At 42.2% G+C, this 121,896-nt stretch overlaps 1 protein-coding gene, 1 long non-coding RNA gene and 1 other non-coding gene across 18 annotated transcripts; 1 reads left to right on the top strand and 2 right to left on the bottom strand.

Moving 5' to 3' along the window:
- The first annotated feature begins 40,905 nt into the window (after positions 1-40,905).
- LOC118104732 lies at positions 40,906-90,496 on the top strand. Its single transcript, XR_004695062.2, has 4 exons — positions 40,906-41,020; positions 41,112-41,195; positions 88,466-88,611; positions 90,333-90,496. It is a non-coding gene; the product is annotated as an uncharacterized LOC118104732 (long non-coding RNA).
- On the bottom strand, positions 41,371-41,452 carry trnas-gcu. The gene has a single exon. It is a non-coding gene; the product is annotated as a tRNA-Ser (tRNA).
- tle3b (TLE family member 3, transcriptional corepressor b) lies at positions 90,470-121,665 on the bottom strand. 16 transcript variants are annotated; one of them, XM_035151751.2, is made up of 22 exons: positions 121,219-121,665; positions 120,580-120,808; positions 119,871-119,971; positions 119,588-119,651; positions 118,116-118,160; positions 112,546-112,608; positions 111,315-111,389; positions 107,696-107,734; positions 104,883-105,084; positions 103,802-103,860; positions 100,295-100,417; positions 99,763-99,813; positions 99,192-99,347; positions 98,132-98,267; positions 97,766-97,938; positions 96,777-96,853; positions 96,415-96,664; positions 94,950-95,197; positions 94,669-94,816; positions 94,195-94,345; positions 92,141-92,217; positions 90,470-91,891 (listed from the first exon to the last, which is right to left on the bottom strand). In XM_035151751.2, exons 2-22 carry the CDS (start codon positions 120,601-120,603, stop codon positions 91,784-91,786), a joined length of 2,370 nt encoding a protein of 789 aa, XP_035007642.1. In that variant the 5' UTR covers positions 120,604-120,808; positions 121,219-121,665; the 3' UTR covers positions 90,470-91,783. The 16 variants fall into 16 exon arrangements, with proteins under 16 accessions (XP_035007642.1, XP_035007626.1, XP_035007633.1 ...); XM_035151735.2 differs by having other exon boundaries at positions 104,883-105,087; XM_035151742.2 differs by having other exon boundaries at positions 107,696-107,737.
- Positions 121,666-121,896: the final 231 nt, after the last annotated feature.

Raw genomic sequence — 121,896 nt, forward strand, 5'->3', positions numbered from 1 at the left:
AACACCACCCTCCAAAACCTTGACATGTGTAGCATTGCTCTCAACACACACCACTTCTACATGTGAATAACTCTGAAGCTTGGCAACCCCGCGGTACCAAGTTACAGTTGCTAAGCTATGATTAGACATTGAATGGTCTGTTTCCGTGAAAACGATTTTCTTATGTAAAGATTAAAATGACTAGTTTTATAAAGTGATGGTAGGCTGTATACATGCATTGGTTTTCACAGTGTAGGAGTACGTTGATTTTCAGTGACCATTTGAACTCATCAGCAAGCTTAAGCACACGACACAATTTGCCTGCAATTCAGTCCAATCCAATAATCACATTACCTCCGAGCAGAACTGAAGACAGTTTTCTAAATAAGCAATCATCACAGTGGCAAATTTAATTCACTGCTTCATAATTAACCTTGGGAGGAAAACCCATTTAAGTCTATTAAATCATCAAATGAGCTCAGGTAAAGCTAAACTTGATTATGCTACAAAAAAAAAGGAAAAAAAAATCTAGTTACAGTCTTTGAGGTGAGGAAATACCGTCATTTATTGGAGCCAAAGCGTCTCTCTATTTGAGCCGTTAAATTGTTGCTCACACATCAATGCAATTAAACTCGTCAGAGGAATACTGGCTTTCTGGTTGAATTCACAATGTTAATTAGCCAGTTGGGATTTTTTGAAGTAAGTTATTGCTCTGCCTTATCTTGTGCTCTGGGTGAGTGATTCTCATAAAGACTAGAGCTTCTCTCTGTGCTTTCCTATCATAGGCAACGTGTAGGGTGAACTCGCAAAGTAATTGCAAGAAAGTGTGTTACACAAAGCCGCGGCACGTTATGTGTTGCTGTTAAAAAATGCTAATTTATTCTTGTTTGTTCAGGGTGCATATTTAAATTCCAACTTACAAACCCTATACCATTTCTCAACTTCAGATTCAGTTCAACTTGCGAATATTATCCAGTTTCCTTCGTAGAGGGGTTTAAAGCTGTTTTCAGAAATATCATTTGATTCTCTCAGTGATATTATATCATCATTTCTTTTATTTAGCATATTTTTCACATGTATCGCTGAAGTAATTTTAGAAGCACTTGAATATTTATTTGGTTTGATTTGTTGACTATCGTTTTTAAGGCCTTTCATGTCAATGCGATGCCTGTACTATCTATTTAGAAATGCATTTAGCTGTAAATAAGAGCAGTGGAAGCTCTAGTGATATACCACACTTTACTTTATCAAGTGTCAGTAACGTCTGCATTTTAAATCACAAGTAAATTGTTCCTTGGCAGGTTTCCTTTTAAATACGTTTGAGGCTATGCTGGTTGCCCCAGCAGCACCCATGACCTTTGGAGCCACCACCAGTGGCCAGCTGTAATCTATCAAGATCTAAACTTTCCCCTGTGCTCGGTCAGACTCATGTGGGAGAGCGGCCACTGACATTAAAACTCAATTAGCGAGGCCACTTCCTAAATAATACATTAGCAAAGTGCATCAGCTGCACATCATCTGTTGCCCAGAGCACAGTTCTTGCACCATATCTCAATATGTCAGAGGAACAACTGTCTGGGAGCTAATGTGTTGGACGGGGGGGAAATTGATGAGCTCCAGCAATCAGAGCATTGTCCTGTTAAATGGAGGGTGAAGCTCTTGTTGGCCGAGATAGTCAGCATTTTGCTTGTCTGGCAGTGGACTGGATTCCTGACCTCAGCTTGTCGAATAAACAATAAAAGATCTAATTAGTGTTGGATAGACCCAAACCAACCCTTTTTTATGCGATGCCCACTTTAAATTCCATTTTTTTTATCCACATTGGCAGCAAGGATTTTAGGAAGCTGATGTTTTTGACTCAGATAGCAGATTGATTGCATAGAGAATAGATATCCTCCTGAACTGGTCTGTTCCAATTCAAACCTTTGTATATAATTAACTACAGTCCAAATGCCCACATGTGTTCTTGCTGCACCTGCTTGCATTGGGAGGTGACTTGTCTGGTGACAGCCAAGTATCCCAGAATATATATCTGCACAAACATGTGGCAAAAGCAGTGAAAAACAGCAGGTGAAAATTTTGTTGTGTAAACAAAAAATCTGTGGCTGATTCATCAAGATATAATCTGTTTAGAAGGTATCAGCCAGTAGTCAAGGTGACTGGGTGGTCAGCACTCCCACTGAGAACAGTCTTATTTTGCAAACTTGTTTTGAAATGTGCCAGTGGCACTAATGTTGTGATATAGATATACAGTATAATTAATTTTGATTATAAATAACTGGCAATACCTGGTCTCAGATTCTAAACCTATATTTGTTTTCAGGCTGAGGGTAAAGCCAGAGTTCATAACTTTACTGCCTAGTTTTAATTAACTTTAACATTGTACTAAAGCATTCTCTTTGTACCTATGGCTGAATCGTTTTCTCTTTATTAAATACCTGTTATAATGGCTATTATGATGCATTAAAACTAACATTTAAGCGCTATTTTAATTTAGGGACAACTGAGGAAACATGGGCCCTTAACTGACTGGCCATTGGCCAGTGAGAGCCTTTCCATCTGATTAAAAATCTTCTTGATGGAGTTGCCATCAGAATGACCTTCTTGGTCTATATTCATTACCTTAGCGTCAAACATCCATCAAAATCTGGACTGGAGTGAGTATTGATTTTGAGTGCTTATCATTGCCAGTGTTCCTGGGAAAGGGTTGGAACCAGATTTTGTCTCCATCTATGATGATTAATGTCCTATTAAAGTGGCAGTGTGTAACTGTCTATGTTTTTCTTTACCCCTCGAACTTTGTTGCCGATAAGTGCCAAACAGGTCAAACAATTTACAGACGACTACAAGCTAATCTGCCTGTTTCTCTGTTTTGTATTATGTACTGATGGAGACCTTCTCTGATTCTTTTTGAAGAAACTACTAAGCTTTAGTTTCCCAGGCCATATACAGCATAAAACCTAATTCAGAGTGATGTAGTGTCTCATTAAAATAAAGTGTACTTTGGGACTGTGAATGCATTCAATGAGTTTCACAGCTGAGTAATTAATACCCTATTTCCATGAGGTTGTATCCAACTGTATTCTAAATACAAATTGTTTGATATGAATTTCAACGTCTGACCTGTGCCGTCAGGATCTTGTTTATACTTGGGAAGGTTTCTATTTCTTTAACGGATTGATAGTCAGTGCAAGTGCATTTTAATTTAAGTAAATAAATGAAAAACCTCAAACATTCAATAAAAACTATACAATGTTAATTTTTAGCAAGTAAACAATCAAGTCTACATACAAAGTGGTTGACATTATTTTGAAAAAAAAGAGGTAGGGTTGAATTCTATTCCATGTTTCATTTTAATGTAAACATACATTACATTGATGATAACTGGAGTAGTATAACTTGGATAGTGACCTTAACTATGCTGTTAGTCCAATTCCAGAATAACCACACTGCTACCTCCCGTTCTTGGGAGTTTGAACTACTGAGTTTGTTTTCCTGAATCAAACTTATCTTATTAATTCTGAAATATTGTGTTTGGACTTGACAAGTTTGATTCAGGCGCAGAAAATCAGGAAACCAAACTCCTGAGAATGGAAGGACGCAGTACGGTCATTCTGTAATTGGAACAGCAGCATAGTCCGCATGTCGGCATTATCATCGTGAGCATGTTGGCTTGCAGACTTGATCATTCAGCTCAAAGCACCGCCGTGCATAAATAAGACTTAGTGAGGAGCTACCGTGGCTGTCGACTCTTAAACAGTGGATTACGGCTGGTTAATCTTGGTTAAAGACTAATTCAGCACAATAGCTTCTTTTAATACAACTTCTCAGCGTTTTATCTTAAAAATATACTTTTTAAATATATTTTTAAAGCTGCTGAAGCCAGGCACAAACTATGGAGAAGATAAACCGTGACAATATTTTGCATCCTCGGATTTATGCATTACTCCGCTGTAACCATAATCCCTATTACTGAATGTGCTGGGGTTTATACGCCACCATATTGGTAACATTATGAAATAGAAGCTGCAAAAATGCATCCGCTTGTGGCGCAGTCATAATACCATTTCCATTATTTCGATTTTTTAACTGTACAAAATCTCATTCAGGAACGCTACCGCCGAGAAGCGCTCCACTATCTGCTCGAGAACAAAGATAATACAAACAAATACTATAAATAGGTTACAGGATGCCTTATCCTTTATCCACACAGAAATATGCTTTCTGTATTTACATTCAGAGCAGAGAAATGTGCTAATCTGGCTTTGTTTCACTTGTAGGCCTCCTTTGTCTCCCGTTGCTCCGTTTAACACCACCTGTTAGAATAGCTCATTGTAATGTACTGGTTCCCCTTTTCATCTATTTACAGCTGCACACGGGCGACAGATTTCAGGGAGAAACCTGAATAAATAGGTGGCAAAACATTATGAATGCAGATGCTTCCACAAAGGTGTGCTCCGTGGTGCAATTACTCAGTTATCATGCAGCTCTGGTGTCTGACACATTTATACAAATGCTGAGCAGAACCACTTGACTCTTGAATTTTCCATCAAATTGGCAAGAAAAGGTCTAAGAGAGGTTAACTGCTGATGTGGAGCTTCAGTCACAAAGACTGTCAAGTGTTTCAGTAAGAACGTTGATTCAAGTGACCTCTGCATTTAGATGTTGGAGAAGGATGTCAGTAAAGTAAATAAGGTCAGAAACTGTAGTTGACAGCACACGTTTGATGACTGAAACTGGTGCATTGGTGAAATATGTAAGTGAAACTATCTCAGCAATAATAGGCCATTGGCAAGAGGGATATTATTGTGAGATTGCAGTGTACAAACCTCTCATTACAAAGATTAATGACTCATTTTAATTAATTCGACAGTTCAGTGTTGCAGAAACCAGAGGCACATGGTGAAAAGAGGTGTTGAAAAAGGATACGGTCAGATAAGTCATCCTTCAACATACAGTATTCTGGACAAATGGGTGAGTGCATGTGTGGCACACATCAAGGGAACACTACAAGCCTAAATGCTTGACGTGAGGGGATCTGGAGCTATTTTGCCGGCATTGGTTTGTCTCCACTTGTTCCCTTTAGAGGGAAGAGTTACAGCAAATTAATACAATGTTGTTCTGGGTGATCACCTTTATCTTCTGATGAAATATCCTGGTCTCTTCCACGATGTCTTCTCCCAATAGAGCACAAGGGCTCACTGAATGGTTTGTTTTTATATCCTCATCTTCCATGTTTACTTTAAGTCTGTCTGCACCTGCTGCTGCTGCCGCCAGTTGAAACCGTCACGGGCCTCATCTATGTCTCTTTGTCACGACTGGCTTGCTGTGTTTCCCTGTTCAGCAGACGATTGGCTTTTTTAAGGGAGAGATGGGACATGTTATACAACTCCCATTTTTGGCTTTATAGACTTTTCTAGTCAGGATTCTTTAAGTAGTTTTTCCTCTCGGTTTCAAACATCTCTAGGGCCAACGTGTCCCAGACGTCCAGATACTTACTATCAATGACAAGGTGCGCTGAAAATGTTCTGGCAGCACATGGTGGCCCAACACCTGAGTAACTTAATGTTTTTTACTTCCATCACCCGTCTGTATATTAAAGTATAAACATATAGGATACAAGGGAACTTAATCCGCTGCGAAATCCCACAGAAAGGCCTTAACTCACACCCCATGGCTTAATCCTGGGTGGAAAACAGTTGCAATCATGAGCTATAAAAGATAAATACATTTGCAAGTGATTGCCGTTAAGCCAGTTTCTTGTCAACACCAACCAGGATATGAAGGTCCCTGCCAAGAACAATGAAAGCTCTGGGTTTTTGCATCCACAGAAAATATTGGAAGGCATTGTTGAGGGATAAACACTTTCAGCCAAAGTGGGTTGGATATTTTCCTCGTGTTCCTGGCACAGCCTTTAGTTTCTGCAGCTGTCGGTGGTGTGGTTTTGCTAAGGCGCTGTGAATCCCAGGCCGACTTTTTACTGGCTGTGGTCTCAGTGATGACAGTGTTGAGACTGATCTCTATCTACCCACACTCATTAAGGTCTACTATGAATTTCTATTGCTCTCTTTCATTCTTCATCGTCCTTGTTTTAAACTCCAGTTCTTCTTTTACATTTCGGTTGTGGGGTTTTAACTCTGTTGTGGAGTCTATACACCACTACTAAATACATTTAAAAGTCATGTGCTGATTTCTTTTTACATCTAATGACATTATTCAATTTTCCCTTGTCTTGTTCTTTTATTTTACCACAGGATTGAGACACATATCCAGGTGCTGTGTAAAGTACAATGAGATTTCTTGTAATGTTTCTGATATTTAACTGATGTTGAAAAAATGCCTTCTGGGGTTTATGAGTTTTTTTACGAACCCCAAAAATAGCTTCTAGAACTGGATGCCAGGTTTGCAGCTACGTTCATCAAACCTGACTGTTTGTTGTGCTTTACAAATTTTGATTGCAATGATAATGGTGTCATATAATTACAACACATATTATATCTAATGACAATGTTTACTAACAGTGGTTGAACCTACAAGTCACATACAGGCATTGGTGACAAGAGTACCTGCTTTACTTCTTAGGAAAGGGTTGACAAAAGGAGCCTGTAGCTTCATTCATGTCAAATGAGAGAGGCAGTGTGTGTATTTTTTTTTTTTGATAGTTAACAGTGTGACTGTTCTAGTTTAAATAATGTGTTTCTGATTTGAGACCGTATCCTCATGTGAACTCTAAACAATGGAGAATCAGGTCAGGCATTGTTCGGAGCTGTGGTTGCAATCATGTGACACACCTCTCATCTGTGTCAGACGTGTTCTTACCCTCTGGCTAAGGTGAGCGCTGGCAGAGATGTAGATAGACATTGCATCAACGTGCCAACATGCTGGTTGTGAATTCTCCGGATGATGACCTGCTCTATTTACACATCGTCTCAATCAGACACCACACAGACTTTGCTCCAGGGATCTTTCCATTTGAAGTCTAATTACTGTCATGTCCACCTGATTTTCATTGTCACTGCAGTGCACGTGTGAAAGCAGCTTAAGTTTGGCAGAAGCATTAAACCAGTACCCTCTATATCAAAAAGAAGCTTTGAACATTTGAGACTTTGAGACATCACCAGAGTTCAAATAATAATACAATGCTCAAAAAGTTGTCTCATTACAAAAATGAAGGTTAAAGATATTTGTATTGTGAGTTTAGATAAACAACTACAGAGTTGGGCACAACTTAAAATGTCCCCTTAACTTGAACTGCTTCTCATATCTATGATGACTCATGCTTGTGAATATAAATGATAATTTCAGGAAATCATTCATGACCATCATTTTCAGAATAAAGCCCCCAGGAACCTGATCATTTTTAGCTCAGTTTTTTAAATCAGTAAAAAAAAACATTTTCTCTGTGATTGGTCGGCTAAAAGTAAGAAAGTCATAAAATTTGGTTTATCTCTTTTTAGTCTGAGAGCCAAAGCATTACCAACATTTTGTTTTAACCTCATGTAGGTTAAACAGGACATTTACTGTAAGTATGAGGCACAATGTCTGACACACTTTTTTTTACCAATTACTGCAACACACTTAAATAAGCAGATTAGATTTAAGTCACACGCAACATTTCAACCATTTTCTTATCTTCAAAGAGCAAAGCTGTGGCAACTAGAAACAGCTTAACCTAATGCACTCTGCATTGAGGCATTTGATGTGCCTTGTAACTGTGAAAAAGGCAAATAAAAAGGGCCAGCGTATTTGTAATCATAGAATAAGTCACTTATTTATCATTTCACAAAGGCGATTACGTTTCCCCCCCGTTTCTATTAAGCCAATAAACCGAAGCTGATATGTACAAGGTCAGAGTACTTGTAAGGCCTTGACTAGCTAACATTCAAAGGAAATGAGTCAAGTGTCGGTGCATCATAACTTAACCACCGTGGCGCCTGTATCAGCAGCTTTTCTCTGGTTTGCATCCGTTCTGCCGCTCATGCTTCGGTCGGATTTGTTACCATATGAATTCTGAGGCAGCACAGAACCAGTTCCCCAATTGGTTTTGCAAACTATTGTTCAAATGATGATTAACTCCCCTCATTTTTAAAACACTTATTAAACAACCTCATGTTGCCCTATCTTATCTTTGGGGCTGGTCTATCTCCCAGCGTGGGGCAGGACCTTAAGTCACTGGGCCAAGATTGACACCACCATAGAGGCTAGGACCCCAAAACATGACGGCTAGCTGTAATTAGCTGATATTAATGGTTAACTCTCCTCTTGGAAAGGGCTGCAAATGAAGGCCCTCTGCACATTTGCCCTTATTAACTGTCAGTGTAATTTACTTTAGGGTGAGGCGGCGAAGCAGACGTACTATCTGTACGCGCACATCGTGTTTACTTAGAAAAATAGGTCAGTGTTTGATCAACCAAGCTACAGCTGAGCAAAGACTTCAACTGACAAATCTATATAATGTGCTATTCTAAATCAGAGACAGGCCTAAATGTCTGTGGTCTCACTTGTTATCACAACCTATAGAGTAAAACATCTAACACATGAATCACTGTTGCCAACGATCACAGTGGAAATGGGATGTGCTGCCATTTCCAATCATCGCACTTACAGTACAAGTAAACTTGACACGACATCTGAGTTTGTTTTTTTGAGTTGCGTATTTCTCACTGTGCTATTGACTTGAGTTTGTGGTGCTTTCAAATTCTTGCTTTTGTATAAATATAGATATTTGGCTCTCTCCATTGTAACCTTAGGTTTGGGCTCAAGAACATTTGCTTTCAAGCCTGATGTTAAAAAAAAAAAAACGGAATTGTGTAATCCTGTGGATAGGCACAACTTCAAGATCATAGCTTTGCAGCCATAGTGTGTTAGAAAAGTAATTGACTCACCCGCTCGCTTGCTGTGATTATCCTGCTGTATTCTCACATTGGCTCTTTCAAACATTTTGTGGACATTTCACTAGGAAAAGTTCCCGAAAATGTCCAGAGCAACCTACGTTTTAACACCACAGGATAATGTCCGGACTTCAATGCACGAAGCAGCTTTAATATTATATGCTGCATATTTTAACCCTCGGTAAGAACACTGGTTTTCTCTCTTTTGAAATGCACCACACTACTCCAAGATGACTGGATTCTGAAAACATGTGGTTATTAGTGCCTGAGTTGACCCCACATGGAGACGATAAGTGTGTGGAGGGCCTGGAGTATAATTGCACCAAAAGCTGGCAGGAGCAGTAGAGTGTGGTGCATTTTCAGTCGCTGGAGGAAAATGAGTACAAATGAGTCATGTATGAGTGGGGCTACTCACAGCCTGCCACAAGAGCTGTCCAAGTGGCTTTTCAAAAGAGACATAATTGCTTTCCTTTTCATCTGAGCTCACACTGGTTACAAGAAAATAGCATACCAAGTTTTTTTTTTTCTTTTTTAGCTCATGTTTAAAAAAAAAAAACATTCGTATAAACTAAGCCAGCAGTGTCACATTGAATGCGATTAGTAGAAATCACACAATAACCCCTATTATAAGGTATTGGAAACGACACAGCTTTCATTTCAGATGCTGGTTTTTCTAATGCAAAATTAACAATTGAATTATAAATAAATACTTTCCTGAAATGATAATACTCATTGCTATAGAAATAACTCCTTTGTTAAAGGCGGCCACTCGGTTCTCAGAAATGTGGTTCTCTACCCAAGGCCTCCTTTAAGGAAAATAATGGTTTATATAAAGCTCTGGTAAATCTGTTTGATGTAATGACTGAAACCTTGGTCAGACTTGTGGTAAACCAACAGTTTGGACAGAGTAGCCACAACTTTATCATAAAAGCTAATTGACTGAAAAGTGAAAGAGAGTGCAACTGTAATGTAGACAGAAAAACACCAACGCACATAAAAAAATAAAACTAATTAAGTACTATAACAATGGAACGTACAGTGGTTGAACCCAGACATTAGTTTCCAAATTGTGTTGGATGGTTATAATTCTTCACTTTGCTTTGTTTTCTCTTCAACTTGTTGATTGCTTGTGTTCGTTGTCTCGTATGTCAGATCTGTTAGCGATTGGTCCTGTGTTTGAATATGTCAACACTCAAACTGGATGAGGACAATGGTTTTGGTGCAGGCAGACTGAGCTATGATAAAAGCTGGTCCTACTGTACTGTGTATTTATTGGTAACTGTGGGATGTTTTTGGAAAGAAACCTTGAATCCAGACTGTTTTACAGATACACTGTTTGCCACTGTCACGTCTTCACTGTGCATGTTTGTCCTGCATCACCTTTATGAGCTCATACTTAACAGGTTTTTACAGCGTAGTGTAATCATATGCTCCTCCTCCCCAGCACATCTCTTTCCTTTCTGTGCCCTTTGTCTTTCACCTACTAAATGAAAAAAGCATAGACCATCTATAAACCATTTAATAAGGCCATTGACTTTCATTGTTCTGATAGGCTGTTATGTTCTGCCAAAGCAAATATTTGTCTGAACATTTTATTGGTAGTCACGTGTTTAAAAAAACGGTAAGGTGGTGTCATTGTTTTAAAAAGGACTCCACCAGCAATAAAATGTTAACCGTCATAGTGTTTGCCAAGCTTGAGGAATAATTGCCTGAGCTCATATAAGGAAGTGATATTGTGCAGTGACACTGTTGTTCCTGAACACGTTTCATCTGACAAACAGGGTAAAGTTGAAGCAGGAGATTTCAGTAGGTAGAGCTGTATATATTAGATAATAGGTTTCCTCTTTATTAGACGTTTTGCACATCACGGCACTGCTCTGCACAACAGTGGGAAAAAGTCTACTAATAAAACGTGCATCCTTACTTTTTTTAATAAAATGCTTTATTGAACATGGAGAATGTTTATGGTCAGGACCTTAGACTAACAACTGTCTCAAGTGCTCGCATCAGCACATTTTGTGCAGTATCCTGTTATATCGAGGTAATAATTTGTGTATCCTAGTTTTGTGACTCATGACTTGATATTTGCACAGTATTAACTCCTATTTATTAATAGTGTAATTATTCAAAAACACACAACTCCTCTTTATAGTATAAAGATATTTGTTCCCTAAAATACCCAAATGCCAGTTTCGGTCAAATCTGGAAAAATAAACCCATTATTATTAAAATACAGTACAGTGTTAAAATATGATGAATAATAAATGTCTATCATATCACCAGGAGATGGCAGTACTAACCATGAAAGGTGCTCACGGTGGTAGCTGATGTTGTGGACCCGTCCTATCCTGCCCCCCCACCCCCCCCACCCTGTCGCTCTCAGGTCCATATTAAAACGCTGTCATTTCCCCATTAATCTGCCTGTACATTAGTTTTACACTCAGTCATCTTTCATGATATTATGTTGAGTGTGTTGGAAAAATGAGCCGGTTCCTTTGTTCTAGAGGAAGCACTGCAGCAGGGGCACACTGTGTTGGCTTAACACTTAAGCGGTAGACACTGATTAACCTGTTTGTGAGGTTTTATGGTCTCCGCTGGTGATGATCATGACAGACCTATGGACAGTGAACTCCACTTGCTGGCCTATCAAAGACTGTAAACACTTAACCTGAGCCAACACAAACTCAGGCTAATGTTTCACAAAGTCAAAGCAATTCCCCTTAGACCAGGTTGTTCCGCAAAACCTTCCTCTTCCAGTCAGATGGATGATTGATTTGATGTGATTTTCGTTAAATATTCTCCACAAACATTCGCAGTAGTTTTTTTGATTTTGAGAATAGCTCTGGTACATCTGAGATAACACGTATATCTGATTGTTTTTGTGGGTTTTTTGCCTTCGCAACTTTGTTTTGCACGTGACGAACAAGAAAAAAAGCGAAATGTCAGATACTACATCCACACGCAGCATTAGTCAAACCACACACCTACACAAACACAAAGGGCCCGAACAAAGAAAAACCAACAACACAAAAACACTGACTCACTAAATGTTTAACCAGTGTGAAAAGAGAGCCATCAGCCCACATCCTCTGTCTTCCCCTTTCTATCTGGGCCACAGCCTGAGCAGTAGTGGCCCTATTGCCCAGACAGTGTTCCCTCACTGTTGTTCTAATACTAGTCAAACATTATTTTGAATGGCCAAACTCAATAGTGGCAGTGTTCGGCCTGGCAGAGTAAATATTAGCAGAGCACACAGAGAAGCAGGAGTTGCTATGTGTGTTTCTGTGTGCTAAGTGTCATCTCTCTGTCAGCTCTGTCTGCACAGTACACAGCAGCAACAATAAAGTTTGTAGACACAAAAGGAAAGGGGAAGAAAAAACAAAGAGAAAGGAATTTGTGTTCATTCTGGCCACAGGCGCTTCCTTGTTTGACCAAGAAAGACACACAGCGTTCCTCTTATTACCACTTTTTTCTCTCTGCTGCAGTCGGTGCTGCAGTCAAATTCTTGCCGTTACCTCTGCTGTGTTTATTTTGTCTTACTTTTGTGACGATTCGACAAAGCAATCGTTTTCCCCCAGTGCAACCCCTATGCTAATAGATGAAAGCTAACCTCTTTGCTTTGTTGACAAAAGTATGCATCCTGCCAACACACTGTTCCTAGAAGTCACCCAGTGATGACATAAACAAGAGCAGGGCTGGCGCTTTGTAAAGAAGAGCTGTCGTTGCATCTGTTGAACTTGATTTTGTGCAACAAGTTCACTGACCATCAGATCATCAGCGAAGTCAACGCACTCTGCGATCACTGGCTCTACTTATGTGACAAATGTAGAAATGGCTTTGCTTGCTCATCTCTGAGGAAAGGTTTGTTTAGCGACAGGTGTTTATGGAAATGGTCTACCCTGAATCCCGACTGTCAGTATCCACAAACCATGACCTTTCTTAAAAATATGTCACAATAGAAATCAGTGAATGTGAACTTTTTGTCATAGTGTGTTACATTGCTGATGGTTATATAAAAAGACACCAGAAGCCTTGCACTCTTGTACGTACTTTATTCCTCTGCAACGCATTTTGGTATTTTGGTCAGTTGAACATTAGCATTGGTCCTATATACTTGAATTAGAACTAGATACTGTATATCAGGGAATATTTGATTATTATCAGTACAAACATATTTCAACAATAAATGAAAATAGATTCCAGTTAAAAAAAGATACTGTAAATTTGAGGTAATTTCAAAACTATGTCACCATTACATAGTTGGGCCACTGGAGAGGCCTCTCACTTTTTTAACACTTTAAAATGTCCAACTTATTTCAGTTCTTTAAAGAGTGAATTTGAAGCAGTCAGATGTAGTTTTTTTTTTATTGCTACATAGCCAATGTTAGCTTCCAGGAGACAAGCTGTTTGCGTTCCAATCTAGAGGAAACACTACAGCTGGTGGAGTGGTTAGCACTGTCACACAAAGCAAGGAGGTTCCCAGTTCAAATCCCAGTTTACCTGGTGCCTTTGTTTGTAGTAGAATTTTGCATGTTCTCCCCGTGTTTGAATGTTTTTTTCGGGGTACTCTTCCTCGCACAGTCTAAAGACATGCTGGGGACATATTGGGGTTAGGTTAATTGGAGAATGACAGTAGTTGTGAAAGGTTGTTTCTCTCTGTATGTTCGCCATGTGATGTGCCGGAGACCTGTCCAGGATGTATCACGCCTCTCGCCCAATTTAACCTGGGATTGGCTGCAGCCCCCCCCTCAACCCTCAAAGGATAAGCGATATAGATAATGATTGGATGGATAAGTGGGCCATAGAAATTGGATGGGCACAAAGACCAGTAATTTGTTTTTTTCTCCATGCTCTCTGTGGTAATGAGTCAAATGCTCACCTGTTATTACATTTTGTGGACCAGTTTCCTCGGCATGATACCCCCCCACCTCTCTCGTACATCTGATTTCATTCATGTCATACGAAGAATCACAGCGCTCGAGAACTTTTGAATTCACTGTCAGCTGTAAACAGAAAGAGCAGCTGTGAATGTTTGTTTGTTTTATCTCTGGGGAAACGGGCGGGAAGTACAAGCGTCCTCAGCTGTTTGAAAAGCCTTCTCTTGAAAAACTGTTTGTTCTGGGCACAGACACAAAACAGTAAAGTAAGTGATGGGCCGGGCAAGCAAGTAAACAGGCTAATATTGGCTGTAGTTTTGTGTGTGTTTATGTGCCAAACAAGTCAAACAAGATTTTATTTCACTTTTTGTGTAGATTGGTTATTTCAGACAAAAAGGTCTGAATATACCATCAGAAAATGTTAATGTGAATTAATGTAGGGAATCTAAAAATGGTCTTTACTTAGCATTACTAAGTTGGACTTAATTTTGCTATGATATTCACAGACATCAGGTAGTCGGCTTGTTGATCTGCTACAGCCCGAGGAGTAACAATACTTAGTAGGCCACTCTAGGTCCTTGTGTCAAAACTTGTGATACATTTATTTTGCCTTTGTTTTACCCTCGGGCTGCAGCAGAAATGCCTACCTGCTCTTGCTCTTGGCCAAAGGGCCTCACCTGTCAATTTCTGTAAATTCAATTCTAGCCCCAGGCTTCCCACTTTAAACCTCTGCTGACACGCTGCATTTTTCATACATTTAGCAGTTCCAGCAGGTCAGTTTCGAGAAAACTATGTGCATGTATATGTGTACGTGGTCTGCATCTCCAAAGACAGAATGCCAGACGTTGAGGCATGGCCCTGGGCTCATTCTCATGCAGGCCCATGGTGTGGGGCTGAGGCTAGGAGATAATTGCTGCTCTGAGGAGTGGATGGCCTGGGAGCTTTCTTCATCTTCCGGTGCCAGCCACCAAGCTGTCCATCACATCGGCCCGCTGACTGACATTCTCTGAGGAGAAACAAAAGCTATTAACAGTGCATGTGAATGTGCACAGCTGATGCACGGGCATACAGAATTAACTTAAACAAAACTTGCTTGCATACAAAGTGAGACAAAGGCACAACACCGTCCTTGTGTTTTTCTCCCCTTCCATTCCCATTATCATCCTCCCTGCCCTCCTCCTCCTCTTCTTGTGCTTTCTAATCTCACTTCACACCTGCTGTCTCTGACATACATGTTTCCCCTGAGAGAAGAGAGTGAAGCTTGAGTGAAGGACTAGGGCTTAGTGTGGGAGGTGGAGAGGGGGTGACAGATTGAGCCTATTTTATACCAGACCTCCCTGTGGCTCTAGTTTGGCTTTAAAGATGGGGTGTATCCACCCACAGGGCAACACTGGTGCAGGATAAAGGCAAAAAAACCTGTATGATAATCAAAGTGGACATCACAGAGCTGTCAATTCTTTTCACAATCATTAAATGTAGAAGAGAAGAAAATATGCAATAGGATGGATTTCTAGTTATTCGTTGTTTAATGACTTATGGAATAAGCTGCTCACCACGGATTTTTTACGCGATGAGAGGTAGTTACTACTGTCTTCAAGAGCTCAGTGATTGGTTTTTGTTTTTGAAATATTATATTCATCTAAGATTAGATGTCAATGCCTCCACTAGAGCCATATACTCCTGGTTGATGGGCACAGCTTCAGAACTGGTGTGTATTTCAGGTCCTTCCACAGGGTGTGGAGCTCTAATGAGGGGGAAATTTGTGCTTGGTAAGCATGGCCAGATTTATGAGGCAGGAGGGCTCTCCAGCCCTGCACTGACAACAGATATAAATATAAGGACTCTTCTGGGAGACTGCAGCTCATAGGGAATAAGAAACCTCCCAGTTATATGTTGCAGGGCACAGTTTCACAGAGAGTGAACACAAATGATGCATTTTACAAATCGCGGTGGGATCGTTTTGGTATCATTTTGCTGTTATTATGGAAAGAATTTAGCGAGAGGTTTTGCAGGTTTCTGCTCAGTTGTGCTCCTCAACGTGCTTTAACTATGTGGTGATCAACAGCTAAATGAGACCAGTCACTATAAGGAATAGTATTTTATGTGGCATGGTTATGTCCAGCTAATACCAATTAATTAAGGTTGCTATTAGTGCTAATCCCATTAAATATACTGAATCCCCTCTGGAAAGCTCATTTATGATGCTTTTATGTACGAAAAGAGATTCATACGTTTGAAATGATGTAACAATCATTGCCCACATACTTCCATGTGGCTTGTACCTTGGCATGGTTGTTTAGCCATACACCCATTAGAGGGCAGCGCAGAGTCAAGGGTCTCTGACAACAACAAACACGGTGACAGTGGAGGAGGTTGTGATAATGTTCCTCTTAAGAAAGAGGCAAAAGTGGCCTTGTCGTAAAAACGGCGGTGGTCATACTTATCAACTATAAAAGTCTCTCCTCAAAACGTTCTGCCATTGTGGAAATTTCTTCCTGATGTCCTGATGTTCTCAGTTGAACTATTGGCTTCACTTTCGCCCAAGATTTCTGGTGTTTCGTCTATTTTGTCTGTATTGTATTTGGTTTGTGGTGCACAAAGTATTGAAACAATACATTTGTTAAAATCAACATCAGTGTCACAGTGAGTTTTAAATAATCCTAAAAAAATAATTTCAATGTTTTGTTGTGAGGAAATGATCCCAATAGTCCCCAATGACAAATGAAAACTACAGCAGCTCCCATTAAATGGTACTTTGTTCTATTAGGCTGCGATGTTTCTTTAGAGACCTCATGATTATTGTCCTCCTCCATCAAGACTTCAATAAAATCGCTAAGTATTCACATTCTTAAGAGACTTTAAGTGTGCTAATAGAAATTGCATCGCTACTGATGCCACATTCAAAGCTAAGCAATCTCTCTCTGGGTGTAGTGTTTCCTTCCTTCTTTGTGCAGAGACGTGTGTGTTTCATAAAGATGAATACCTCAGATGTTATTAGTGGTTTCAACAGGAAAAGGGTGATTTGAAGTGCCTGTGTATCACTGTTTCTGTGTTCAGGCCGTCAGCGAAGTTATTATTTCCTGGAATGCAGTTCTGCTTACATAGTGTGACTCTCTCTGGGACTCCACTCATCCACTTGTTTTCTTTGGATGTTTAGTCTGAAATTGAAGGTGAAATGGCATGGGGCCATATTTCCTTTGAAAACTAGGGAACGTCATGAAAGTGTCAGTGATTTCACTTGATGAAGTGCACGGTTTTCCTTTCCATCTGTTTGGACATACTGACGTTTCTCTTGTTTTCATATACCCGAACCCAAACCATAATTATTTTGTTTTCCACTTGCTATGAATTTGCAGTTTTGTCCAACCAATCCCGACCTTTTCTTAACCTCTTGCCTTGCGTTTCTTCAGGTGACAATGAAAACAAGGTGGGGATATTTGGGATATTGGAAAAATGCTGTCAAAATTGATGCTTTATGAGGAAATGTAGGCGTGTTGGGGTGGGGGAATAATAGGCTTATAGATCAAACTCTGGATTTATGTGATCATTAATCATTGATAATTCACTGATTTAAAGCAGAAATTGAAAGGTTGTAGTAGTTTTTGGTGCAGCTGCTTGATGTTCTCTTATTTCTGTTTGACAGTTGGTTTGGGTGTGACAAATTATTGAAATGCCATGTTTTTTTATATATTTTGTCTATGTCTTAAGCCTCATTTATGCAAAGGGATACATTATCAGAAACTCCTCCACCGTTTCCATCTTTGTTGTTGTCAAAGACTCTTGACTCTTGGTTTCCCTCTTGAAGAGCCTGCCTACGTAAAGGACACATGGAAATATATACTGGCAGTGATGGTTTCATCATTTAAAATGGATGTATCATTTCATACATGCAGCTTAAATTAACCCTACCCACAGAGACATAAAGAAATATTATGTAATTAACTGTCAACTTTTAATTCATGCTCTTCATCCAGAACTGCCTCTTAATTACTCCAACCCAGGTAGTTAGTAAAATCGATATCACACACTATCAAATTAATTCATAGTGCAGGATAAATAAGGTGTGACAGTTCCAGATCCAACAGCTTGTCAGGAAATTGAGAGCAGTGCCCTTAAGGGCTTTGTTATTTAGGTCTGTGGGCACAGGTGCACATTCAAGGCCCAGTGTCTTAAAAGCAGACACTCATGTCACTCAGAGCAGGAAGCTTGAACAATAGAACAGCCCTTGTATTTTTATTGTGCGCTCTTGAGCCAGGTCACAGCCATTAAGGGGCACTCAGGCTGTCAGCTGGATGAAGTTTTTCCTCCCCGCATCTCTCCGACAGGCGAAGATTTGTTCTCTTGCCGAGAGAATTGGTTTGAGTCTTATATTTCTATTGTCCCCGAGATGACAGTTCTCCTAACAGCTCTGCTTTAGCCCACACTTTGAACACCCACTGTCATCAAAACCACACCACTCCAAAGAGCCGCATGATGTTAGCTGTACACAGCACTGCTATCCTAGATCTACCTTAGATACAATCCAATGATAGGCACAGAATCGAATTCATACATTTTTAATATCTATTTCTAAGACATTTGATGTTCTTTCACATAACTGTGTAAAAACAAATATGTCAAATTACTCTGAGGTACATCCATGAGGGGGTCAACAGAATATTTTCTATTTGAAGGGAGTCCTACTACTGCAGGTTAAGCTTTGAATTATTGTCACATTTGCATAAATAGTAAGAGTAAAGCAGCCAATCAGATCAGTCTCTTTTGGCCCTAAATTATTAATGCATTTATCTGTCAGAAATAGTAAAGCACTAATTACTACACACTACCTCATTAAGAGAAACGGTAAATGGTATTTACATTCTTTCTTTGTTTGTTTTACTGGTCAAATACCTCCTTCACTAAGTAAACATCCACTTTTCTCGCGTGGCTACTGTGGATTTCAACGGCATTCAGGTATTAGCCTCGCTCGTCATCATTAGGCAGATAGCAGGGAGTGGAGGTATCTGCTGGTCGCCACTCTGCACCGTAGGAGCTTTGGAGGACTGAGTGAAATATGGGGAGATAGCAGGCATCCAGATATCTGTGGATTATAGGAAATCCCTCTTATAAAACCAGCGTCTGTTTGGAGGAGAGGGCTGACGGGGAGTGGAAGAAATTGATTTGTCACTGTAGAATTATCCCTTCCCCGGGTGAAGCAGTGCATATTGCTGTTAGCAGGGGGCAGGAGGTTAAAATGGGACCATAATGCATCACAGCATAAATCTGAAGGTACGAAAACACTGGTTGAGGAAAACTGAGTTGAGTTTGACATAATATATTTTAGTATTTGCATTTATTAGGCTCTATGTATATATTCCCATAATGTGTGTGTGTTGTGATTGTTTAGTTGTATATTTATACAAATTTTAGTCACTAAAAAAGTCATAATTTGTTATCAAAGTTTCTATAAGTTGTGTTAGTCCATTCATGCATTACTTATCTATACTGCTTATTCTTTGTGCAGGGTACGGGAGCCAATCCCAGCTGACGTTGGGCGAGAGGCGGGGTAAACCCTGGACAGGTCGCCAGTGTATCGCAGAGCCAACATAGACACAAACAACCATTCACACCTACGGTCAAGTCTCCAGTGAACCTAACCTCAATCTGAGGTCTGCAGGAGAAGCTGGAGAAGCTAGCCAACCACCTACACAAACACAGCAGAGAAATTTGAGCCGGAAACCTTCTTGTTGTGAAGCAACAGTGCTAACCACTGTACCACCGTGCCACCCTGAGAATGTAGCTTTAAGGTAACAGTGGCTCATCTGTGTTTTTCTGTGCATTAATGTTTAATAGAGCAACAGAGAATGAAGAGAAGGGAGGTTTGGCAGCAGCACTTGTTGCCTGCAGAGGAGGAGAAAGAAACACAGAGCAATAAAGCCAGGTAGTCAGTAGTCTGGTGGAATGAGAGCGCTCTTGTCTGGCTAATTGTGTAGTTCGCTGCAGCTCTATGCTCTGTCCTGTCATGTCAGAACCGCTGTAACCACAGGTTAGACAAAGCAGTCATATCCCACCTCTTCCTGCGCTCTTCATCTTCCTCCTCTCTGCCCAGCAGGAAACCAACTGCCGGAGCTGTCTTTATGTTGTCTTCACAGTTTATTCTTCATATTTTCAACATCATAACATTCTTTGACTAAGGTAATAAGTATCTGCTCCTGCCTAATAGCACATCTAGTGACTAGTGAGAGCCCATAAGTTATTTGCAGCAATGGCCATTTGGAAATTTGTCCACTGTAATCTAGAGCTGCTCTACACACAACATGCCTTTAAACCTGTTTTTGTACCTTGTAAAAGATAAAAGTGTGTGTGTTGAAAGCACAGAGTGTAACATCTGTTTGTGCTCCCAGACTCACACACTTAACTGAAATACTTAATCCTCAATTAGCCTGTTTTTTTTCAAAGGCTCACACACCCCTGTACACTCGCGGTGCCGCCACCCCTCGTGATCGTCACTCACCTCTGACAGACACGCACTCACACACAGCCATCATTCCATCGCTTCCCACTCACCAAACCAGCGATCAAATGGTACGAGGAAGTCTGGAATGTGTCTTATTGTTGTGAGGCTCTGATGTGAACGAACAGCTGCCGCTGGGTTTCGTGCCTCACATGCACACAGATAATCATCAGCAGTCGTTCCCATACCCTCATGTTTGGTTTTCTGTGATTAAACAAGGGTTGTTTTGCCACTTGTAAGCAGATGATACCAAAACAGTGGTTGCCTTTATCTGATGGCTCATTACTTGACCCTGAAAGAAGCAGACCACACACCCTCCCGCATGATTGTCAGCACAGGTAAACACACACACACACACACACACACACATGGATATGCTGTGCTTGTGTTGTGCTCACTTTTGATGGGTAACTTTGTCCTTCCATACGAATGGTTAGATCAAGCAAAAGGTGTAGAATGCAGCAGAAATGTCCATGTTAACAAGCCGTCAGTGTTGCAGGCATGTAGCAGATGCTCTTGTCTAAAGTGACTCACAGTCGAGCGAGTGTGTTCAGTGAGCTGTTCAAGGACACTGACAGTAGATGTGGCTGCTGCTGCTGCTGCTATCATCCTCTTTTATTATCTATCTTAATGTCACCATAGAAAACAAGTATTCATATATATTCGTATTGTGTGAGTTAATTTTACTGCATTATAAATAGAAAGAGAAATTATCTTTCAGTTGCAAATATATGTTGCACTTGTTTTTCTGTGTTTTTCTTTTGTTTCTCTCGGGTGTTTATAAGATTTCTGGCTGTGTGCATTGTATAATCCTCACAAGAACAAGAAGTTGTTTTTAAATGAGTAACACAACTAACTTTTGTGTTTACCTGAGAGCCACGTGACCTGCAGAAGTAACATATTGTTGTTTTTGGCATCGCAAAGCCTGTTAAAGAAGAACTGGGTTAGAGGGGAATGGATCAACAGACTGTGTGTTCGCTGTTCATTTCCTGTTTCCTACAGACAGTTTTCTTTTAACCCTGTCCACATTCTATGTCTAAGCCTGACCAAGTTCTTTTTTAAACCAAACAAAACAACAATCCGTCTCTAAGCTTAAGGAAGTTGTTTTTGTGTGCTACCATGTTTTAACAGTAGGGATAGCAGATAGGATGAACACTCAGCAAGTGTTCGTATAGCAGGTGAATCCCTGGTGAATGAAAATGTTAAAAAAAACGCCCTATAAGAAATTCCTGAATCATTCTGCCAAGTTTCAAGAATATCGGTACAGTAGGTTTTAAGTAATCTTGCCAACAGATGGACAGCAATGAAAACACAACCCTGTTGGTGGAGGTAATGATCGTTGGAGGACTTGTTAAAACACTTTGAAGCTGTGTGTGTATCGAGAGTATTTTAAGAGGATATTTTAGCAAGTATTATGACCATGCTAGTACGGTTAATATATAAGTTGTAAGGGTTTCAATATTCTGTTCACAGCAAAATGCCTGTAGACTTTTGAATGCTGGAGAGTAGATCCTTGAATTTTCTTTTAATCAGTTACACTCATTCACTGGGTTGTTCTTTATATCGTGACTGTGTCTGTGCCTGTGCCTGAGTCCCTCACTGCACAGCTTTCTGCATGCTCATGAGCCTGCTGCCCTCACAGTCATGTTTGTGTGCACTTTCCCTCACCCTTCAAAGATAAGAGCGCCCTTATTGATGTTTAGGGGGCAATGCACTAATGTGGGCGCATTCACACAGCAGCCTGAAAATCTTTAGAGAGCATGGCGTGAGGAAAACAAGGAACAAAGAGGCTACTCTGGAATTTTAAAACAAGGGGATGCTGTGAAAACAACCCTTCATTCTGAAAAACTATGGCCAGTGTTGCTCTCTGGAAAAATAAAAAATCCCACATGTTTTACTTACAACTATGAAATCGCCTTTACAATGAAAATGGGGAAAAATAGACAATCCTGTGTAGCAGTCCAACAGTCAGAATCTGGCTGAGTAAACGAAGACTGTGAAGAACTCTCACATGGATTTTTCAAAGTTTAAAGGAATCTCATCTCCGCCGCCTTCAAAACAATCAGTCAAACTGACGTCGACAGAGATAATGACTACCTGCCACAGGTTGTGAAAGGGAAGTGTGTACCACCCCCTCCATTATAATGTTACATCAACACTTCAGGGGTGTGTTCACATATTTACAGTGTACACACTACATAAATAAATCATGAACTGTCGTAAGATGTCATGGTGCTTTACAAGATTTCACAACTTCAGCGGCGTTGAAAGAATTCTGGCTCGTTAAATCACACAGTTTACCCTGAACTAAGAGCTGGTTTATGATTATCAGCATCTGAAAATATTTTATAGTCAATTGTTTTAAATTCAAATTTCCCTCTGGAGATTTCAATTGAATTACATGGACCTGGCGGAGGGTGGGAGTTGGACTTAAGAATAGTATCAAGAGATTCACTTCCTTCTCCTCTTGACAATTTAAAGTAACTAAAAAGATCCATTCATCATTCTCCAAAAAATTGAAACCGTGGTGCGTGTTATAGTCTAGATTTTATGATTTTGATATAATCCCTTTACTTTTTCACCCTGTATCTAATCCCCTCCTCTCCTCCTCTGCCCTAAAGCTCCTCTCCCCGAGCTCATCACAGCTTGTCACATCCTTTTGGGGTCACTTCATTCACGGGCCTGCAGCAGGAGACCTCCGCAGGTTCTAAAAACAGATGTGACAGGCCTATTAAAATGAGTGATCTCTGCTGCCCCGCTCTCCTCTGCTGCTGTAGCCAGAATGGGTACTAAGCTGTCTTCCCCAGGGCATGGACAGGAGCAGCAGGGCGCAAAAGGCCCGGAAGATAAGGTGACAGTGGCAAATAGCTGGCATTGTGGCGGCTCCCAGAATTATCTCCTGATGAGCTTTTCAATTTTGGGAGGGCAGTGGAACCTGAGCTCTCATGCCTGAAGGCTGCGAGGCACAGGGAGAGATAAACATAGTCTGGAGAGAGTGGGTGGACATATACATATAAACACCAAGTCTGGATGTAGTTTGACGACAGCAACATCGACACGAGCTCTGACAGTTTTTTTCTCCCCTGAACAATTTTGACCCTAAACAAATAATATATACAAAAATTTCCGGGGAAAGTATGTCGGGACACACAAAGCCTGCCGCAAACACACAACCGTCAAATGCATATATTTTGCTGGAGCTGTGTGGAAAGGCAATCGGCTTGTATCTTGTCGTATCTACAGCAGCTTATCTAGTATCATTTTCTTTTTTATTCCCATCTCCCTGGGACGGTAATAAGCAGCTGCAGGTTTAAGTCCCAGCTCAAACTCATTTCCAGCCTGTGGAACAGAGAGAGCAGAAATAATCCCCAATGAAAACACTATGGCAGAGGGCATCTGATAAGAATATGAAATATTATTAGGCTCTATAATCTAATTATGTCGGCTTCATTTGACTTATTCTAATGTTTTTTCAACCACAAGCAATGTTTGTGTTTACACTTAAAAAAAAACAGGCATCTAATATTATTTAACTTTGATAATGATTACCAGGTTTAGAAGACAAGATTAAAGATTAAATATCTACTTGCACAAATCATTCTAGCGATTGCTTGACTGGTTTATTATTTCTATTAAATGTAGTAGACGAACATCTACTTTTAATAATTTAATCAAAACACTAGTTTAATGATAATATCTGTTACAAACCCCATTTTATGGTGCTGTACTCATGTTTGGACTTTTGAAGTTGAAGTATCAGCGCTCAGAAGTGAAAGAAAAAAGTTATATCTGGAGAAAAGCAATTTAAATTCTTTGAATAGTTGCACTCTGGAGCCTCCTGTGTATCCAAACTCTGTCAAATTTCATATAAAAACAAATCAGAGTGTTTCGAACATTCCTCTTCACCACCTTGGTGTTTGAATTGTAAATTTGTTGGCAGTGAAGTGGGAGCTGCTGCTCCAGAATTATCTATTCTGTTGGAAGGGCTGCCAGGATTTGTGAGAGGGTCTTCCTCTGAGGGCCGTAGCACTGAGCTGCTGTCTCCACCAATCCAGCCTGATCAATGGCTCGCTCTGCGATGAGCCCACTCCCTCGCCGACTGAGGGGCAAAGGAAACAAGGTGAAAAGAGGAGCGGTTTTTTTCCACAGCAACATTAATATAAGATCAAAAGAGTAAGGTTTCATATCACACATTTTCACGTGTACGCTTTTGCAGAGGACTTGTGCATGTGCTTAAGTGCAAGTTTATCCTTATATGCACAATATAATGAGCACTTCACTGCTTCACTTCAATATAATGTGTGCGTGAGCTACCAAACTAAGAATTCTTTCTAATTTAGCTTTAAAAAACATGTTTTATAGTGCAATTTATTCAATATGTACAAGATACGGGCATCAATAATTTTTAGATTATTATATTATTTCAACTCACTGAAACATCTCACAGAGACCAAAAACATTCATTTTTAAATTTCTCAGCAATTTACCGAAGTGTTGAAGAGAAAGACCAATAGACATTTTACCATGCTGTGGTTCTGTCACCAACAAAGACAAATTTGAGTAAAAGCAAAACAAACAACACATTTGCAATCTGCATAAACGGCCCCGTGGATGATGACCCATGCAGGCTGTGGGCACAAAGGGACAAAGAGACGGAGATGAGAGCGCGCACCGGAGACAAGGCCTTGTGTCAGTTGGGCGGTGGAAGGAGCGAGGCAGATGATGGAACCTAAACTAGCATGAAACTGCCTTCCGTCACGGATTACCAAGGCAGCGCTTTTCATTACCTGCCTTTCATAACAAGATATTTATGGCAACTGGAGGTGTTGGGGAGCCATGAGACACTTGCAACCCATTTGCCTCGGAGATCCCATGCCTAGTGTGCATGTGTGTGCATGTGCGTGTGTGTGTGTGTGTGTGTGTGAGAGTGAAACGGAGAATAAATGGTGCAGAAAGAAAGTGAAATGTGCAGGGAAATGGCTGCTGTGATATGCTATATTATTGTCTATTTCACAGTTGTGTGACTTTGCTGAGTGGATTGTTTGAGGGTGTTTTTTCTAACAGGGGCATGTCTAAGATGAAGAATGTGAGTTGGATCATTTAAAGGTGCGGTTTGAGACCGGTTACAAAACTCAGGTGACTCACGGCACTAGTCATTACTAGTCCAGATTAATGACATAGTAAATATTAACGAATGTTTACACTATCTTCTTCAGACACTAGCAGCGGGTTTATCTCTGAGATCATCTAGGTAGATCCCAGTCGATGATCTGAAACCATCACAGATACATTTCTAATGTTCCACAGTGTCATATACAGTAATTCTTATTACAAGTGTTCAAGTTTCTGATAAGGTTGATATATGATTACTTGTTCGTTGTGACAAAAACAGGGTGAAGTGTCATTGACATCTGAGACTAACTCACGATTGGTCCAACGTGAGTATCGATGGTACCTCGCCACTGCGTCCCCTTCCCCCCCGATCGCTGCTGCACAGACACTGGCTTCAAATGACGTGTTTAGTACAAGATGGCAGCGTTTGTATCTGGGATATTTTGGTTTCATGGGAGGTGGTGGAGATGCAATGTTCATATTTATATACAGTCTTGTTTGATATAGTTTGATTCAACAGCAATTTGATATTTGTATCTTTAACAGTGAAGCTGTGAATTAAATATAATCACATTATGCACCAGGATTTTCTTCAGCAGTAGGGAGCACATAGCTTCAGCTGGAGTCACTATTTTGGTACCATTTAGAATAGCTGCTAGCTACTTATCTGCTAATATTGGCATCACATGCCTTGTGCCAACTGCTTCTTTTGCCTTTTGCCTCTGCCATATTTTACTAAGCAACTATAAGTTTTAAAACCAACAATGTAAAGGATTCTGGTAGTGTTATGCGTGACTTCGTAGGAATGTCATGGAAAGCTTGACAGCTCCAAGAGATAGATTTAGTATTTTTCAAAATTTCATACAAAATTTGGTTTGTATTGATGTAGCAAAAGATTTTTATACCCAAACAAACAGTTAAGTGTGACTGGTGCACGCTCATATCCTCGGAGCTGCCACATATTGAATCTGGTTGTCAGATTGTGAACGGTGGATGTGGCCCAGATTGGATCTGTTTATTTTGGAGTTGGCCGGTTATCGTCTGCAGGAACAGCGACAGTCGAGATGCCTGACACCTCGGAGATCAAAACAACCGTGTCCTCCGTTGTCCCTCTCCTTTTCAGAAGCCACCAGTCCATGCATGTGGGCGTGGGAGGTGTTGTGTGTGCATGGACTTCCAATCAGTGGAAGCTACGGACGGCCCGGTGCCCTACGCTTTGAGGCAGCCATCTGTCAGCTGACGCTTGGTCGCCACGGCAATCAGAACGCTCTGCGGCGGGTCCAATCTGTTCCACCACAGGTAGAGCTGTGGGAGGGCTGCAATCACTCCACACACGCTCCCTCTTTTTATTCCATCTCTTCACTTCATCCTTTTTTTTTTCACTCAGTCCTCATCTTTTCTTTTTAACTCCATATCATTAAAATGCTCTCTCACTCTTGTTTGTCTTATCAAGCAGTTTTTGTCCCTGTTGACATTTCATTGTTAATATGGAAGTAATTGTTGAGATGACAATCAGCTGCTTGCAACATTGCTTTTAATGAAACGAACCATTTCAAAGTCCTCATAATATCGATGCTCTTCAAAATACATTCAACAGCTCAAAGTCCAAATAAGGTTAAAACAAATTAATAATTAAACTCAGTGATTTCTAATAAAAGGGTGAAACCAGAAAGGCGGCACTGATGTCCTGAGACACCTGCCCTGCTTCCCCTTACTGGCACAGGCTCTACCACTTGTGTCATAATCATTTCAGTGTGCTAAATGTGGTGCATCAGTGGTCACTCCAGCCTGCTAAATGTGCCATGCTTCACCCGAACCATGCCAGGCCAGACTCCCCCTCTTCATGCCTCTCTGCTGGCAAAAGGCCTGACTCTTTTAATCTGATCAGAGCCATGCTAATGGCAGAAGGCAGCCCTCCCAACCAGAGTGCTCGCCAGGCCAAGAAGCCTGTAGCAGCAGAGGTGACATCCTGAGCTGTACACTCCAGATGAATTACAGCAGGGGACCCAGACTGGTTTGGATTGGCTTATTCGTAAGCAGCTGAAACAGGTGTGAAAATCTGTGCTGTCACAATTAGATTTTTGCAGGTTTCAGACTGAAGAATAGAAGTGAAATGGAACTGTTGGCCAGTTTAAATGAAAAAAAACACTCTCCACTTACCAGAAGCAGTAGAAGGATAAACTTCTAATCTGATTGTCATTGATCATTATCGTCTTTTCTTAGTCATGGAAAAAAGTATGTTGGAAAACAAACTTAGTCACAGTTATCATCGACAACATAAAAACTGTGCCACACACAGCCATGCAATGTATATTCCTGTCTACCAGACATTAACACCTTGAACCTGTATGTAACGGCTCCTTGTTATCTGTCATTATTTATTCCCAAACTAATACTAATACACAAACATCATAGCAGCAGCTGAGACAAGACAAAGCACAACATGGTACGAGCTTTGCAGGACGTTAATCTGTTATTTTTCTTCTTCTTGGTTCTTGGTTTGAATCCCATGTTGGTCAGAGACCTTTCTGTGTTCCATGTTCTCTCTGTGTCTGCTGGGTTTTCTTTGAGTAGCCCTGCTTCCTCACACAATCCAAACACATGTAGATTGGGACTCTAAATTGACCGTAGGTGTGAGAGTGAGTCTTTGTTTGTTCTGACCTTGTGAAATGCCGGCGACCTGTCAGCTGAGATTGGCAACAGTCCCCCGTGATCCTCACAGGATAAACAAATAGATAATGGATGGATGGATGGATTTTCAAGCCATGATGATATGACATTCATTACAGTTGCCGCAAAAGATGAGATGAGAAAAAGAAATTCCAATTAGTTATTTCATTTGTATGCATTTGTACTTATAAATCCTCGAACTGTTGGGTTGCCCCCATCCATTTGCCACACCCACAACTTGGAGCTGTTATATTGGCCAATCTGTACATCGTATGTGCCAGAATCACCCACGCCCAATTAGCAGACAGCAATCATCTACAAAATGTCCATCAAATCCTTGTTTTTGGACTAAGTTTTTCGTTTTTATAAGAAGTTCTTTCCGCTCCGTTGGCACTTTGCTAAAACAAAGTGAGCAGAGAGGACTGGCAGAGAGAGAACATTAAAATTCAATAACATCCTCTGTTATTCACTGGATGTCAGCTGGTAGAATTAAAGTGAAGCAGTACGTAGGTTTGTTTTATGATTTTGTTGCTCACGTGTAATGTTTTAAACAGGTGTGCCTTGAATTTCTACATGAATATGAACTGTCACTCCAGCATACAGCCAACATAAAGTTGATATAATGAAAACCCTCTTCAGGAGTGTATTTAAAAGTGCTGACTGTAGTTTATCATAACACACTGTGTGTTCATGTGCTGCAGCTTTTTCCTGCATTTACATGACAACACCATAAACAAAGTTTGGTATCCGCAGTCAGGCCCGGTCTCCTGCTGAAGCAATTTTTACAGCATCTGTTCAGCCAAAACAGTGAAGACATCAAGTTTATATGCTTTGCATCCTGAGCCAAACCACTGTTATTCAAAACCCGACCACAACAGTTGGGCTACGAATACTGGAACATAAACATGATCTTTTTCTCTCAAAGCCTTTTAGAACTTGGCAATTCCCTTTTTTATGAACTTGTGGTTGAACTTGTGGTTGGCAGGTATCCCCGGCCTCAACATTCAGACTATTTTTCCAACCAGAATTAAGGGGAACATTTTTCCTTACACCAGATATGTTTATGAAATGTCTAAATATATATTGGATTTGGATTGGTGGAAATTCAAAAGGACACAAAAAAATGCTGCAGACAAATTATTTCCTGAATTTAAATATACCGGATACACCAGTGGAAATCTGATTCTGACGAAAGTGCAGGGTTGGTCATTTATGGGAATATATACACCGATCCGATACCACATCTTCAAAGTGTATTAGTTTCACCCTCGGATAAAACTGCAATTTTCATTTCCTACAAATTACTTTTTCCTCACCACTCCGGTCCAAAACAGCAGTTTTACAGTAACTGGTAAAAAATTGCTGTTTTTAGAACGATGGAGGACAAGTGATTTCCAGTAGTGTAGCTTTAACCAGAACTAGCTAAAATGTCAGCAATATTTCCTACTGGAAAATCCCACAAGTAAAATAGTGATGTGTACCATATGCTGTAAGTTTTGAGGAATAAAACTTTTATAAACTGTTTCTGCTCTTGTTTCTGCTAAATGTCGTTTATTCTCTGTATTGTTTTTCAAAGGGTTTAACCTGAGCCAGGCCTCACAACAATGACAGCAATCATCACTTCCACACAGAGTTAGTAGCATACAGCTGTTTAAAGACGTTATATAAGCTGTTGTTGTTTTTTAAATGCATTGGTTGGTGCTCGGTATCGGCTGAAACAACAAGTCCATGTATCGGAGTCCGTGTCGGGTAGATGGATTGAGACATCTCAGCCTGTAGTGTCTCCCTGCAGTTCAAATCCATGTTGCTGTTGCCACCACAAACCAGTAACCTTTCTGGATTTTAATTATGATTAGAGAGCAAACTATATAAATCACACTCAGTAATCACTGCATGAAAGGCTTTGCTACACTCAAAAGCTGAGCTATTCCTGTTCACTGATTGAGGTTTACACACACTTCATCACACAGTGATGTCTTGCTATTGGCCCCCGTGTAATTAACGTAACCACCATTGCAACTGATGAATATTTTACCAATGCAACACAACAAAAGCAAGTCTTGTCAGCCAGTGTTAACTTGTATTGTCCATCAGAATGTGGTCGGGCTCACTAAGCGTCTCTCTGGCTCTTGTATTTCATTTCTTTTTCTTGTGGGAAAAAAGAGAAATCTACCACGTAGGAATTTAGAATATCTCCTGATCACTTAATTCGTTTGACATGTCAGTTGGTTTTCATAGCTCTCAACTGGTACGGTGCCAGACAACTCAAGCGTGATAGAAACAAACTAGGTACTTCAGAGTGATAATTAGAGAATCTCGTAAATCACAACATAAATACACGCTTCAGACCTCGATCTGACACGATGGAAAATGCCTGTGGTGGATTTCTAGCTGAAGATAGATGAGTATTGTGCTTACAGGATGTAGAGAAAAGGCGTCAGAAAGGATGAGTGGGTGGATAGACAGGTTTGTAAGTTGACCTCTTTTGGTTTGTTGATTTTGGAAAGGCCTGTGTGTTTTCTAATGGCTTACCTGTTGTTGAAAAGATGACACTGATCCTTTGTTAAGCTGGTCTTATCCTGGGAATGGAATAAAATTTAAAAACACAGCTATCAGTTTGTAATGAAACGCATGTATTGGATTTCATTCCAGTTTCCATCATGGATCACGTTGCTCACATTCCACCACTATTTATCACCAATATTCAAAACAGGCCAATAGATCAATTCAAATCCCTGAATAAAAAGTCAATAGTCAAGAGATAGATTTAATATTTCACAACATAATAACAACATGTGCAAAGTATCTACAGTGAGTGAATAGGGACATTAATCAGATCCTGGAACTGGTTTTTGATTTCTTTTTTTTGTTATCCAGAGAAGTTATTTACAAACATTCATCGGTTCTGTTGTCCTTATCATCTCGAAAGCTGCGTCTCAAATCCTGTATTCTTCAAAATACACACAGGAAATGATTCTATGTCCCTGCTCCAACAATTAAATGTCTCTTGTTCAGTCTCTTGTCACAGTTGGTCAATAATAAATGGTTAGAGACGTCCTTACTGGTATTTAGGACAATGTTTCCTTCATGTGAACCTGTCGTGTAGTTTGGTTCTTACTTCAAGTTCAAGTTGTTGTTTGTGTATGTGAATTTTCATCGTGAACAAACTCTTAGCTTTGTTCCTGAACTGTATAATTAAGATATCTCTGCTAGTGACAGCGTACATGGGAGGTATGAGAAGCCACCCCACCAGCCTACTCACTTTCAGCTTTAAATCTCCGCTCCCATCTCCCCACCCCTCCGCCCAGCTCCCACCTCCCTCGTCAGCTGCTTCCCTCCCAAGCCAAGCTATAGCTGTCACAAGGCGGGACCACGGGGAGCCCACTGATGGTATTTATAGCACGCCGGCGCTCTAAGTGATAGATGTCACCTTCATGCCACCGCCTCTGGGGCACTGCACCAAGCATCCTGCCCCACTAACAAGCTGCAAAGTGCTGCGGATGCATGAGAGGAAGGGATGAGAGGACGCGTGGGGGGGAGGCGGAGGGTGTGTGTTTCTGGCTTGTGTGTAGATGAAACAAGGGAGCAAAAGACAAACAACCAAACAACAGTGTTGATCAGATGGGGTTGAATTCTAACTTTCTATGTTTGCCTCCTGGTTGCTCGCTCGCCAATTAAAACAGCCCTTTGGATGATCTCCTGATGAAGTGCTTCAGATCAAGCAGTTTGTGTTTGTGGCAGATTTCAGTGTTGTGTTTCCTTCCTTGAAGCAGCAGTCGGATGATGGATTAGAGAGATGGTGATGAAGACAAGCTTGACAACAGGGTGTGACTTTACACCTGAATCTCTTGGCAAGGGATCGTGTAGGTGCAACTTTACGACACAGTTTTCATGTATGATTCCCCGCATGCTATGGAATGTACTGCATGACTAACATGAGCATTAAAAACAAAGCTTTGACATGTGAACAGTGATCAAAACACAAGATACCACCCACAGGCAAACATCCACACAAACACACTTTTATTTATCACATAGAACAAGCTGTGCAATATAAATAACCCACAGCTACTGTCACAAAGCATCATCCTCTGACATTTTCAATCATCGCCATTGACGGAGATATTCTTGGCCCAAATGGTAGAGTTGCGGTTTGAAGGCATCTCCAATACAGAATATAATTCAGGTCTGTCTGACAAGTGGAATAAGCTTATCAGAGAGCTGAGGCTTGAGGAAAGGAGCTTTTGGCTGAAACCTGACATTGTGGGAATATCCAAACTCCTACTCTGAGCCCAGTTAAAGACGGTCACGTGTCAAACCTCTTACCACTGCTGACCTCTTTCAAATTCTGTTCAAGTCCTTAAAAACTGAAATATTAGAGATGGGTGCATGTCACACGGCATTCTTTAATCATAGCACTGCGTCTACAGCAGAAAGTTTATGTTTGTTTCTAACACTTAATGGACGCAAAACTGGAGGAATACAAATGTCTCACGATGAAAAAGAAGTGTCATACACTTAGAAGACGAAGACGTCAACTTGGAAAGACGATGAGAATTGAGAACTTTTGGCATTAAGGGCCGACGCTGTCGTCGAAGTGCAGTAAACAAAAACATGTCCTGCATGCTCCACCCAGGCTCCACCCCTCACCTGAATGTCCCTGGATATGGTCCTGTTTTTTTTAAATATTTGCTTGACTCAAATCTCTCAAATCTGTTATTTGGCCAATAATATCTGAAATGGTTTGTGTTTGGTTTAGATTCTTTTATCCATAACTGACAGTGAAGCCAACTTCTTCCAGGCTAAAAGGCAGCGTTGTATTTGCAGTCAATGAATATACTCATCTTATTTATCTGTGGTTCTCACTGGTATTTAACGAAACACAACACAGCTTTTAAGTGGAGTAGTTTTGTACGAGACATTTAAAACAGTCTTGAACTCAATCTGTTGCAAAAATATTGTTGTGTGCTCTGATGCAAACTTTGTATGTTAGGGCAGGTGTATTGCATGAGGCAGCTTGCTGTGTGTCTGAGTGGTGAGAGGTCGGGGGGGACAGAATGCGTGCTTGCCCTTCCATGACAGTGACAAAATGGTCAGTGAGTTGCTGAAATGTATCCCTGCCGGGGTGAATGTGTTGACATCGCTTTAATTCAGCTTGCCATGTGACACTATACGTCTGTGAGAGCGCACGGCGGACACGGATATAGGCTGTCAAGCTTGCATAGTATGCTGAAATACTGTATACATGCCAAGTGAAGGGTACGGGATCGAGCTGAAGAAGCACTACAATATGTGGTACTGTTGAGTATATACTATTTGAGTATAATATATACAAAATATTTGATTGAAAAAACATAAATATATTTTTGGGATAGGCTGTGCGAACATGCAAACTCCACAAAGAAATGCTTTGGTCAACCGAGGATTCAAACCAAGAACCTTCTTGCTTTGAGGCAAGAGTGTGACCCACTGCAACATCGTGCCGCCGGGTCCTGGAACTACTGTGATTAAAATGTATTCAAACAGTTTAACCATTTGGAAGATTTATCATAATGAACACTTGAATGTCCAACCCAGTCCTGCACCATAATCCACCGTGTTACTCTCCATCAATATGCTCAGTGTGTTCCAGGCCATTTGTCCTTATCGCTGGGTGCACTGGTTTGCATGTGTTATATATAGTGTGCACATCCTGGTCTTCCAAAACTAATACATAAAACTCATGTAATATAGAAGGAGTTGCAATGTGCAAACAATAATTGAATAAACATGACATTTTAATACAGAAAATTAAATTTTTCAAGTCTTGGTAAACCAAACTATTATAAACGGGCCTGCAGCCCACACAGTGTGTCACTGTTGTGTTACAGTGATGCTTGTCAGTGTGCAGCACCCATCAAATTATACGTTGTGTATTTATCTGTGTGTGTGTGTGTGTGTGTGTGCATGAGTGGGTGCGTTAGAGTGTGAACATGGACATGCACACGTATAAAGCTCGTAAATGTGTGCGCACGTGTCAGAGGTCAGAGAGAGGGGCTGGTCTGGAGTCAGACACAGTTGATACACTATCTCTGTGCTGACAAGTGTCATCAGCTCCAGCTGCTTGAGGGTCTCTGTTGTTGTTCGGGTGAGATGGAGCAGACAGGCGAGCTAACGCTGCTGGAGGGCAGGTGGAGCGGAGAATGGGGGGGTTGGGAGGTCGGCAGTCAAAACTGTTGGGGGAGGTGACAACACAGCCGTGCTGAAAGCAACCAGCAGGCCCCCATTGGCAATCCCAGGTTTCAGCACCCAAGCATCCACCTGTCGTTTCCTTTTAAACCCCCTTCAGCCCCCTTGTTTCCCCCCTCAGTGAAGAGCGTGAGGAGGGTGGCCGACGGGAAATACAGCTGGCCCAGTTAAAGGCCACTGGTACGGAGCTAAAATGAGGCGCGACATAACTGTGGCATGTTTGCTTAGATTAGATTTGCATTGTCAGATGTTTTGAGGCGGACCAGTGGCGAGCGTTTACACCTCTATATATAGGCAGCACGCAGGCTCCACCGCAAGTCCCAGACAAATGCAGTGTGTTTTATCTGCTTTCATAGCTATCAAGCGCACCTATAAAAGTGCCACACTGTGTACCTTGTGCATCTCAGCCTAACCCCGTGAAGCAGCGCTGACGAAGCAGGATGCGGCGCTGTGAGCTGTCCTTGGGTGGTGTTTGAGGTTATTAATAATCTCATTCTTGCTACTCTGATTAAGTCAGCAGTCGGGGCAGCGTGTGCTCTGGACAGCTGCCCTGTTGTCTCGGCTTAATTAATAAATGCATTAATCGTGGTCTCCCTCTAGAAATAATAGTAATGTGCTCTCTGTTGCCCTCATCAAATCACTACGTGCACAAAACACACAACTTTTACTTTGACAGAAACCAGGGGGCCAGTTAAATCTCGTCGATGTAGGCAAAGATCCATGTGGCCTCCCACCAGTCTGTTTGTGTCCATCAACAGTGATATGCAGCTGGCACACACTCGTCACACCCCTGCACACTCACACCAGGAGTCGGGTTTGCCCGGAGTGTGAGAATAAGATCCGGCAACTTCAGTAAACGCCTCTTAGCATTGCGATCAGTCAGAGGCTTTCCAGCTATGTGGGGCCTCCTCTGGCTAAACTGTCTCATTAGCAACAGGGGACCTCATAATTGCAGCTCAGTTTAACACCGTTTAGATTTACACTCATCATTTTTGAATTTGTGCCATTCGCGTGGTATTAAACGACCTGTATGTGAGTCCCTGATAGTCCATGCTGTGTGTGTGTGCGTGTGCGTGTTGCGGGGGGGGGGGACACTGAGGAGAAGCTGAGCCCCTGTGTTGATGACGTCTAATAAACTCAGACACTTGATCTCAGGTCACCGTGGTGTGACTGTAGATGTTCATCCAGGAACGATGAAGCATTCTGGGTAAACCTCCAGCACCGTGTGTCAGTTCTCAGATACTTATCATCATAAATCTGTCTTTCTGCCTCTTGTATCATATTTGGATCTGAACTTTACAAGTATAAGCCGTCCCTCTTCAGGCCAAACGACTGGTAATATAAAGTAATGGCACATTTAAATAGATCCTTTCTGTGTAAGAAAAACATTAAACATGTGCTAAATGACGGGTTATTTATTTGTGTGTGTTGTAAATTTCCCATAGTGGGACTAATACATGATTATGTTATCTTTATAAATATTTTTGATTAAACTAATTAAATTATTTGTGAACACTAAGAAAATATTTCCAGTCAGAAAGCTGTCCTAACTGAAAAATGGGGTTTGGGTTAGGGGTATCTTGCCCAAGGACACTACAGAACTGTCCAACCAGATCGTACCATCGACCTAGTTGGTAATTAGTGGACGACCCTCTCTACCTCCTGAACCACAGCATCCCACGCATCACACGTATTCACTTCTTTGTAGTAGATCTGGTAACTTATTTCTCTTGACTAATGTTTGTGTTTAGTCTTTGGTTTGTGGTAATAAAGAGTAAATCTTAAACCCTTGCTCGTCTATCTTTTGTCCACTTCTGGAACTAAACTGCTTGTAGCCTTGTTTATAGGGCAAATCATTATTGGATCTTCAGATGGCACGGCAGAGAGCGGCATAATATGTACAATATTATGCATAGCCTAACAGAGACATATGGCTTTGGACTGGAGAGCTGGAAATTTCCAGGCTAACACCAGCAGTTATCTCCAATGAGGACTCTGTGATGAGCACAGGCACGCAGCACTGGCCAGGTGGCTCTTTGGAAGATAGTGCCAAAAGATGAAACCACCTCAGTGTCAGCATTTTAATTTGATCTGCCATGTGCACATATGTCTTTAAAGTCTGCGGGGAGTCTCTTAGCCATTGATGTACTTCGCCAAAGGTCTGCAGTCGCACAGGTTAGCACTGCAGGCTAATCTGTAGTGAGTCGCTCCCAAAAGTCTGCGCCAAGTTGATGGCAGGATGAGTGATCTCCTCGTCTCTGATCCCCAGCCCTCACATCTCCACTGTGTGCCAACTCTTCAGCTGCTTTGTAGTAGGTGCCAACTTGCCCAGACGGGTAGAGGAGGAGCAAAGAGACCCAAACAGGATTTGAAATGCAGTAGCCCTCCACCGCTTCATATTAGAAAGAGGACACAGCCATTCCAGGAATGGGAAATTGTTATTGGGGCAGCACTCGTCCGGCATCTTGATATGAAAAAAAAGGGAAAAGGGATGAGAGAGGATTTGACAGGAGACATGACGATCATACGAGTCTTCATCAGTTCCATACATCAGTGTGAAATGTAATTAAATTATTGATGGAGATAAATTGAATTCAGCATGGTTACGATTATTGATGTTCTTTAATTGATTAATATAAAACTGCAAGAAACAAAAAGCCTGAAGAGCTGAATGACGGTATGTAGGCATTGTTGAAAGTTACTAAATAATCACAGCTGAAAACCAGGTCCAGTTTTAACTAGCAAGTTAGATTAAGTTATTGTTACTTGGCTTTTTCACTATTTGTCTTTATTAACATGCTATTTAGGATGGATGGATGAATGAATGGACAAAAAGATGGACAGATAGCCTAATTTACATTTCTTTCTTGGAAGGGTTTGAAAATCCTCTTAGGAATCATTGCAAAATATATTGTAATATATGTATGAGTATCAGGAATATTTTACTCCCTAATATCAGTAGCGTTTTCCGCTAAAATTCCATAAAGATAGATACTTTATTGATCCTGAGGGAATTGTGGAAAATATTGTGAGATTTTTAAATGTCTGAAATCTTCGTATGAAACCAACAGTAGTCAATCCTATAGTGATCCTAAATAGCCTGACCTTTTAAAACAGGAAACAGTTCTTTCCCCTGAAAACATTTCAATAAAATACTTCTCTCTGCACTGCAGAAAACCTGAATACATTTTTAGAGTGAGTCATGGCTGTGAAACACAGCATCTCATGTATCCATTCAGTGTCAGAACAATTCCACCATTAGAGCTGTGTGAAGAGCCCTTGAGAGCTCTACACTGACGATGGAGTTCTCACTCCTCCATTCTCCCCCACTCCACAGCCGGCCCACATTAACTTTGCAGCTCATTCAGCTGTGATTAGAAAAGCCTCTCGGCTTCCAGAGTTTGCAATCATTTGACCATAATGAATTCCAATCACTCCCTCCTCCTACCCTCTGCTCCCACTTGTACTTGAGAAGTTATAAGGAGAGAGCAGAGTGGAGAGACAAAGAGCGCAAAGCAGCTACAGAGAGGAGAGTTCAGCGAGAGAATCAGACACAGAAAATTAAGCCTGAAAAAAGGCTCAGTCTGAAAGAATAGAATAAAATACAGAAATCTCAGTAAGAAAAATATTCTTTGCAAATCATTGTAATATATTAAACGTGCAACACGAGAAAAAATGGCATGAAATAACTGTTGAAGGACGGGTATAATTTATACACACACCACGTATAATGGAGTCCATGTGCAGCTGTTACATTTTGTATTAGAAGATACTTAAAAGATGAACCGACCATATACTGTATTTATCTAGTGAGTGCATGTGTTGGCTGAGTGAAGTCAGAATAACATCATCCCTGTCACTCAAATTCTCTACCCACTGGATCAAATTGGCCAAATACATGAAGAATTAAATTCTTCATCTACATCACCCTTATCAATACATGCATTTATTTTTTTTCTGTTCACCAAATGTCATAAACACATTCATATTCATGCTCAGTGCTCAACCTGTGCATCACAAGTGGAGCAGTATACATCTAAACTTAAAGGTCCAGTAAGATTTAGGTGAAAGGGATCTATTGGCAGAAATGATTATAAAATGCGTGTGATCACCTAAATTGTACAAATTGTTGTTTTCTTTACCCTAGAATGGGCCCTTTGTATCTGAATACTTTATATTTAAATACTTTGTATTTATAACGGGAGCGGGTCCTCTCTTTGGAGGCCGCCATGTTTTTTACAGTTGTCCAAACGGAAGGAAAATGGAAGGAGACATTTGCAGCCTTCAAGTCCCTGAATTGAGACACAGTTATAGATTATTGTATTAAAATGCAACATCCTTTCTTTATTACTCAAATGAAATTGTAATTTCCTCCACTGGTGTTTTCAAAGGGACTGATCTTGATGTTCTGATATGAATACGCTTTAATGAAGCTCTATTTTTGTTTTATATTAATGCTGGACTGAACGTTACAGACATTTGTGTTTGGCCTAAACAGTTCCCAAAAAAGTGGACGTGTGAATGTGCTCCAGTCTCTTTGTTGTTCCCACTGTGTCACAGCGATGATGCTGACAGTGTTGTGGTGGTGACCTTTCCCCACTGCCATGCCAACATTTCCAGGTCCCTCTGGCCAGCAGTGTCCCTGTCACCTACAATCAGCAACACAGCTCGGCCACCAAGCTGCTGTCTGAGTATTACGAGCTGAGACACACAAACGAGTCCACACAATTGAGGAGTTAGTCTATGAATATGCACGGGCAGGCCGCGAATACCCTTACATGACTGGACTCATATTTTAGCTCATGAAAATGAGGCATATTTGAAAATCGTTGTTAAATATTGATAATTTTTGTTCTTAAAAATTCTGTATTCAGCCTTGAAAAATGAAAAATGAACCTTTGGTTATGAGGATTGTGTTTAAATTGTGACCCTTGATAGTGGCCATGCAGTGGATGAGGCTCCATTCTTATTATGGTTAAACTGTTTGCATGAAGCCTCGATACCCTGCAGTGAATAAAACAGTCAGCAGTGTTTTTCTGCAGCCATCCAGCAAAATGTCATGAAAAGCTGCAGCTGCTGTTGTCTTTGACAGAAGTGTTGGTGCCTACTAATACAAGTGAACGAGATGACAAACCAAAGAGCAACAGTAAGCACTTCTGGCTGCTTCGTTTTCTTTTTGTTGTGCTGTTGCTGACTTTAGAATCTCCCAATAAAACTGCTTGTGAGTTTTGGGTTTTACACACAACCAAATATAGAACTTACCTAGGTTTACCTTAAGGGTGTAAAAACTACTTTTTGTCATTTTGCTAAAACTATCACTCTGATCTAACAACAGAATACACAACAACCCACAAGACTGAGATGGAAACGGAACAGAAACGTCCGACCGGGAGGGGAGGGGCTTAGGAGACAGTTTTAGAACTCAGTGGAAAGTTGACTCAATAGTTGCACTCAAACATAAACCTCATGGCGGCCTCCGTAGAGAGGAGCCGCTCCGGTTGTTAGTGTAAAGTATTGAGATATAAAGGTCCTATTATAGGGTTAAGAAAACAACAATTCGTACAATTTAGATGATTAAACACTAGTGAAAACATCCCTAAGATCATTTTATAATCAATTTCTGCCCTTTCACCTAAATCTTACACACTGAACCTTTAGGTGAGAACATATTAATCTACCTGTATCCTCAGTTCATGGAACCAGCTTCATATCACTCCAGTAAACGTTCGCACTTCTCAAACTTGTAAAACTTGTCAAAAATATGTCGAACTAATAAAAGCACCCGTGTGCCGGTGCCAGGGCTCTGAGTTGTTCATACATGTGTGAAGTATTGACATTGGCTCAATTAACCAGAGTCCTCATCAATGAATAAGCTGCCTCTGAACTTTCCTTGACATCACATGTCAATGTTCGCCGTGGGAAAGATCTGCTGTGTCCTTGCTTTACTTTGTTGCGGTGCTGGCATGACCGTGTTTCTTTTCTCCTGACAATAACTGCTTGTGTGTGAGAGTGCAAAAATGAGGGAGAGTGCACTATGCCACAATCAGTATACTCCCTGCAATGAGAAGATGAGATTAATACTATAGAAAGCTTTGTGACAAAGCTGTAACTGACAAGGGTCTGAGCTGGATTCTCTCTGGCAGAAGATCATGGAGGTATTGAGCCATGTATATGGCTGCCTGATCTCTCAAGAGAAGGTGACAGACATCAAAGTGTGCGTGTGTGTGTGTGTGATGTCTGACTGAGGCTGACAGTCCAACCCACGTCCTCAGGGGGTGGTTTGTCGGTGACGACTGCTGACACGTAAACAAAGCCACACACAAAAACATTGGTTTGCTCATGTGGAAATGCGTCGCATGCATCTGCACAGACAGATGTGAAGATATCATGTATAAGTTCAAGTCAGGATAGAATCACCAATGTTTACATTATCAATATCTGAATCATTTATTTACAATGATAATCTTTACAAAAATTCTTCAAGCTTATAAATTAGCGTATCAATGTTTTAGATGCTTATAGTATTTGTCTCGTGCTGTCTTATGCATAGGCTGAATATAAAGATGGATCCAGGAAGTGAAACCAAAGCAGAAGTGCTTGAAGCCTGACTTGAGAAGTAGGTTTCTTGATTAATAACACCAGTAAACATGTTTTGTGTTAACAGCAGTGCTACTTAGCTTGATCAGGTCTCGTTCGTTTCAAAGCTTCACTGGGTTCAGTTCTTTCAAAACTGTTGGCAGTATATTTCAGAAGGAGTCTCGATTATTAAGGTCTCTTTTTCTCTGACACTGGGAGAAATTACAAACTCTAGTTGCTAGTGAACATGAGTGTGATTAATCTTTTTTTTTACTTGATGCTTAGACCCAATCCTGTTATCCAATCTGAAGAAGAGGCCACAGCAGGACGGATCAAGTATATTGCATAGAAGGGATCCAGTGTCAGCTGGTGAGTTTCAGTGATGGACAATCACATCAGCTTCTATTGTTCTCTATCAAAGCAACAGACATTTTCTCCAGGCTGTGGAGAAAGCTGCTGCTTGAGAGACACTGCATTTCCTCTCTGAACATAAACATGTGCATTTGTCAGTTGTTTGTTTCCCTTCTAGCAATATGTTAATGCTCGACGAGGATGGGATTCGAACCCACGCGTGCAGAGCACAATGGATTAGCAGTCCATCGCCTTAACCACTCGGCCACCTCGTCATATACACATTGTGTAGAGATTGAATTAAAATTGAAATTATTAGAATTATTCGGTAAGCGCATGTTTCGTTGCATGTTTAAAGTAGGATACATAAAGTACAGTAACACATACATATGGCAAAAGAAGTATGCATGAAATACCAGAAAGAGATGGATTTAAGTAAATGAACAGGCCATTGATTTGTTATTTTTACTCTTACGATTTTAGTACCAAGAATCTTTTGTGTATAAAAACTGTAATTGCAAAGATTGTCTGATAAAGGACGAGTAGCAGAGACAGACTATGGATGCTTGAGAGATTTTTTTGTTGTGTGTGTGTGTGTGTGTGTGTGTGTGTGTGTGTGTGTGTGTGTGTGTGTGTGTGTGTGTGTGTGTGTGTGTGTGTGTGTGTGTGTGTGTGTGTGTGAGAGAGTCATTGGTTGCTTGGCAGCAGTGGTGCTAGGTTCATTACCCTCCTAACGACAGGCTGATGGAGGTGCCTTAAGAGGCTCTCCTTTCTCTCGCTCTCCGTCTGTTTCTCTTTCCCTGCTTTCATCTTCAAGACACATCTCCTGCTGATTGCCATCTCTCAGTGACTTCGCAATACCAATATTGAGAGATAAAGGGGAGCGTGACACTGCTGGCTACCTATTCTTCATTCAGTCTCACCTTATTTTTCATTTCTATTCCGCCTGCCTAATCCACTGCCTGCTAAAGATTGGAAAATCGTGTTTCCTCTTTGAAGCCACATGTCGTAAATCAAACCTGAAAACGAGTCCACTACTAAAACACTGCGTACGAAACACATTCAAATAAATCCATGCAAACAACCATGCGCATGCAGATCCACATTCAGTACATGCACTTTAATGCACACAATGTATAACATGTGCATGCTTGCACACACAGCAAGTGCGACAATATTCATGTCAAAATCCAATTCAAACCAAGAGCTCTGTCTGTTTTTGTGTCTTCTGTCATTTATTGTAAAAAGGAAGAGGTGCAGAAACAAAAAGGCCTGGCAAGGCACCATGCTCTGCTACCCACAGATAACATTCACTTATTAATTTGTTCCCATCACAAGACAGCCAGATTGTACATTTAAAGCCCATGTCAGCTGATGTCATATGCTTCTATTCATTTCCCAGGGAAATGAGGGGGCTGAAATGCCCACCGCTTGGAGAATTAAGCAGAGAATTTAACCATGATGGTCGCATAGAAAAGCAAAACGAGGAGGAAAATACACATTTTCTTAAGTGTGCACTCAGATCTTTTTATTTCTAATTAGCCATCTGGTATGTGTTTCTCATACTGCAGTCCAAAATGGTTTCTAATAGGGATAAAGCCAGTGATTAAGGAAAGGCCGTTGTCATTGCTACTTCATGCCTGTAGCTCTTTTTCATTTTTTATTTAACTTGCAATGAAAAGCATTTAAGTATCTTTAAAACGGTTCAATGAACAGAATATATGATTTTTCAGTATCAACAAAACAATAATTATAGCAGAAATAAAGTTTAGTTTCTAGTTTTTTAGGTCAAGCATAGAGACTTGGCAGATATGCCACCACATGGCGCGTGTGCTAAATATGAACAGAACAGACTTGTCCTGTGTCCAACTTCTCCAATAGGACACCAGCTGAAAAAACGGGCACATTTGGCAGAGCATCAAATGAAAAGTGTAACGTCACCTGACTTTAAGTGTCTGGGCTCACCTTCACACAGTTGTCATGGCACCTGCCACTACAATGTTTGGTTCGCCGATCAACAAAAGCTGAATCATTGGAGCTGCAGCAGGGTGGCATCCGGGAATGACAACACAGCGTAGGGGCATAATAAACAGATCTTTTGAATATGTTGGCAAAATAAGTCACGGCAAACCAAACCGAGCCAGACGAGTTTGTGTCCAAAGTTGAAACCACTGAACCGCGTCAAACCTGTGCACGACAGTATTGCTAGTGACGCCAGAGGCCCTAATATTTCTGAAGCTGCTTGTAATGATGTTTCATCGGAGGCTTCCTCTCTCTGCTCCATTAGTTTCAGCCCATTTTGCTCTCACATGAGCACACAAACACAATGCATTGTCTTCGTGGCTGTGTGATATCCCGTCCTCCCCTTCCCTCACTCTCGCTATCTTTCTCTGCCTCCTCTCATTCCATTAGTAAGGGATTTTCAAGGCCCTGGCAGCAAAAGCCCATTTTCTCAATTTTGCCCCGGTGGCCTCATCATCAGGATTCAGCTGCACAGCCTCAAGCTGATGTGTTTTAATTCAGTCCCAGCAATCGTATTTAAGCACCCCTTCCTTTCTCTTCCAACTCTTTTCGGAAGGGGAGGAGGTGGGGGGACCTGAGAAAGACCATGTATATATATGTTTGTTCCTATGTTGTTTGTGTGTGTGCATGCATGTGGGAATCCGCTTTAACCTCTGGGCTTACATGTGGCAGCCCTCGATAACAGCATTGTCACAACCAAGCCTTTCTGGAAAGAATGAATTAAAAAAAACCTGCATGTACGAACTTAGGTGAACAAACAAATCGTGCACATTTTAGTCCGCAAATGCATTCGCTGCCACAATAGTTACATGTTTTATAAAAAGTGTTTGAAGGTAGTGAGTAGAGTAGCAGTTGCAGTAGCGAGAAACTGTGCAATGGGGGCAAAGCACAATATTTACAATGGTTTTCCCTGATATCCTCCTGTGCTGGAGATGTGCTGCTGACTATTTATAGATAACAAAACAAAAGAAGGGTCTGGTCCTCGCCTCATGCCTGCTGAAGAGCTGTCTGGGGCGAGGTAGGCGCCTAGAAGGAGAGGTGTGAGAGCGGCAACAGGCAGCAGTGTGTATAAACATGGAAAGGTTTGTGTGAATGCGTGTGTGCAGGCGAATTGGATCATGCTCCAGTGCCTATGGAACTCAGTCATGTGTGCAATGTGTTTTTATGAATTAATAAAGGCCACTTTTGAAGCGAGGCAGCAAGAGTGTGATGGAGGGAGGGAGAGAGGACGCTGGAGAGGCAAGAGGAATAAAAAGACGGAATAACAACAGAGATGAAGGTAGGATCAGAGAGGAAAAAGAGAACAAGAGATTTGTTTGTTTTTTTCTGCAAATAAGAAAGCCCCTCGGCCTGGCAGTCAGTCAGCCAAACAGAAATCTAGCCTCCACAGCATCCGGCGCTACGCTATGCTGTGTGCCACACAAACATGCACATATACACACACACGCACACACCCTGTCAGTCCAGATGACTATCATTACCCAGGTAAATACATCAGGCCTTGGGAGCCAGGCGCACTCTCATCGCTTCTCTCTCTGGTGATGTGATTTTTCTCCCTAACCTTTTTCACGCTCCACCTCCTGCCCATTACTTTGCTCCCCTACCCCACATGCAGACACACACTTTGCACGAACGCATGACAGCGAGAGAGAGGGAGAGAGAGAGAGAGAGGGAGGGAGAGATGGAGGTTGGCCATGCCGCAGAGATTCACCTGCCTCATCAAATGGGCAATTATAGCAGCACAATCATATTTGAATTGTGCTGTAGCAAAAAGCACTTAGAGAGGTCAATGCATTTGGATGAGTCTCTATCTCATTTCCTTGTACACACACACACGCGCGCACACACACACACACACACACACACACACACACACACACACACACACACACACACACACACTTGCTCTGTCCTTCTTCTGCTGCCCTCTATCGTCCTGTCACTTTCAGCTCTATGTATTACGTTTTATCTCTCTGTCTCCTGCTCCCTATCTCCCCCACTGTTTGACAATCTCTCTCTAGCTCGCTCCCTGTCTCCCAGGGGTCTGCTTCACAGACGAGTCCCCTAGTTACAACATCACTCATTGATTTAAGAACTGCCACAGGCATTGATCTGAAACAGCCTTGTTCCTAGGTGCAGAAAAAGTAATTTCTGCTTGCTAGACTACTAATGACACAATGAAATGTGCCCCGCTGTCTCTGCACATACACAGACACACTCCGTGAATCGCTTGTGTGCCGTACTTTTTAATTGTTTGCAGACGAAATGGGTGTATTAACCATTAGCAGTGTGATGTTCTCCTTGCTGTATGAATTTAGGCATCAGTGTGACTTATTTTAAAACTAAATAGGCCATTAAGTAATCAAAATCTTAGATTGTGTAAATCAGCACCCAGCAGCAACAATACTGTGTAATTGGCATGATGGAAAGTGCTTCACAGCACCGTCGTCTATGTTGGGCAGTAGGATAGTGAGTGGGTGTTTTGTATTTTTGTTTGGCCAGCAATCGAGTGTGAAATAATATATGGCTCATTATCAGCAATAGACCAATGTTCCAACGGTCGGCTCAGACATTTACTTTGTGGCTGTAGCGACTTTTCAAACTCACCCTGTAATCATCGTTACTAAAAAAAAACAAACAGCCAATCTGTCTCTTTTGTTGCCGTGAACATGATCTTCTAAAAGCATCAATGTGTCTGGAGGCCTTGCAGCACCACCGAGAAGTTTCAGAAAAATCTGCTTTTAAATACATTTTTTGTGCAACAGGGAAATTTACACTGCGTAGTCAAGTGAGAAAATACAATACAGTACTTAAATCGCTTTCATTATATCACTGATGTCCTGATTTCAACTGCTTCCTGCTTGTGTAGGTATTGTTGACATAGCTGCTTGGTGTTCATTATGAAAATGTGGTGAGGAAGTATCGGTCAGACGTCTGATGGGAGGTTTCAGGAGACCTCCCTTTAAGCTTTGGGCTTTTTTTTACTTTGCCAAACTTTTACATACAGGGAAAAAAACTAACACAACACACTAGAGGAAAGAAAATATAATATGCCCTCAAGCTCTAGTCCCCTGTCCCACACGGGTCTTATATACCACTATTGTTCATTTTTAATCTAATAGCTTTTTACCCTTGGTTTCACTCAGTCTAATTCTGTTGATGTCATTATTTAATCTCATTTGCTTTTATCTTATCTTCTCTCGTCCTGTTTTTCATTCTGTCATCATTCTACTTTCTTTGTATCTATACTTGTGTTGTTTTTTTCCTTTGACATGACTGTGAAACACTATGGCTCAACTCCTATTGTTTTTAACTGACTGACTGGTTGTTCATCTCCAGATAATTATTCTCCCCACAGATCAGATGAAAAAGACCCACATTCATATGGACCTAAAACTATATTTCCATGCAGTTCTTTGGGAGTGGCAGACATGCGCGGCAGGTGGAAATAGCTTAAACATAATGAAAATACTGCCCTATAGTCTGGTTAGCTTTTTCATTTCTCTTACAGCTCCTCAGGGGAACATTGTTATTAATGGCCATTTAGAAACTAAGTAGAAAACTGTTTCTTGCAATGAAAGGGCCTCATAAAAAAGGCAATTAAACACTCGCACTCTCCTGATCCATGTGTACAACTGCTCTATATTGCGGCATCAATTGTAGTGATACTCATTAATTACAGGTAAATGTTACCCATATTACACCCCATTTAAATTCAAGTTAAAAAAAGAACACGGTGCTGTAGAGCTGTAATTTAATTTATTTTTGATTTATATTTTTATTGTTTTCTCTTTTAGACTGAACACCAGATAGAAGAAAATCAGCCTAACGTTTTCCTGTCTGTACTCTAGTGTCTGAAAACCGATATAAATCTAAATGTTCTCTTCAATTAGAATTTGCCAAAGGCTCGCAGAGATGCACACTGGGAAACTATGTTGACGCTTTAACAAAGTGTCTGTGTTGACCTTGTTTAGTGTGTGACTTTAAGAGGAGCAAAACACCGGAGGAGGGTGTAGTGGTGTTGATGCCTACTTTTGGAAAGTTGTCCTTTAGTGGGAGTAAATATGTCTCCTCTCTGCCCACACACACTCTAACCTATAACCTAATGCTGGTTTCCCTTGAAACCACAGAAGAGAGGAGCACACACACACACACACACACACACACACACACACACACACACACACACACACACACTCAAATATAGACACACACACACACACTCTTCCACAAGATTGTAATGTTCAGGGTTGCATAATAGAGTCTGTCAGGCTGGGCATTACAGAGACCCCACTAGAGGCATGTAGGCATGACATGAATGAGGGCTGTGGAGAAGAAGACTCAGGGTTGCGGTGGATGTGGGGGGGGGGGGTGGGTTCGATATTGAATTATGCATGACATGCAGCCTCGTCTAGGCCGCCTGCGATGGATTCATTATAGGGGCTCGCCAGGTAATAAAAGGACTGTCAAGGAAAACACTAGCAAAACAGTGGAAATAGAAGCGTGTGTGTGTGTGTGTGTGTGTGTGTGTGTGTGTGTGTGTGTGTGTGTGTGTGTGTGTGTGTGTGTGTGTGTGTGTGTGTGTGTGTGTGTGTGTGTCCACGGCCCACCTGCTCCTGCCCTAGCACAGTAGTGGAGAGGTGACCCTGCCATGGTAATAATGTGGTGGGGATTACAATTTGATGGAACCAAGCCACAAGGGTTCTTTCCTGCCCACTCTAATGACAGCTTGTTGCTGCCGGGACAGCTATACAAGGCCCACTTGACACACTCACACACACTCACACACACACAGACACACACACACACACGCCACTTCTCTCGCTGTTCTCCAGGCACTGCTGGCTGAAGTGATACAAGAGTGTGAAGAGCTGGTTATGAGAAGAGATTTGAGAGAGGACGAGAGACAGATGAGTCAAATGTATGAGATTAGAGCTCAACTGTGTGAGCCTTTCACTTGCATTAGTGACTGATATTGGATATTTTTTTCAAAGTGTGCAAGTGTGCCAACAAAACATTTTACCCCCTCAATATCTTTATGCATTTCTAAATTTGTCCATGTAGGGGAAAAGAGTAAGTGTTCTGTAAACCTCTTGCATTTAAAGGAAAAATCTGGATGACTGAGAGCATTGGCGAGAGAAGTTTAAAAGTGTCTGCCTGTGCTGCTAAGTGTCAGGGGAGCGCTGCACATATCAGAGGTACCTGCTGCTTGCCTTGTCTGCTTGTCTGACTGCATTGATTCACCGCTTCACTGAGCATGGATGTCTCTCAAATGTTTGTCTTTATAAGAGCTGATAAAAGACAGTGTAAAAACGTCTTCCTCTTTTTTTTTTTTGGAGAGCAATTACAGAGTTATTCATCTCTGTCACACACAGCCCTAAACTCTCTGTCGTGTGACTGCTAACTACCTGCTGTTGTAGCAAACACATCAAATTGATTAGACAAATGTGATAATGTCATCGAGGATAATTGTTTGTCAACGCATCAGGAGGCTGAGCATAAGCCAACCAGCCAATTAGAGAGACAGTCAGTCAGTCAGACAGACAGACAAACTGTCATTCAGCCAATTAGACAGTCAGTCAGTCAGCCAGTGCACACACCGCTGCAGAAACAGCTCAGGTCTCCAAGTGCCACAGTCAGAAATGTCATCTTTCATCACATTGTCAGTCCTTCTCATGTACAAACAAACCTTTATAGATTTACATTCCCTGTGAAAGGAGATCTTGATAATCTTTGACTCCCTTAATTGAAAAAGCCCACAGTGTTTCCTCACAAGGGCGGACAATGACTTCAATTTCCCGTCCAAAGAAAAGAGTGGATTTAGAAAAAGGAGAGCGGCAGAGATGTGGAGATGGATGATTGAGTTGAGCCAGTTCACTAAAGCTCTTAGGCACTGTTTTCTCCAACCTGAGCTGTTCTTAAAATGCAGTGGCTTGTTGTTATACTGGAGGATTAGGCACTTGACAGAAAGCCTATTGCTTTGCCTACCTGCAATTTGTGTGTTGAGCGCACATATGAAAATGGACAATGTGTCTCCGCTTCCTCCCACTATCCAAACATGAAGCAAAAATATCCTGTATATGAAAACAGCCATTTTGCATATTTGGAGCCTGAGTCCACACAGTAGTCATCAGGGAATGGAGCCGTGGAAGCGAGGGCTCGTCAGAAAACAGAAACCATCTGTGAGGAAAATGTATTTGTACAAAACACAATGTGAGTGTTTCCTTGAGGTCATGATCTACTTGCTTTAACTTCAAAACAAAGCCTTGATGTCAGAGTTATTCAATCAACAAAAAAATATTTTCGAAACTGTTGTGTGCTTTGTAGGTATTTATATCTAAATGCAGTACTGTTTTCACAGTATACATGTAAGGGGCTATATTACAATGGAGTACATTGACTTGAGACTGACAATTCATGACATTCACATGTATAAAACCATTGTGCAATTTGTGTGACTCAGTGTTGAACCCTTTGGACTTGTGTTAGCTTGTCCGTGGTGTCTGGCTGTTCTCATATAGGGCTCAGTGTGCTTCAAGCCAAGTGCTTACCAGATCATTGAACAGCATCTGAAGCACTCGGTGTCGGCAGGGGGGGGGGCTGTGTGCAACGATTATCGGTAATTTTCTGCAACCGACTATTGTGTGAAGGTATCCAGTATTCAAGTTATATTTAAGATTAAGTCTGAAGACAAAGAAAACAACTGCAATTCAGTTGCTTTTCAAAGTCAATGCGAAGTCTTGATGGAACAAAAAAAAGAATTCCTTGGTTGGCACAATAATGAAGATTCATTCATGTAGAAACTGTTTGTGGGCTGCACGGTGGGTAACACTTGTTTTCACAGCAAGAAGGCTCCTGGTTCAAATCCCGGTTCTGCCTTGGTCTTTCTGTGTGTATTTGCATGTTCTCCCGTCTTCCACCCACATGTGGATACTCTGAAATGGATTGAATAGTTGTTTATTCCAGTATGTTGCCGCTGCAAAACACTCCCCACTGTCCCCGTCCCTCTTCAGTCTCCCATGCGACCCTCAAAAGGATAAGTGCTATGTATATACATGAATTTTGCCCAAAGAATTCGTTTATTTCAAACATACCCCGGCTAAAGTTTGCTCTTTTATTCTCAAAGTGAACAAACATTCAAACCACTCAGCCTTTCAGACGAATGTGCAAACACAAATGCACTTCATTGGATTAAAAAAAGAAACACGATTGACTGTCAGTCATCACCTTCATCAATCATAATTTCAGCAAAGATTATTACATTCATGATGTAATTTCATTACACAAACAAATGTTCTCCTCTTGATGGTGTCATCGATTGTTTCTTTCAATTTATTTTCAAAGCAATTTTCACACACAGCAGCCCTCCCTCTGAATCGAATATAATTTTGCAGTGAAGTCACTCAAGAGTTTAGAGTCGCCACTGAACTCATACTAGTATAAGGCTGTACTATAACGTACCATTAGGCAGAACTCATGGAGTTCTCTCCTGGTTCCCCGTTGATCCGAACCTAAAAGGTTACGCCACCATTTTAACAATCCTCGCCCCTAAAATTAGAAAAAGCTCCAATTATTTTCCAAAATCCCTCTTAAATGTTCATAATCTCTTTTGTTACACAAACTGTCTGCAGTGTTTTTCCCATTTTCGTGTGTCGACTCATTCACTGAAAATAAGCTGTAATCCTTCTCTTGTGGCAGGGTTTTTCCTGAAAGCTCAGAGAAATTAGAACATAAGAGTAAGGCAGGGGCAGAGTACTTCAAAAAACACTTGTCGTTAATGGAACTGAATCACTGTTAACAATGCTGCTCTTTGCCAGAAATTGTCTGATTTCTAATTTTTTATCAAGAGAAAAGATTAGTGCTGCAATGCTCGATTTCCAAAAAGCAACTTGCAATCACACAGGTCTCATTACGGAAACAGGCAATGAGTTCACAAGGTTTTATGGGAAACAGGTCCCTGTTTTGTGTCAACCACTAAGTCCCTGAAGAGAGTATTTCTCCAGTTACAGCCCGAGAAAGACAAGATGATAGAACTTACTTTTGTTATTTCAAATCCTAGCAATTAGAACAGGACTGAATAGAGATTAACGCCATCATAAAACATTTTATTCTCAGACAAATGATTAATCTCCATCAGTAAAATGTTCTGCACGGTACAGTGCTTCTTGTCAGTTACCAAAATGGGAATAAGAACAGAAGGTGTCAGATGTAAAAGCGCGCATGGAAGACAACCACAGGATGAAAATGAAAAACAAAACGAAACAAAGCAGAAGTCTGGCACAGAGGAGGGCAAGTAAAAACAAAAACTGAATGTGGAAGGACTGCCAGGCAGCAGGGGAGAGAACTGACACCCATGATTGGGTCTATACCAAAGAAGCAAATAAAAGAAGTCCCCTGAGCCCTTGTAATCAGTAGAGGAACAGACAAGGCCGAGCTGGTTTTTCCTCCTTAAGCCCTGGTTGAGTTTGGGGTCCAATGCTAGTCTTTCAGGAGACCCTGCCAAATGGCAGCACACATCAAAGCCTTTAGCTGTTAGCCTCCTTGCCTACTCACGTCGATGTCCCAGGGATTAGCATTAGCATAATTGAGGTTTATGTACAGATGCTTAGTGCAAGGGCTTGATGGATCACTATTCTGGAAAGGGAATATGTTGTGTAATGTGGATTTTGCATCCATTCTGTTTAAAACTATGAAAACCACCCCCGTAGCTTATTACACCATGTAGAGTGTGAGCACATACACACGAGTATAATCACACTCACGCTGTAACACTGATCTCATGCACACAAAACACACACACATACACACACACACACACACACACACACACACACACACACACACACACACACACACACACACGCACACACACACGCACACATACACACACTTCTATAGTTAGATCCTGAGAAAGTGAAGGAAAACAGTAATGCAGTGAGCACAGTGTGGGTCGTGAAAATAACTACATGCACCGAGAAACCACAGCAGCAAATCTGCACTCGTGTTTTACCTGACACAAGTTTTCATATCGTAATGTTACACACTTTCAACAACCAGACGCAACAAAAACCTTTGTTCTTTGACACATTACAAAATATTAAATTGTTTTCTCGCTAAGTATATTGGTTTAAATGGTTTTACCACAATAATCAAAATTGCATATTCTACAAAGTATACTTATTTCTCAAAATGTTTCCTTTATCATATCTAACAAACTGAACTGTATATTACAGCTTCGTTAAACACTGGATGAACTAACATCAAATGCACAAAAAAACAACAGATAGAGAAGTAGTTTGGATGTTAAAGACAGTTAAATATAACACACCGTGTGCACCCAATCATTCAAGATTCACTTCCCTCTGATGTTAATAGTTGTGAAAGAACAAAAAAAATAATAATTTGACTAATGTATTTCTGTCGTCAGACCTTCAAAAGGAAACAGGGTCTTTAATATTTTCAAAGTCGGAGTTTATGATCCCACCCACTCATCTACACCCCCAGTTGGATTTAATTTATTTCTCAGGGGGAGGGGAGGTGAGTTTTACACCACCTCCTCTGGTCAGTTATTTTAATCCTGTCCTTAGAGTGCATGTGGGGGATTTTTCATCTCCACCGCAGTAATAATTACATCCACAATTACCTACTGTTATTTTCAGTGCACCTGCTGGTCCTCCTGTAATTCCAATCCAATCCAGAGCGGTGCCCTTCACTTTTACAGTGCATCTAACTTTTTTTGTTCTTCACGTTTCCTTATTTTTATCACGTAAGGAAACCTGACTTTAGTGTGGTAATGGAGGAAGACCTTCTCCATGTCGGCTGTAGACCACAGCCTGATGGGTAAAATGCTGCCCAGAACAATGAGTTAAAACACAGAGAAGCCCAATGAACAGACTCTCTCATGTTTACACATTTTTACAAATTAGCATCTGCAGCATCTGGCGTGTGCGATGCATCAACAGTCTAACAGACGAAGGGAAGGAGAATTATGCCGGCTTTGCTTGTTTACACTGAACTTTGCTTGTTTACACTTCCGTCCTTCCATGCTGGCTCTCCTTTTCTCACAAACATTGATTTGGCTCTGTGACTACCTCTACATGAAGGCAGAAACAAAACAAAACCCCCATGTTCATACAGTTTATACAGAACAGTGAGGCAGAGTAAAGGGGGCAACATTCCCGCCTTGACCAGGCTGCGTGAAACAGGCTTTTGTTTCTGTCCCATGAGACGTGAGGTAGAGGAGCTGTTCTCAATGGAGGCAGAGCCTCGAGCTCGTCTCTTTATTTTTGCTTATACTTGTTAAAAGTCCAGTCAGAGGACAAAGGAAATGAAAATGGGTCAGGTTTCCTGTTCACAACTGGATTTATGTTTTACTACTGTTCATTATGTATTAACACCTGTAAAGAAGACTGAACAAAGAACTTCCTCTTATTACAGCACATGTCTATATTTGAAGACAGCGGAAAGTTATAAGCGTCCAAGTAACTTTGACTAACAAAGCATTGATAAAGGTTGATTTGCATGTCGGTGTACAGTTGTTGTGTGGGTGCGTGTGTGTGTGTTTACAGCTGCTCTTTTGCAAATTAGGTGGTCATTCTACCAGCTTTTTGTTCACATATACGGAAGCTTGAACCCAAGTTCTATTGATAGTCATTGATTTAAGTTTTAAAATTATAAAAGCATGAGGCAATAAATACTTTATTTCTTCAGAAAATTGCCAAGATTCTAATGATTCTGAGGTGTAATAATCTAACAAATAATGGATTGTTACGGGCAGACTGTCTGTAGCACATCTCAGTTAATCTGTGAATCATGTACTGAGGAAGCCAGAGAGTGGGAGAGCGACGGAGACAAACACCAGGGAGAGAGGGTGAAACTGGAGATCAATGTGCTTTGCCTGAACAGCATGTTTGAGCGTGGGAAGTTCAGAAAAACTTCTCCTGAGCCTCCCTGCTTACAGCCATTTTGTGTGTGTGTGTGTGTGTGTGTGTGTGTGTGTGTGTGTGTGTGTGTGTGTGTGTGTGTGTGTGTGTGTGTGTGTGTGTGAGAGAAGAGAGAGAGAGAGGGAGTTCTTGAACATACTGCCAAGGCATTTGTCAGTCTTATCGCCTCTCTCGGCTCTCTGTGGTGGTGCTGGTGCTGGTGAAGAGTAATTGAGTGCTTAGAGTTATAGATGAACTAATTAGTGGGCGCATTGAAAGCTCAGCTCATTAGTGGGAGGGAGATAGCCCAGTGCCACCATGGCTCTGAGGGCTCTCTTTCATATCCAGCCTGAGCATTGGGAGAATACTGCTCCGTACAGCTTCATTAAAGCAGTGGCAGGGACTAGAGGACAAAGAAGAGGGATGTGTATTTAAAGTACAGAAAGAGATTGCGTTAAGACAGCAAGAGACACTCGGCACACTTATATGCCAACACATGACATATTCCAAGTCATGCACCAAACTTTAATATGTAGAAGAAGCCTCCTTCTGCTTCCACAGCAAATTCCCAAGACGTTACAGTTTGCACAAAGCAAAGCAAAAGGTCAAATGCTTTATGTAAAGTCAGATCACATCCTCCATTAAAACCAATGAGACGCGTCGGAGAGGCGATGCATACACTGCGCACACATCGAAAACATTGACCGTCTGTCACAGTCAGCCTGACCCATAAAGTTTTACAGTCCTTGGCAGGATTCTGCATAAACTCGGCTGCTTCCACTGTGCATTCATGTGACAAGCAAAGAGTTCTCAGCAGGCAGACCTCAGCTTCACACCAGCCCTGCTCGGTAGGAGCAAACCATGTCCTGCTACCCCCCACCCAAAAGAGGGATGCACCAAATCTACTTCTCTGTCCTCTCGTCAGTGAAATCGGCGCCACCCTAATTCCTTCTTGCTGTCGAATGCTGGAGGACTATTTTTTTGCACATTGTGGAGGTGAGTAAATTTGGGGTCAAAGTTTCTCTTAAGGTGAAGTTCTGCCAAAAAGCTGCACAGAGTTGCACTGGACATCGCTGAGACTGAAGGTGAACTGTAAAAAGTGTCAGTTCCGTTTTTACTTGAACACTCAGAACATGCATTCATGATCAACCCACCACAAATACACTCGATTTTCTAAGGTCAAAACTGTTTAGTTTGTAAAATCCAATTTACTTCTCCTCTGTAGCTGTTACTGTGGAGCGCTGACTTCGAACTTATAACACTGTGAATTTAAGTCGTCACTGGAAACCCTCAAGGGCCATTTTCATGTTCACCAACAGTCTAAAGTTTATGTTGTATTTACTTTTTTGTGATGCACAGTAGACCAACAGCAGCACGTTGGGAGGCCTCACTCAGTGCAGAGCAACATGAGCTTACAGGGCTTCTCTTCCACAGCAAAACTTATGAGGCAGGAGTTGTTATTTCTGTCTTTTTCATCGATTCAGCAAAGTGTCTTTATGTCATGTCCATTAGAACACGGACTGTGGCTACTTCATTTTAGAGAAGGCTAAAGATTTATTGACCGTATTGACAAAATATGTGGTGCAGAGCTCAATGGTGGTAATTACATGGATTGATTACGACCACTTTCTTCTTTGTTAATTAGCACAAAATTGGGAGCAGAGTCCTGCTGACGTAAATGAGGACATCTTATTTATGTGTACGGAATATGCTGGTCTGATGAAGCACATTGATCTTTAGCTTCACTCTCACACTCTTTTCTAATCCATGGACCTCATCCTTGACCTGTAGGGAATAAACTGACATTATCTTCTGATGTCCCTCTGGATGCACTTAGCAGTAAACCCATATTTTCTGCATTCAACACATGGATTATAAGAACCAGCCGTTCACTTACCATCTACTATATCCCACATATTGATACCAACTATTCGACTTCTCCAGCGGCAGGTTGCAATCATAGACTGTAAATAAAGACGAACGACATGTCTCCACTTCCTCCCAGATATCATGAAATGAAGCCAAAATATACTGAATACAAAATATACTGAATACAAACACTGCCATCCGTCACATTTGGAGCCAGAGTCTGTGCAGTAGTGAAGGGGGGGGGGGTGGAGCCGTGATAGGGAGGTCCCACCGAGTCAGTCTTAGCTGTCAATCACGATTTTTCTCCTCGTTTTTTTACCATCTAATAGGTAATTAAGACAAAATTTAACACTTGAACATACATCAGTGTGATAAGAATTTCCTAAAATGACAGAAACCACCTTTAAGAAAAATGTATTTAACTTGTTATTTGGCTTTTTAATGAGGTCCATGTCCCACCCACTAACATGGAGGAAGGATTTATGACCTTTCCCACTGCCAGGCACCAGGTGGCGATCGAGAAGCTTTGGCTTCACTTTTTGGGAGCCGTCATGGCGTCCATCTCTATACACAGTGTATGGTTGCAACTAAAACTGTGCCTCACACTCCCCTGGCATCAGAAAGCCTCCTGCCAACGGGCGGCTGATCACCGTGCCAGGGCCTGATAACCGCTGCCAAGTAGCAGGTCCAAGCCAGGTTACCTCAAAACATCCTGGCATACAGTAGCTAATCTGCCTCTTCCAGTGCTTCTCTTGTGTCCTTTCGTGCAACAATACATCACAGCTATGACTCCCCGGTGCACGGTGGGCGGGCACCATTAAGCTGGATGGATGCAGGAGCGATGCCAGTCAGGAACTGCAATATGAGCCTCTCTATCCTGCTTCCTCCTACAGCTTGGTGCCCTTTAATGGGCACTTAATATGGCTGACAAATTTACAAGGCATTTAAAAATGACCCAGTAAGCCGGTCAGCAGAGGGGAGAGGAGCCGGAGAGAGCGAGGAGGAGGAGGAGGAGGAGGAGGAGGCGGAGGAGGAGGAGGAGGAGGAGGAGGAGGAGGAGGAGGAGGAGGAGGAATGTCCAATCTCCTTTTTTTCTTACCGACCGGGGCAATAAACATGTTGGATTTACTGTCATCAAAGCCGGGTTATGGGATGAGCCGTGTGTGTGTGTGTGTGTGTGTGTGTGTGTGTGTGTGTGTGTGTGTGTGTGTGTGTGTGTGTGTGTGTGTGTGTTTAGTGTGCATACTCTGCCTCCCCAGTAGAAATAATTCACCCTGAACACCTGTCAACATGAGTCACGACACCAGAGAATTCCTGCAATTGAGCACACCCAGCTAATTGGTGGCAGCCTTCCAGCCCCCCCCCCTCTCTCTCTCTCTCTCTCTCTCTCTCTCTCTCCCTCACTCCTGGACCCATACCTCCTCCCTCTCTCTCTCTCTTTTTCTTTTTCACACTCTTCTCTCTTGCTCATATTTATTCGCTGCATCTAACTCACTCCACCTCCACTCCGCCCCTCTCATTTCCCCCCCCCTCATCTATTTGAACATAACATTTATGGATGAATGATTTAATACTGGTTATCAAGCCCATCATTGTAATCAGATCTCTAATTATGCTTAATTAAAACAGTCTAATGGCTGCTGCTGAGTTGGTTTTTAAAAAGCGAATCAGCCGCTCTTCTCTCTCTCTCTGCCTCTCACTAGAATTCCTCCCCTGACTTAGCATTCAGTATACTCACTCAACACCTCCGACAACCAATCAACTCCAAATTCTCTACCCAGCTCTTGTCAGGTCGTTAATTAAGCTCCCCAAGTGCCTAATGATTAAGATAACGCAGCAATCTAATGGCGAACAGGCTCTTTCCTCCCTCTTCTTTTTACAGCTTTCGATTATAGCACCCTTGAGGTGTTACTCAATCTTGATGAAATGCAGACAATTGACAAATCAGTTGCTTTGAGCCGGGGCTTATTACCCTGCTGCATATTCATGAGTTGTTGTTGGGTAGAGTGGGATGATTTTTAATCAAAGCCGCAGAAAGGGATGATGGGAAAGCGGGAGCTCTGCTGAGGGCCGATGGGCTCGCCACACCTTCCCCCTCCCTCATCGCACCCCGCCTCTCACCCCCCCACTGTGAATAACATGCATCATTCATTGGATTTAGCTCACATTTGCGTGAATGCAGCTGGCAGTGGAAGGTGTGTGTGTGTGTGTGTGTGTGTGTGTGTGTGTGTGTGTGTTGTGAGGGCTTGCTTCAAGGGGTCTTGGACAAATGGAGGTGCCACATGGTCAGACCAGATGTTCTGGTTTCTTATGTGCATAGCTCATCAAAAACAACAACCGGTGCCACTATTGGGCCTCTGCTATCCGGTAAGGCCAGCCAACCCATCTGCTTCCTGCCTGCCAGGCATGGTGCATTGTGGGTCCTGGCTATTTTTCTGGTGCATTAGCAGTTTCCAACCTGATGATAAGAGCGTCAGCATCAACACAAATGATCCCACAGGGCACATGAGGTGGCTCTTGGTTTGTCTTGCAGTCTCTTTGATAGCCACAGTAAAGATCCCTGCTCTCACACTCTGAGCCCACTTAGATCAATTGGACGATGAATAGTGCTGCACGTCAGACGGTATAGTTTCACGTCACGGTCACCGCAGAATCAATCTGACTACTGTGTCACACACGTTGCTATAGCCTATATTTTTTAGACCATATTTGTTATGTGTCCCACCAGAGTTTCATAATAATAACGTAGAGCTGCATTATTTAGGTTTTTACCATTCACAACAGGCACTGTCACTGCGACAGCCCTAGTTCCAGTTTGTGGTTAGTATATGATTGCTTTGCCATTTGAAATCAATTAAACTGAACTGAATTAAGTTCCACAACTGATTTTCATAGAGACTGTGCCACTGAGTAGTTTTCCACTTGCTTAAGACTAAAGGCAGAGAGACACGCAGGAGATGAAGGTGACTGCAGTGAAGCTCAGGGTCAGCATCACCAGGCAAGATACAAAATGTCTGCTGACGTGCAGACAGTCATCGAAGAGAGGATTTAAATATGATGATTTTATTTGGCTTCATATGTATCTGTCCATCTATCTATGAACCCTTAGCACTATGTGTTTAAGGGACTTTATCTCCCACACATTTCTTTCTATATTGATGAAAACCTACTAGCGTTTAAGCTGAGACTTAATTGCAAATAAATGCAAATGCAAAATGAACTGAATCACAGAGCCCACGTGTAACTGTCCAAATGCAAGTTAAATCGGAGAGTACTGAGTAGATATTTGATTCACTATCAGTGAACTCTAGTAGAGGACAAATCATTTTGTGTCCTGTAAAATTCTAGGACGCAGAATCACATCATGGAGCAGTTGGTAACACAGGGCACGAGCAGAAAAGGACAGAAGATAAAGTGGTTTTCAATACACTGGTGGAAGAAAAAAAAACCGGAGCAGCATCCATGCATGAGAGTGTGAGGGGTAGTTTTGACCTTCACACATCTCTGAGAGTCTGGAACACAGCAGAATGACTTTTCCCTTCCTTGGGCTATTAGAGTCCTTAAAATTCTCTCCAACTTTTCAACCCTTCACCTACAGCAGAAAGAGTATGTTGCACTGACAAGTGCATAAATCAAACTAATATCGTCCAATAAATTCTGCACTCAGGCCTCGTTTCAGCAAATTGCAGATGGCGATCCTGGCCATGCTTGGTACTGTTATCCTCTGTTAGACCTCAGTGAATTCTAGCTCCCCCTTGTCGCTGTCTTTTCATTCAGCTCATGTCTCTCATTGAGAAGGCAGAGCACAGTTTGCATTATGTCCGCTGTCTTGCTATCATTAGCATTTGTAGGATGTTAGCTTCACTTGGGTGAGCCCATCCATAACTGCATCTTTTATTGTTGCCCAGTGAGCTGCAGTGTTATGATGACTGATTGCAGAGGTCTGGTTGTTTTTTCGGCCTGAGGGAGTCGGCTGGCTGGAAATAGCTGGAGAGGATGTTTTGGGTTTAAAAATGTGCACAATGTGCCCGGAAGGTGCACAGGTACAGACCTGCATGTTTGTCAACGTGTCGACACGACCTCACAGGGAATATGAAGAATTTGAGGAATTAGAAGTCTGAATGGATTTTTCCCATTCTCACTTAATATCTATATTTTTGTGGGTGATTTAAGGGGATGGATTCAGGATTCTTTTATTCACTGAGATGTGTGAGGTGTTTTTCGAGATTTTTGTGAATTTCTCAAGAATGAATGCAGAGAACTCTGGTGCGGATCCAGATAATGATCCAGATGTTATCTCAAATCATGCAGCACAGGAAGTTACTTCATGGTGCAAATTGTCATTGTTCTAACCTGCCCTTCTCAACTTCATCAACACACGTCAGCAGACTATTTAACCTGATTATTATCTCTCTCATTATTATCAGTCATCAGAACCTGTACTGAGCCTGTAGGAGAAGTACCACTACCACAGATATTTCCTCTTTTGGCAAGTAAGCATGTTTCAAGCTCACATATAATTATTAATGATTTATTCCTTTTAAAAACTGCTTGTAGATCCACTTGACGCAGGCACAAAAAGAAAAAAATGAATCCGTTTGGTAAATAGAAGACATCGGTTATTCTGTTTTCTCCCCATAACAGGATTTCAGTACGTCTGCTGTTTGCTGTTTTTTGCATGGAGTGAATCGGTTGATCCGTTTTTTTTGATAACTCATTCTCTTTTATTCTTTGATATGGCAGTGCCACTGTCACTCCCTTCACCCACTCCCCCTCCCCTATCAGCTGGCAGTCTTTGCTCTTCTCGCTGTTTGTCTGTCTGTTGTTCCCGCTCGCTCTTTCTCCAAAGATCAGAGGAAAAGATAAAGCATGTATCCCCAACACGGCATCCTGTTATGATTTGCCTTCCAGTTGACATCAAAAGCAAAGTGTGCTACATTATATTACAGATGATCTCCTACAGATTTTGGATATGCTTTTTGAATGATGTAAAAAAAAAAAAACTAGCAGCAAGGCAAACACAACATCACTGAGTGTACTGAAAGCAAAGTTAGCTTTTAACAGTTTAAATTCTCTTTTATAGTTTCATGTTTGATGTTATACGCCAGGGGTAAGCACGAGCTTTAGGTCTGATAAAAGTGTAGCCTGTTTAAATATTGATGAGCAGAGTGTGTTTGTGTTCTCAGAGGAAAGACAAGTGTGTACTGCCAGAGCTTTGTCTTCACCCTCTGCTTCCAGAGGTCAAACGATAGTGTTTCACAACCAGGGAGGAAATGTTAACCTGAGAATAGAGTCAGACGGAGATAAAGGAAGCTTCCTGTGTGTCTGTGGGTTTTCAGCAGAGTAGGTGCTAAGTACAAATTGTTTGAGAGATTATTTTACTCTCAATTCTGTATGCATATCCAGGTTTCAAGCAGATCCCTAATGTTTGTGTGACTTTTTATAATTATTGATGATTATAAAATATTTTCAATTTCTTTTCCTGCTGAATATGTTCAAATTTCAAATTCAAAATTTAGTTGGAATGAGCTCAAATGTATAATTCTGCTCATTACCTGGAAATGATGGCTTCTCAAGAACCAGGATCCTCAAACACCATAAATCCAATTGACCTAAAGTCTGACACATTCAAGTCCAGCTCAATATACTGTACAAAAAAAACCTCTTTGTTAACAAAAGTCTGAAGTCCGTTTTGACCTGGGTTTATTTTGTCTGGGTGAAATTTAATTTTGAAATTTAAGATTTGCAGTATCAGAGGCATTTCTGATGCTGGAATCGGAAAACATCTCCAGTCAACAACATTTTGACTCCGAGATTTATGTCTATCTTTCAAAAGAAATGACATCTGAGGGTTCGATGAGGCTTTGCAGAGATAAGAGCTGTTCTACTTGCTGCATGTGACCGAGGACTCGACTGAAACTGACCACACACACATTGAAGATCCGTAAAGACTACAAAGGGTCTGGCTCATAGTCTCTGCCGACACAGCAGTTGAGGCAAGATGCATTAAATCTGAAAGAACTCGAGAACAGATGAGAACAGATGAGAAGGCTTTACACTGCTGTTTTGTAAACATAGCGGAATGAATGAGACTCCATAAAAATAAAAAAACGTCCTGGTTTCTTTTGTGAAATCGTAAAGACAAATCAAACCGTGGGCTGAAATGAAAGAAGGTGAAAAATGAAAGCCTGTGGTCGTGTGGAAACCGAGCAAACGGAGCATAATAGCATCTTAATCATATCATTAAACCTCCTATTTGCTCTCAGAAGCATTTGTTTATCTAAACTGAGAAGAAACAATCAGCGGGGAAAAAAATCCATTAACCCATTCCAGCTGAAAAACTAACTGCATAAGTTATGCATCAGTGCCTCAGAGAAAACATGAAATCATTGACCTGAAATTACTCTGCTTTGCTCCGACTGGAAAAGTCCATACAGTCTTCATTATGAGATTAAAAGAGGCTCCTCATGCAGGGGGAACATTATTCATTCAGTAGATTAGTCAACACGTTTTATACAGTTCTCATATAGTTATACTGCAGATATAAGGATTTCTAGATGCGATGAAAATAAACAATTTGAATTATCGCTTGGTAATATATTTTAGAATTTATTTAAAAAGTGATCAGTGGCACCTCTACTTCAAATTTAACTAGTTATACTGAAATCTCTTTACAAATATACAAGGTAAATAAACACCTATACACCTACATTGGCCTGGTACCTGCAGTGCAAAGCCCCGGTGGTTAAGCACGGCCCCAGAGGGAAGATGAGCTCCGCACGCTATTAATCCTGCCCCTGTTTTTTTCCCATTGTCAAAGCTCCCGTGTTTGAACAATGCTGTTGTCTTCTCTATGTTTGCTCATTTAGGAACAAACATTTGCCCGAGCGCACTGCTGCTGCCGCAAACAAGCTCTCCTAGGAAGTGTTATTAATAGGATAATTAAGCAGACGGTAATGAGCTGGATTATGCCTAATTATGACAAGATTTGTTTTGGCATTTTGTCTTGTGAGGAGGCAGTGAAGTGGTAAAGTCTACCTTGGAGTTCATTATGCTGATGTGCGTGCACCTGAGTGCACAGGACAGGCATCAGGGATGCAGGTGGGGGGAGCGGGGGCACGGGCAGGCAGCGTGTGTGCCAGTGCAGATAGCTCGGTAGCGGACATCGGTGTTGTCACGCTGCCTCCACAAAACTGTCTAGTTGGCAGTGCAACAAGCTCTGACCCCCGAGAGGCTGCCAGGCCGAGAGACCTCCGTGTGCCAAGTGCTAACCTGGAGCTGTCAGGACATGTTTTCAAACGTGTGCATTGTTGTTCATGTTCAGGAAACAGTGTGAACCACTGGAGAGCGTTTCCAAGACACAGAACATCCACGTATGGCTCCTGGAGAGGGTTCTGTAAAGTACAGGTTGTCATGTGAAAAGAGGATATGCCTGTTGTCCATATCCACAGTACTTGAGTATTTCATCTTTATAGCATATAACAATGATATTATTTCTGTATGTATGCCCATATTAAACCATATCTTTTTAATATCTCCATAGTTTAATATACCGTATACATCCTCTTGCCAGCATCCTGTGCCACTGCAGATTATTCTGTCTCTAGGCAAAGTTGTACAACAGGTATGTTATTAGATATATTAGATATTATGCACATATCTCTGTAGTTTTATATTTTATTGCCCATTTTTGTTAATAAACATTTAAAACCGACCTTGTTTTGACTATCTTATCTTACAGTGTGATAATAATACTTCTTGTTGCATTTTCTTCATATGAAGAATATTTTATTGCATTTAGAGAATCTATTCCAATTTCCATTTATTACATTTCCCCGTTCGTCTAATAACGAACCCTGTTAAAGGAGAAACTGTGGCCACCATGCACAGCTGTTCAGTAACAGTCATTTCTTCCTGACAGCTATATACCTGGAGCTTCGTGTAAATCTGTATTTAAGATTAAAATGATTGTTTTGATGCAACAGATGTTTTTTTAAATGGAGTCTGATGGTACCAGGCAACTGTGGAGGAAATGAAGGCTCCTCACTAACCACGTTTCAAACCTGACACATTCTCCTGCATGTTTACTCCCTTTTGTGCCGTCACATTGTTAATTCTCTTCAAACAGAGCCTCTGCATTGGTGCCGGTTGTGTTTCAATTATTAATTCATAATGAAAATACCTTGCACCTACGATATCCAGTCTCTCCATCTTTACCAATTATTCTGCTCTGTGTGTAGTTGAAAAAGTCAATAAGTCCTCTCATCCTCCGAATGGACCTGCACGGCTGCTGCAAAACACATTTCTGATCTGGGAACACTGTGGCAAGAGTTCAGGTGAAGCCCTTTCAACATATTTAAGCATTTCTAAGTTAAATGATCACATTGAAATACATATAAAATATAAAATAGTTTTTAAAAAGTATCTTATCTCAGTCATTCAGGTCATGTATCATCAGAAGTTGCACAAGTAAACAGGATCCTATAGAGGAAACACTGCTAAAACGTTAGCATTTTAAATTTTATGCCGTCGTATCGTTTTTTTGTGAAGGGGAAGAACTATGTCCCTAAACAGGATGATTATCTTGATAATTTAATAAAAGTGCCTTACTCCTGGCTAGACATTGTCTGATTTACACATTATGCGGTGTGTTCCGGATAGGAAGGCCGTCCGTTTTCCACCTTTTAAGTTTGAACCTGGAGAAGACTTGGATGGGGTCGAACCGCCCTCGTCATGTTGCAAGCATAACACGTTTGAAAATAAATATCTGCTAATACGTTTTCAGAATCAACGGGAACCTCCTCTTCCTCCGACACAGACTGAACACACACACACAACACACACACACAAACATGTTACTGAACACAGAGTTTATACACCCACTCAATCACAGGAACGACAGTTAACACATGAACACACATCCATGTAAACTTCCACCATGAACACACACAAGACAGAGATCCAAACTCTGAACTTCTTACAACACACACGCCCAGACTTGGAGACTGTATGTAAATAAGCAAACCTGTTTTTTAGCTCCTAGTGTCGTTTTTTTTTTTTTTAAAACAAGAACAAAAACAGAGCGAGCCCTTCTCCCAGTGTCGCAGCCTCAGGCAGGAGAGGCCGTATTCTTTTTAATGATTTCACTGTGTTCCTGTCATCGTTTGAGGGGCCCCTCGCTTTGTCTCCTCCTCTTTACAGACCTGTCACTCGTGGGTTTGTTTTTTTTGGGGGACTTTAACTTGACTTACTGTAAAAACACAGTTGCCATTATTCTCCATCGAATGAGGCTTGTAGGGTGACGCATCTTAACAGAAGAAGATTTCAGGATTGAAAAATGTTAAAGTTAAGTAATCAGTTGAATTGTATTCTGATGATCAAGTGTAACATTGTGTAGCTTTTGTATAAAAAACAGGAATTGGAAATCATGGTCCAAATATCAAGCTATTTGGACGGAGCGTAAATCTGCCTTAAGAAGCGATAGCAGCCTGTGTGGGGAGTAAAGTGACTGTGTAGCCAATCAGAGCTGATGTTTGTTCACAATTTACTTGATTTGTTTTTGAATTCCTCAGACAGGTAATGTTTATTAAAAGGGTAACACTGAAAATGTTCCTGGTTAAAAATCTATTGTTTCTGACTTAAACTTCTGTTGCCATTTGACTTTTTTTTTTTTTTTTTTTTTTTTTTTTTAAAAGAAAATATGGAAGGATGCTGCTGTCACTTTGAATTCAGCAACAAGCAGAGGGAATAAGTGTTTGTTTGTGTTTGAATGTGAACTAATGAGTGCTGTTGAGTGTGTGTGAAATAGTATGAGCTGGCTGAGTAAAACGTGCGTTGAAAGATGTGTTGACACTGGGCTCCACCAAAATGAAGCCCTTGATGGAGGTGTTCTATGTGCCTTTAACAGACAAAGACAAGCAGTGGTCCAGGGATGAGCTTTGAAGAGGAAGACCGTCCGTTTTCCACCTTTTTAAGTTTGAACCTGGAGAAGACTTGGATGGGGTCGAACCGCCCTCGTCATGTTGCAAGCATAACTTGCAACTCCATAATTCAATTTTATTTGTATAGCGCCAAATCATAATATACATTATCTCAAGGCACTTTACATAGAAGGTCAAGATCCTAAAATTAAAAAACAATACATGTATTATACATGTAAAATACATACTGTACATCTTACAGGCATTGAGTTATACCTGATAACTAAAATCTCATAATTTTCCTTTACGCCGCTGTTTGAGTTTTTTCTTTTTATTAATATCGTGACATCCCTACTCTGCACCCATCTAAATAAGGCTCCTTCTCGACCACTGCACTCCTCTGAGGAATGTTGTCTGGCATTGTCATCCCCACATTCAAGACCCTCTTGAAGCATCTTCTCTTCCTCGAACATCTCATCTCCCAACACCTCCAACACTGAAGCATGTCCAACACTTACTGTGAACCTTTGAAAACACTTCTCAACTGATCTCCTACACTTTGTTTTAATAAACGGATCTAGCGCTTAGTACTTACTTCAATGTTTCTTTCTGTATTGAAGCTGCAGTGTTGTACCTCAGGTCTCTTTTGATGAGAGTTTCTGCCAAATGTGAATATGAATTTAATGATTCCCTCCCCCCACTTCAAACCAGTGAGAAGATTACAAGGAGAATTACAAGAGTAAATCTCTCGTGTGAAATACCCAGAACTTTGGCAGAACATTCTTGGATGAGGACTGCAGTCATTGACGTCAACATCAGTAGGTCCAACCATTCACCTGGATCTCCTCCACCTAATTTCTTTGTCAGTAAAACAATAACAATGTCTTTTCCATGATGGATTTATTTATCCTGAAACGTCGTCAGTGACAGTGATGACAGTGCATCGTCAAATTTATTAGAGCTGAGTTTCTTAATTCTCTTTAAAACGGTTTAAGCTTCACTGGGCCTGTGCAGCGCTTATGAAATTGTGCCAGTGTGGAGGAAAAAGGTGTCTTATGCATTTGCATTTACAACCAAGACAACACACTCTCTCTCTCTCTCACACGCACGCACACACACACACACGCACGCACGCGCACGCGCACGCACCACACACACACACACACACACACACACACACACACACACACACATTCACGCACACACTGCAATGCACATATCTTATATTAAAGCGCTCCATTCGCTCCTGCAGCTCTTGATAAGAAAGCTAAGTCTGGGATTTAGAGCTTTAGCTTATCATCATCTTTACGAAGCTTTCTCTGCAAAGTGCAGTAAGCATGGCCCAGCAATCTGCATAGAATTTACAGAGGAGGCGGGGGTGTGGGGGGAGAGGAGAGGGGTGGACATGGTGGTGGGGGGGGGGAACGGTGACAATAAATACGTTGGTCTGAAAACCTGTCTATTCAGAAACAGGTGGATTTACATTCCTCAGGAATCAAAGCCGGCTCGGTGAGTAAAACCTGGTCGACTGCTGTGGTATTTATGAACCAGACTGGCAATGTGTGTGTGTGTGCACGCGTATGCGTTTATGCATGCGTGTGTTAGAGAGAGTCATCATACTGCACACAATACACATTTAATTCCTCAACACACAGAGCTCAGTTCTGTAACAGGGGACTTTTCATTTACTCAAGAAAAAAAAGCAAAAGATGAGATTATTGGAGAAAGCTCATTTCCTGCTAAACTTGGACTCTGCTTTCCCAAATAAAATTGCTTTTATTCTTCACAACATGTGTTCGCAGAGATTAAGGCCCTGTAATCTTGCAAGGGCTTAATAAGACTCAGTATGCGGAGTGCAGGCTAAAACAGAAAATGTGGAACGAGCCTCGCTTAGCTCTGTTCTACCCAATGACTTTAATCCTGTTTATTAAATTATAAAGAACCTTAAAGGATAAAGATAAAGAATACTGAGTCGAGGATTTAAATGATTCAGGGTTTTTTTTTCCCTTCCTGTCTTAGTGCGAGTTATTTGATAGCACTGGATCATGTTTAAAGATGGCAGCAGGCAAGAGCTGTGACAGACTTTGTTTTTACACATGGAGCTCTCTCCCCTCTAAGTACAAACCTGCATTAAGGACGTACTCGGCCTTGGCTGGGTTCTGATTCGTGGGTATTAAAGTGTAAAGTGTTTCCCACGTGCTACTAATCCCGAGTGTCACTGATCCCTTTGACAACTTTGAAGTGTCGACACAAGAAAAAAGGGACATTTAGTGTGTGTGTGTTGAGATGTTTGCTCACATCGCAGAAGGCATCTATGTAGATCTGTTAAACCAACACATTAAAACAAGGTAATATTGACCTCGTGCATACGCTGTGTAAGCATCATCGTGGAATTGTTTTTCAATATCACACCAAAATGTACGTAAAACAGTCCGAGCCAGATATAAGAAGATTACACATAAGCTGTGAGAGTTAATGGCCAAGAGAGGGAGTCTCTATGCAAGCTATGTGGACTTGTGAACTTGTCACTGAGAAGTTCCACTGAGCTATTGGGCTAAGAGGATTGCAGGCCACTAATCCAAATCAAAAGACACACCATGTGAATTATTACATTCTGAGACAGATTATTTTACCCCCAGATTAGGGATTCAAACCAGCCAAATCTCCTCATGTCTTGCCTGATGAGGAGAGGAATACGCATTCCAGCGTTTTCTCGTGCTGCTGTTGTCGTATTTCAAGCCATCACGTCGAGGGTGATCACGATGAGCCCCTGTAAAATCACCACGATACAACTCCTCTACAAAACATCCAGGAGATGGAGAAAAGCCTGAGGTAGTAAGAACTGTTGAGAGCACTGCAGCCACTTTCCTCCGTAGAAACCATGTTCTTCGATAATGTTTTTGAACACACCAACTCTGACATAGAGTAAACGCCTTTTCCCTTTCATACTTTGACTCGGTGCAGTCTTCTCCTAAGCGATAGGTGTCGCCGCTGACAACTGTGCACGCTTCTCCTGCCTCGACAAACGTAGTTTCCAAACAACAGAATGATTTCTTTTCAGAGGGCTGTGCTGATTGGCCACGTTACAACATGTGTATCTTTCAGCAGGTCTTGTATGCATGATTTATTTAAAACACAATGTAACGTGAGCTAGCAGCACGGCAGACACGGAGCTGGGGCCAAAAAAAGAGGCCCGGATGTCAGTAGTCTGCCAGATATTCTCAAAACTAAAGTACCTGTCAAACAGAAACAGTTATCATTGACACAGTAGAGCAGTCGACAACATGCTTGTGAGGTAGCAAGCCATGGAGAGAGGTGACTGAGTCGGTCACATTCTACCTTGTTAAGGATAAAGCCATGCACAACATGAGACTTAAGATTCCTTAGATGCACAGTGAGATCAACTTTTAATATCCTTTCCTAATAAACCTTTGATATCATGTTTAAATGATTCAAATAGAAGAATCCAGAAGCTGGTTTGAGTCTGGATATTCTCCACAGTACAAGATCGCAAATTCAGAATGTGATTGTATGTTAAAAACATTGCGATATGATTTTTTTTCCCGAAGAATGTCCACCACTCTTACTACAACCATTTAATCCCCAGTGGTTAAATTGAATATTGCTCTGTGTGTAAAACTACAAATTAGCCTTTAATGTGCTTCTGCAAACTTTGAAGTTACGAGATTTTCACCCAACAGCATCTTAGTTATACGAGTCAATACAAAAGTGTGAAAGAGATCAACTGCAAGCCGGAGAAGGTATTTTTGGCAGCCTGTGGAGAGAGGAGTAATCCCCCTGGATCATTCTTTCTGTCGCACTTTGTAGACAAGAGGAGTCGGCAGGAGATTGAAGAAAACACACGGGGGGTGGGGGGGGGGACAGAGACAGTGTGTTCTCACCAAAGTATTGGATATTTTCTGTCCAGTGTCTGGACTGAGAATCGTCCATAAAGAGCTTTTTAACTAGATCCTGTCGTCTTTCTTCCCAGTCGGCCTCATGTCAGGAGCAACCTACAACATGGATGAGAGTACCCACAGACTCACAGCCTGTCTGTGAGCGATTAGCTGCTGAGAGGATTTACTTTAGCTGCAGAGGCACCGTGTAACTTACTGTGTGTGTGTCTGTGTGTGTCCGTGTGTGTGTAGCCTCACATCGAGCATTTGTTTACAAGATGTCAGGTTAAGTGGTCATTGTTTGCCGCATTCTCCTCGTTTGCTGATGCTCATTAGCCGCTGCAGAAACATATTCACACATTTTTTGAAATCGCAGACTTAGATTCGTAGATTTATTCACATGCAGACACACATCCACACACGCGCCCACATAATAGCACTCCGCTGGAAAGAGGTGGAAGCTGAGTGACAGTTCAATTCTTTTCCTTTTTGCAAGAAAATCACACTTAATTTAACAAGATCCGCCGGGGAGAGGGGGGATTTCTGAAGATGCCACAAGCGAATTAGAGGAAAAGTGTGATTTCTGACCCAAGACTCGAGGACTGCAGCCTGATAAATGGAAGTCAAATTGAATGTGATTTTTTTATATATCTAAGCTGTGAGATGTGAAGAGACGGTTTGTTATTACAGCTTTAAGGTAAGTGGTTTGGGGATGTCAGTGTAACCTTGACAACTTAGTCATATACAAGGCAGAAAAACACAAAGTACTCCCTCTTCTCTGTTAAATTTAAAGTTGCCATTGTTTTGTTTTTTATCCCCTGGCGTAGACTACCGGGGGATATAGTGCTTGTAATCATTTTGATTCCAGAGCAGAACTCAAAAACCTTTTGAAACTTATTCATAAAACTACAGAAATATTCTAATCGGATAGTGAAGTGGTGCCTTTTGAAATTTTTTGGTTTGTAGACTCTTGTTTTTGTAGACTTTCACACCCGACATGTTCGGTGTCACTCAAATGAGTTGGCTTGTCTTTTTGTGATGATTTTGACTCAGGGCGTTTTCACACCTCAAAGTGTGGACCGAGGTTTGATCTGGTTAGTTTTGGTTTCACATTACAATTCAGGGACTGCACCGAAGAATTTAGTATGACATACATACATCTTGTAGATATGACACGTGTCCCAAAACTGGACATTGATTTTGTCGTAGTCATTTGAATAAAGAACATTAACAAACCAGTTAATATAGTTAATTTACGACTTTAGTATCATCATGTTATTACTACGAGCTTCTCCAACTGCAGGACTCAACACTAGATTAAACCTTTACTCCTTATTCTAATTCTGTTGTTTAAACCTTTCACAACTTCCTGCATTTGGTACGAAAGTCTGACCAATTCAACAAACTGCAAACAAACCAAATCATGGTTCAGTTTGATCCGGACTGAGACCAACTCTTTTGGTCAGAGTGAACTTTGGTCCGTTGGTCCAGACTTGGGTCCGAGGCACCTTTCACAGCTGTTGGTTTGGTTCAGACTAAACTGAAAAGGTCCAAAGGTTTAGATGAGGTCGGTGTGAGAGCTCCTTCAAACTCCTTAGTAGAACCAACAATTAGACAAACACCGTGTGAAAAGGAGGATCCAGTTCCAAGTGGACAACTGCTGTGTTTTTTCCTTAATGGAGTAAAAAGTATCTGTTCAGCTTGTGTCCTTGTTTGTGTTCTGAAGCAAAACTGCAACACAAAAGCACAAAAACACCAGAAGAAAAAGCAAAATGTCAATCATCTCTCACTTTATTTATGTTTCTTGATTAATGTGAATGTCGGGGAGCTGCTGCAGTCACTCTCTGATTGGTGAGTTTTTTCCCTGATTACATTTACATATATATGCTGGTGCTGTGTGTGTGTGTGTGTAATTTGATCTAATGAAGGTCTGAGGATCAAAATTTAAATAATAACTTTGAATGTAAGACTTATTGATCTTACATCAGTCTATAAAACTGATTGCAATCAAACTCGTGTGCAGATCTTCATACAAAAGTGAAACATAGGGACCACACAGTCACTGTCCCATAATAATATTACAGTGGAGGACGACTCCTTATCAATCTCTTACTAGCAAATAAATATTTTATTCAAATTTAATTGAACTGCCTGTTCAACCTTCCTCTTTTTGACTATTCTAGCATCTGCTGTTAAAATAAATGTGGGTAGTAAAGATACTGTTCTATCTTGTCATCACAGTGACATCCACACACACACACACACACACACACACACACACACACACACACGCACACTGCCTCATTCTTCCATCTAAATATGATCTATTGTCTTTTTTAAATGTATGTTCCCATCTTTCATAATAATGCAGTCAAGTGTGATGTTAAATCAACAGCTTTCTAAATGTTGCATCAGAATTAAGTAAACTCAGCGGAGCCTCCAATGAACATAAGCAGTGTCCAGTACAAATACCTGCAGGACACAGAGCTATCCATCATTTGTGTAGTTCCATCATTTGCATCCTCTACTTTAACACTGACAGTTACAACGAGTACAAACAGTCACTCTGGTATGAACACACACACATACACACACACACCACCCATCACTCCATGCACAGACTTGCCCTTTAAATCATCTTCTGCAATATCCGTCTGTGTAAGAGGAACTCAAACCTGTCTGTGTGTGTGTGTGTGTGTGTGTGTGTGTGTGTGTGTGTGTGTGTGTGTGTGTGTGTGTGTCTACGTCAAACTCTGGGACTTGGGATGTTCATTTAAGACTTTGTACTTTTCTGACCACTGACAGGATGAATGCAAACAGTGTGCTTTGGATGCACCTTCTATTTGCATAGATAGCAGATGGCTGCAGGTAGATCTTCACATAAAACACTAAATACGGCAGGATGTAGTGACACTGATGCAGGAACTGAGGTGTGTGTGTGTGTGTGTGTGTGTGTGTGTGTGTGTGTGTGTGTGTGTGTGTGTGTGTGTGTGTGTGTGTGTGTGAGAGGGGTCTTTGCAAATAAATGTTTGACAGCTACAAGCTGAAAGAACTGTCACAAACAGACAGGCGAGCAAACAGTGGGAACCCCAGACAGAGAGAAGACAGTTTCTTTCACCATGTACACAGCCCTGAACAATGCCCCCACCAAGAGTCACTCATGTCAGCCATTTTTATTACTGGTTCAATCTTTCCTCTGTGGTTTCCATGGCTCCCTCAGAAGCATGTCAATCATGCACAATTTCCTCAGTGGGAGGGAGCTGACACAACTGTGCTTCAACAATCGTTGTTGTTGTGTGTGGGCGGTGCTGACGGGAGGAAAACCGCTGTGACCACAGTCAGAGGTTGTTGAATATACGCAGCACATTTTACAGACTCCTTTATAATGCACGTATGCATGATGCTGTTAATTTAGTGTTGTGACTGGGAGAGGAGACATATGATGTGTTTCTCTCCTCGTGTGTTACTGTGTGTAGGTTTGTCGTGAATGGAAAAGTTCTGCAAAGGTAAAAAGCCTGAAATGCTTCTTCAGTAGTATGATACATGATGATTTCCCTTGTATGTGAATTGCACACTTAGCCACTAGTCGTTGGTCATGTCCAGAATCATTATAATCCATCCCATATTATTCCACTGAGAAAACATAGAGATGAAGCACAATGTATTATTTAAACCTTATTATTATCAACTTTATTCATTATTATTTAAACCTGTCATCGGTAAAAATCAAGGTCATTGTTAAACTAAAATTCTGTGGAAAAAAGTGGGGACTCCACTTTTGATTAATGTCATTAAAACTTGAAGAGTTGAGCAAGTGTGCTTGTGACCAAAAGGATGCTAGTTCAATCTCTGGACTGGATAAATCTGAAGCAGCACTCACAGCCTCCCTCTCATTACCCTCTCTGAGTTGCCCTTGGGCAAAGCACTTATCCCTTGGCTGCTTGAGCTGTTTGAGCTCTGCAGACTGTGGTTGTTCTGGGAACCAGTGTGAACAGTTTTCCTTTATCAAGAGTAATTTAACACTAGATGCCTCTTTTGATTTGGTGTAATAACATGCACATTCCCCCTTTTACACTATCGAATGATCCTGGTCCCATTTTACACTGTTGATTGCAACAGAAGTTATTTTCTCTCTTCCATAGAAAATCCATTAATTCCAAAATAATCCAATAATAATCATTGTAGAAAATCCCACAGTTCAACCTTAAACAGACCACGTTTTCTTTAATAAAGGAATCATTGCTCTCAGCAAGACTTTCTACTTTTTATACTAATAAGGGAATTTTTTAGAATAATATTGTTGATCTAAAACTTGTATCTCAAAATCTCTTTTCACAGATAACAGTCAAGTGATTTTGAAATTAGAAAATTGAAGATCTGACAAACATTGGGCTCATGTCTGAAGATTATGTAACAAAGATAAAGTTACACAGGTTTTCAGATGGAAGCAGAGAGTTGGAACATGTTCAGTCTGTAGATTTGGAGTTTGAATATTTGCCTTTTTATAATTACTCCAATTCACATTTGCGTGCCCACAAACTATCAGTGATGAATTGTCTCCCAGCAGGGACAGAGCACAGAGAAATCACACAGCGAGTTATTGTTTTTCAAATATATTATTAAATATTAAAGCTGTGATTTACATCTGGGACTCGAGCTGTAACTGTAGCTTCCAGTGCAGGCGTCTGGACGTTAAATGTTTCACTTCTATCATGTAATCAGCTGTTTGAAGTAAAGTCTGATCTGATGGAAACAGTCCAGTGATGCTCTGACCAGCACTTTGTGCGATGGCCCCACTTCGCTCTGTGGTTTCTCTTTGTTTTAATCACGGTGCCTGTCTGTGCTGCTTAATTACCAGGACCAGTGTGGCGTCCACGAGGTGCCTGAGGTGAAACCTGCATGACGCAGTGGCCAACAGCCAGGCACAGGGATTTGGCCATGACGCTTTCTCTTTTTCATCCCAAAGTCTTTGTTTATGTAAAAACAGTAGTGAGCCCTTTACCCCCAGATTACTCCCTGCTGGGAGGATAAAGACACACACACACAGCCTGGGAACAGGCCCTGGTCCATGGCCAGCTCAGTCCAGGGATAAAGAGATTGAAGCACAGAGACAAGAGGCTTGACTACAAAACATCGAGCCTTTGCCACAAGGTTCTCACTTGTTTGCTCTCAGTTTGAACACTGTGGCATACAAGTGTGCATGTTTAATATTCACAATGGAATTCAGAATTCAGGGAATGGGCTGTATTTGGTATTTGTTACAATTCCTTAGTTTTTCGAGCGCCCAAAATGGAGAAGTCTGGAAAAGCTTGTCACAAGCTGTGTTCTGGTACTGACGGGCAAAATACACAGATATTCTGAATCAACAATTCAGTCACATGCATCACTAACTGTCAGTTCCACCATGTCTTGCGTTTTCAGGTGTGTTAGTACAGACAGGAGTTATTATTGATATGGTACAAAGATTCTTGTGTGGATGGAGATTGTTTTAGTTTTAAAACAGAAATTCTAAACTATTGTGGATGTAAGATTAAACCTGTGGTAAGTGAACAAGTCGCTCTACCTCCTGAGTCACAACCGCTCCCAAGTCGTGACACTGGGTCGGGCTTGTGTTAAATTGAAAATATCCTCACATCAGATTTATACTCATACCTTTACTGACTTTTTGTAAATATTTTTTTGTCTTTAGAGCCATAGTTCCTGGTAAGCACAATCTATAAAACTCTCTTTCACACACACACACAGTGCTCATCTCTTATAGCAGAGGAAACTCATTCAGCACCTTGGACAGTGCCTATTTTCCCAGAGCAGAAAGGGTGCACATGCCGTGTGGTCGAGTTCTCTCCTCTTTGGGCTTTCAGATATCTGCCAATAATCCCTTCAAATAAATATCTTGACCAGAAACAGTTGATCTGCAGTCGTGTCTGTTTTAGGAAGTTTACAGCACAAAGGAAATTCATTGGAATCGGCTCCTCAGGCCAGTATGAGACACAGTGTTTAATCACTGTATATGTGGGTTAAACCGTTTTTTCTTACCAGTGTAAAAAACATTGAGGTCATACACAGTCTACTCACATGACAGTTAGAATAATGAGTGACTCTATGTGACTTGTAATGAACTGAAGAGATATTGATTACTGGAGAGATGATGCTTAAAGACAAATCCATAATTTCTTAGAAGGTCGTCTCATACATCATCTGAATGTGTCAGGATGTTGTGGTTTCTGACTAATCAATGAATAACCACCAGCCTCTCCTTCACTAAAAAGTACTTACGAGCCTTTAGTGAGATATGAATCGTACATTTTCAACATCCATCCGTGCATGGAAGTTATTTCAGTGCGTCTGGGAAACACTTATCAGTTTATATCTTTGGCTGAGCAGTGATACGTTTCCAATGATGACGCATGTTTTCAAATCCAAAGTAAAACCTGGAGAGTTACAATTTGTTTATTTGTGTATTTTGTCAATCAAAATGATAAATTGTAAAAGTTATTACGTTTGAATCAGGATTAAAACTGATCAATTAGAAACAATATCTGTAATCAAGAGTGTTATAGATAAAAATCTGTCAATATCAGTATCAATGTGTTAATAATCCATTACTGTTCAGGCTTTACTTACTGTTGTAAGTTGCCTGACGACTAAAACACTGTCTCCCTTCTATTTGCTTTAACAATCCTCTGTTTACATTTCACAATAAGACTGTTGGCAGTGTGAGGCACCTGCCTCCCTGTCCTCACTTCATCTCCCACCACACTGAGCTTATCCAGAGCTGATGCTTTATTCTCTCCAGCACCTCGTTTAATACCTGAGGGACGTGTAGTACGACTTGACCTCACCTACTTCTCAGACACGACAAAGCCAGTCCATGTGGCCTTCAGTGCACCCCCCCCTAATCCTCCTATATAATTACAAATACCTCTCCCCTCAGACATCTCAGCAATCTCCCAGCAAACACACAGGAGGCTGGAGGCGGGTGGTGGCAGAAATCAGATTAGGAGGCCTCTCAGCTTCATCAAGTGTACCCCTATCAGAGACTAAAGACACTTAAACAGTACATGGACACACACGCACACACACACACACCAAAGTACATTCTTTCTCCCAGATACACACAAGGCTAACAACTGGGACAAAGAGTGAAGAAGAATGAGCTGAAATAAATAAATAATTGTGTTCAACAGCCCTCCGACAGTTTGATAATGATTGTCGGCATCGCTGATTGACCGATAAATTCATGCAAATGAAAACCTTTTTCAGACGTCCACTTAAATTGCTGTTTATCTCTCCCACTGGGATGGAGCCGTGGAAGGAGGGTTCCCAATCACCCACCCATCCGTGCTTGAAGCCTCTGGAGGGGAGAGAGGAAAAAAAGAGGGGGGAGGCTTAAGTAAACAGAAGAGAACAAATGAGCTCTGTGACAGCTCAGCAAGCACTGCCTCCCTCCTTGCCTGTCTGAATGCCTGTCCTTTGTTGGTGGCTGAATAGGGGGCTAAATATCCCTTGAAATCAGAGCCAGAGCCACCTCTCTGGATGCTATATTCTGAGGCCACAGCCTTTCACATGCAAATGGCAGTGGGTGAGGATTGGTTCTTCCCCGGTGGTTGCTGGGCTATAATGGACATCACATTTGGGGTCAGAGGAAGAGTAATGGGGAAATATTTGGGCTTCTCATCTTCAGTTAGCTTTTGGAGCCTTTTATTGTCCTTTGGGTTTTTTGCATTGTGTGTTTATTCATGCTGGATTGATAAGATCTCATTTTTGAATGGGGGGGACCAGATGGTGTCTCATGAGCTGGTGTGTGGTGTGGCAGGAGGAAGGGTTCGGTGCGAGAGTAATGCTTGGTTACAATTCACTGAAGGATTAGTGTGTGTGCGTTTGATGAGGACACGGCCATGTGTGTGTGTGTGTGTGTGTGGGCTCGTGCATGTGTGCGAGTGTGTGTGTGTGTGTGGCTTGGCAACTCATTCATTAGGACCTACATCACCAACTAATACCCTCTGTATTCCCTAAATGGGTCGGGTCATCAAAGCACGAGCTCACAATCTGTGGTGACTTTGGTCTGATGTTGTTGGACTGAACACACACAAGCTTCTAAACACCTGCTCAAAGCTAAAGTGACAAACAGCTACAATTACACATCCTTATTCTGAGGCTCCTTTTCACACAGGTGGAAAACAGCATTTTGCTTGAATGACTTCCATCCAAACCAGTATTTTTGGATAGTTTGTAAAGTGTTGTGGCCAAAAGAGAAGGAAATGTGTTATGTGGCCAAATAGGCAGTGATTCACATCAATGGCAACACAAAATAAATTCAAAAGTCTCCAAATGTTTGTCTCTTCTCTTCCTGCAAATCCCACAACTATATTTGTAAAGACATTTCTCATCATTTTCACAGATTTTTTAAAAGTCCTTTCCCGTCTGCACTGCATCATCTACTGTGGATTGTTGGGTCCTCTAGTGAGTTTTCTGTGTATGTTGAAGTTCTGCAAAGTTAAAAAAAAACAAAGTCCACAAAGGAAGCTCCTCTTCCCCCCCTGAAAACACTAGACCTGAAGATTCTCCTCATCAGTGGCCCGGCTGAAGTATCGGTGAGAGCAAGCGCTAAAGCGAGAGTGGAAGCCAACATTTCATATACATGCTGGAAGCTGTTGACCAATCACAACAGAGCGAGTCATCTGACCAATCAGAGTAGACTGGGCTTTATCAGGAGGGGGGCCTTAAAGAGACAGGAGCTAAAACCAGGTGTTTGAGACAAAGGCTGAAAGGAGGAGCTGCAGCGATGGACAGGCTGAGTAAAGTGATGTGTTTTCTGAACGTCAGAGCTTTTAAACACTTTCAAGTGATATTCCAAATTAAAATTATGAATCTGAATATGAGCAGAATATGTCTTCTTTAAGAAAAGCACGATTCCAGTTTATTAAAATCAGTCAGTAAAACAGAAGGTAATGGAATAAAATATGTTCAAAACAATCTGTCAATCCAAGGGTTTTCAAATGGGGGAAACTCACAATATCCTCAGCTTGGTAGTTGTCTCGGAACAAAAGGAGCCATACAATTTTGTGCAGCCTTGAATAATCCTTGACTAGCACTCAACAGTTTGCCTAAGAGCAGCCGGAGCATTGGCTTTTTGTCTGTGGCAGAAATGAGGGCAATTACCTGTGTCCTCTGTCATCTGGCTGCGGACAGGCTGGAAGAAAGAATATGAAGGGCTGCTGCCTAAGTACAGCTTCTCTCCATCAAGTCATGACGCACACTTTTTGTTTGGTCACGACGGAATAACAGAGGTCATCAGGTCAAGGTGAACACGACCTGATTTAAACATAGAGAGACATTGTCATCTCTGTAATGATTTGTATGAGAGCTTCTCCACTCACTTCTCTTCAAATCATAATATACATTATATCAAGGCACAGAAGGTCAAGACCTTAAACATGATAGAGAAACAGAACAGTTCCCACAATGAGCAGCACTTTGTCGACATGTGCAAACATTTGCTATAGACGTTACAGTCGGAGGATACAATGTTAAAGAGCTCAACAGTAAACACATGAATTGACACAGAAAATGCAACTGGAGCATTTCTGTTTCCATACGTCTCAGTTTTTCTTTAGGTCTCTGTTTTATGAGCTGGAGAATGAACATAACATAATTGATGTTTTTTTAACCCTAAATGTACGAGTGTTGGTGAATAGGAATCATTACTGTCAGACCAGGAACATGAAGCCAGTAAACATCTCAGTTTGTTGCTATTTCTGACGCTGCCTCTTAATTGGAGCAGAGTGGCACATTTGAATTAATTTGCATTTTGAGTGAAGGAGACTGAGCTCGGAGATAAATACACGTTGTTGAGACGACGTTCGGCAGATCCTGTTTTAAGTACTGCACATAATTCACTGTCAAATGTCACACAAGTCAAATTGTGATATACATGTAACCACCTTCCATATATAGTCACAAGTACAGTAATCAGTGAGCTGCATCAAGTGAAAGGGAAGTGTCGGTGTGCTTAGAGAACGTATGATTACTCCTTATATATGCTGTTACAGTGACAGAAGTCTATGTATTCAACAGGAGAACAGATTTAATTATGCTACCTTCTCTCTCTGCATATCTTCACTCGTGTTGCCTTTTGGAATCAATCGCTGTTTTCAATCCAAAACAAGTCGTTTGTATGAAATACGTTGATCCATTAAATGTTTGAGAAACTCTCTGGTCATAAAAAGAGAAGAAAAAAAAACGCTGACTAAATTTACATGGACACTAATATTCCTACTATTGACCTTATTCAGAATAAGACATTATTTTAATTATGGTTTTTACATGAGTTGCTCATAGAATTTTCCTTTCATATTCCTGTTTGCATGTTACAGAGCATAGTGGGATTATGACTCATGTCTACGTTCTTCTGCCTGCACTAACCCAACCTGAAATATATGATGCTAGCGTTTACCATTTTGTGTGTTGTCTTTCTAGTTTTGCAAGAGCTTCAACTTCTTTTTATTTTTCCATCTCTTTACACCCAGAACATGTGACATCAAGCAGTCGTATGTCGATGTCACAAAATGCTGGGAAAACTCCAACAGGTCGTTGTAAAGTAATTAATGTACATCTAGAAAAATGCTGTTAACATGGCATTATATTATTGGTATCCACGCAAACGTGGTTAGTGAGAGGGATTTCCAGGGACATTACTTTCGTTCTAAGTGAAGTATTGATGTTGTTTGTGGACGTTTCTTTGGCAAAAACCTTCGAGGCACCGATTAGCCTCAGTGTTCTCAGATGTTCTGCACATTAAGACACTTTAAGTGGTTTGGATTGAAACTGAGTCAAGTTTAGTTCTAAAGTGAAAAACGTTTATACGTCTCCGTTACACATGATGATCAAGGCCACACAGCATCATTGTAAACAGCTTCTCAATATATTTTTAGTTTAATTGTCATATTTAATCATCTCTTATAATTAAACTGTAATAACTGTCGTGTCCTATGAACAAATCGCAAATCTCATTTTATCCAAGCACTTCTCAGAAATACAAGTGCATTTCAAAATTAAGCTCTTTTCCATTGTTCAACTCTGATCCCAAATCTGCCGCCTGCAACACGGCAGCCTGAACCGTCTCTTACCCAGTGTTCTGCTCTGTGGTGACCGTGTCTATACCTGGAGTTCTCAAACTAAATCGGGGAAGGCAGCGTTTCCTAACTTCTCAGGTTTAGTGGCTCTAACACTCCGGAGTCGTGTGGGTGTTTATCTGCAGCAGATGAGAATGAAGTTGGTCAGACGTAGCCTCAGTGAGTCGGACCTATTCACGACAGATGAGCGCCCGACCTCACTGATGTGCTTGTGGGTAAATTGGAGCAAATCCCTGCAGCCATGTTCCGAAACACTGTGGAAAACCAGAAAGCAGAAGAGTGGAGGTTGTTACAGCAGCAGATTAATGCCCACTGGTGAGATGTCCACATACTTTTGGCCACATAGTGTATAATCAATTTGTGTGTGTGCGTATTTGAGTGGTAAACTCTACTCCAACCCACAACCTGTATATGCATTCACACCTGTGCACGCTTTGCCTTTCTCTGACACACACACACACACACACACAGACAGACACAGACAGACACACAAAACCCTTTTGCACTCGTCCCGAGGACAATAGCTGTGCAGTGAGGTGAGACTGCAAGAGGAAAAGCATTTATCCTGGTGGAGTAGTGCTGATGACCTTCCCCGCCAGCTCTCTCTCTCGCTCTCTTTCTCTCCAGGGGCTAAAACAGGAAGCTTTTGTGTTGCCTGGACAGAGTCACGGTGGGGCAGGGGGCGGCCGGGGGCAGGGGGGGCAGGCGAGCGGGTTAGCGGCGGGCGGACCGCTGTCACACCACACACAGCTTTTTCAGGACACAGGCTGTACTTTTGACATGTGTCTACTGACATTACCCATGATGCCGCCCCTCCTCCCCCTCTCCCCTGGCTGGGGTTGTCTCCTCGCCTCACAGGGGTAATGGTGTGTGAGACAGGTCGAGAGAGGGAGAGGGAGAGGGAATACGCTGTGCATGTGTGACAGAGAGAGAAACTCAGACTGAGAAACAGAAGAGTCACTGAGGGAGAGGAAGAGCTTTTTGCTTCTGCACTTCTAGAAATGACTTGTTTTCAATGACACAATGTCACAAGCAGAACAAACTGTGATTTGCTGTTTACATTCACTGTTTTCAAACAGACGTACTAATGTCCACATTTCCATAAGAATCATTGTATGTGTGAACTTGTGTTTCTCTATTCACATGAAGGCTTTTATTCCCTCACATCTCTACAACATCCACCTTCTTCCAAAGATTCACATTTATTATGACTTGACAATTCAAGAGAGTTTTATTTATTGTAAAGTTTGTGTCATTAGTTTTTACCTCATTGTTAAAATACCACTATGTCCTTATTCTGCTTTCATCACCTCAACATCAAGTTATTTTACTGTTTCTTTTTTCAGGCACAAGGAAGCAGAAAAAGCCTCTGATGTTACAGTTACCACTATTTTCAAGTCAAAACTTTGTACTTACAGTCATTTAGAAAAAAGATTGAACACAACATCACTCATCACAGTCTCTACAAAATCATTCCTAAACCTATTATTAGAAAAACCTCTAAAACCTGATGGGTTTCTCTGCCCCTGAATCAGATTGAACATGAAACCACTGCAGAGACTCAAACCTCTGACTTCTATTGTACATTTTCAGCCAGCGGATGTTATTCAGACATCTGGAGCGTCTCTTCTTTTTGTCTCCCTCTGTTGGGGTTTGGGACACGTCCACCATGTCTGTCCCTGAGCTTCTATGTGTTTTTGTGTGTATGATCACATCTCACACCTTTCAGTCAAGGACAATCTCCAAGCAAATGCTAACTTGAGGCTCAGAATGAACACTTAGATATCAGTCCCCTAAACATGACAGGTTTCTTTTTCCACCATGATCAGTTAATTATTCTCAAGAAAATCTTTAAGATCTGTGTAAGATCTTTCCCTTTGTCCAGATCCGCCCCATAATGTATTGGGTATCTGTCTCGGCTCATGTTCTATCCATCCACCAGGTTTCATGGAAATACATTCAGTAGTTTTTCTCGTATTTCTGCTGACAAACAAACAAACAAAGAAACGGGTGAAAGCATCTTCTTGGTGGTGGAAACAACAATAAGTGAAATGATCTTGGTTTCCATGGCTACGACCTTGCAGCCGACTCCGTCTTCAGTTCAGTTGTACTTCCACTCGGTTGATAGTCAGTGAGGTTCAGTTCAGGACAACACCAGCGTGTACCAGTCCTGCACGTGAGGTTAATGGCTCAGCCGTCTATTATTTGTTATCAGACTGTTTCTGTGGCTTTCACTGTCTTTCTGTGGCGCTGTGAATCACAGCTGAGCTGAAAAATGTCCGTCTCATTGGCCGGCAGGGAGCTGCGTCGCTAAAAGCTCCTGATTGTCCCGGTGTCAGAGGTGACTCCGTTTCCTGTGGTCAGTTCGCTTCATGTGTTGACAGAGATTTGCTGTGTAGCTTCAGTGTTTGTGTCCGAGGGTTCAATCCCCTGCACATCAGTCCTTCTGTTCACTCAGGACTTAACACGCTGGTGCATTGTGACGTGTCAGCGTGCAATTAACCGTGTCAATGCACGATCAGGTCGGATCATGCAGCTGTTGGCTCGTTCGGCTGTTGAACGTTGTCAGTGTGACTAACAGAGCGAGAGTTAAAGGTCTCTGCAAACCAAGTCCGTATTTGTGTTTGAAATTGTTGCAAGTTTAAAAATAATACGACTCTTTCATCCGTCATTTAGGTTTTTTAGAACAGGTTGAATTTGTCCACAGAGTTGTCCGAGCTGTTCAGGTTCAATTGGATGAATTTGTTTACTTCTTTTTAACGTGTGATCCCAGTGTAGCCAGTAGCGTCTCAAACTGGACCACCGACATCCTGCAATAGACTTGAAAATGATCGGAATAATTTCACATCTCCGTGATCAGAAGAGGAAATTCTTGTTTGACGGCTTCTCAGGATCGGATGGACCCAATGTTTCTATTTCTACACAAAATCATCCTTACTGCTCAACTGCTTTTTTATCTCCTACTGAATAGAATAATAAAACACATCGGACTCAGTTTGCAAGGTTTCTGTGGATGATGATTTTTATCGGCTGACAGATTAAAAAAAAAAGCAGGATTTGCTGTTCAGAGACCTTAAACCTCTCAAAGCTGACCTCCAGGGAGATGTTTGTTTGCATGACCCTGTTGAAACTTGTCCAAAACAAACAACATGATAGTTGAAACGTTTTTTTCTTTTCATAGCAGAAAGCCAAGGCTTCTACCTCAACACGTTCAGAGCTCGTGACGTGTTAAGAAACATTTTGTTTGTGTATCTAAGTGTAGAAATCTTTTAGATCAATATGTTTAGCGTGTATATTTAGATTTTTTAGATTGCTGTATTCATTTATAATACAATTTAATTTCCTTTCTCATTTACTATGGTTTACTGACTTACTTAATCTTTTATCTCAGGTTCTACAGAGATATGAAGTATTAATTCAGGAACTGACACAATCACGGTCGGTAAAAACACGGATGTTGACACTGGAACATTGTTTCACATCATATTGCAGAGATCAAAGAGTTCAAAGGGTTGATCATCAGCAACAGAAGGAGTTGATTGTTTGATGAATTTTCAAACCGAATCCAGTTCTAAATCAGTTTTTTATTGAGTCTGGTGTTTTGAATTCTTTCTGATCGGACTCTCCTTCCTCCGCTGCTCTGAATGAGCTGTTCTCCTTTTGTCTCTGTCGTTGCACAAAGCCCATAGAAATCCCAGGAACAGGCTCACACTCTTTTCTCCTGTCACATTAACTTGGCACCTCACTTTCCTCTGGCTCTTTAACCACAGTGAACCACCCAAACAAATGACCTGTTCATACAGCACAATGACCCCCCCGCCCCCACCCCCACCCCCGTGTCAGCCTTCCGGCTTCATTTCGCTTCTTCCTCTTTGCCATGACCTCTTCCAACCTTCCTCTTCTTCCTTCCTCTTCGTTTGTTTTCTTCTGAAAGTTTGTTGCTTTTCGTTACGAGTCAAAACTGATTTAATTATGTTGCATGCGTTAGTTTTATTAGAAGGAACTTTAAATAACTTCCATAATAACACCTGTTCTATTTCCACGTCCAGCGTCATGTACTGTGGCTCCGGTTTAACAACAGTAAACAAATTTCATACTTATAATAATATATTTTTAAAGCACTAAAAATATCAGAAGAATGTTTACAATAAAAAACAGATAATAAACATACAAGCAAAGACAATACCACAGTTTTAAAAATACATTTGCGATACTATGGTCCAACAATCTCCTCAAGAAACTACATTTCGATTTACTAGATCCAGATTTGTATGTGGATCTGCACCAAATTACAGATAAATGTTAGTCCCCTTAACATGCCTGGTTTGTTTCATCAAGATTCATGAATTAGTTTCTGAGAAATCAACGAAAAACAATGACACAAATACATGTATAGTAATCCATCCCGCAGTTTGCTGTTATCTTCCTCACAACCAGTAAACATGCGGTCAGGAGTGAAAACGTAACTTCCTCCTTGTTGGAGTTAAAAGTACAAAAGAAAACATTGTAAAGTACAAAGTCAAATTTAGAATAAAATTAGCACAAACACATTTGTCTTCTGCAAAACACCGTCAGGTACAAATGAGTAACTGGAGGTCAGGTTACAGTTGAGCTGCAGGAAACATAACAACTACAAGGAACCACATGTTTACCCACTTCCAGCTTATACAAGCAACACAGGGATTAATGGGTCGACTGAATGACTGAGAGGTAACACAGATGTTCACCTGACTATATATACACACTTAAACTCACAATCACGTGCACTGAAATCACATGCACGCACATTCAGCGCTACGTCTGTTTGGAGAAATGTTTTTGTTGCAGGGCGGAAGCTTGTGTATTCACTCTGGTTACTGTGTGTGTGTGTGTGAGTGTGTGTGTGTGTGTGTGTGGTATCAAGTCTTCCTCTGTATGTGTGATCATCTCTTCTTGCTGTTTCACTCTTCTCCCTCTGAGTTTCAGAGTCACTTTTGCCCTGTGAACCTCATTATCTCTGAGGACCTCCTCGTTACAGCTCCAATTGATGGAGGAGGAAGTTTATAATCATGTTCAATTAGTGCTCCATCGCATTTTATCCGAGCCCGTCCACTGTGCTAATGACACATTTGTACCAATTATTTGCTTTGCTGAGCTTGTTAACCCCCACGTTCACCTTGGCAGTAAAAGCGGCTGCTGTGAAGAACGCAAACAAAGAAAACGGAGAAGAAAACATTTTCCTGCGCTTTGTTTCTTTCCACCTCCTCAGCAAGGAATGAATAAGAGAAGAGGATCATGGTAAAGATCCATTGGATTACATTATAATGTGATGTCTCTGTGACTCTGGCCATCCTCTGTTATCCAGTCAGTGCTGACATATGTCCAGTACACACTCAGGGCACTGTTGGCTTCCTACAGCCTCCTTTACTGTCGTGTTTTTTACCTGAAATCCTTTCAAAGCAAATCTCTCCCTGACAAATAATTCAGAAGATCCAGTTTAAGTACTGTTCTCCCCAGTCTGTGTGATCAAAGATCAAAAGAAATGCTTTTATAACAGTAAAAGCACTGAATTATACATAAGAATCTGAAACACACACACACACACACACACTCAGAGAGTCCTCTAATTTGAGCCCCTGATTCTGAGTGGGCTCTTGTGTCCAGCAGACACTGATGAAAGCTTCTCATCTTTAGGACAGGTCAGATGATGGAGTGTGGCCTCAATGCTATCAAAGGAACCCAAATGACCTCTGGGAGCTGAAGCACCAGCACTCTTTGCCTCTACTCAAGCTCCCTTTAATCTCCCTCTGCTCTCCACATGCACTTGGTTATCAAGTGAGTGACAGAGAAAGAAAGGAGAGAGATTCACGTTTTTTCTTTCTTTCACATTTGTTGCTCTCTTGAAAGAAATACGGCACCCTCAAACAATCCTCTCGTTTTTCTTCAGGCTAATACGATGCGTTTGTGAGCGCTGCTGCTGCAGAGGCACAGACGTGAAGACAGGAAACACGGAAAAAGAAAGACGTGGCCGGGGGAGAGTGCTGAAAATGGGATGGGAAGAAAGGAGACGGTGGAAGTGGCAGATGAAAACATGAAAGGCGGTGTTGGTGGGGAAAAGAGAAATGGCAAATGAGAGAAAAGTCTCATCATTTTGCTCTCCATCTTGTCTCGTGGTGCCATAAAAGAGAAATGAAATCAGACGGCTGTCAGGTAAAGGAGAGTAAAACCTTTGCCTCCCTCGCTGAAATGGGCTGAGAAGAGAAACGCAGAGGAGAGACGTAGAGTGCCCCTGCATCACTTCTCCTTCACAGCCGAAGCTCGGGACTGTCAAGAGAACAAAAACACCTTTCATCAGGATTTTACAGGCAGAGCCTTTCAAAGTTGTAAAGGAGCCTTCACTGGTGCACAGTCGGCTTTTAGCAGAGATTGAGAGAGAATGTTTTTATGAACTGAGGGAAAATGGCTCCTAAATGGAAGATTTGTTCCGTAAGGTATTGAAATATGTGCCAATAATATAATACCTACAGAAAACAGAAGAAAAAGAAATGAAGTCCGAACATTTCCCGGAAATTTTTAGCTGTATGTGAGAACACACATGTCCGAGTCAGTCGCTCTGATATTTTCCAGAACTTTTCCTGCAGGCACCCAAGTAAAATATGAGAATAAAAATATCTCAGGATGAAAAAGAGGAATCACAGACGTAGAAGATGCTGCTTAAGATGTCAACTCGGAAAGATGAGACTCTGGACAGACACTGGTGTTGATGTGCTGTCAAGTAAAACACGATGCTTTCCAAAACAGAATTCATACATCATGTCCTGCCTCATGCATGCTCCATTCCTACACTAGAAAATTGACTTTTCCATTACTCTTGCATTTCTCCAACTGTGTAGTCAGCATTCATGGCTTTTAGATCAGTTTCAGTTAGCAGGGATTTATTGTGGTGCACCCCAAGGTTCCATTTTAAGCCCGTTTTCTTTGCATCACACAGTATATGCTTCCTCTTGGCTCTGTTTTAAGAAAGTCCAATTCCCCTTATTGCCAAGCTGATGACATGCAGCTTTTTATAAGTTTTTCTCTGTGAGCACATCGACTTGATCTTTGAACCTCGTTGGCTGAGTTTTCCTAAAGACATTGGCCAGACTTGGCGTTATTGATTAAACTGAACAAAGATTACAACGAATACTCAGAATACAGACTAGTTTTAAAGAGTCAAACTCTTGTTTTTTTTTATTTTGAGACCACAATCTGTCTATGACTCACAGTAGAAATACGCAGTTGCAGTCGTTTCCTCCAAAACATATTAAGCAAAATCCCATACTCATAAATAAACATGATTTCCAGGAGACGGGGGACATAAGGACAACTGCTCCTCAGGCTGGTACGATTGATGTTAGAGTATCTGAGCAGAATATGTGCATGTATGGATTCATAGCTCCACCATATGCACCGAGCCTCCAGCCCACACAGGGAGGTGAAATGTGTTATATTGTATCCCTAACCACCCTCCCTCTCTCTCTCTCTCTTTCACTCTCTCGTCCACAGTCAGAAATCACAGCCTCACAGCCAGCACCCCCACAAATGTGAAAATGAAAGCACTCACCACCTGTGGTGGGAGCAGAGCGAGAGAGTGGGAAAGGACGTGGGAGAGGAAGAAAGAGGAGCGAAGGGAAAGACAACTGCTCAGAGCGGTGAGTCAGGAAAACGGCATCCAAACACTCTGACAGGACACATACATCACGAGTAACTGTATGGAAGCCGCAGAAATACACAACAGGAAGAGTCAAGAGTTGCAATTTCGTAATCGTGTGCTGATCTTTATCAACACAACATCTTTTGTGACACATTTATTTCAACAAATCCTGTTTCACAATCATCCCGAGATCGTCTTGAAGCCGCAAATTCCCAAAGTAGTTTGTCTTTTTCTAAGTCACGAGTGGGAGTGTGTGAAATATGAGTGCGGCTGAATGTGTCTGTGATTCAAGTGAAGCAACAGAATAGCCACTCAGTGTGTGTATGTGTTTGTGTGTGTGTGTGTGTGTGGTTTGGCAGGACACACTGATCCTGAGCTGTGTGTCTCATCCCTCCCACCATTGCTCCTGTCAACAGGCCTGAAACCACAAATCATCCCATCTGGAAACAAAGACATTAACTCACAACAGCGTCTCTGTCTCTCTCACACCTTTTCCTTCAGTTCCAAACTCCTCTGTCTTCTGTCACACTTCACTTATTCCATGTCAGCGTGTGCGGTGACGAATAAGTTCTGTGGAGTGTGTCCCAGCCACGACATTCAACTTCCCATTAAGGGAAAATAACACCTCAGGTTCTTCTCAGCGGTAAGAACAAAGGGAGCCGAGTCGTGGGCCACTTGAGTCCCTTTGATAATCAAGCTCATGTTCTGCTCCCCCTCATTCACTATATGTGGCATCACCTTGTGTGATGTTAACAATTCAGGTTATACACGCAGACAGATTCCCTCTGTTTCCAGTCTTTATGCTAAGCTAGGCTAACTCTCTCCTGGCTGCAGCTTTGTATTTACCGTGCAGATGTGTTGGTATCAACCATCTCATGTGATTATCGGCAAGAAAGCAAATCATTTCCTTTTAATTGTTGGAAACTACCTTGATTGTTCCCCTTCAGTTGCTAAAACGCAAACCTGCACTGATCTTTCTTTAAAAGCATTTTCAGACATGAACTCCAGAGAAAGTCCGGACCCCCTTGTACAGACTTTGACTTTCCACATATGAAGAACATCGCAGGAGACTCTGGTCAGAAGCATCACAACAACAAAAACCACTGGAGTGTTTCGGTGCAGATCTGCACAGAAAACATGATTTCCTGCCTCCTGGATGGAGACATTTTGTTTCCAGGTTGTTCACTGGTCCATCGCTGCATACGAACATTTGTTCCATTCTCATGAAGACGATATCTCAAGAAGCCTTGAGGGAAACATTTCAAATAAAAATTCTCAAGGATTAACTGATTTGGTTTTGTTGGCCAAAGGTCAAAGTCACAGTGGCCTCACAAAACATGTTTTGTTTCTCTTGAACATATCTTCAGATCAGTTTGAGGAAATTTAAATTTGATACAAACACTCAATTGCCCCACATTGTTGTGAATGTGATATATTAAGAGAATTTCATTACATCTGGCAGAAATGTTCACTCAAGGATGAACTGGTTAGAATTTGGTGGTCAAATGGTCACAGTGAACTCCCCAAACACTTTTTGGCTTCTCGAACGTGAAATCTTAAGATTGGCTTGAGATTGGGGGAAAAGATTATTGTAGACGGAAAGTGCACTGGTTACTGGAGGCATACAACTGTTTCCAGTTCATCCTGAGGTATTTGTATTCGTTTTATTAGTCCGTAGCAGCTGACTCAGACCATTGTGTTCTATCTGCATCATTTCAGGTTCTTATCTGGAGTTCAGTGCAGGTCTGAGCCGCTTCAGGTAAAACAGATGCTTCACAACCTGAAGGCGTTTGTTCAGAAGCTCCTGAAGAACATCACAACAAAATCAGCAGTAGGTCAATCACAAGGACATGGGCCATTCTACAAAAACAGTTTTATTTATTTATCAACAACTGTACATTTCTTTTTCAGTGCTGACAGCATTTGCTACATACTTTGGTGTGACTCAGAGGGAAGAGCGCATTTCGCCCCGTTTGTTATCTTGTTGGAAACGCTGACTTGATCCGGAGCACAGTGTAGAAACCAGAATTATTCACTGTCGTCGTTAACGTCAACATCGAAGACACTTTCACTCATGGGGTGTTTTTCTCGAGTTTACATGAAGTGCCACTCCCTCCGTCCTCAAGAGCATTTACAGGCACTGAACAGTTTTATTAAGACAGACTGATCTCTGCGTTTAATCAGGACAAATGTCACGACCTCCCCATCACGACCAGCCAAACATATTCCAGGAATAACGATAAGATACCGAAGGGCAGAAGGATTCCAATAGTGCAGATTGGACTGTTTGAGTTAAGTCTGTAGCCAAGAAATCAATGGTGCAATTCAACATCTGTATTACGTCAAGTTAGCAAAAAGCACATTGTCATTCAGTTTGTGCCTGCAGCAGTGAATCTCCTGCCAACTGAGGTCCAAGGGTTAGGCTAAACATTAAACGTCCCCCATCTCCCATCATCTAACAAGGTAAAACAAACAGAGAAAGATAGCACAGACAGAGCAGTACACTTTAAAAAGGTCTTTATATATATGAATTAAATTTACATCCATCTCTTTTCCACTCTGTCCCACAGTGGTCCAAACCAGCCGAGGCTCTGCCTGAGTCGGGGGGGCTCCATGTCAGAGATTATGGAGTGACGAAAGGCCATTTTGAAAATCTCCACAAAATGTCCTGTTTCATGTTTCACGCCCCTCTGTTTGATTTGTGAAAAAGTCAGCCCAGAGAATGTGCTTTAAGAAAATCAAAGAGTTAACGTTGTTTAAAAAGTTCTAGTCTACTGTAGGTTCTGCTCTCCCCGGCGTCATAGAGAGAGAGAGAGGGCCAAAAAAATCATCACAAGTACACCCAGGACATGAAAATATATATTCTTATAATATATATAAAATGTCTTTTATTTAATCCGATATTTACACTTTTCACAAGATGTCTGAGGAAGGTTCTCCGAAATGAAGCGCTGCTTCACGGGGTCACAACCCAATATTCTCAGAGGAAAAAAAGGAACCCTCCAAAACAAAAGGACAAAAAAAGGTTCACTTCTCTCCAGCATAAACATCCTTAGGTCAACAGATCCATTGATTTCCACCGGTTTAGATCCTCAGTTCGTCTCGGCCTGGAGAAAAAGTCAAAGTCATCTCAGTAGAAGTGCTGGAGCCGAGCAGCTGACTGCTTCTCTTTAGTAGATGACCTCGTAGACCGTGGCCTTCTTGTCACCGGATCCTGTCACAATGTATTTGTCGTCTGCTGAGATGTCACAGCTCAGGACGGAGGACGACTCCTTCGACTGCGGGGAAGAAAACACAAAACTCATTAAATCCTCCTGTTGTGTTTCAGGTTATCACACATTTTATAAATGTCTTCATCTCATTATGGTTAAGAGTTAGTTTTTTCTTTATACTGTCATGAATCTGAAGCATGTTTTAATTATTCTGAAATAAATCTGTCTCAGCGCACATGCAGTTTGAGTTAAGTGTGTGTGTGTGTGTGTGTGTGTGTGTGTGTGTGTGTGTGTGTGTGTGTGTGTCGTAGTCACCTGAAATATGCTGGCACCATAAGGAGTCCTCCATGCATTCAGCAGATTGTCCTTCCCTGTGCTCACAAACCATTTACCTGCAAACAGAGAAACAAACGTCATGACAATATAATCGGAACACACGTGCACTGCCACACACGCACGCACGTCGAGTGTGTTGTCACCAGGCGAAACATCCTCATCCACCTGAGAGATGATGGACATGTGATTCGGTAATAACCTCATCAATGGCCATAAAAACTAAAGGTGGTAAAATGCCATCCCATTAACAATCAATAAAAAAGCACATAATAAAAGGAGACTCTCACATTTACACTCTGATGATTGCTTAAATCACTGTCTTATTAATTACCCGACCGTCTAGTTGGTAATGATTTAATTAGTGACACTGAGAGCTCTGATGAAAGAGCCGGCGCCATTTGAATGAACAAGTTGTGCGGTGGTGGAGATATGAGACCGAGCTGAGGGGGAAATTAAAACTGACATTTCTGGATAAATGTCACTGAGGCGATTGTAAAACTTCAATTGTCTGAACTTTAAATTTAAAACCAGCTGCTCTGCCCAACACACACACAATGATCTCAACGGAGATACAACACACACACACACACAATGATCTCAACCGAGATACAACACACACAATGATCTCAACCGAGATACAACACACAATGATCTCAACCGAGATACAACACACACAATGATCAAAAATGATCTCAACCGAGATACAACACACACAATGATCTCAACACACACACAACACACACACACACACACACAATGATCTCAACCGAGATACAACACACACAATGATCTCAACCGAGATACAACACACACAATGATCTCAACCGAGATACAACACACACAATGATCTCAACCGAGATACAACACACACAATGATCTCAACCGAGATACAACACACACAATGATCTCAATGGAGATACAACACACACAATGATCTCAACCGAGATACAACACACACAATGATCTCAACAGATACAACACACACAATGATCTCAACCGAGATAGAACACACACACTGATCTCAACGGAGATACAACACACACACACACACACAATGATCTCAACACACACACACAATGATCTCATCGGAGATAGAACACACACACACACTGATCTCAACCGAACAGGCAGTGAACGTGCATGTTTGTAAAGTAACAGTCTCCTCGTTCACGCACACAACTGCATTATGAGCAATTTAGAAAATGTACAAGAGCAGCATTTAAAAACACGTTACTGTGGAAGTGATTAAACGAGTCACTGGATGTTTGAGTCCGTTCAGCTTCTACAGAAACTGTCGCTCCCTCATTAGGCAGCAGAACCGACCAGCAACCAATGGAACTAGTTAAATTCAGGAGCTACAGCTTGTGCTCATCTAGACTTCAAACATCTGACCACCACACAGGCCTCAGGGACGTTTCAGGACAGCAGGGGGGATTTTAATCCAACACAACCACCACCCACCTAAAAATGTATGGACTCACAAAACGTCCATATTTTTGTATTTATCCAGGCAATATTTCACACCTACTTTATTTTCTTAACACAGTCTGAAAATCTCTCAATGCTGAAATAATCTTTTCAGTTTTGCCTCCAAATCCACAGGTTTAGATATTTAGTCAAACAAATACTAGATTTTGCCGTAAAATTGCAACATATATAATATGGGTAGTAAATGTGAAATATTAATGTCTCGTAATGTGAATAAACCATAGGAATAAACCCTATTATTTCCTGGAAAGGTCATAACTTCAATGTCAATAACACAAAACTGTATAATCTGGTCACGCATTGATTCCAGGAAACTTTTGGCCTGATGTGGAAAAGACAAATAGACAAAATCCTCATGTGACAACCTTGAATATCAACAACACATTTAATCGTTGCCGGAATTCAGCCAAACTCTCCAGCGGAGGCTTTTTGAATTTCCATCACAAACGAGACAAAAACCCTCTTATCCAGCAGGAATCAAACCTGTACTCCTCCTGCTCATGAATGCATTAAGACGAGTGTGTGTGTGTGTGTCTGCTACTCACCACAGTAGGCGAACTTGAGTGAGAGGACGCAGCTTTCGTGCAGGTGCAGCTGATACTTGTCGGGCTTGGTGTGATGAAGCACTTCCACGTTGCTGCTCTCCATGCCGACAGCCAGCCACTCTCCGGTGGGACAGTATCCAAGCGAGAAGATCTGCAACGAGGAATGTGTTCTTTCAACAAGTGTTTACAGTGTTTCATCATCTTAAAACAACCAAAGACCAATTAACACGTCAGCTCCAGATGCAACGTCTACAAGTTTTTCCTTTTAGAGCCCGATGAGACGTACAGATTTAGTTTATATGCATCATAGGAAATGTATATTTGTCTGTTTCTTTCAGCAGTTTTCGCCTGCAAAGTAGATCACACACTGTAGCAGCTACAGTTGGACTGAATGTGAAATGTATGTTTGTCCACTTTGTGGTGGGTAACATGAAAATGAAGAGCACGTTTGTTTGAGTCTCTCTCCTTCTCTACCTGTGAGGTAAAGTCGTGTTGTTGGAGCTGTCGTCCCTCCCTCAGGTCCCAGGAGCGGACAGTGTTGTCAAGGCCTCCGGTCCACAGCTTGGTCCCGTCGTGGGAGATGTCGATGCAGCTGGCTCCGTCTGTGTGGCCCTGGAACTGCCTGGAATAACACAACATCACACATGAGGTCAGGAACAGGGCAGGAAACCTTCCCAACTCTTACATCTCACGTTGGTGGTCAAATGTTTTAATCCTGAAACGCGCATCCAAACTCCTCGTTGCTCGGTACTGACCTTACGAGGGTTTGGTTGTGGAGGTCCCACACAGCGATGTTTCCATCGGAGCAGCAGGAGAAGCAGACCTTGGCGTCAGGGCTGATGGCCAGTGCGTAGCAGGCCGGAGCAGAGGAAGTGAGTTCGGCCTTTATGCGGGGCGTCTGTGAGGCCAGGTCCCAGATGGTCAGCGTGCTGGCCTCCCCACCCACTATCAGGGTGCGGCCGTCAGGCAACAGCTTGCAGGAGCGGATATAATTGTCTCTGTTCTGCAGGGGAAACAAAAAGGAAGAGCGCTGTCAGGATAAGTGGATCTAATTTATTTACCTGTATATTTTTCCCTCATGTGAAATGGTTACATGAAAAAACTCAATTACAATTCTGTAGAGTAACCAATAGATTAACAGGATACTTGTGTGTATCTATAGATGATTTCAGACAGACAGCGTTCAGGTGAGGGGGCGGGGGGATGCAGCAGGCAGAGAATGTAAAGTGTAAATTCTGCTGCGGAGATCAAGTGTTTTTGTTTACAGCACATCGACTCCTGCGTCTTCTACGTCTATGCGCTTTTCATCCTGAGATATATTCTTTTTTTTTTTCAGCTTTATGTCTGTCACGTGGTATATACCTCATCAACACACCCACTCTCTCCCTGTGAATCCTGCTGAGGATCTCCTGCTGTATGGGAGTTTTTTTACTTGGGATCTAGCAGGAAAAACTCCGGAGAATGTCCCCAGCAACTGACTCAGACATTTGCCTTCCCACACACAGCCCCTCCAGATATTCTCAGGAGACTACCCGGTGTTCAGTGTATGTCTGAAAGCAGCTCAAGTCTCCTCTGCCACTCAGGAGGAGCTGTTCTTTTTAACGTGTGCAGTTTTTAGACTGCAGCTCTTTCATGTTACAGTGAAGATGTGGATGTCAGCTTTAACAAGGGATTCAGGGAAAGAGGGAATGGGGCAGCAGTTGTTGGCCAGGCTCCAGAAGAGCAGGAAGACAGATCAATAGGACTGTGGAAGCGCTGGGTCGAATTAAAACAGCACCCTGATGGCTTTATAAGACCCAGCTGCACTCTGGACACACCTTGAGGGTGTTGGAGGCCAGAAGAGTGGAGCGGGATGAAGCCACAGCATCAGGATGAGAAATGGGAGACAGTTGGGAGGAAGTAATGAGCTGGGTAATAGCAGACCGGGTAGGCCAGTCGGAGCATCATTACTCAGCAGGCTTTTTTTCTCCTCTCACTAAGGATTATTTCAGTGCAGCAGTGAGACACTTAACTGAATTATTTACATCTCTATCTGCTGGGATCTGGGGGAAAACTAAGGTGAAGTGTGGAGTCAGGCAACATATGATGCTCAAGAAAAGTTAATCACCGTCGTCTAATGAAACACGAGAACATCACGTCCGTCTGCAGTAATAACACACATGTAAAAGACTCTGTCTTTTCTTTTGTCGTGACTTGTAACAAACAAAAACATCTCGTTACCAGGCAGTCGAGTTGGGACACTGGGCTCTTGCTGCCTGGTTGGCTGATGTCCCAGATCTTGACACAGCCCTTGCCGCCGGTGTAGACGTGACGCGTGGGGTTGCTGATGGTGACAGCGCACACCACCTCCCCGTGGCTCAGCGTGTTGATCTGGCGAGCGTGGCGTGGGATGCCCGGGCCTACCAGGGCATCTGGAGGGAAGGGCACGGGCTGCATCTGACCATCTGCACTCACATGAAAAGAATAAGCTCTGCAGAAGACAGGGGGGGGGGGGAGAGAGAGAGAGACATTCAGTTTAAACCAAGTCATCTGTTAATAAAAATTAGTTAAACACACATTTCAAATAAAAAACAAAGACTCACGGTTTTCCTCCAGAAATGGACGTGAGGCTGGCTGGCAGGCCCGGAGCTCTCATGTGAGAATGAGGGTCAAACCCCGCCTGCACAAGCACGAGGAAACAAGAGTTAAACAGTCAATAACCTGCAAAGATAAATTAGACTAAACTAATATTCAAATTGAAAACTATGCTTCATTTAAGCTGCTAACGCCCTGAGGAACCCTCGTTTCAGGCAAATCCCTTCAAAAAAGGTGCAAATTCAGCTTCATTGCAAACAGGGAAGCTTTGCACAAGGCTCCGACATCCCACTTGCTAATGCTAATGAAAGCCTGGGAGATTTTCAAACATGCACAAGATGCATTTTGGGGGCGAGTCTGTCTTTTTTCTTAAAGCCTTTGGAATGCTAACGAAGTAACATCAAAGTAAAGGAGCTCGGCTCGTCTTTGTACTCTCATTATGTTTACACAACATGCTGCAGCCAGCCGAGCAGAAATATTCACAATGAGTTCTGGAAATACACGATGAATACCCAAGTTTCTCAAAGTCATTCTACTTGTACTTCACAAGCCACAGTCAAGCTGGATAATTCATACACATGCTGGTGACGGCTTTGAGTCAAACTGATGGAGGTGGAATATACAACATGTATACTGTACGTGACACGGATTCAAGTTAAATTTAGGACTTCTTAAAACCACACGAATGAAATTAAGTACAACAGATAAGGAAGATTATGAGATAATTATTTACACTTCAGCATAATTGATGAAAAGGTGAAGTAGCCTTTAATAACCCTCAGTTACGAGTCTTTCCCTGAGCCAAGCCGAGTCGCTAAGACCTACCTAAACACATTCAAGACCTAATACGTAATATTTTAACACATTTAAGACTTTTTAAGGTCTAAATTTCTGATCATTAAATTTTTAACATTGCAAAGACCTAATTAGAAAGACATGTAAACAATAAATGAACATTTTCATTAATAAAATGTTTCATAGAGTTGAGAATAATTACAATTGGTGAGCGTCCGTAGGCGGCAGCAGCTGCAGCACTCATCTGAGGTGAGATGAGACCCGGATAAACGCTGGGGCTGGTGAGGGATCCGTTCATCTCGTGATGACTCATCATAGCAAACGGGGTGGCGTAGGAACCCGCGATAGACAGCGGTGTGCGCAGGGCAGGAGCAGCTAGAAAACATGAAAGACACGAGAGAATAATTTAGCTTCAGAAATATTAAAATATGGTTCATTACAATGAGCGTAGGGCTGCAACTTTATTTTACCCCAACTCTATTTTATTAAATTCCATGAAAGATAATTATTTTGTTTACTCTTGTCAATCAATAAATCAGTGTGAGGTACATTATGTGCGTTGACGTACCTAATGCCTCCATGCCAGGTGGTTTGCCCAGCGTTAGAGGTCGTAATCCTGGAGTGGTGCTGGTTCCTGGTGTCGGCGCCTCGTTCCTGGGTGTAGGCGTGTTGGACTTCAGGCTCGGTGTGGACGACTTGTCGTTCTAAAGCAGAAAGATGCTCTTAAGCCTTTGTGTGCAGCCTTGTTTTGTATCCTCTTACTCAAACACTCAAGTTCACTTCCTCTCGCCCTCAGCCACACACACGGAAACGAAACAGCATCCATGTCAGCGCTAAAAAAAATATTTCCCCACTGGCAGGAAAATCCAGAGTGACAATCTGAGTGGACGGCTCAAGGTAATCCAATCTAACACTGACACTTCATTACAGCTATGGTGAGTGTGTGTGTATGTGTGTGTGTGCGTGCGTCAGGGGTAGCAGTATAAACCTTTACTTAGAAGTCAAGCTTGTTAAGAGTGGCTAGACAAGCAAGATGGTGACCCAACCACTCCTCTCATAATTAATCCATCTCCTTCCGTTGCAGATCAAGTTAGAGACACAAGGGTTTAGCTGGTTGAGGGACAGAGTCACGCTGGGTGCCACGGGAGCTGAAGGGTGGTGATACGGACTATAAATCTATCCTAATCCGCAGTTCAATCGTTATGTAGAACCAATGCAGGCAGACTGTTTTAGCCTGGTGTGTAAGAGCTTTAGTGTCTGAGAGAAAATGGGGGATGGAGAGAGAGAGAAGATGAGATGGAGGAAGAGGAGGAGACAGCAGTTCCCTTGCCACTGTGTCTCTGGGTTATTTACAGCCTCGGGCCGAGGAAGAAATGACCATTTATTGGGTAAGCCATAAAGAAGATTGAGAGGAGTGAGCCACAGCGTTTGATTTCCTGAGAGTGCATCCACCCTCTGCCCCTTCAAGACCCTTCATAGCAGCCGACTGCTAAGCCGTCTGCGTATTAGACTAAAGGGCATTTGTCAAGTGGAGTGGGCGTCTGTGTGAAGGGCTGTCAGTTCGCCCATCACCCCCTCCACTGTAACCTCCTTATTTCATCATGTCTCTTGTCTTTCAGTGCACTCACATGGGCGTGGTCCTTTGCTTTGGAGGACGGTGTGCTGCCGGAAGAGGCGACGGAGGCGGGGCTGTTTGGGGCGGCATCCTTCTTCAGGCCCCGTGATTTATCGAGGCCGTTCTCTGGAGGTGAGTGAGCGGGGCTGGCTCGAGGGGTGGCCGGATCCTACAGAGTTAAACGAGACAGACGGAGAGCAAGACTGAGCAAACAGAGCAGAGGAAAGCCACCGGCATGTACATGTGGGTCAAACAAACTGGGGCCTCATGTGCAAACATAGATAAATATACTCATGCGTGCTTGTTCTCTCCCTCACATACATACACACACTTTTCATTCACCTGTCACTCCCTTTTCCCTTTGTGTTCTTTGTCTTATTACTTTCTGCATGAACGGCAAAAGAAATACAGCGAGTAAGCACACACTCATGGCGCACACAGCCAATATTGTGACAGAGTTTTTTTGGCAGCGCTGTGAAAAGTGTTGAGGTTTCTGCAGACAAATGACAAAGAGCCGTGTTTGGTTTCGACGCAGCGTTCACGCTGGAATGTGACTGAACGGCTCAGTTCAAACGAAGTCTCACCTCGTTGGAAACGTCCACCACCAGGTCGTCACTTTTGTCTCCGTCACTGTCCTGAAATGAAGGAGTCACAGGTTTAGTTTCCTGGTCGTTCATTAACGGTGGTAAAAATTAGTGGAATTTAATATTTTGACTGGTGGATCAAAATATAAGCCAGCATCTGTGACATGTTTTCGACTGTAGCATTTATTTATTTACTTTAAATACTGTAACCAGACATAAACTGAAACTTGGTAATTCTGTATTTTACCGGTCAATTATTTCCAAATATTTATAATTTCTTGAAAGTTTCCAGGAAAGATCATTGCATCCTCTGTATTTATTACAATGTTAATGGAGTCACAGCTCTGAGATGTATTTTATTCAGGTCATAAAGAGCTTGTAAAATATTTTCCCTTCTACATTTTAGTTTACTCACAGCTTACATTTGAAGAGAGGCCTAATGAAGCCACAGAGTTAATCGATGTAAAGATACAAACAGAAACATGCTCAGGATCAGCTTCAAACAAAGAAACCAGTGGAGAAAAACACTCACGTATCTGCTCATGTTGTCCTTGTCATCCACTTTGCGTTTCTTGGAGTCGAGGCCGTAATCTGAAGAGCTGCGGTGCTTCTCACTCGCGGCCCGTAGGCTGTCTGACGGCGACACTGAGTTATTCTGCCAACGACAACGCACACAGACCACACAATCAGTGTCCAGCTCCCAGAGTCTGCTTTATATTTAACTCATAAAATCCTGCAGTGGACAGTGATACGCTTCAACATCCATGAACATGACTGAGTGTTGCATCGTGTTAATGTGAGGAAGAGGCTGGGCCATTATTGTGAATGTCATGATGTGATATGGTGTGAGACTTGCAAATAATTAAATTCTTTGTTGTCTTAAAAAATAAATAAAGCACAGTTCTGCCACTGTCCAGACATGTCTTCTTTCAGTCAGGTGAATGTTTTGAGGTTTAAACGTGACAAACCCTGAGAAACCAGAAAAGCCAGGAACTGACAAATGGTGCATTTAAGCCCAGATATGACTCTGGAGCCTTTTCCTTTATCAGAGCAGTGACAATATTGACTGTACAGCTAAACGTACAATGCTCCCAGACTGAACTGGACTGATTTAGGATGGAACGGACAGAAGAGGATTCTGGGACAGCTTAGCCCCGCTGCTGCCACCGTGGCAGTGGCGCAAGTAGGAAACAGACGAGACAGCTGAGCACACACACACACACACACACACACACACACACACACACACACACACACACGCACACACACACACACACACACACCACTGAAGACAAAACACCCCCGACGTTTCACAGCAAAGAGATTGATCAGAACATAAGAGAAGATGTGAGGTGGAAGCCCAGTGCATCATGGGATATTTGGTGTATATAAACACAGATAAATGAAAAACGTGACATTGGATCCTGTTGTAGAGCCTTAGGTCAGACCCACTTGAAGCAACATTTAACCCAACAGTTTTGCATTCCTGACTAAACGAGACAACATGCGAATGAAAACAGCAGTGACCAAGATCTGTCACTGTGTGTGTGTGTGTGTGTGTGTGTGTGTGTGTGTGTGTGTGTGTGTGTGTGTGTGTGTACACTGTGGCAGGTCAGTGACAAAACGGCATAAAATGACTGACAGAAAAGTTCATGAAAACCAACTGGAATAAAGAAGAGGAAGGACAGAAAGACGCCTTTGAGGGAAACTGGACAAGAGTGCAATGTGAAGACACAAAGAGGATGTTGCCAGCGGAGAAAAGAGCCATGAAAGAGGCAGAGTGAGAAAATGAGAAAAAAAGAGGAAGAAAGACAAGAGAGCAAAACAGGAAAGGAACTTGGCAAGCAATGAGAGCGTAGCAGTGTGGCAATGAGTTCTCCCCACTAGTGGGAATGCCCGCATAGGCTGGCACCATCTCAGAAACAGCAAACGGGGGGTTTTGTAGTCTGGGCACTGGTGTGGTGGGGTGGCACCGCCAACCAGCCCAACAGGCAGGGAGGCAGGGATGGGGGAGGTGGGGGGGTGGAGGCAAACCCTGAAACCTGCCCACAATGTCGGGCAGCTCAACAAATCCCTGCCTTCATCAGAGACAGAGAGATGTGGTGAAAGAGGGAAAAGGAAGATGTCTGACATCTTGGCTGCAAATAACGGAAAGAGAAAGAAGAGGAGAGGAAGGCAACAGCCTGAAAACTGAGTGAAAGGGTGACATTAAAAAGCAACAACCTCCTGAGCCAAGGAGAGTGGAGAGAAGCAAATTTAAAAAAAAACACTGTGGTTGGGCAGTTAATGGCACACAGGCATACTTATAGCACCCCCTTCAGAAACTGGCCCTGCCTCCACACACTGGGAGTCAGACTTTTCCTGAAGGTCTCAGCCAACCAAGAAGCCTTGTGCCATTTCCACACTGCCTCCTTCAAAATATGGACAATTGCTCAGCTGCTGTTGTGGTTTAAAAAGAAAAGCCACAAGAATAGTTTTATGCTTCATCCACATTACTGCAAAACAGTCTCTGTCCACACGAGCGTTTTGGCTCCGTATCAGTTTTAATCCCCGTCCATACTAACATGCCTGGAAATGCATATCATGTGACCACTCGCTTACACAGGAAGCATTTGGTTGTCAGCTTAAACAAGAGCTCGTCTCCTACACATGCAAGCAGTAATATCATTGTAAAATAAAGAATTTAACTGCACAAAGTAAGTGATTATCCATGTTGCATTCTACACAAGACTAATGCTGGTTGTTTTCTTCAGTTGGGGGGGGGTTCATGTGACAGGTGATTAGGGCTACGTTGTGTGTGAAAAGACCCAATCAGCAAACAGTCGTAAGTGTCTACGCCATTGTTTCCAAACATCGCTTTTTCTACCAGATGTATCCAAAACATTTTCAAATGAAAACGTAGTAGTGTGGATGTGGTCTGAGTGAAAGTATGACGTTAAAAGAAACTTCACGAGCCAAGGATAGTGGAGAGTGACAATTAAAAAAACAAAACACTGTGGTTGCGCAGTAAGTGACACACACACAGCACTCCCTTCAGTAACTGGCCCTGCCTTGGCCTCGCAGCTTTCTGCCATTTTCACACCCCGTTCTTCCAGAGTCAAAATATTGACATTTGCTCAGCTACAGTTGTGGAAAAGAAAGCAACAAGACCCGTTCTTGAGCAGCTTGATGTGACGAAGCTGCCTGACGGACAGAAATCTGTGACATCATGACAGCTCGACTATGAATCTGCGCCTGTGACCTTTAAAGGACTGCCTGGACTCAATAACCCTGCACTTGTCTCCAACTTTGGTATCAGATGACCTGAGACAACAGGACAGGAAGACGCTGCGTGTGCGTGCACTGGGAAGGAGGGACGGTGGTGGAGAGATTAGGTGAGGTAGAATTGGCAGCCGCTCGTCACCATACGAGATGAGAGTTTGGGTTCCCTTCAGACATGAGTGGCCCTATTCAGGATGGCCAGTCAATGGGAACTCAATCTGCTCGAGCAGATCCAACAGAGCGTTCTGCTCCAGCTAACTGAGAGCTTTAAGCCAGTCCAATAAACAGGGACTTTAACATGAGAAGGAAGAGAGAGAGACGGGGGGGACAGAAGAGTGAGATAAGAAGAAGAAGAGAGAGCAGAAAATAAAGATATACGGTAAATAAAAGGAGAGAGGCAGATAAAGAGATGAAAAGGAGTCAGGTATCAGACACATGCAACAGTAAATCCTCTACAGAGGTGAAGAAAGAAAAGGAGTCAAAGTCGTTTTTAATTGTGCTGAAATTAAAGGAGGCAGCCGACTATTAATCCTCACCCAGTGATCGCAATCAGTTTCCACCAAGATTAGATGGCACTGGCTTATTTGACCAGACTTAATTATTTGATTTCAGTCAGCTTATACCTCCCGGAGTACAAAAATGTGTATGTTCTTATGCACAGAGCATTAATTTCTACTGAGCAGTGAAGCTGAAGTCTGTAAAGTACACCTGAACACCAAACACAGAGAGCCAGGAGCCGACAAAGTCAAGACACACAGGAGAAGCAGAGTCAACATACCGTGCTCGACTCGCGCTCTTTCAGAGGAATGGCCAGAGGTGAGTGAAAAGATGAGGGTCCAGGAGAGAGAAAAACAAAACACAAATTAGTACGAGTGTCACCACAACTGAGAGATTCAATCACATAACAATTATTATTCATGTAAAACAAAGCTCTCATATGTGCAGCTCAGCCTCATTCATGTTGTTACCACTTTATATCTTTTATAAAAGGGTTCATAAGTTGTGATAAAATAACTGTTAATGCTTAACAAACACTGATGCATTATATATCTCTATGAACTTTGGCTTTAGGTTGACAGGTTGTGAAAACCTGGTGATTGTTCTCAATAACGTTATCTTTATCAGGTATTCAGTTCATCAGGTGAACTCTCTAACGGACAGCTTGCCCTCTGGAAGTCTGGGTACAGACTGTGGGACCAAGTCCACGTTTAAAAAATATACATTCACATTTACAACTGCAGACGTGATGAAATACTAAAAACTCCTCTATCAATGATTTAAACCTAAAAATTACAGATGACTCAAACAAGACCATTTATTGTTGTTTCTCTGTAAAACAGCAGACCTGATGGCGTGTGAGAAAGTGACAAAGGTTTAGTAGATAATATTAACCTAAACATCTATTGCTCTTATATAATCATTAATAAATCCATTAATAACATCAAATTCCTGTGTAAAAGTTGACTCACTAATTGGTACCATAACATTTAATGACAAAAATACAGATACAGGTTGTATTACTATCAACGTCGAAACTGAACAGTTCTACACTGTCTTTATTTTTGCATGCTATTAAAGTATGTTTATCCTCGAGTGTGCAAACCTCTAAAATGTCCTTTCCTGTTTCGTGATGTTGGTATAAACTATTTTCATATCAAAATATATTATATTAAAGCCAAATAAAATTACCCGTGTAAATATTTCCTCACCCAGTAATTCTGTGCACAAACACTTAGTTTTAAAACATACAGCGACATGTTTCTATGATAAATGTGTCTGGCTGGTAAAACCTGTTCTTGGCAGTTACAATCAGCAGTAAAATGCTACGGGCGCTTTGTGCGGCTGGCTGTGCTCCTCACCTCGGTGCTCCAGGTCGTGGTGGTTCTTCTCATCCTTTACAGGCAGGTGGGCCTGACTGCCAAGAGCTCCCAGAGCCAGCAGGCCGGAGCCAGCGCCTGTCACAGAGGGGATGCCAGGCGGCTGCAGGCCTGAGGGGTGAGGGGGCAGCTGGATCGGGGGGCCGTGGGCGGCGTGAGAGAGGTGCTGGGCCTGGAGCTGCTGCTGCTATAAACAAATGCAGAGAGACAAGAGACAAGACAGAGGACAAATGGGTCGGCTGGGAAGAGAATCTGTGAATGATCGCACTCTACTCCAGCGTTACAGCTGGATCTGACAATATTTAGTCCAAGGCCAAAGCGATTATGCATAATAGCCGAATGATGACGACTCCCAACATGCTGTTCCAGCTCATTCACTGTCTGAGGGAAAAAACTGATTCAGTTTGAATCTGCAGATAAACAGTGTAGTTATCATCTGCTTCAACATGCTGGATTAACTGAAACAGTAGAATACATTTGTTAATTGGTATTAGTCTTTAATTTATCTCACATTCTCATCATCTTTAGCATTTGTCTTTGCATCATTAACACATCACAGGGCACGGTCACACATTTTTCATTTGAAATTTATCATGATAAAAAACAGCAACTCATCACAGTGAAGAATAAGATGTTAATAAATAATTTAAACTGTTGTAGATTCATTCTGTGCGTTGAATCAAAGTATGGTCGACTGACACCGCTCTGTGCTAACGTCTGCACATGAATGCTCCTCAGTGTTGAGCCTATGAAAACACTGCCTCCAGGTTTACATGACAGATGTGTTTCTCTTCTCATATCACACCTCACTTACGACAACCCTGCCACACTCATCGCTGCTGCTCTACAAACTGCCTGTTGTTTCTTACTGAGGATACAAGACCTTCATGTGACAACCATGTTTGACGACATGTCTCCCCCTGGTCGCCAGAAATGATACGGAACATTTTCCCCCAAACTCTGCGCCTCAATCATAGTTGGAACTGTTACAAAAAAAATAAAAATCAATAGATCTATATTTGAAAACCTCAAAACCTTCTGGAAAACCAAGCAAGCAGGCATGCCCACTCTTCTAGCAAAACGCTGTTAAGCACAGACACACACTCTCTCACACACACCTCCCAAGAGGCCATGAATATCTGCGTGAGAGGCAACCAGAGAGGAGTGAGTAGATAGACAGGAGTTAAATAGCCACTCAGGCAAGAGGGAAGCAAGTGCTTTAAAACAAGGTTAAATAACACTTAGCACATCCATCAACTGCCTCTCTAAAAAAAAAGAAAAAACATGATTGCTATTCTGCTTGCTAGATAGAACTTCAATAACCTCATCCATACATTCATTACACGACAGGGGGAAAAAACCAGACAAGGTTATATGTAGTGGCTTAGCACATTTAAAGGTTTATTTAGCAGCTGGCCATTACTCAGTCAGCTCATTATGTGTAGCTGGACCTGAAATCGCACAATGGATATAAGCAACCGAGGGGCGGCATTGTTAATCGATATTGTGCTGGTGTGCCCGGCAGCCTATTTGTTGTGTAAAAGAAAAACCGAGCAAAAAAAAAAAAAAGAGAGAGAGGGAGAAAGGGGGCAGCCAGAACAAGAAGAGGGGGAGCGGCAGAATCAGAAAAAATAACAAGAGAATGAAAGAGAGAGCGAGCAAGGGATTGAGGCAGGGACGTCCCTATTGAGTGTGCCTAATGAGGAAAAGCGTGCAGGGATCATTATCAAGAAGCCTCATTAGCAAGCTATGGCTGAGGAGAGGAGCGAGGAGGGACGAGGGAAGGGGAGTGGGAGGTAGCAGGGGGGGTGGGGGTAGAGAAAATTTCAGAAAATAAATTGCTTCCAATTCAATATTCATGGATAAAGAGCTGGCTTCCTTTCACACTTATCTTTTTTCATTATGTGTAAATGCCGCTTCAGCTCAGGCAACTTCCACAGGAAACAGGCAATTAAAGTTAACTAGGCGAAGCTGGCTCCCTGCAGAACTGTACTGTCAGGTGGAACAAGCATCAACAGTAGCGGCACAAACCAGCTGGCACACCGGCTCAATAAGTCTGGCAACGATCGTCACATTACCTACTTGTCTTCTGTACTCAAACACATTCTCTTCAGTTGATGCGAAAAAGATTAGACAACGCCTTCTGCTAAACACCGAGCTGACTCGTCTGAGTATTGGAGTAGGATTGACACGAGGGTTTTTGATGTATGCCATCGGTTAAAGAAACGCGCTGTCACGTGTCTGACACCCGAGTAAGGCAGATAACACACAAAGATGCCCAAAATACACCCAAACACACCCAAGTTGTGGTCTTCGAGGGGCATCATCATCTCCCTTCACAAAAGACGTGTGTTAGGCTGCCAGCAAGCAATGCAAAAGAGTTTCTCTGGCTACATCCATACTAATACGTTTCTGTTTTGATCTCCAACCACTTGAGCGTTTTAGCTCAGCGTCAGTAATAATCCCCAACATGTCTGAAAACATGACCATGCCCATTTGCATACACTGCACATGTGCGCGTCTGTGTAAACAGAGAGTAGATTGTCTATTCTGCAGTTGGTTGTTAAGAGAAAATACTACATTGGGAAAAGTAACATGACGGATTAATATTCATGAACCAACAATTAGGTGGAGCTTTTCTGCATTTATTTCAAAATAAAATGGGGCCAACAGCGCTTTCAAACTTCTCAGTTTTAGGCGATAGGTTCAAATGTAGCAACACTGATGTGTTTTAAAACTAAAACGCAGTAATGTGGATGTAGCCTCTATGTCTCGTAACTTCCCTGAACACTGACCATGAAGGCTGGATAGGCACTATGAGGCGGCGGCTGCTGCTGCTGGGTCAGAGAAGAGAGGGAGAGATTCAGCCAGAAATTATACAAGCAACAAGCCATGGGTAGTAAATATTATAACTGTTATTTCATCACTTTATCTGCATTTTTCAGTTTTCTTCAGTGATCTATTCATTTTTTTGTTTATAAAAAAGAAAGAAAAGAGTCTGAGGTGAAGCATTTAGATCACCAAAGATATTCAGAGTGACAACAAAGAAAAAACAACAATATTAACATTTAATACGGTGGAAGCAGCATTTTATATAACTGTTTGGGAAAAGGGGAACTGCAAACTGTTGGTAACAAACGTGTGGATGTAAATGAATCAAACTGCGTATACACACTCAGACCAGATGGAAATATGACCTTCACATGCAAATTTTTCACAAAGGAGATCACTGTGAGGAAATGAAGCAGAGTGACATCACAAACAAAACCAGGCAGTGTAAAAGCTGTGTTCTACAGATTAGCATTTGTGCAAGGGTTGGTGATAAGCAGCACCCCACCTGTAACTGACTCGTTAACCATTACCGAAGCACAATCTCACCCTGTGTGGAAATCATGGAAATGAGACGACAGCCCCATTTGTCAAATCAAATTCATGTCTCACCTCTGGCGATATGCAAACCAGGGCAGGAGCGTGACGCCTGTTTGCATCTTTGTCTTTGTGCTCAGTTCAGTTGGGGTCATAGACAATATTCTTTGGAAATTTATTTGTCAGGCAAACATTGTGTTGACATTTCTAAAAATGAAATTATGGCATTAACTCCTAGTTTACTTTGGACAGTGCATCACTTGTGAAATTACACTCTCATACGTCCTGATGCCAGAGAGCAACTAACAGTCACACCATCAGGTATTTAGATTTTCACAAGGACCTACTTTTGAATTTGCCTTTTATTTTCACTTCAGGTAGATTTTTATAGAGATTGTATTATATTTGAAATATTTGTACAAATGCTTTATTAAAAAATAAAAAGAAACATAGGGTTGTGACTTTCAATGTAAAATGAGTCGTTAAGTCTTTCAAATAAGAAAATAATGATAAAATCATGGGGAATGTCTAATTTCTTGCAGTCCATGGTGGTGACTTTAAACACCTTGATTTATTCAACCATCAGACAAAACTCAAAGACATTTAATTTAAAATGCGATATAAATATAGGAAAATGGCAAATTCTTCCCTTTGATCAGCTGGATTCAGGCAGAAATTGTTTGGTCTTTTTACGGGGGTTTGGGGACAGGGACTAAAACTGATACAGAGCCAAAACACTTACGTCTGTTTAAGTTTGACGACGCAAATGAAAACGGAGTGTTATGGATGTAGCCTGAGACTTTACTGACAAGTCTCACACCGTGGGGACCTGGAGATTGATCACTTCCCATGTCTTTGCCGTGTGTGTGTTTGTTTGTGCGTGTGCATCTGGCCCTGCCAACCCTTAATGAAGACAGGGTCACTCCTGTTGTAGACAGTCTTACTGAGCCAGGTTTTAAAAAAAAAAAAAAAAAGAAGCAGGAGGAAATAGGAAGTAATTACCTTGAAAACTGGAGGTTGTGCTCCTGGCTCATTTACCTTAATCGAATTTCGATATCCGCCTCTCATTAGACTTGACCCCCTACCACTGGGACAAGCTAACCGCTAACTAACCTCTGCTACAGAGGGCTAATCAAAAGGGTCAGTTCTCCATCTGGGTCCAAGCTGGCTATTAGAAAACACCTAACCTTCTCCCTCTTTTTTAAACAAAAGCAGATGGAAGAAATCACTAAAAAGTATTTTTAGCCAGAGTGGAGTTTGTTTGTGTTCAAGGGTTGTGGCTACAATTAAAAGGTCAGGAACTGAATTTTGAAGTGCTTCTTCTAATAAAGTTTAGTTTGCCACAGATGCTCTCAAATGAAATTTACAAATTAAGGACATTAAACTTTTATTATAAGGATACCGAGTTTAAAGCTTAGCGCTAAAAACCTTATGAACTGGTGAGAATTAGATCAAACATGATGCCACATAAATGTCACATTATTCACATCTTCATTTTGAGTATGATGAGTAGTGACAAAGTAAATAAAAATGTTCACAACAGTCTTGTCATAATGACTACAGATAACAAACTGGGAAATTGAAAAGTGCACAGTTACATGCAAATGAAATCCAATATTGACACTAATAGATGGCCAAATTAAAGGAACTACATACCACAGTGTTTGTTAATATCTAGTTTCACTCGTTAATAAAAAGCAAACAATACGTGACAGAAACAAGTAGCCCATTTAGCCTGGCTAAATAACGAGACTGTTATCAACGCCATCAGTGGAGGGTAACCATCATGGAGTAATGTGAGCATATGATCTATCACAGGGCTTCTGCAGGTTTCAACAAGTTGAATTGAAGTCTTTCTGAGACCACAATGAATGAAATTTAAGGCTTAAAACGGTAAAGGCAGAGACAGTAGGTATCCATAGTCTTTCCTACAACCAAGCTGAGTGTACTGCGATTAATTCGGCCCAGAGTGTTTGTAGGTGATCAGTTATGAGCTCCATGTTGGTCTTTTTTGTAGTTTTATTACAGCATACAAATTTCTGTATCGCTGAGAAAAAACTACAATACACATGATGTTACAAACTATACTTGCTCAAAAAAAAAAAAAAGCTCTTTAAAGGGCAACAGAAGTTAAATGAACGTAAGCATATTTAAGACAATCTTAACGTGTTTAACACATAATATTTGAACATATTCAAGACTTTTTATGGCCTAAATTTCAGATTATTCAATTTTAGACTTTGGGAAGACTCTGATTCTCCTGTTCCTCCCACTTTGACGACTTTGCTTGAATGCGGCCTGAATCTTTTTTTCCACGACACCTCACAAACGATCGGTGCCTGTGAAGTCCATACTGCTGTAATCGCTGCGGCAATCACAATGCTTGTCCTAACCTGAAAGCTCTAATTCCTCTTGCTATTGGGTCAGAGGCAGAGGTAAGCCTGTTGGCTGGAACCTTTTATGTAATTAAAGTGCAGCCAAAGTGAAACGTGAAAAACACCATGATCTGATCTCAGCCTGGACTGTGTTACTCTGTATCAGATGTTCTTTGACTCCGCCTGAGACGGGGAAAATCAGAGCGGAGCAGCCGTTAGGAACTGCAGCCTATAACCAACAATCAGTGGAATTACAGCATTGAACACATCGAGAGCACATTACAAACACTGTCAACTCAAATAAAAACATGATAAACCACTGGAGACGGGGGCAAGTCTGCATGAGAGAGGACGAGGCACGTTGCTAGTTTGTATTCAGTATGAACGTTCAAATGCCACAGAGAAGAGGAGGAGGAAAATGGAAGCAGATTAATACACTAAGCTTCTCTTTTTCCCTTTTCACCCCTATTTTCCTCCGGAATCTATTGCCCTTTCCCAGGTTGTCCTTGACATACAACACTTCAGCTGAAGCCCATGAGCATAATGTAGCTTGCTTGAATAGCCTATGTGCCGTTATCCTCTATGCATGCAGTATTGCCCCCGACCTCGGGTCAAATGAAGGAAGAAGAGGGGGTATACACACAGTGAGAGGCAGATTGGGAAGTCCACGTACCCCGATGATCGCATTCAGCTCAGTCATTGTCACCTGCTTGGCCCGTTCAACAGCCTGAGCCACCTGCTGTTGATGCTGCAGGACACATGAACACACAGATGAGACTCTTGATGGGAAAGCATTCATAACTTAAGACTGATAAAAGATGGTTTACATACACGAGCCTAGAAAATGACACTGTAGCTGAGATAAACACAAATATAATGCACAGAAGTAATTTGAGTCAATGATGCTACAGTCGACTAAACACCCTTTGCTTCTGTAGCCCTTTTTCCACTAGTAGAAAAACCTGTTAACACCCACTAACATCTGGATTTTTGTCTGTGATGTTAATGGATACAATCAGCATCCACTCCTAGAACAACTGACTCTGCAGATACAGGTTTTGTCTCTGGCTCCAATATTTAGTGATGGGCACATGACACCTCAGTGAATGTTCCAGTTTCTGCTTCTTTATTTTGGAAGTCTAGACATTTTCCTATGCAATGTTATAACGGACATTGAACTTCAGGGCATTGGTGCATTAATAGCCATGAATTTTTGTGTACGTTGGGTTTTTAACATTGTGGGAACGACAGCAATTTTTTCTTAATATCTTGCAACACTGTCAAGACAGCGAGGTGAAATTCCTTCTCAGTTTGTGGTGCGTCGCAATGGAAAAGGAGTCAATCGCCTTTTTAGCAGGTTAACTTGGGTGTCCAAAAACTGGGTATACTGGTAATTTTGGTGTAAACATGGTGATCATAGATAATATATACCAGTAGTACAGAAATAGGTTGTTGAGAAATGGGTACGGACATTTTTAGTTTCATGTTTAAACTTGTCTTTGTTCTTCAGAAAAAGTCTGTAGATTTGGCAGAACTATCATTTTAAATTTTTGGTACTTTGTTTGGCAGATGGTTAAATAAGGTGGGGACGAAATGGGAGCTGCATGTTTTAATAATTGTGAGTGATTAAACTAATTAACATTTGTATTTGATTTATGATCCCAATACTTTCGTTAGTGTGGTTGTGCGGCTTAAACTTGATTCAGTTACATTTCATCATTAAGACATTTGCAGTTTCTGTTGCTATTAAGCAATAATGAATGTCTTGCTTTATATAATATGTCAGTGACAGGGTCTCTGTACAATAAGCCACTTTCACAGTTTCCTGTACAGTTACGACACTTGATGAATGAAATGAATCTCATTCACATTCTTTAAATGCTGTTAGCGGGGTTGACACTCACCTCTTGTGACAAGAATGGCATGATCTGAGCCAGAATTGCATTGAGACGTTTGGCAATCTCAGTCTGTAGGCAGAGAGAGAGAACATATTAGAATAATAGTCCTTCAGTGTACTGCATGCCACGGGCAACACTGTAATTAAGCAGTTAAGCTACCTATAATACAAAAGGGCACATGTTTGTGCACACACACACAAATATGTCCAGCGTCCATCTGGGTAGACGATGTATTTCTTAACTAAAATAGGACAGCCTTAGAACAAATTCACCCCCCATCCACCTCCCTCTCTCTCCTGCTTCCATTAGGTCTTATTTCATTAGGAGGCTGAAATATGCTAATACCATCTGGCTGGAGAGACCCTAATGAGGTCCATACTTCATAATTACAGCCCACAGAGAGCAGGGTGGGGAATGCTGAAGCAGACAGGTTAACTCTCTGGCCCTATCTATCAGAGGCATCTTTGGTATCGACCACGGAATATTAGCTGGGAGAGTAAGATGATACCGCAGGCCTCGACAAACAGCGAGCACTTTACTGTGCTCGATTTGGACAAATGGATGTGCTATGCAGCCTGTCTACTGCGATCGAACGTCCCAAGACATTTTGCCCAAACCCATTTCCTTTTTTAAAAATCTGTACTTTCCACAGAGAGTGGGGAGGCATAAAAACGAGGCACACAAAAGTAGAAAGCAGGATAAAGGACAAGGGGTGGTGGGCTGTGTGGGGGTGATGAATGGTGAAGTGAAACCCTATGATTTGACACTAAGGTAATGTGGTTTGACTGAACTGAGGGAGGTGAACTAATTGATTCTGAGAGATTAGGGGTGAAAGCCCAGCAGGTGTGTGGGGGGTGAAGAGGTCTTTCCCGCCGTTTTATACGCTGCTGCATTCCACTCATTTTCTCCCTTAACCTTGTTTGACTGTGAAAGGGGGGGAGGGAGGAGAAAGCAAGTGAAAAGGAGAGGGAGGTGCCGGTAGCCTGGTACAACGTCTGTGTCACTCTGTCCATTTTGGAGGAGGTGAGACAGGAAAAGAAGGACAGAAGAGGAGAGGGACAGATCTTTACTGGCCTGTCAGGAACTATCTCACAACCTCCTGCCTGACCTTAGACACACTCTGCTTTCTCTCTCCATCCTCCCCCCCTCACCTTCCTTCTCCAAACCCTTCTTCACACCCCTCCATGCTAATCTCCACTACTCTCCTCTGTGCCCTCCCTCCTTCCTCCCCCTCTTCCATCTTCCCCCTCCTCTGTTGCTGGGGCAACGCTATCTGGCACGGCTGATCGTTATGTAAATTGGGTTGGGGCCCTGACCAGAACAGCCTGTAAAATCATATTAGGCGCAGCACAGAGGCAGGTCATTAAATTGAATTTTCGGCCTGTCGATCTGATCGGCACGGGAAATTAATGAGGGATAACTGGGAGTGGGGAAGAGGCTGCACGGGGGGGACGCATAGAGAGAGAGAGAGAGAGAGGGTGGGAGGGAGGGAGAGAGCTCTATGGAGACTCATAAACCATCATCATTAGCGGGGGCTGGATACAATGCCACACAGTAGGATTAGATTGTTTCAGTATCACACCACTTCTCTGGAAATGGCTGCAAGGGGAGCCACATGGGGCTTGTAGGAAACAGTGGTATGCTGATACACTCGGCTATTAGAACAACAACATTGCAAACCCTCACCACAAACCAATTCACAACGAAAAGCCGTCTGATTGTTCGTAGCAAATCATCACTCCAGAGCCATCACTTAAAGCCAAAAGCATTTGTGGAATGCAGGTACACTGTGCTAAAAACACAGGTTTCTCTCAGCGGCTCATTCTGAAAGATGAGCTGCAGCGCCAGGTGTTTCGGGAGCCGAGACCACGCTGAGTCAGGTCCAGGTTTTTTTTTAAGGTTAAATGTTCCCGACCTCTTGAATTCCTTTGAAAATTTCCCCCAAAGTTAAATTATTGCTTTGAAGACAGGAAATAAAACAATAGAGCAGACATCCTGTTTGAGCTCTAACTACTGTAGTGCTGATGTTGGACTTTTTGTTTGGTCATTTCTCAGCAACACTTTCAGGGAACATGAGGCCAAACATGACTGACGCACCAACCTGAGAAACAGGCATTCAAACCTCTCAACTGAATCACAGCCATTATCAGCTACATCTTGTCCTTGCCTTTCAAATTTAGTCACTCCGCTCTGTTCAGGCACAGTTCACACGTGTGACGGAGACCAAATGGACACATGGCTTATTTAAATGATTTTTTGACAGCTGATGTGATGCGATAACACATCACATCGAATGACTTGCAGCATTCCTCAACGACTCCAACTTTAATTTGGAGGCACTATTTTTCACAGAGCTTTTAGTGCAGAGACAGCCACTGGAAAGAGTTTATTGACACTTAAAGCCAGTGGAAACAGAAGCCTTTAAACCAGCAGAAGCTTTTCACTGCAGCTCCACAATTACAGGTACTCAGGGTTCTCTAGTAGCACCAGAGCTTGGAGAGGGCTCTCTCTCTCCCCACTGCATCCCTCTGTCTATGGTGCGCTGAAAGCCATTTGGCTGTTTGTCGCTCCAGGCATTAGCCCCCAAGTGGAGAGCAGAGTCTCTGACGAGGTTTCAATTGGCGAGGAAAACAAGTGGCATATGATGGGAGGAGGGCAGAGATGGCTGTTTGGGAATTATCTTCTCAGCCAGAGCAGAGGAAGAAAGAGGCACTTAGAGGTATCTGGTTCATTACAAATGCATGAAGAATATTTTGCATGTGCATGTCATTCTATTTTGAGCTGGTACACGCAAAAATGAAGTGACATCCTCTTCTGCAGGGGGAGCAAGTGGAAATGGGCCGTTTTCCAACAGATTGCGTTCGATTTCACTAAGAGTTAAAATCCTCATGACATGCACAATATTTCTTGTTTTGAATTATGCAAGTGCACTGACATACGCACACAAGTATTTACTTCCATTTCACCACATCAACACCGACACACAAAACCCATCATCAGCTGGTTGAGTACACACTCACACGGCCAGACACTAATTGTGTAACTCTGTTCTACCAGCCCCTCTAGCCTGGCTATCAAAATAAAGCGTGTCTCACAGCCTCCAGTAACCTCGTCAACCTCCCTTGAGAGACTGTGTGTGTTCTCATAGTCAGTTTGTTTTGGCTTAGAGAGAGGTCGGCCATCATCACCTTGGCAAACAATTCCAGGAATCCAGTATAAATTATTCATTTGCACAAGCTCTCTTTCTCCCTCCCCCTGTTCCTCATTTCATCCTCATCCTCCATCCAGGAAACGGACATGACTCCTTGATGAAGCACTTTCCTCGGTTTCCCTCATTCAGTCAACGAGGTGAGAAAATGGGTATGCATAACACGATTAACAAAATGGCTACCGAAAGGTGGGAAAAAAAAAAGCATATTAAGGAATATGATCAATTGATGGTTAATTGTTGGGATTGATATTTTTTCTACTCATGTTCCTTTTGCTTTCATTTCACCAAAGAGCTGAAATCAAAACGAAGGCAAGCGTACAAGAGATAAACTGGGACCACAACAGAGAAGAGGGAGTGAAAAACAAAGCAACCCCCACCACACCCACACCACCAAGTCAGCAGGGCACGTTGCTGAGGCAGCCTAATGAGCTGCGCTAATTAAAATCACTTATTGACAGCAACCGAGGGTGATTACCTCCACCCTGCACTCTTTGCCATCATAAGAGACACTGTCAAAACAAATTACCCCCCCAGCAGCCACACAGATCCCTGTGCTAGCAAAACCATTCAGATCAGCAGGAAGCTGTGTCTGTCGGAACTTGAATTACAATGTTTGTGTAAAGTCACAACTGGTGTTACCATGTAAGGGATGTGAGTATTTATTTATATGCACGTGTGTGTGTGTTTGTGCCCATTCCCCCGCTTTTCAATCCTGATTTGTAGCTATAACAACACAAAATGAGTTTATCGCGTCTTTTTTCTCACTGCAATAAATCTTCTTCACAAGCAGAGTAATATGCCTGCCTGCATCCAATAATCCAGCCCACCTCTCTTCCTACCAATAACAGGGACGGCTATGGGCTGTCGGTTTACCTCTCGCTGATGTCATCAAAAACACTCGTTCACCAGGGATTGGAGAGGAGAGAGAGAGGGAGGGAGGTGGCAGGAATCATGCATTATTCACAGGACTCCGTCGACTTCACCGGGCTTATTGATAAACAAAGAAGATGCACGGGAGAGGACTTGTCGATTAACCCATTTACCCTGAAGCCTCTCACTCCTCTCCTGTTTCCATCCCTCCTGTTTGCCAGCTTGTCTCATCCACTGCCACCAGCATCAACACACAACAACCAGCTCAACCCCCACCCAGCATCACTTCTACCTCCTTGTTGGTGATAAGTGCCTGACAGAAAACGCTCAAGAATGGGGAGGGGGGTTGAATCGCAGCAAGCTCCATGATAAACAGAAAACACACCTACTTAGCACACATAGCAGCACCACACAGATACCCAATGCCTACAAAAAACATCTACACCTGATGAATTGTGCAGCGTGCCGCTGTTCCAACTGGGCTCCCCTCCCACTGACGCCATTAACCTTCTGGATCTGAGGGCCATGACGCCTCCGCCCCACCTCTCTGTCTCGCCTTCTCCCTCTCTGACAGACTCCCACTTTCATACATCATATCAAACAGCTAATGACATGAGGGCCATCATTCACATCACTCCATCGGGGCGGCAGGGGGGGAAATAATGATAAGACATAAGGGCACGAGGAGGAGGTGGGAGAGGAGAACTGAGGAGGAGGCGAGGGAAGCAGAAAGCAACACGGAATCTGAGAGAATGGATATGTAAGTGTCAAAGATAAGAGGGACATCGTGAAATAGTTGTAATCTATTTTTCTACTTTTAAATAAACAAAAGAAAAGATTACGCTAAGACAAAAGAAAAATGCGGCTAAAATGATTTGATCACCTCCCCCTGTTCCTGCATGCCTCCAGTCTACTGATGCTGAATCCACACGACTACGTTTTAGTCTTTAAATGCATCACTCTTGCTACTTTTACATCTGTTTGAACACTGTGATAAAACGAAAACTTATTAGTATGGATGTAGCCTGAAACTACTCATTGGGGGGTGTGGTGGTATTTTAGCCCTGTTCATCAGACGTCTTTCCACTGCAGCGTGATGCCCAGTGCTGGGTGGCAGCTGAACTAATGAGCTTTTAGCCCAGCTGGCACTGGGGAGGCAGACACACAATGGTGCAGACATGTCTCCGCGCACACGCACACACACACGGACAAACCACACAATACCACATTCTCTCAGACTGTCTGCCAAATACTTCACTTTAATCTTATCAAACCATCCCCATCAGGCAACGTGCCCTTCGTGTTGTTTAGCCTGTCAGCATTTTCACTGCAGGAAGCCGGTATGTGTATCCCTCCTAATGGCATTTAAGGATGAGGGCAGAAACTAAGGTCAGCGATGTGTGTGTTAGTAGGTGTGTTTATATTCCTCAATCACTAGGGGAAAAAACCACAGTGTTTTGGATTTATACAGACCATCTCTGATATGGCTACATACCTGTTTGTGCATCTCAATGTTGAGCCCATAGGACATCTCATAGTACTGTAAAACAGAAGAGAAAACATTCAAAAAATGTTGCCAAACAAATTTTAATTTGTACATGGAATCAAAGTAATGAGGCTAGATGTGCCACTGCATGATACACTGCATGTACAACACAAAATAGGAATCTGACTTTTCTCGACTGAGGAACAGAGAATGTTAGTGCATCAAAGCTGTAAAAAAAAAAAAACTTGACGGTGACATGGACAACAAAAGAGAAGTCGACTATGTGTTGCAGCACTCGAGTGAAGCTTTAAAAAAAAACCCACAATGACTGATTAACCAAAGAGGTTGAAAACCCCATTTACTTTTTGCAAACAGACGATTGGCTGCCCGTCTCCGAGCACAAGCACCGTCTATGGCTTCAGAAACCAAGAGGAACGCCAATGCTATTATTGAAAACATTATCTGCTGCCGAGTGCCAAAAGCCTGTGAGCCCACCACCAGATGCAAACTGAGACTTAATAGTTTGTCTTGTTTATCTAACACACACTAAACAGTTTCCATTTTTTACAGCTACTCCCACCACCTTCTGCTTTCTCACAAGGAAAATAATATTTAACAAACGTACTGTTGCGCTTGGTTAAAGTAATTCCTTGCAAGTACAAACAAGATAAGCACACACGTACACAAACTACGAGTGAGCTCTTAGCCACATCACCTGTAAGATAAAGGTTGATCTTTTTTCCGTGCACACAATGCAGCTTTTCCGGTATCAGAAATAACCTTTGAGTTGAGATTTTGTTGCACATGCACAGATTTCATTGTCTCTATCTGATCACCGGGGGGCCCTGAACTGAATGTAATATGATTTAATTGCAGTTTTGGAGCCGTTTTACATTTAACCTGCCACACAGCTTTGATGGAAATCAAACACCTATCAGGAGAAAACACCTGGCCCCAGAAAGCACTCTGTTATCTTTATGGTTGGAGAAAAAGACACAAGTCACCTAATATCTAAGAACCCCTGGGTGTGTCTAAAGTGTCTGAACGAGCGCACGGTTCAACTTAGGAGAATTTAAAAGAAAAAAGAAAAGAGTACAGGAAACCCTCTGATTCATGTGCAAAGCCAGCAGACCAGTCATTAACCCCCAGTGGGTCATGTTGGGTGTGTTAGGGAGGGGCGGCGGAGGGTCATAAAGAGGACCCCTGAGCCAGAGCCACGGGGAGGGGGTCGTCACACCACACAATCAATAGTTGGACATTTGACCCCATGCTAGAGTCTCGGCTGCCTCTCCGCACACCCCCACCCTCCACCTCCTTATCCAATGAAAACACAGGTGTGAGTCAACAGCAACGAGCAGGAACAAACGCTAACATGGTTTTTGCAAAACAACGAGGCTGCACCACCTGTGACTGTTCACCTGAGGCAAAAAGGAGGATATGCTAGTAAATCAGATTCACAGCTTTATGAGGATCGCTCTTACCATGACGTAGTGACGCTGCATCTCTGTCTTCTCATTGGCCAGTTTGTCGTACTCCACTTTAAGGCTGAAGAAAGAAGGAAAGTATTGTTTAATTTCTGGTGACGGTTAAACAACGGAGTGAACACACTGATTTATGGATATGAGAAAAACTAAATATGGAACATAGATATGTTTATGCTTCATTAGTGTAGAATTGGTGAGTGAAGTGGAACTAAACAGAGGCAGCTTCCTCTTCCTATTCTTTCCAGGTAGACAGCATTGTTTACAGGGGGCCAATCATTACCTGTGGTACTGGGCCTGCAGGAACTGAAACTCATCTTTGATCCTGTCGCAGGACTCCGCCACGGTGAACTTGAAGCCAGGCTGCCCTGGCTGATGAGGTGCCTGGAAAGTGCAAGGTTGGAAATACCACAGGTGTAAATAGCGCCATCGCAGCCGGGATAATAGTCTCATCTGTCTCTCCTGCCACTTCCACCCTCTCTCCCTTTCTTTTCTTTCTCTTGATGGTTTGTCCTCACATTTCCCCTGAGCCCTGACTGGCGGAGGACGGAGCCGCTTTCACTCAACAACATGTGCCATGACAGAGAGGAGGGTCACTTCATCCAGACTCAAAGTAATGTTACACAGTGAGCAGAGGAGAACATGGAGGGGGTGGAGGGGGGGGAGGAACACTTTAAATCAAACACAGTTGTGGGATTTCGGTGTGTGCTGTGCAACAAGCACAATTAACCTTTTAGCACAAACAAATGCAGCAACAGCAACAAGAAGAGGAATTAACTGTGTTCCTATATGATCTGCTGTCCCGAGTTGAACCAAAATCTTCTGATCTTGTTGCCAATAAAACACGATCTCCCAGTTTTCTGCGCTGCCACAGCGGTGCAGACCATAAATAGTAAGGTGTGGATCAGCAGCTCCTCTCTGACGAGCTAATTAGGCTGTTGTGAAGGGCGGTGCGGTTGCATCAATTCACAGTGACAAAGACAGCTACTTACCGGATGCCGGCCTTGTGGATACATGTCGGCTCCTTAACACGAGATAATCTGCGTGGTTTCTCTCTCTCGCTCTCTGTGAGTGAGTGTGTAGTCCCAGTGAAGGTGCGGGAAAATCACCGCCACCCCCTCCCCCGCACACGCACGATGGCGGCGGACAAAGCCTTGTTCTCGGCTTCGAGGCGGCGCCCTCAGACCCCGGCCGCTGGATGTGCGATCACCTGGTTTGTACCTGAACACACAGAAAAACGGGGCACAGCTGAGGAGCCGGACTCCGACATGAAGCGAAACTTAACCTCAAAAAAAAAAAAAATATCTTGAAAACTTAAAGTGTTTAATCAAAAGAAAAATGTCTATAAATCTAGAAACAACTACGGCAGCGAAGCGAGTAAATCCCCAAAGTTGAGACGTTTGATCACAACGGCTCCGACGGTTATTTCTCGTAAAATATATGTCTTCCACGAACAGGAGCGCACACACACACGCACACAGACACACACACGCACACAGACACACACACGGGGGGTGTTTCGGTGTCCGGGAAGATCAGAAAACAAGGAGCCGCTGCCATGAAGCCACAACACCTCCTCCTCCTCCTCCTCCACCACCTCCCGCCTCGTTAGCGCCTCTCTCCGTGTTTACCTTTGTCTCAGGTACGGAAAATAATCCAGACACGAAACTTAATATCCTCTCGAAGGGAGCTGGAGAAAAAAAAATGTCCGTCTCCGCGTCTCTTTCTTCTTCTTCTTCTTCTTCTCCTTCTCCTCCTCCTCCTCCTCCTCCGGAGAGTCGGTGACCCGCGGCGGAGAAGAGCGTCGGCTCCGTCCGGCTGAAACGTCGGAAGCCCCTCGGTCGCGGGACGAGTTGCTGCCCGCGGACAAGTTCGCAGAAAGCGGGCGTTAGATCCGGCGGCGGCGGCAGAATCCTCCGGTGACTCCGGATGTCGCTCCTTTCACGCTCCTCGACGCTTTTTGAGAGAAAATGTCGTCCGTTGGTGAAACACAGCGCGAGCTCGTACCCGCTCCTCCGCCGCTCGCGCTACCACACACACACTGCTCCCTGGCACGAGGAGCCCACAGCGCGAGCAGCCAATCACGGCCCGCGGACAGGCTCGGCGGCGCGGGCCAATCGCGGCGCGGCTCCCCCACGTGGGGGGGCACCTCTGCCGCGACGTTGCGATTGGTCCGCGATCCGTGACCTCACCAACCCCCCACCCCTCCTCCTCCCTCCCTTTCGCCATTTTGGATCTGCAGCTTCTTCAAATAACCATCACTTCTAGAGGCTCGCGCTGCTGCTGCGTCTGTGCACGTCGGTGATTTA

This window comes from Hippoglossus stenolepis, chromosome 1, assembly GCF_022539355.2.
Source record: "Hippoglossus stenolepis isolate QCI-W04-F060 chromosome 1, HSTE1.2, whole genome shotgun sequence".
Lineage (NCBI taxonomy): Eukaryota > Metazoa > Chordata > Actinopteri > Pleuronectiformes > Pleuronectidae > Hippoglossus > Hippoglossus stenolepis.

Coding starts and splice junctions, on each gene's coding strand:
- tle3b (XM_035151696.2), bottom strand. CDS start 120,603: ATGTATCCACAAGGCCGGCATCCG. Junction 107,738..111,284: donor TTCCCAATCTGCCTCTCACT/GTGTGTATACCC, acceptor TCTCTGACCCAG/CAGCAGCAGCCGCCGCCTCA. Junction 94,346..94,668: donor AACACGACTTTACCTCACAG/GTAGAGAAGGAG, acceptor TCCTCGTTGCAG/ATCTTCTCGCTTGGATACTG.